Source organism: Perca fluviatilis, chromosome 11 (genome assembly GCF_010015445.1).
Source record: "Perca fluviatilis chromosome 11, GENO_Pfluv_1.0, whole genome shotgun sequence".
NCBI lineage: Eukaryota > Metazoa > Chordata > Actinopteri > Perciformes > Percidae > Perca > Perca fluviatilis.
Window position 1 is genome coordinate 35,541,311 of NC_053122.1, and position 144,179 is coordinate 35,685,489.

General features: G+C 40.4%; 1 protein-coding gene and 3 long non-coding RNA genes across 5 annotated transcripts; 3 read left to right on the forward strand and 1 right to left on the reverse strand.

Moving 5' to 3' along the window:
* Positions 1 to 18,030: 18,030 nt before the first annotated feature.
* Positions 18,031 to 19,600, forward strand: LOC120568837. Its single transcript, XR_005640794.1, has 3 exons — positions 18,031 to 18,191; positions 18,515 to 18,702; positions 19,286 to 19,600. It is a non-coding gene; the product is annotated as an uncharacterized LOC120568837 (long non-coding RNA).
* A 33,967-nt stretch (positions 19,601 to 53,567) lies between these two features.
* LOC120568940 (NLR family CARD domain-containing protein 3-like) lies at positions 53,568 to 100,723 on the forward strand. Of its 2 annotated transcripts, XM_039816699.1 has the most exons (11): positions 53,568 to 53,633; positions 54,986 to 55,112; positions 55,773 to 55,886; positions 56,032 to 56,175; positions 58,874 to 58,952; positions 59,114 to 59,342; positions 59,501 to 61,304; positions 61,952 to 62,125; positions 65,458 to 65,631; positions 98,412 to 98,458; positions 99,366 to 100,723. In XM_039816699.1, exons 2-11 carry the CDS (start codon positions 55,024 to 55,026, stop codon positions 99,896 to 99,898), a joined length of 3,387 nt encoding a protein of 1,128 aa, XP_039672633.1. In that variant the 5' UTR covers positions 53,568 to 53,633; positions 54,986 to 55,023; the 3' UTR covers positions 99,899 to 100,723. The 2 variants fall into 2 exon arrangements, 1 of the variants encoding a protein (XP_039672633.1); XR_005640811.1 differs by lacking the exons at positions 53,568 to 53,633; positions 54,986 to 55,112; positions 55,773 to 55,886; ... (5 more) ...; positions 98,412 to 98,458; positions 99,366 to 100,723 and adding an exon at positions 67,926 to 68,049 and having other exon boundaries at positions 62,078 to 62,125.
* An 8,660-nt stretch (positions 100,724 to 109,383) lies between these two features.
* Positions 109,384 to 112,021, reverse strand: LOC120568941. The gene is made up of 3 exons (XR_005640812.1): positions 111,771 to 112,021; positions 111,357 to 111,556; positions 109,384 to 109,608 (listed from the first exon to the last, which is right to left on the reverse strand). It is a non-coding gene; the product is annotated as an uncharacterized LOC120568941 (long non-coding RNA).
* Positions 112,022 to 114,638: 2,617 nt separating this feature from the next.
* On the forward strand, positions 114,639 to 117,935 carry LOC120567666. The gene is made up of 3 exons (XR_005640604.1): positions 114,639 to 114,889; positions 115,103 to 115,302; positions 117,086 to 117,935. It is a non-coding gene; the product is annotated as an uncharacterized LOC120567666 (long non-coding RNA).
* Positions 117,936 to 144,179: the final 26,244 nt, after the last annotated feature.

Sequence of the window (144,179 nt, forward strand, 5' to 3'; positions counted from 1 at the left end):
CATGTAGGGACCCTCATTATGCTACCATTGAAGTTTGGTGATATTTTTAGCCTTTTTACTGGTACAAAATAGCGATTTATTTTTACTTTCCCTGTGCCCCGAATAACACTAGCCATCCTGCAGCTACACCTGATAAACACACCGATTTCTAAATCTCTGCTAACGTTACGCATATACAGTAACGGCTTATAAAAACAGATGAAAATGCCACCGGACATTAAACACTTTACGAACACAAATGGCTTCGCAAGCAAACACCAGCTAGCTAACAGCCTAAATGTTAGCTAGTTGATAGGTTCAGTTAGCTTAACGTTAGCTCGGGGTGTATCTACATAATTGTAACAGCAATTTGTACCAGCATAAAAGCTTTAAGCTTTACATTGATGTAACACATTAACTGTGATAACACATGTACTGCAAACACTAAATATACTTACATTTAAATGATACTTGTGCCATCGCGGTGCCCCGCTTAGGTCCACCATTGTTGTTTTTAACGAGCGAGCGCGCCGCGCGCATAGGATTGTGGGTGATTTGGGGCCCAAGACAGACAGTCCGTCTGTCCAATCAGGAGGGTCCGTCCTCTCCTAGATAGGCCCTACCTTTTCCGGTAGAAGTTAATGTCGTTGTGTTTTGGGATTTGTTGAAGTGTTTTCCTATTTGCCGTTGTGCTTCATGATTTGTTGAAGTGTTTTCCTATTTGTCGTTTTGTTTTCCTATTTGCCGTTGTGCTTTATGATTTGTTGAAGTGTTTTCATATTTGCCGTTGTGCTTTATGATTTGTTGAAGTGTTTTCCTATTTGTCGTTTTGTTTTCCTATTTGCCGTTGTGCTTCATGATTTGTTGAAGTGTTTTCATATTTGCCGTTGTGCTTTATGATTTGTCGTTTTGTTTTCCTATTTGCCGTTGTGCTTTATGATTTGTTGAAGTGTTTTCCTATTTGTCGTTTTGTTTTCCTATTTGCCGTTGTGCTTTATGATTTGTTGAAGTGTTTTCCTATTTGTCGTTTTGTTTTCCTATTTGCTGTTGTGTTTTGTGATTTGTTGAAGTGTTTTCATATTTGCCGTTGTGTTTTGTGATTTGTTGTCGTGTTTTCCTATTTGCTGTCGTGATTTGCACTTCAGGGCCACCGTAGTTAACACATGTACTGCAAACACTAAATATACTTACATTTAAATGATACTTGTGCCATCAGCGATGCCCCGCTTAGGTCCGCCATTGTTGTTTTTTTAACGAGCCGGCAAAGCCGCGCGCATAGGATTGTGGGTGATTTGGGAGCGCGAAAGACAGACAGTCCGTCTGTCCAATCAGGAGGGTCCGTCCTCTCCTAGATAGGCCCTACCTTTTCCGGTAGAAGTTAATGTCGTTGTGTTTTGGGATTTGTTGAAGTGTTTTCCTATTTGCCGTTGTGCTTCAGATTTGTTGAAGTGTTTTTCTATTTGTCGTTTTGTTTTCCTATTTGCCGTTGTGCTTTAGATTTGTTGAAGTGTTTTCATATTTGCCGTTGTGCTTTATGATTTGTTGAAGTGTCTATTTGTGTTTTCCTATTGCGTGTGCTTTTGAAGTTCATATTTGCCTTGTGCAATGTTTTAATGATTTGTTGAAGTTTTCCTTCTTTTCTATTTATTTGAAGAATGCCTTCAAAAATTAATGCGTTCAATTTATTGAAAAAAATCAGGAGGCTCTAGATAGGACCCTTTTCCGGTAGAAGTTAATGTCGTTGTGTTTTGGGATTTGTTGAAGTGTTTTCCTATTTGCCGTTGTGCTTCATGATTTGTTGAAGTGTTTTCCTATTTGTCGTTTTGTTTTCCTATTTGCCGTTGTGCTTTATGATTTGTTGAAGTGTTTTCATATTTGCCGTTGTGCTTTATGATTTGTTGAAGTGTTTTCATATTTGCCGTTGTGCTTTATGATTTGTTGAAGTGTTTTCATATTTGCCGTTGTGCTTTATGATTTGTTGAAGTGTTTTCCTATTTGTCGTTTTGTTTTCCTATTTGCCGTTGTGCTTCATGATTTGTTGAAGTGTTTTCATATTTGCCGTTGTGCTTTATGATTTGTTGAAGTGTTTTCATATTTGCCGTTGTGCTTTATGATTTGTTGAAGTGTTTTCCTATTTGTCGTTTTGTTTTCCTATTTGCCGTTGTGCTTTATGATTTGTTGAAGTGTTTTCCTATTTGTCCTTTTGTTTTCCTATTTGCTGTTGTGCTTTATGATTTGTTGAAGTGTTTTCATATTTGCCGTTTTGTTTTCCTATTTGCTGTTGTGTTTTGTGATTTGTTGAAGTGTTTTCATATTTGCCGTTGTGTTTTGTGATTTGTTGTCGTGTTTTCCTATTTGCTGTCGTGATTTGCACTTCAGGGCCACCGTACTGCACACCTGCTATTATAGACCATTATAATTGAGTATTTGTTATAAGACCCCTCCGTTTGTAGACAAGCCCAAACATAAACTCCATTTGTGAGGTTTAGTGCAAGTTTATTGCGTTTTATATATTTTCTCTTTTGCTTTTGGTTGGGTATACCTGTACATTTTTGAAGTGCTGGGGCCGTCAGGAGCTGCACAATTCGCATGTATTGACTGTAATGAAAGCTTCTTCACTTTGAGTTGTATGTTAGACTTCAGTGTATGTAAGTATATGATTATTTGTTGTAATTAGTAAGTTATAGTCGTGTTGTTTGAAAGGCCTTTGCTGCTTTTGTAATGATTCCTTAGTACTTATGTTCAGTTGTACATGCTGTAAATGTGATGTGTTTTGTATTTTATGCAAAAAAAATTAAATAATGGAAAAAAAATCACAGTGTATGTGTATATTCCCATTCATGATAATGTATAAAGTTGTATTAACGTATAGGCTACATATAAATATTGGTGCAGCTTATTAAAACAACAAGAACTCTGTACAAAACATGTAGACCTCTATGCTACCATGCACTTTACATGTTTGGAAGGTTTGTGATGTTTAGTAAAATGAAAATCATCAGTAAGCGTTCATGTTGAAAAGTCAACGCTTTGTTTTGAAAGGTCATTTCCTGGCCCTCAAAAAACTGCGTGAAGAATTCAGATTACTGCTCATTTGCGCCTATGAGACCACCGATGATTTGACACCTACAGCATCTCCGTGAATGTAAGATGAATTACCAGCAGGACAAAGCCACCCTCTGGCGTGGACCCAGAACCATACAAATCCAGGAAGTGGACATTGCCCTGGAAAATATTTTGAGAATATTTAAGGTTAGAAAAAATATCAAATTCAAAGTGTAGGCCTAATCGAGTATACAACATAGATTAGGCATAATATTGGTTTAGCCTAAATTTAGTCTTGAAAGAAATAGTGTAACGTTATGTTAAGGAGGCTGGAACTCGACAACAAAGTAAGGTTATTTTACAATAAGCTCCTTTTAAAATATTTTTTATAGGTAAAAGTGCATGGTATGAAGGCTAATTTATGTTTATGATCCACCTCAAGTGGCTTATGATGATGTTATTTTAGTGACACTGATATGTTGAGCACACCTTATCTATGAGCTCTTAGCTTTCCAAGTAGGCCCAGCAGCAAAATCAGTCAGTTTTAGTTTTAGTGTTTTCTGAGCCTGTTAGCGCCAAATTGGGTGTAATTGGCGGGCAGGAGCAAAATTGCGCGCGTTTCCATCAAGGGCGTAAATCTGATCTAACAGTAGGGGGGGACAATAAACATAAAATTTCTGAAGAGCAATTTTTGAAGGGGACACAAATAATACAGCCACAATTATACTCGTAGAAGACATGCGTACACAGAGGAAAGCCTTAATACTATCATTAGTGTAGCATGGAGACTGTACCATTATCCTTCTTTTCAGTATTTCTCGTGATTCAATAAAAAAGCTGACTAAATAGACTGAAATTTTCTTCTTTAAAATCATGTATTTATTTTTAAGTTGTTTATAATCAAGCCACAAAAATACCTTAAAACATAATGACTTATTTTGAAAAAGTGTCCCCTTATAAAAGAAATACAATACTTTTGTACACTTGTTAAATTAGCTGATCATAATGTAAATTAGTGAGCCACTGGTAAAGCTCATCTGCTAACCCTGATAGCCACACACCTCCAAAAATATGAACTAAGCTCAACACACTTACCTGAGACTCTCCACCTGACTGTCCCTGGTCTCCCTGTTCCTCAGTTCTTTCTGTCTCCTTTGCCTGTGACATAGTGACGTTAGTATTTCCATAAGCACCCATTCTTATAAAGAAGATATGTTACCAAATTGTCTTGATATGAGGACTTATTGTACTTACTCAGCGTTTTGGTGTAGGCTACTGAAAAAGGATCTTATGTTTGTTATTCTTTTCTCTGTCATTTTATCTAGACAACAACAACACAAATCTTAAGCTAACGTCAGATGTGTGAATATGAGTTAGGTTCATAGATTCACCACGCGGTCATATTATAATTCTAAAATGATCTTGCGTCCTCCACATAAATATTAGGTTATGTCTGGGACAGAGGATATATACTTAACTGATCAGCATACCTCTCAAGTCTCACGCATTGGGCGTGAGACACACGCATTTCAACCCGTTCACACGCTCACACGCTCACACGCCACACCTTCTATTTCTCACGCAGAAAAATTACCAGGATAACGCCCACCAAGTTGCACCGCTATTTTTTAAACAGTGGAACAGTTAGAGGAATCAAGTGAGTTCCCCATAGAGTTCAGAAGGCCCTGCCACGCACCAGCTAATCAAATAAAAAATATAGCTACCGAACAGCCAATCAGAAAATAGCATTGCTGTATCCGGGTAAGATTTAGATAATTTCTGCAACAACGTTACATTCTGATTCCAACGACACATTGTGATTCACGCGCTCGCTCGATACATTGATTCAGATGCTCGCTGAATTAGCTACAGAGGAGGACAGCTGAGCTGTCACATTGATACACATCTCGCCGAAGTGGCTACAGATTGATCGACGTGAGAGAAGACCATATCCTATGAGTACAGTAAGTCATTTCGTCATTGCTGGGGAACATATGTGTCCGCGTGAGTGCGGATTTCATGCCGCGGCTTTCGTCGCTGTTTGTCACTTTGCCTAAGATTGAGATCCGCCCTGTTGTTTATTTGGTTGCCATGACTTCGCAAGTGATAACGTCCTGTCACTGTTCCAGTTGAGGGGAGAGAGAGTGGATGGCAGTTCGCTTGTGTTCAGTTAGAGCACACTGCTCTGTAGAGTCGTGGAATTATGACTTTATATACTACATGTAGCTAGCTACATAGCGGAAACCCTGTTGTGCGTCTGCCCTATTTCTTTTTTTTGTGATCAAATGTTTTATTTATTTTATATCATAAAAAGAAATAAACAACTACAAACAATATACTGAGACAGAGAACGTGTCCCAAGGCCAAAAAAGAAAAGGGGGAACAAAGAGGAGAGACGAGAGGGAGGGAGACAAAGACAACAAGCAGAAACAGACACACACACATACAGACATAAGACAAGGAACCAAACACGGCTACAGCTTGGACTTAATAGCCTCAGCAATGTCCACCCAAGTGTCCAGGGTCTTTCCTGGCGCTCCATTAATGCGCGCCGTGGACAGCTCCATATACACTACATCCAAGAAGGAAACGGTCCATGTGTGGATAGACAGGTCGTGAGGTGGTTTCCAACGAGTTGCAATCATTTTCTTTGCAGCTGTAAGTCCAGCAAATACAGCACGTTTCCGAGTTCCAGATAGTTGAAAGGCTGACAGATCATTAAAAATCAAAACATTGACAGTAACGGGCACAGTAACATTAAATAAGGCAGACATTTTGGATGCAATATTGTTCCAGAACCGACTGACTGGAGGACACTCCCAGATAATGTGAAGGTATGTGCCTTGTGCTTTTGTTGGGCAGAAGGTGCATAACGGGCTGTTAATTATTTTCATGTGGTGCATTTTCACAGGGGTGAGATATGTCCTATGAATAAAATTGTAGTGAATCTGTTGGTGGTCCGGATTGCGCGATACTTCTGGAATGCTAGACCATACATCATGCCAGTCAAAATCGATACTCAGGCCTGGGCAATCGCGTGCCCAGATCCTCTCAATGGGGAGGACAGAGCGGCCAGATATCAGTAAGAACTGATAAAGCTTAGATACCATACCACAGTTTCTAGGGTGCACAGTAAATAACTTCCGGATCGGATGGATGGGCAAAGGCCTCTGCCAAGGGACACCGTATGCCTTGAGTGCCGATCTTAATTGAAGGTAAAAGAAAAAAGAGGAACGTGGTAGATTGAATGCGTTCTGCAAGTCAGAAAAAGGCAATAAGCCAACCTCGCTAAAAATGTCTTTTAGACAATGTAGTCCCCTCTGCTCCCATTGTGGAGACTTTATTGGCCTCCCCCCAATCAGGAGTGCTGTATTATTGAATATAGGGGAAAAAGTGTGCCAGTTACAAGCTATATGGCAGTGTGTTTCAACTAATCTCCAAGTATTGATAAGATGTGAGACAATGGGGCCAAAGCGTAGCTGGCACTGTTTGTTAGATAAATTGGCAAAAAGAACGTCATGGAGTGACCAAGGCTCTGTAATAGCACTTTCTAAAGAGCGCCAGCAGACAGATACATCTGGGCTAAACCAAATCAGGAGGGGCCTCAACACGAAGGACCAGAAGTAATGTTTGAAGTTGGGAACCGAAAGGCCACCATCCTCTTTCCTCCTCTGCAAAGTGGACATCTTAAGCCGCGTCGAGCTTGCCCAAATTCCAGATATTTTAACCGCTGATTGTAATTTACGCCAATAGTCAGCAGGAGGGGAGAGAGGTAGCATAGAGCTCACAAAATTAATCCTGGGTAACACATTCATTTTAACCACTGAGATGCGAGCTCGAATCGACATGGGGAGATTCATCCACTTCTCCATATCTTTCAAAACATTATTTAGAGCAACAGAATAGTTATGTTTCACAATCTGGTTCAAGCAAGGCAAGACCTCAATGCCCAAATATTTAAACTGCTTAACAATGGGGATGTTAGCAGGAAAGGTCGAATCGCGGGCAGCGTCATTTAAATGAAGTAAGGCGGACTTTGACCAGTTAATTTTGAAGCCTGATAAGCTTCCATACTCCTCGCACAATGATAGAAGGTGAGGGAGGGACTGAGAGGGGTTCTCTAAAAAAACCAAAACATCGTCCGCAAATAATGAGAGATGATGCTGAGTACCACAAATGTTTATCGGTGACACCATAACTGATTGGCGGATAGCTTGAGCTAGGGGCTCCAGAGAGATGACACCGCTTTGTCGATTGAATGAAACAATTGGGGGGATACAAAAAGAAAGTTGATCCTAGAAAAAGATTTATGACGACCTGAGAAGAAAGAAAAATCCTTACAGGTGGGATTAACTGCACGCCAAATATCTATAAGCCCCAAGCTGCTGGCCCATGATTTCAGAGCGTTTGTGGCCTGAGCCTGGTCCCCAGTGACCCTTGCGTTCGACCGATCAGTATTTGGGTCCCACACAGCATTGAAGTCCGCACCAACAACAAAAGAACACTCCGTTAACCCTAGCATATGATTGGTGAGCGTACTATAGAAACCGCCATCAAAAACATTTGGAGCATAGGCTGACACAAGTGCAATCTTCCTAGAACTCAATTCTACTACAACAACCACGATTCTGCCTGCATTGTCTGACCAAGAGGACAAAACCTTAAGCGGGAGATTTCTTTTAACCACAATAGCCACTCCTTTAGTTTTGGAACTTGCTGATGAGGATGCGATCGTATAGTAGAATCTGTCGGCTAAGCGGCCGGCATCACTCTGCATCAGATGAGTCTCTTGCAATAATGCAGCGTCGACATTTCTCTTTTTAAGTAAGGCCAGGGTGTTGGCGCGCTTGTGAGGTGCATTCAAGCCACCACAGTTCCAAACTAAAAATGTAAGATCACCCATTGTCAAAAAAGATGGGTATTAAATGAAGACACGCGTGGAAAAGCAACATGCTACTGTCCTTCACCTTTTCGAAACAACAGTGCATCCAAAGTAAATACCCTCAAAACACAAAACATGTAAGACATAAGACAGAGACACTTGAGACAGTGACACGAAAGGGGGAGAGGGGGGGAAGCCGCCAGGCTAACACTAAAACTAGGTCAGTGATCAGAGATCGAACACGGGGCAGCACAGGGGTACAGCGAATATGGGCCCTGTTAACCTGCTTGTAAGATCAATTTGGATCCACACTAAAGTAGCTCTGAAGTAACCACATTTCTCGTCAACAAAAACAAAAAGGGCAGTTGGTGGCGAACATTTTCCAACAAGATAGATATGTCATTTAGAGAACAGGCTCTATAATTGTATAAGGTAACATTGCGATCAGACAACAACGCAATAAAACTAGTTCACATTAAGAGATCAACACAAACCAAGAGACCAAGTTCATCAGGCAGCCATCTTAAGCCTGAGCTTCCTCCACGGCGTTTTCCGCGATGTTGGTCGTCTCTGCTGCTACAGACCGAGGGAGAGCAGCGCGGGCCACATAATCCTCAGCCTCTTTAGCGGAGGTAAAAGCTCTGTATCGTGGGCCGTCTTTTATCTTCAAAGTGGCTGGATAGATCAAGAAAAAATCCAACCCTCTGGCTCGCGCTGAATCCATGACTGGGGAGAAGGCTTGGCGCCGCTTGACCGTGAAACCGCTGTAGTCTGGGGCGAAGCGGATCTTCCTTCCCGCAACTACGGGCGGGGATCTCCGTGCCGCCTGCAAAATTGCCTGTCTGGTTGTGTAACGGAGCACATTGAAAATCAGCGTGCGATTGTCGGTGTTGTTCCCCTTTGCGCTGTCACTGTAGATTCGGTGATCTTTCATAATTTCGATATGGACATCTGACAGGTTCGGGAACCACTGGGGCAGAGAGCGTGAGAGAAACTGAATAGCATTGGAGCCTTCTAGGCCTTCCTTTAGCCCGATAACGCGAATATTGCATCTACGGTTTCTGTCCTCCATATCTGCTAGCTTCACCTGCAACTCTTGGAGTTTGGCCGTAGCCGTCGAGAGTATTTGAGTTGCTCTCCACGGCCGTTTTAAGAGTGTCCACATCAGATCTGATAGCGCCGATGCTCGCAGTCAGGGATGCTAGTTGAGCATGTATAGCAGTTAGCTTCTCGTCACTCCGAGAGAAAAGCGACTCAAGGTAGCCCTTCTGTCTCTCAAGCACCGCATCTGCCATTGCGTCCATATCGGCACGCTGAGTTTTGCTCTTGTTTGCCATTCTGCATCAGATGACTCTATCGAGCACAAAGTAATAAAATATCAATGGTGGAACCACAAAAAAAACAACTATTTGGCGAGGTTAGGCCGGGAGCTAAAACCCTAAGCCGCCATCACTGTCGAGCCGATCACGTGACTCGCGTCTGCCCTATTTCTGATACTGTGACGGCAGAAATCAACATAGAGGAAACACTGGGTAGCTTTTGCGCCTATTATTATTATTATTATTATTATTATTATTATTATAGCTACGTGTTGAATCGGCTGCAGGGCTACTCTGACAGTTTTATATTTTTATAAAGATACCTATTTAATAATAGGCCCACCCATAATACTTTTATAACAATACCCATAATAATTTTGAATATTTTTAGTTTTTTCTTTCCTTTTATTTTTACCGCACAACCTCCCGGCCCCCATTGTGAAAACCTTTGGCCTAGGCTATTTCATTATATTTTATCCAGACAATGCATAGTATTAATTATTGCATTTGTCTATTTCAAAGATGTCAGGGAAGAGACAAATGAGCATTCTTTCATGCTTCGCTCTGAAGGATCAGCTCCCTAAAAAGGTGGCCAGGTCAGAGGAGGAGACTGTGGAGAAGACAGTAGTGGAGGCAGTAGATGAGGCAGTGGAGGAGACAGCTAGGGTGTCAGTAAATGATGAGTCAGTGGAAGAGACTGTGGAGGACACCATAGAGGAGACAGTGGTAAACCCACTGGAAACAGGGAGGAAGAGAGGATTAAGTGGAGCAGCCACCTATAGGTGTTCCTTTAAGAAGGAGTGGTCAACCCGATGGCCATTCATCGCAATGGGAACCACCAGCTCCTTCTACTGGTGCTCAGTCTGCAGACAAGAGAACTCATGTGCCCATCAAGGCGTGAGGGACATAAGCAGGCACGTGGAAGGCAAGGGACATCGAGACAAAAACAGGCTCTAAAATCAGCCAGCAGTGTTGCACAGTTCTACACGCCAGCAACTTCTGTTGGAGGCATGAGTGTTCAAGAGGCCAAGGTACATAGCACAGGAAAACCAAAAGGCTGGTTGCAATGTTTGATGAATTGCATTTTCCTTGAAATTGTTATATTACCGTGAAAACATATCTAATGTTTTATGAGTTATTTAATCAATTGTTTCTGTTGCAGACTAGGAGGGCTGAGGTGAAGGTTGCCGTTGCAATGGTGCAGCACAATGTTCCATTTGCCGTTGCTGACCATTTCAGCCCCTTGTACAAAGAATGTTTTAGAGACTCCCCCACGGCTCAGAGCTTTAAGAGCGCAAGCACCAAAACAACGTGCATCATAAATGAAGCAGTGGCACCTCATTTCAAGAAGGAACTGGTGATGAAGATGAGAGAGAATCCCTTCACACAGATCGTCACAGATGGCTCAAATGATACTGGTATGAGTTTAACAACTACCAGTAATTTGTATTTTGTTATCCATTTCTACATGCACACTCATACAATTTTTGAACAACATGTCGGTTTAGTTATGCACCTTATTGTTACAGGTCTAGAGAAGATGAATCCCCTCACAGTAAGAATATTTGACATCAACAAAGTTGTGCACAGATTCCTTGATATGTGCACCACCAGTGGGCGGAGCTGTGGAACTGCTGAAGTGATTTATGAAAAAATCAATGACACCATGCAGGAAAGTAACATCCCTTGGAGAAACTTTGTAGGTCTCTCTATTGACAATGCTCCTGTAAATACAGGTGCCAAAAATTCAATTGCAGCCAGAATGCTGAGGGAAAATGGCAGCATTTACATACATGGATGCCCCTGTCATATTATTCACAACACTGCCAAACATGCAGGGCAGAAGTTTTTGGAAGTGAGTTCAAACATGTACACTTTATATTACCAATCTGTTAAGCTCAATGCCAAGTAAAACAGTTTGCTGATAGTGTTGTAATAAATATTTGAATTCATGTATTGCAGATATCCGGATTTGATCCAGAGGATCTGACTGTGGATGTTGGGTATTGGTTTAAGGGAAGCACCAACCGTAAAGGTTACCTGGCAGGTTTGTGATTCAACCAGCTCTACTGTTATACAACAAAATGCAGACATTGTTTATTTGTTTGCTATTGATGTTATATACCGGTGTATATATATTTTCCAGAATTTTGTGACTTCCATGACAGCGAGTACATGGAAATGCTGCTGCACATTTCAGTGCGATGGTTAAGCCTGGAGAGGTGTATTACACGACTTCTGCGGCAGTATGGGCCACTTACCAGCTATTTTAAGTCTTTAAGTATGTTGCTTATTTCATTGACAGCAGTACAGGTGCATTACACCAGACTAAATATGTATTTTTAAGCATAACCTGTTTTTATTTACAGATGAGAAACAACCAAGGTTTAGAAGGCTGGTGGATGCTTTTTCCACCTCCTCTTCTTTCAAGCCACTCTGCCAATGTTCTCCACACTGAACCTCCTCCTCCAGAGAGAAAGGTCTTCCATCTTTCAGCTCCATGGAGAGGTAAAATGCATCCTGCTGCCAAGTATGTCTGCTTATTTTCCATTGGCTATGTCCTTTTTCAAGTAATACATGGAAATCTTTTATGAACTACAAATTTGCAGATGACAAAGTTCATCATGAAACTGTGTGCAAGGTTCATGAAGCCATTAGCACTACAGGGCCGACAAGTCCATGACATCCTCTACAAGGACCCACTAAACCAACTGCCAGGTAAAACTGTCAAGTCTCACATAAGGAGACCTATATTCTCATTGACCTCAAATATACTTTTTTTTCAAGTTGGGCGATATCTCTGATGTTATGGAAAAGGCATAAAATGTGTGTAGGCATACAATGTATATGTAGTCTATGGGTAAAATAGAATGCTTACATAGAGGAACACCTTCAACCACTTGCACTTATTGTGCATATCTTGCTGAATCTATGTGCACTTACTGTTTGTCTGTCTAGTTTTGAGTTAAAGTGCTGATTGCCAAGTAAAATTCCTGTATGTCTACCTGATGCATTTGGCGAATAAAAAGTGATTTTGATTCTGAGATATTGTTTAAACTACCTGAACTTAATTTGCTTTTTCTTTCTGTTCTTTGTCTGGTAGGAGAAAAACTAAATGTTGGCTTCACCACCAGAGCTACCCTCAACAGGCTCCTTGAGGCCGGAGACATCACACCTCAGGAGGTGCAGCTATTCCAGCAGGCAGCACTGGCATTTCTGGTCAGGGCTGTGGAGTATGGAATCAACAAACTCCCCCTGAAGGAGGCCCTTCTGAAGCATGCTAAATTCGTTGACGTGTAGCAGAGGACTAAGTGTGGGGTGGAAGATGCCCTATACTTCGTAGACAGGCAAGGGTTTCACATTTTCCAGGATTTCAACATATTGAATACTTTAAGTTTTAAATTTTGATCGTGGTCAGAAAACAAATCCTTAATCAGTTCTTTACACATGGTGCTCTTTTTAGATTTCAGGAACTACTTCCTTTCCATCAGCCAGAGGAACAGGACAAGGTGAGAGGAGTTCCTGGAGTATCAGCTCATGGATATCCCCATGCCCCAAGATCCCACCACCTTTAATGTTGAGGAGTTTTGGGGGAGTATGTCCTCAATCAAGAGCAAGGTAAGACATATTTGGCACCACATGACATACACATAATTCATTGAAATCATAAAAGCAAAGCATTTGAGTAATAGAGACTCTTGGTTCCTTTTTTCAAAGGTGACCGGTTTGAGCCAGTTTGGGAGGCTTTCTAAAATAGCTGCATTAGTGTTAGTGCTCCCTCATTCAAATGCAGATGCTGAGAGGGTTTTCTCCATGGTTGGACTTAACAAAACCAACACCAGGAACAGCTTGGCACTAGATGGAACTCTGTCATCCATCATGACAGTGAAAATGGCTGGCCTGGAACCACAGTGTTTCAAATGGGAGCCACCAACCCCTGTGCTGAAGGCCCAAACCCCCCCCCCAAACCCCACAAAAAAAAAAAAAAACAAAACCCCGCCTCACACTACTACACACACACACACACACACACACACACACACACACACACACACACACACACACACACACACACACACACACACAGCCAGATGGTAGAAAACTGCAGATTGTGTGTACATTGTGTGAAGCCACAGTCAGTGTAATTCGTTCCTTTTATTGTAATTCTGCTTTAATTTTTTTTTTTGAGAATATGTTTGCGCAAATAATGTTCCTGTTTCTACATCTACAAGTCTTCTGTCAGTGAAGGCAGGTGTCATGCTGTGCTCCTGCCAACAAATCAGCACTGCTGGTACAATAACACTGTGTATTTTTGTCATTTTCTATGTTAAAAAGCTGTGTTTTTGTAACAACCAACAATATAAATATATATATATATATATATATATATATATATATATATATATCACTTTTGTTTGTCTGTATAACAGACTAAAGGTGTGGACACATAGAGCCGATAATCGGCAGTTGGACAGTCTGGCGAGGTTGGTGACTGGAGTCTGTTCAGTGTGTTCTGTGCCGTCGTCCATCCGAGGGGCCGTCAGCCTTCATTTTGGCCGATTTGACATGTATAATTGGCGGGGCGGGCACTGCCGGCAGTCGGACTCAAATGACCCCGTTGATTGGTAGAGTGCTAAACCGGAAACGGGGAGTGGGATGAGCGTGACTAGAGTCTCTCAAAATCTGACAAAAATCTTTTAAACGGACCTTTGTTGATCTGAAATGAAGACAGATTCAGCAACTGCACGGCCTATTTCTCTCTTAAAATGTTTTCAGGAAGATGTTTTGGTAAACTATTTTAGTACAATATGAACAAGACGTCGTGACAGTCTGGCTTTGAATTTCCGGAGAAACAAGACCCGTGGCACTTTTTTGACCAATTTGGGGAGACTGATCAGCCCAACTGCCTTTTCTGCCGACGTTTGGCCGCAGGCTCTGTGTCTGGGCCTTAAGACTGAATGTGTATAGTTTTCGAGAGTCCCTATATCCAGGTTTAAGAAGAAATCTCATTAATTTAATTTTCACTGCATATCCAAAGCTACAGATGTTGATCCATACATAACTGGAATCTACATTGTACACACACACACACACACACACACACACACACACACAGATGGTAGAAAACTGCAGATTTGCGTACATTGTGTGAAGCCACAGTCAGCGTTTCACCTATTACTGTAATTCTGCTTTAATTTTATTTTTTGAGAATGTTAATATATACACACTAAGAAATGCTGAATTAAATAAAAAAAAATTTGTACGAATTTATGTGTCATTTATCAGATCAGACCCCCGTTCCCACCCAAACCCCTGCCGCCAAAATCTCACTCTGAACTCAGTTCAAAACTTGAGAGCCCTGGATCAGCCACTTAATTTCATATTGAGCAAAAAACAACTGTAGATCTCCAAAATTAACCCTAATATAAGTTCACACACATAACGTAAGGCTTATCGCCATGGTAACGTTAGTTGTAGTGGGTGCATTCCTATCCAACAAGCTAGGTAATGTTATATATACTATATTACACTACCATAGCAAACTTTTTTGTCATGACTAATTCATTAATTACTCAGCATCATTTCTATATGAGAAAAGAAAAACTTAATCTGATGTTTAATGTGAATAAGACAGCTTTGAACCGTCTACTTACTACATTCCTGTCACTACCGATGTGACTGTCACTGTGAGTGTAGCGCAGATCCTAAAGCATGCAGTGGACCAAACCACTCTGAGGCAAGGGAGGGGGGACTCAAAATGTTTCTAAACTTAAAAAGCACTTTTTGGGGTTTGTATTGTTTTACTGCTTACACAGATATTTAAGTGTACATCATTATGTTATTTACAATACTCAGCATTGTTTTAATGATATTTCTAGGGGGGGACAACCCTTAGATGGGGGGGGTCGTGATTTACGCCCTTGGTTTCCATTCAACACAGACCGCAGCTGCAAACTTATATGCGGAAATTGTGTTTCCCAATACTTTAAACACTGCTAAATAATTCACCGACCAAACGGCGACGTTATTATTTTCACTGTTTGGGGTGTCATTTTCATTACTTGAAATGTACAGTAAAATAATTTTAGAGCCACCGGTAAGGGTTGACATGGTCCTTGTTTCTCCTGCTGAAAGCAGTTTGTTATTTACAATGATTTTAAATAATGAGAGACATGGTATAGATAAGTTTTGATGTAGTGAGAATAAAATCTAGAAGAGTCTTTTTTTCTCTGCCTGTGTGAGTGAGACAGAGAGAAATAAAATGAACTTACATTGTCATATTTGTATTTGCAGCTGATGCCGTCCAGCATCTATTTAATATCAGAGACTGGCGTTGTCCGGCTACCCAGCTCAACAGGGTACATTGGGGAGATTGAAATATCGGGGAGATATGAGGTTTGTGGAGAGGAAGGCCCTACTACACCAGTGCCACTGCCAACCCACCCTCACCCAGCACAACGTAGTCTGTTCCGATTCGGGACCAGGCCTGTGGCTTCTGCTGTCCGTTCAGGACCAGTGCCTGCACCAGCCACAAGAAGCTTTTCGAGGTTTGTTGTAACGTAAACCAAATAACCAAATACACCCTCAGAGCATTATTGCAAAGCCGTGAAGGAAAACATAAAAGCAATGTATGGTAAAAGGCTGAATGATAAAACAACTCTATAAATGTATCTCTATCTATCTCTGTTTGTATCTGTCAAAAGGAGCATTTCAATCGGAAGGGTGGAGGGTGGAGTCCTTCGGGTGGATGGAGGCACCCTGTATGTGACATTTATGGAGCGTGAGGCAAATGTGTCCACGATTGCTGAAAAGATGAAACATGACCTGGGCTCAGAGGAGGAGATTGTCCTCTGTGATGGTCAGGGAAACCGTCTCATCGAAGGCATTGGCACAACAGGTATGTTATTGTAAAAAAATAAAATCCTACTTAATAGTAGTTAACCCTTGTGTTGTCCTTCGGGTCCCAGTGACCCGAAGGACAACAGAAGGATTATGTACTTCCGTTTACTTTGTTGAGAATTGCTCTCTAAACCCTGTTTCTTTTAAAGTAAGTAAGTAAAGTTTATTTCTAGAACACATTTAAACACAGTTTAAGCTGACCAAAATGCTGTACAAACAAGAACTAAGGTGCTGTATTAACCCTTGTTTAGAGAGCAATTCTCAACAAAGTAAACGGAAGTACATAATCCTTGTGTTGTCCTTCGGGTCACTGGGACCCGAAGGACAACACAAGGGTTAATTACTATTAATTGACATCACATATCTTGGATATCACTTATTTTTTCAATATTGTCTGATTAGCTTGTTTATTGAATGTATTTCTCTTTTAATTTTGTAGCCTTTGTAACGTGTTTTGATATAAGCTGATAATTGTCCCACTCTTTTGCAACCTGTTGCACTCCTGGTTGCCAGCAATGGGCTCTCTCTGTGTTCTTTACCAAGATTTCTTACTTCCTTCATTAGGCAAGGTCAATAGGGAGTTAGTTGTGCCTTTCATCTGAACCACATTAAACTTGCCAAGGAGTCTGTTCAAAATCAAAAAAGTACTGGAATTGAAATTGAAAATTTAATTTTATCCCCATCATCTTCTCTTTAGGAATGTCATTCTGGAAGCAGAATGCTCGCAAGATTGTTGCCCTCTGTGACAGTGCCTACCAGGAGCTGATGAGGAAGAAGAGAAGGAGGACAAGGTAACAAGCATACTGTTTATAGAAGCCTTCACCTATTACAGAATGCAAGACTAACTTCTTTCAACACAAAAGGCACTGCAGAGTTAAAGTGCCCATATTATGAAAAAAACACTTTTTCTGGTATTTGGGGTGTTCTTTTGTGTCTCTGGTGCTTCCACACACATACAAACTTTGAAAAAAATCCATCCATGCTGTTTTGAGTGAGATACGGTTTCTGAATGTGTCCTGCCTTCAGTCTCCTGGTGAGCTGTTCAAAATCGGCTCGGACTGTGACGTCACAATCCGAAATGAGCTGGCTAACCGCAACCGTTAGCTCGTAGCGTTAGCATTAGCATGCTAACGCTAATGCTAACACTAGCATGGTACCTCGTTCTCAATAGCAAAGCACTCCTACAACACACACAAGTTCACCATAATCTACAAAAGAACTACTTACATGTGCGCCCTCATTTAGAAGTCTCCCAGCTAATCATGCCTTGTAACTGACTGAAGTTGGAGAAACAGCCTTTCTTTTACTGTCTCTAGAGTTAGCTAGCTGACATGATCTACATCTGAGCTACTGAGCATGTGCGAGTGCAATCAAAGATAGTACAGAAGAAGAAGAAGAAAAGAGGTCTCACTCTGTAGCTAAAACAGAAACCAGGTGAAAAGAGGATCTACAGCAGTGAGAGAGAGCTGTGCAGTACAACAAAAATATGGTGTTTTTTGAAAATTAAACCATGTAAGCCTATTCTGGTACAACCTTAAAATACAGTTATGAACCTGAAAATGAGTAAAATATGGGCGCTTTAATACTCCAGAGTCTCCACATGTACATTTAAATTTTGAATTTCAAGTCAATGAGCCCTTTTCAACATAAGCAAATTCACAGAGACCAATAAATTCAGTCAAAAACCATCCAGCAATGGAGATGTTGATTAGTTATTATCAAATTAAGTTATTTTAAAGTATGCTGAATACAAATAAACTGGTTAAAAGGTGTGACAACCCCGAGAGCTCTTGGTGTTGGACCTCTGTACTATGTGCTCTCTGTGTGTTTCTCACTGCAGGCAATTAAGGAGATTGGGAGCACCTGGCCAGTAGCCCAACCTATTTAGGTCTGCCCGCCCAGACGCTAGTGTCGGTGCTTGCGCCTGCCACACTATTCTTTTGTTTTGTGTTGTTTTAAATAAATTTATGTTAATCTTTGTAAACCTGAGTTGCATCCTCCTTCTTTGTTGCGGCCTGAGAGCCGGGGTCGTAACAAATTGGGGGCTCGTCTGTTTTTGAATTCTGGTACGTTTAATTTTGATAACCTTATTTAGTAAGTTTGTTGCGTTCTAGGAGGGTTTTTTTTGGAGGATGAGCTTGAGCAGGTTTTGGATCACATTTAAAACAAGTTTTTATTGCGATTGTGGTTAAGGAGCTGGTTTTATAACCATTTCTGCGGAAAAGGGATGAGTGTGAAACCAAAATATCTATGGTGGAGTCCTTATGTAAAGTTGGGTTAGGTCATGAAAACCAAAAATATAGATATGAAACACAACAGCAAATAATCAACGTGGCTGTTCAGCATAACTTGCTTGAATAGTGTAAACTAACTTTTTTGTACCCCACAGTGGCATTGATGGCCAAACTGTGGGATGGGTCGAGGAGCTGGTGCTGGCAGCTGTAGAGCTGCCAGCTATTCCGAAAGCTCTGCGGGACCTGGGGCAATACGCTCGGGCAAACAGGGTCAGCACGGTGGCTCTGACTGGTGACCAGGTGGCCACAGTGAGGTCAACTTTTCAGTGCCTTATATGCAGAGGTTAGTCAGTTGTAAATTATCTACAAACAAGTCATATTCTGCAGTAAAATCAAGTCATTGCATTACCCTTTTCAAAGTCGCCTGTCACATTAAAGGGTTCAACATTATAAACGGACACTGTGCTGCCAAACTTTGTTCAAAGATTTATTTTAGATTCTACTACAGAACCCAGGGTTTCAGAAGAAAACAAATATGTACTGCTTAATTACAGGGAAATGTGCCAAAACTTTGTTTAATGTAATCCTGCAGCCATAAAACAATGGCATATTGGATTTTAATAATTGTATCAATATAAGTGTGATGTAGCTTCAGTGAAGATGTAACCAGCAGATATAAAATATGGATGTTACTGTCATACAATATAGAAGAGGCTTATGACACCAGAGATATATAGGGGGATACAAGGGAATGTTTAGACGGATAACATTACTATGACTACAATTTTTATTAAAAGTTAATTATTGCAGTCAATGGGAATACATAACTATTAACACACTGTAACACTAACAAGTGAAATGACACAGATGAAAATTGCTTGAGACAACCGTTGAAATATAAATAAAAAATATACTGAATCTTGCAGATGTGATGGAAAACCCAGTGGTGGCACCATGCTGCCGCAGCCTCGTTGGGTGCCGGGTCTGCGTGGAGCAGTGGACAACCAACTCGCTGCACTGCCCAAAATGCAGGGATGACAGTTTTCAAGAAAAGAAATTTTAGCTTACAGGGATGGGGGAGGTTGTTACTGTTTTTGAAGGACATCATAAGAAGTTAGGGGATTGTTGGTGTAGTTCGTTTTTATTTTAGGAGGGTGGTTGTTGGGGGGCCTGTTAAGTTGAGTTATGTTCATCTGTTATGTTATTTTATGTAAATAATAAATTGTAAAAAAAAATTCTGTTAAAAAAAGCTCCTTTTGTTGTAATCTGTTGTTATTTTATGCAAATAATAAATGAATCAATTTATTTTATTAAAATGTTTAGATTATGTTCACTTGCATGACATACTGCTTATTGTCTATTATAAACACTAGAGCCACACACCCAGATGTACAGACACATTCTCATCATTCTTTTGGCCAGATGGCCTACATTAGGACATTTCTGATGTGAGTTTGTTGTCTGAGCTGCTAAGAAGCTGATAGCAGTGTTAGAATCATGGTTAAAACAGAAGGGCATACAGGTTTAACTCTGGGCTGGGGGTGGATGATGATGATAACTAGGTTGCAAATAAAATCAAAATCAAAAACCAAATGAAATGAACAACAATAAATACATCTGTATCAGTCATTTAAAGGAATATTTCACCGCTGGAAAGCTGAATATATCTTTAAATTGGGTCACTTATGTGAATGTAGAAATGTAGAAATGTAGAATGTAGAAATGTGAAAAAAAAATTGAAATTGGTGCCTTCTAGGCCGAGAAAAGCCAGAAAATGTGTTTTGGTCTTATATGGATGAAAAACACCAAATCCCAGAATGCACCTGCTTCGTTGCTTTGAGTCCACTCCCAAGCCACGCCTACCGCTTGACAGACCGACAGAGGCATTCAACTCAACTCAAGCGTGTTTTATTGTCATTTCAACCATATACACGAAACAACGTTTCATCGTGACTCAAGTGGTGTTACACATTTAACATATATAAAAACGACATACGAAACAGGCTACATTTAGTACACACACTTTATAGGCTCCGTAAAGTTCAGCTAACGCATACTAGCATTAGCGCTTGGTGGGCTGTAAACACCGAGCATAAACACAGCCGTGAATTAGTGTGTAATGTAGAATGGTCGGCATTTAACAGTCACAAACTCCACCAGCAGTTAGCAGTTAAATGGATACAAATCACCACATTTCTGCGCCACTCGGTGTTAACACAGCCCACCTCTTTTACCTGGCGACAGAGCATCTCTAGCTCGGAGGGCTAGCAGGCCTGGTAGCTGGACAGTCCGGTACACTATTCAGGCAGGTTTCCACAACAACAAAAACACGGCAGTCTCTGAACTCCCCCTGGGGAGTGTCGTTGAAGTTGGATGTAGTCCAGTTTGTGGTCTAAATGAGCGGACACTTGCAAGCAGGATCCGTAAAGTTCAGCTAACACATACTAGCATTGGTGTAGCTAAACACAGAGTATAAACACAGCCGTGAATTAGCGTGGAATGTCGATAATTGCGGCATTTAACAGTCACAAGCTCCACCAGCAGTTAGCAGTAGCTAGTTGGATTTTATTTCTACACCAGTCCGTTTAACACAGCCCACCTCCACGGGCGGCGAGCAGCCTGGTCGCTGAATAGTCCCGGTTCTGGTACACTGTTGTTCAGGCATGTTTCCACAACAACAAAAACACAGCAGTCACTGAACTCACGTTGGGATTTTCGTTGAAGGAGGATGTAGTCCAGCTTGTTGTTTAATGAGCAGACACTTGCAAGCAGGATGGCTGGGACAGGTGGACAGCTAGCGTTAGCTTTCCACCTAGCCGATGAGGATGTCCCCTAGCCGGCTAGCGACGTGTGGGCACCGCTGGTCTCCGTGCAGGCGAAGCTCACGTAGTGTGCGGTAGTTTTGCGTCTGTAATAACGTTTCCTCCATATTCTCCGATCTGTACCCGTGTACGTGTCGGGTGCACACGTCCGGTAGTTTGAATGCAGATAATTGTTGTAAATGTTTTCTGCTGAAAACCGAAAGCCTGTTTAGCGAAGATTCAAGATGGCTGACAGTCGTTTTCATTCGGAATACCTCGGCCAGACTCTGCAGTCCAACCCCCTGTGGGCGTGTTGAAAACATACGGAAGTAGATCCTACTACTGGCTGTAGTCCTTTGCCTCTGGCCCAAAAATCTTCCAATGACGCAAAAATCGTCATTTTACGTCATCAGAAGATTTTTTCCAGGCCCCAAATGCAGAAATCTCTCGTCTCAGGGGGACATGAGGGAGGGAGGCACGCATTGACATATATATTAATGGACCAATAGACCCCGTTGCTCTGGACGGAGACCAGTGAAGGCTATTAGAAGCACTTTTCCGGTGCACTTTTCCGGTGATCTCTTCCTTTACTGCGCAGCCTCCAACTGACAGAGACAACGTAAATGTGACGTGAGCAACGTGTCTGAAAGTTGGAAGTCTTCTGGTAGCTGTGCCAAGAGAAATCTCAATCATTTCCAATCTTACAGAGACGGAGAGTGTAGGTATATGTAAGAAGATAACATAAGCACAGGCTAATTATTGCTAACTAACATGCTAGTTAACATTCGTAATTAAACCGCGTTCAGAAGCGAAGCTTACCCCCTTGGAGGCACGGTCATTCAGAAATACTATCTGGTTTCTACTGATACAAAGCTGAATGCTAAATCGGTGAAGTATCCCTTTAAATACTGCCACCTGCTGGGGGAACAGTTTGGTCCATTACGGTGGAAACCACATTAAATATTAATTTAATTATATAATATAGTGCTAACAGTAACAACTCTGCACACACAATAAGTTCTTAGGTTAACCATTACCAACTGAATTGAACCAAACAATGCGCTCATTAAACGTGACTGGTGATGCGTGGATAGGCATTAAATCACTAAACTACTGTTGCTAACATATTTCTTTCGGTCCAGGTTTATAGCCTATTTATTGATTGATTTTTTTTCTTCTAACGTTACTCTGGTATAATGTTAGTGCTGCATATTATGACCGTTCTAAAAGCTTGGCTTTTATTTTTATAGGCCATATTTACTATTACTTCCGTGTCACGTGGCCAACATGTCTTTCTTTTAATGTAGATATTCAAACGGAGAAATGAAAAAAGGAATTTCAAAAAACCAAAATCAGACCGTTATTTGAATTTGGTTTAGTCGTTTTTCGTTTTTGGATTCAGAAACCAAAAACGGAGAACGGCTCTTTTTTTACCGTTTCTTTGTTTTAGGTTTGAAACGACAAACGAAAAACAGCTGGTTTCTCGTTATTTTGTTTTGTGGTTCAAACGAAAAAACAAACTATCAAAACGTACACGGACTGTCCCACCACCCGCTATTAAGCCTGTCTCCTCAGCTTTTAGGCGCCACTGCATCACCTCCTCTTCAGCTGGAGAGTTTCCTTCTGCGTTTGTGGGCTCACAGTTTTATGTAAAGAATGGTCTGGTATCTCCCTCCTCCCCAGATAACATTCTCTCTGTGTACCATTCCACATGCACTGAAATCCTAGATTCTGTTGCCCCTCATCGGATTAAATCTATTAAACCTAAGGCAGACCCTTGGCTAAATGACACTACAAGGGCCCTTAGGCAACATTGCAGACAAGCTGAACGAAGATGGAAGAAGGACAATTTACATGTATCACTGGGTTTATTAAGGGACAGTCCAGCCACATACCAGAAGGCTGTGAAGGTGGCAAAGATGCAGCATCTCTCCTCTGTCATAGCCGGCAGTTGCCATGAACCCAGAGTGTTATTTAATGTAATAAACTCTGTTGTGAATCCACGCACCTCTGCTCTGACAGATATTTCAATCATGACGTGAGAAATTTCTTTGTTATTTTATTGACAAAATAGCATCTGTCCGAAAAAACGCCAGTGCTAATTTTAAATTGTTTTTATCTGCTTCTCCTGCACACTCAGCTGTGTTCGAGGAATTTAAGCCAGTTTCTCTTAGTGAGGTGGTACAACACATGAAACCTACCAACTGTCCTTTAGACATTGTTCCCGCCAGAATGGTGAAGGAGGTTTTTAATAGCACCATTGGGTCGAGTCTTCTTACTTTTTTTTAATTCTTTTCTTAGTTTAGGCTCTGTCCCAGCTGCCTTTAAACATGCTGTGGTCAGGCCCCTACTTAAGAAGCCTAATCTTGACCCCACAGTGTTGTCCAATTTTTAAGACCAGTCTCTCATCTGCCTTTTCTGTCAAAGGTTTTGGAAAAAGTTGTTTTTATACAGTTACAAGCCTTTTTACAGCAGAACTCTGTGTTTGAAAAATTTCAATTTGGTTTTACATCACGTCACAGTACTGAGTCTGCACTGTTGAGAGTACATAATGATATTGCCTTGTCAGTAGATGCCAGGAATCCTACTGTTTTAGTGCTTTTAGACCTCACAGCAGCTTTTGACACAGTGGACCATGCAGTCCTCCTCTCTCACCTTGAACATTGTGTAGGCATCAGAGGCTCGGCACTTAAATGGTTTAGCTCCTATTTGGCAAATAGGAGCTTTTCTGTCATGATTGGTGACCTCTCCTCGTCAGCTGCTTCTCTCTCTTATGGGGTACCCCAGGGCTCAATTCTTGGCCCCATTCTGTTTTCTTTATACATGTTGCCTTTAGGGGCTATTATAGGAAAGCATAACCCTAATAAGTAATTTAATTGTTACGCAGATGATTTGCAAATCTATTTGCCTATGAAAGCTAATGACAGTGTTGCACTAAATTCCCTGCTTAGTTGTATCGCTGATATTAAGTTGTAGCTTTCAGAAAACTTTCTTAAATTGAATGAAGATAAAACGGAGTGTATTATTTTCAGTGCTTCAGGCACGCAAGATGGTCCAGCTTTGAATCTGGGAGCTCTGGCATCCTACACTAGGTCATCTGTCAAAAACTTGGGGTTTACTTTTGATTGCAGCATGAAATTTGACAAGCAGATCAGTAACGTTGTTAGAATGAGCTTTTTCCAGCTTCGTCTCCTGGCTAAAGTTATGCCTTTCCTGAACAGGCATGATCTAGAAAAGGCGATCCTTGCTCTTATTAGTTCAAGATTGGATTACTGTAATGCTCTTTAGGTTGGTCTGAATCAAACCTCCGTCTCACGTATTCAACTTGTACAAAATGCTGCTGCTCGCTTTTTAACAAATACATCTAGACGTGCACATATTACTCCCGTTTTCTACACTCTACATTGGCTCCCTGTGCGTTTTAGAATATATTTTAAGATTTTGTTGTTTGCTTTTAAGGCCTTAAATGGTCTGGCCCCGGAGTATTTGTCTGAAATTTTAACTTTGCGGGAGCACAACCGGTCATTGCGTTCTTCAAATCAGCGAGTTTTAGAAGTGCCTAGGTCAAGGTATAAACGGTGGGGTGATCAGGCTTTTGCAGTTGCTGCCCCGAGACTCTGGAACAAGTTACCCCCTGATATTCGCACTATCACAGATGTAGCTCTTTTTAGGCCCAAACTCAAAACGTATCTGATCCGTCTGGCCTTTAATACGTAGCAGTGGTGTGACAATTTCATTCTTTTGTTTCTGTGTAACCTTTTCTGATTTTACTGTTTTCTATGTTCATTCTTTCTATTGTATGACATGTGTTTCTGATGTTAAGCACTTTGGATACCTGCTGGTTTTTGTAAAGTGCTATATAAATAAATTTTGATTGATTGATTGAGCTCAAGGAGCACAGGGAGACTATATGGGCTAAATTCGAGGAGAGCCAGAGGTGTTTACGGCTTGCGACGTCTCCTCCTGCGGATGGCTTTTTCAAAGTCTTTCAGGACATGCTGGAGAATATCGATCCCCAGGTGCACGATCGACTGAAAATTAAACTGTACAGCTGTTGTTTGAGCACACCCAGCAGCACCCACGATGAATGGCACAAGATGACGTGATTTTAATACATTTTAGCCTATAATCCTACTATTTTTGTACTACTTTATTACATTTTATAAGCATTCTTTCTTTATATTATATATACACTGTCACTGCATGAAAAGTGGGTTTTCCGTCCCTCGTAAATGCCTGTAAACGCCCGGAAATCCCCCTAATTTTCGGCAGTTATCGACAATTTACAGGCTGTGAACGTCACGTTCGTCTGTGCCACATATTGTCGGAAACGAACCATGACGTATGTGGAGAGCCCCAGCGGAGGTGTTAATGGATCTAATTAGAATATGAACAGGCGCCTGGCCAGAGAACGTCTGGAATTTCCTCACTCGCTATTGGATGAAACCACTACTTTTAAACAAGAAAAATATCTCGTGATTGGTTCACAGGTCTGTCACGGGTTAGGCTATTGGTCAACCTGGGCCATCATTATTATAATAATAAAATTTTATATATATATATATATATATATTTATGTATTATATATATATTTATTTATTTATATATATATTTATTTCATATATGCTATGTTGTATATTCATGTCATGATTATCATAGTTAAAATGATTTGCCAGGAACGTGCTGTTTATTCAAAGATAGAGCTTTGACACAAAACACAGACAGAAAAAAACTGCGCACAAAGCATAGGAGACACACAGCACACACAACAAATATCCCTCGCTCACGAGAAGCAGCACCGTCCACACCTAACTCACGGCTGCTTCGGAGCTGTAGGTAACCGGCAGCATTCTGTCTATTTAGCAGACGTCTGTGGTGCGTTGTCCTGGATGTCTATGTGGCGCACTTCCAAATGCCCACCTCACCCGCAGCCAGCATACTCTGTCTCGCTTCCAGCAGCTATAAAATCAATCAATAAAGACAGTCAGTACTGCGCAATGCACTGCGTATGGACACAACACATCTATGAATGCAACTGAAAAATATTCACATTAACCAAACGGATCTAGTCTTACCCTCTTTTCTTCTCGACCGACTCCGAGCTGAGCTCTTCACAGCTTCTGCCCGCGATGCCACATCTGGTTGTTTCTAGCTGAAGCTCCTGCGTGCTGTCTCGTAATATGTCTTACAGGCAGCTGGAAAACAATTAGATGAGAGTGGCATGAATAAAAAACATAAGTCACAGTAAAATTAAACAAGGAAAGATGAAAAAAATTACTTACACACAATGGCGTCATTATCAGCGTCATGTAATCTGGACTTGCAGACAGCTCCGAGCAAATATAGGTCACAGCCTCGTTATGAGGCGAGGTTAGTCTGTAAAAAAAAACAAAAAACTATGGTTAAGATCGGTATCTATTAACGTATCTATGTCCTTATACAGAAGAGTTAATGAAATTCATTCAATGAAAGCATATTCTTTAAATCTTACCCTTGCTCCGGTTCGTAGTGTCTGCTACAGTTTATCTCAGAGTTGTGAAGACGGCGGACTGCTTCCTGTAAATTACGAGATAAAAAAAATACACTTTTATAAAACAACATCACCAGCTTAGCTATGTAATGAATAGCGCTGAAAGCAGCCACAGCTCTGTGCTGCTCGCGTTTAAACTTGGTGGGGTTTAAAACATTACTGCCAAGTCTAAGTAGCCTGTTTAACATCCAAAGACAGTCATTGTACGATCAAGAGTTAATAAACAGTACAGACTAGCTTGCCGTTTCATTAATAATCATATACTTACGTTGTCTTCTTCTTTTCTGTGAGCGCATCTTTGGAGAGTGTACCGACAACTCTTTTACCAGTTGGCCTGAAATATTCCCATATTTCGGAAGTTTTGCCAAACCCTGCAGACTCATCTCCCATGTCCCGACGATTTTTTCAAATGGAAGCAGTGAGGCGGGGTAGAGGGCGGGGCAGAGTGATAGAGAGAGACCGTGGAGCAGATTAACCCACGCAGGGCGCAAGCGCACACACTGGTGTGGAGGTGAATTACAGTGAGTTATAATGGATTACAGGGAAATGTTAATAAAAGCACAATTGAAGTCTGGATTATGAGGCCATTTCAGCAGAGCCAACCGCTTCATATGCCATGGACATGTGAATATGGTGCTGAATTTGCCAGTATTTTAAGAAGAGAAATGGTTGGGACCTTGTCATGCAATGACAAAGCTGATATGCTTTATGTGAAGCCCAGTGTTTTGAGGTCAGCAGAAAGACTTCTCTTAGAAAACTGTACAGTGGAGCCTCTGTCTCCATTCCACCAGACAATGTTGGATGAGCAAGACCAAAGACTGTAGTCATGTCACTATGCTCAGTGGTTGAGCTCGAGGAGACTGTGAATGAATCATGGAATGCACATTTTACCTTTGTGGCAAAGCCTGATTAAAACTAATTGTTGAAATAAATTATTTTGTGTATCTTTTTTACATAACATTGGTCATTGCTAATGACATACAAAGTAATTAATCTAGCATACTTCCATTAAATAAATCAATTCAAGCTAAAATTGAAGAGTCTACAATTAGGCTATACTGAGTCTGATCTATTTTAAGAGATTTTCTTAAAATTAAGTTAATACCTTTTAGAAAAATGTCACCTGGGGTAAAACTCCCCCTGCTACCCTGATTTGCATTTGTATAGCTCACAGCATTTTCATTTACATGTAGAATTAGAGGGAGGGGGGGTCATGGGGGGACAACTGCCAAGCAAGGCCCACGTCAATTTCCGACAATTTTCGGCAGTTTTCGATGTTGCCTGTAAATTGCCGTGTACAGACGTAAACCTGAAGTTCCACGACAATCTACAGTGCCGCATACTGACGAAAATCCTACTTTTCATGCAGTGTGTGTATTTTATATTCCGTTATATTGTGTTTTTTTATATTCTGTTAATAAACCTTGGTTTTACATAAGTGCTGTCTGCTCTTTTTGTGGTCAAAGATGAGTGAAATGACTTGGCATAATGCTCAAAACGGCATTACGTTATAAAAACAGATTATTATTAAGTTATTATTCTCCAACGATGTCCAATAACTAACACACACACAGTGTACAGCGTTTTTGAATGAAATGAATGTTTTGAGCATGTAATTGTTGTAGAGTAATAGACATCCTGGTGCACATTAACACACTATTCACTGCTGCCATATACGCTGGGATGTTGATGGCTGACCTGAGTACAGGTGATAGTGTGTGCAATTGTTGTAGAATAATAGACATCCTGGTGCACATTAACACACTATTCCACAATATTGAAACAGATCACCTCAATATTAGAAACAAGTGGAGCCTACTGTGATAATGTAGGATCAAGAAATTAATCTTAACTTATATAATAAAAATTATGTGTAAGAAATTAAATTAAAGACAAGGGTACCAGTATCAGTATAACTACTGTTTATTACAACAGTATTACAGTACACACAACACAAGATCGGATCAGTTTAGGCAACCTCTCCGGATGACTGTTTCCTGCCAGGGAACAAGTCCTTGCTGTTCATATCGTCCATTACCGCGAAATTACAACTGATGGTGATGCAGAATCTGTGTAGTTAGGCGTGATGTATCTGCAAGTTGGAGCCTGCGCAGCATCTGTGTGTGTGAGCATGTTGTGAAGTGCAACACATGCCTTCACAACATCGAAAACTTTGTCCGGGGAGAACTCCATGGGCTTCTGGAAGATCCTCCAGCGTGCAGCCAAGATGCCAAAGCTGTTTTCAATTAGTCTGCGGGCCCTTGAGTGGCGGTAGTTGTAGATTTTTCTGGCATCATCCAGATGACACCTGCAGAAGAAATAATGAATTTTTAATGACTTAGTGAACTGAACCCAAATATCAATGTTAAATCAATTAAATGATTATTACATGTAATCAGTATGTTTCAGTTAATTACTTGGATATGGTCGCATCAGGTTCACATTTAGAGGGAAAGCAGCATCTCCCAGGAACACATGGGGCAGGTTGGTGTTGGTCCCTGGCAAGAGTGCAGGCTGTGGCAGTTGAAGGGTGTTCTGCAAAAGCCCACTTCCAAACTCGCTGCTCTGGAAAATCCCTCCGTCACTCTCACGGCCGAAAGCACCAATATCCACCATGGTGAAACGATATCTTTGGGCCACACGCACGATGGAATTGGCACCTTTGTAATTGAAATAGTCACTTCCAGCGTTCGCTGGGACTTTGATTGTGACATGCTTTCAATCGACACACACTAAACAGTTGGGATAATTCCACATTCTCCAAAAGTCTCAGGAAATCTCTTTCCATTCAGCCCCTTGAGGAAATGGTACGAAGTCATCTCTCAGCCCCCGCCAGATTGCTGCACACACTTCGGAAACTATGCGGGAGACAGTTGTCGTCACCAGTTTGTAAGAAATTGCAACTGCATTCTGACTGGTACCGGATGCCAAGACTCTCAGAGTGACGGCAAGTCTCTCTTGTAAACTTACCGGGTTAAGATTAGTTCTTTTATTGTGAATGAAAGGCTTGATCCGACGAAGTAGGTCATCGAATCGTTGTGCAGACATTCTGAAGTATTCAAAGTGCTTCTCTTCGTCTATCATCCTCATTGGTTTCACGAGGATATTGAACTCACTATATTTATGTCTGGCATTATTCAAAGGACGAACATTCCACCTTCTTTTTCTTCATTTCTTTGAAAGCAGGCTCAAAAGCATTTGTTCTTCCTCATCCAGTGAATCCAACATCATCATAGTCACCGTGGACAGCAACGTCAATGCTGCTGCCAGCTGTGCCATTTTTCTTCCTCTTCTAGTCCGTAGAAATAGTAAAGTCCGTAGCCTTTTCCTCAGTTGCGACACCTCTGTTCAGGAGAAGACTGCAACTAGTGTCGCGAGCACCAGAGCAGGTATAAATACTCAAGGCGATCCCATGACGTCACATTTGTACGCGCCAGCTGTGCTGCGTCTAGTATATAACAAGCTTAACATCTAACCTGTTAACATGGGAGCCAAAATATAAACGGACACGCCACGCGGCTGACGCGCTCGCGCGACGCTTCCACTGTGTAACTGGCCTTAGAGTCGCATTGCTAATGAGCAACTGCCGCTCTGCAGAGGGAGAGTCTTGGAAAATGGCACAGGTTTTGTTATTTTGGCTAAAAACTTCATAACACACAATTTAAAGACCACTGAGAATGAAAATAGCTAAAAAGGAAGATTGGAGTGGGTCTTTAAAAGTTTTTTTAAGAGATTAAATGTAGTATTGTATTCTTGTAGACCTTGTAATGTTTGTCAGTCCTCTCATCAGTGACGGACTGGGAAAAAAAAACGGCCCTGGCATTTCCACCCACCAGCGACCCACCAGTGCGGTGGGGGGTCGCAGTTACAACTTTTGACGCATGGAAAGAAAACGCATTTTTGATAGCCCCAGTGATGGTGAACGTAAACTCCCATGCTATAAACAACTGTACAGAAACATATATATATATATATATATATATATATATATATATATATATATATATATATATATATATATATGAATAAATCATCAGAGCCAGTAACTCCATAATAATATAATATTCTGAAGTAGCCAAACTTACTGTACCTACACTCCCTCCTGCAGCATTGGTCTCCATCTCTGTTGCTTCTGGTAATCCTCATTCAGACCCACAGCAGGCTTGTTGTTCTGTGTCTTAGTTCCATAGATTCGTTATCCATGTCTATCTCTTTATCCTCCTCTTCCTCATTGTTCTGTCTTTCTCCCTGGTGTGCTGGCTCAGACCTGTCGCTAACATGCTAGCAGTATTAGCGCTAATTCTAGCTGAAGCTGCGCTTGATTTTAAAAACAGTCAGTTTGCAGCATTTTTCAACGTCCGCCAACAGTGCTCTCTTATATTTCTCTCTCTTTTTCTCTGCCCCCACCCCCCCTTGTGTCGCTTGATGCCTCAATTAATTTTTTTGTCAAAAGTATAGCTTCCAAATTCAAACCATAGCTTCCAACAACCACGCTGACGCAGACCATAGACACTATATATAAAGACGCAGATGTCTACTCGATTCTGTCTTGAAATTCCCGGAAGGCATTGCTTCATTCAAACTTTTGCAAACAAATATTCAAATAAATGAAATACAGGTAGATTTGTTTTATTTTAAACCATGCACGTTTACATTTTTGTACATCTGATCTGAATAAGTAATTTTGCTACAAAACAATACAGACTATTGTAAAAGTTTGTGACTGTAGAAGGTAACCATGACTGTGATACAGAGCGACTCATATGGGGTATAAATACAAATCAGATTATACTGTTACTAGGTGTGAAGGATTTGGACAAGTTTGGTTATCATTTGGCCAAAGATCTTTATTATTAATGCTTGAGGGGCCGAGAGAAATTATATGGGCCGCTGTTTACAATTAAGTGGCCGCATGGCTGTGACAATCATGCGCTTCTCTGATTGGCCGGCCGGCCAAAACGGCCCATGAGAGCCCGTGGCCCCTCTGGCATCTGCCCAAATGCCAGATTACCAGTCCGTCACTGCCTCTCATACCATTACTTGGTTTGTGTTTGTGTGTTATATGTAAACAGACCTTGTAATGTTGGTCAGTCCTCTCATACCATTACCTGGGGCCTGTTGCACAAAACCAAGATAAGGGATTAAGCCGGGATATTCAGGTTATCCTGGATGAATTTAGCTTTGACTTGGTTGCACAAAAGCAGGTTGAATTAAACCCAGCCAAGTAGCTATGGCGATTTATTATTTGCAGCTAGTCCAGAGCAGGCTAACAGCCAGGCTAAGATTAATCCTGGGGCCTATTGCACAAAAGTAGAATAAAGAAATCCAGGATAAATGAAAAAGCGCAGCTTGACTTAGTGTGATCCACTCATCGCGGCTCAATCGGTTGCACGTTTGCCGAGCCAGGATAAGTAGGTGAAGCTACAGTGCCTTGCGAAAGTATTCGGCCCCCTTGAACGTTTCGACCTGTTGCCACATTTCAGGCCTCAAACATAAAGATATAAAACTGTAATTTTTTGTGAAGAATCAACAACAAGTGGGTCCCAATTATGAAGTGGAACGAAATTCATTGGCTATTTCAAACTTTTTTAACAAATAAAAAACTGAAAAAGTGGGCGTGCAAAATTATTCAGCCCCTTTACTTTCAGTGCAGCAAACTCTCTCCAGAAGTTCAGTGAGGATCTCTGAATGATCCAATGTTGACCTAAATGACTAATGATGATAAATAGAATCCAGCTGTGTGTAATCAAGTCTCCGTATAAATGCACCTGCTCTGTGATAGTCTCAGAGGTCCGTGTAAAGCGCAGAGAGCATCATGAAGAACAAGGAACACACCAGGCAGGTCCGAGATACTGTTGTGGAGAAGTTTAAAGCCGGATTTGGATACAAAAAGATTTCCCAAGCTTTAAACATCCCAAGGAGCACTGTGCAAGCGATAATATTGAAATGGAAGGAGTATCAGACCACTACAAATCTACGAAGACCCGGCCGTCCCTCTAAACTTTCAGCTCATACAATGAGAAGACTGATCAGAGATGCAGCCAAGAGGCCCATGATCACTCTGGATGAACTGCAGAGATCTACAGCTGAGCTGGGAGACTCTGTCCATAGGACAACAATCAGTGTATACTGCACAAATCTGGCCTTTATGGAAGAGTGGCAAGAAGAAAGCCATTTCTTAAAGATATCCATAAAAAGTGTCGTTTAAAGTTTGCCAAAAGCCACCTGGGAGACACACCAAACATGTGGAAGAAGGTGCTGTGGTCAGATGAAACCAAAATCGAACTTTTTGGCAACAATGCAAAACGTTATGTTTGGCGTAAAAGCAACACAGCTCATCACCCTGAACACACCATCCCCACTGTCAAACATGGTGGTGGCAGCATCATGGTTTGGGCCTGCTTTTCTTCAGCAGGGACAGGGAAGATGGTTAAAATTGATGGTAAGATGGATGGAGCCAAATACAGGACCATTCTGGAAGAAAACCTGATGGAGTCTGCAAAAGACCTGAGACTGGGACGGAGATTTGTCTTCCAACAAGACAATGATCCAAAACATAAAGTAAAATCTACAATGGAATGGTTCACAAATAAACATATCCAGGTGTTAGAATGGCCAAGTCAAAGTCCAGACCTGAATCCAATCGAGAATCTGTGGAAAGAACGTAAAACTGCTGTTCACAAACGCTCTCCATCCAACCTCACTGAGCTCGAGCTGTTTTGCAAGGAGGAATGGGCAAAAATGTCAGTCTCTCGATGTGCAAAACTGATAGAGACATACCCCAAGCGACTTACAGCTGTAATCGCAGCAAAAGGTGGCGCTACAAAGTATTAACTTAAGGGGGCTGAATAATTTTGCACGCCCAATATTTCAGTTTTTTATTTGTTTAAAAGGTTTGAAATATCCAATAAATTTCGTTCCACTTCATGATTGTGTCCCACTTGTTGTTGATTCTTCACAAAAAATTACAGTTTTATATCTTTATGTTTGAGGCCTGAAATGTGGCAAAAGGTCGAAAAGTTCAAGGGGGCCGAATACTTTCGCAAGGCACTGTATGTCAAGCCAGGTGTACATAGCTGGGATAAGTGCACGTTCACGGCTTTCTTAAATAGACCACGGTATCGATCACAGATTTACTGATGCAGAAATGGAAAAGACGTGTGCAGCATATGTTTCATCCACTGAGCAGCAGCTGCACCGTGTGGGAGGATCCCCCTGCCTCCCCCTGCCTCCCCGCGTTGCACGGGCACATTTCACAGGGACAGCAGCGGAGGAAAAGCCCATTTCCTATCGTCCCACTTTTTACCATTACCATCTCAACAACTGCAGTAGTAGGATTTAAATCAAACTCGTGACAGCAATAGTGACAAGTAATGCATGTTAATAAAACAAAGCAGAACACATTCAGAAGTGTAATGATTTCTATAAGGCGTGTTCGTTCTGATTTCTGGAGGAAGGAGAGGCTGGGGTCGAATTGAAAGATTAAGCAAGATGGTTTAATAAAACAACATGAAAAACGATAGTCAAATCACAATCAAACATAAAACATGAAAACATGCTTCCCCTTGTCGGGACACAGATTGCAGCCATGCGACATGACAAAACAATACACTGCAACCAGCGGACCATAGAACCTGTTCCATTGTCGGGGCCCAGGCTTGTGGCCTCAAATCCTTCTCCTGCTCCCATATTTATTCCTATTTCTCAGGATAAGGACACACCTCTTAATTTAGGTTTACTCCAGGTCACAGACTAAGGTTGATTATCATGGAAGTGTTGATTATATTCAAGTTTACAGAGTTTGCATTTCCTTTGTTCTAACCCAGACTTGGCACCAGGAGGTTGGAGACTCAAAGAGACGTTCCTCTTCATATGTTAATAGTTGGTTTTAACCTAATCAATTTAACCAAAGACAGGAAGAGAGGGGGAGAGAAATAACCAGCTGTTTTTACCTTAGTAGGCTAGTCATTCTAGATTCCATTCCTATTTTCATAACCTGACTGCAGCATACAATTTATTATTTAAAACATAATACATAAGCATAGTTTTATCTTTTTACAACCTAACAGTCCACCCCTTCACACCTTAAAAAGGTGTGAATATCTATAAAAGTTACTGAACAAAAATTTAGACATTAGCAAAATTGTAAGAACTAAATCATAATTTATAAAAGAAATTAATGTCCTTCTTTGACTTCATTATCTGACTCCTCATCTTGTATCAAGAAGGTTATTCCTCTTAACAAAATATGTTCAGCTGGTTTTACTCACAGTGATTACTGACTAGCATTCCATTTGAAACGAAAACAGATACACTCAATTAAATCAGAAGATTTTAAAGCTGTTGACCAGGTAAAGACAATGGAAAGGAAAACATCTTAGAAATCAAAGTAAACAGGTAAAACCAAATTCAAGTTTCCACACTGCACTTCAAATACTGCACAAGTAATAACTTGTCTCAAATCTGTAATGCAATCAGGTGGGCTGAAATCTATTCTATGGAAGAAAATATCTTTTATCTGGCTCAAGGAAAGAATGCATTAGGTTTGCATCTTAATCTCAAAGGAGCAAAAAACTGATACACACACTTCAATATATGCTATCAGTTCAGATGGAGTGAGCACAAAGAAACAGTATTCATCAATGTCCTTTCTGTAGTGAAAGATGCAGACTTGTGATAAAAGTCTGAAATCCAGATTTTGACAGTTCCTTGTTCAATATTTTCCAATCTGAAAATTTGGACAAAATCTCAGACTAAATCGACAATATGAAGTTTGTACTAGAGCTGCTGTGTTTGTGTCTTCTGTTTGGAAACACGTTTTGTGATGAAGAAGGGTGTGCGCCTGGGAGCACCTACGGAGACAGAGTGTTACATAGATACATGGGTATGATTCCGGACAACACAGGACCAGATGGCATCGTCACCAAGGCCCTAGCAGCCTTGGGTGGGCTGTCTGGAGAATTGGCCCAAAACTCTGGAGTCAACAATCCTTTTGGTGACAGATCAGAGGGGAGCCCAGGGTCTCATTTACCGCTGGCCCAATTCTCATCACTCCCCTTGTTGGCGTTGGTGTCCTTTGCATGCCCTCTCAGAGACCTTTTAGAGCAGTGTAGAGTATTTACGTGTTTCTGAATCTCTGAAGAAGGAGAGGCTTGGTCCAATTGAAAGGTTAACACGAAGATTTATTAATAAAAATGATAAGTCAAAATACAGAGAATTATGCTGCAGCCGGCCTTGGAAATAGTTGTTTAACCCTTAAGTTTCCACATCTATTTTCGCCCTGAATCACGGTTGCCCCCCTGCTTTATTCCTCCAATCCCAGGGGCGGTTACTTTTCTCCTTCGTGAGTAAGAGCCTTCCTCATAGGCTCTTTGTTGGCATGGTGACAGGTTAGACGCATCTCGTTGATTTCTTCGCTGTCCAATTAGGAAGAACATGCTCTAAATTCTGCCCCCTAGGGGTCATTTGCACCCACAGATCAATAGGCTCTATCATGCAGATGTAAAGTCTTTACAAGTTTACAGGAATTAACATTCTATTGTCCTAACCCAGACTAAAGTACCAGGGGGTTGGAGACTGATAGAGGCAGACGATTATTTCCTGCTGTGTGGCAAAAGGTTTCTCTTTACATGATAATAGTTGCTTTTAACCTAATCAATGCATCCAAAGACAGGAACAGAGGGGTGAGGAAGGGTCTGTCTTTACCTATTGTTTACAGAGACAAAAGGTGGTGATTGTGATAACCAAATCAGTCTGGACCTATTCTTTACAGTCAAATACATTCATTCCTATTTTCATAACCCGGTTGCAGCATACAACTTATTACTAAAAACATAAAACAAACATGGTTATAAAAAGCAGCACTGTTACAACTTTATTTTACTCAACAATTCCCTAATTTTTCACACCTTTGGTGTGAAAACACTATGAATGTTACTGAAAATGTCATTACATAAACACAAAAATACAATAATAAAAAATGTAAACATCAATTGTTGAAAAGATTTGTAAAAAATACTTCATGATTTATACAAGGGATTCATTATCTTCTCCGACCTCGCTATCTGACTCCTCATCTTGCATCCAAGGTGCTTGTCTTAACAAAAATTGTCCCTCTTTTTCCTTAGTTAAAGCTGTGGTGATAAGCCTATTGGCTAAGGTTCTAATGCAGGGAATACAACAACATCCACAAGTTACAAGTATTGCACACATTATTGCTATTGACAGGATGATGCTTTCGGAAAATGCTTTGTATTCTGCGAACATGGAAGCGAGTACCTTAAAAGGTGATTCTACCCCACTGTTTTCAGAGAATTCTTCACTTAAGGTGGTAAGTCCTTGGAGTGCCCTAGTGACTGAGCCATCAGGTGCTGTGTTATTGGGAATGTATGTGCAGCATGTGGTTTGGAACATTTTACAGACACGCCCTTCTCTGCCAATATCATGTCAAGAGCAATTCTATTTTGGTATGTCATTAGGGTTGTTTTGTCTAACTGCTCGTGCAAACCTTTCACAGCATCTCTGGTGTAATTAACAAAATGTTGTTGATTATAATAAATATAATTTATCCAATCCACATTCTTGTTGATTGTAGGCCAGAGGATTATAGATTCTAAACCTGCCCAGATTTGATTTCTCGCCTTGTATTCATCAGGGACCCCTCGAGGCACTCCTATACCGTCAATGTATATTGTTGTATCAAAACTACCTTTGGGAAGTTCTCTCGTAGCTATTCTTGCTTGAGCGTGGGTGTTAGCAGCTGCAGTCAGCAGATCGCGGCTGTCGAATGGCAATGCATGGAATGGCATTACTAACTGCCAGTCCAACCTAACGGCAGGGTTGGATACAGAGTCTTTTTTTCTCACAAAACCACCATACGTCAGCTCTTGCTGTTTGCATTTTACCTAAAGCTTTTATTGTAGTCTGATCAATGCCTTTATTAATGGTGCCACAGCTAGTTAGACTACCTACCATGATTCCTTTTTCATCTGATCGGTGGATACATGAGTATGGCCCTGGATAAGGGACAAATGGTGGAGGTGTTGTTCCTTTATTAACTTCAGGATATAGTAAGCTTAGTGATGTACAATTTTGAACAGTTTGTTTCAAGTAGAGTTGTATCATGCAGTTGTACCCAGAGGGATCATTTAGTGGATTGAGTGGCACAAACAAACAATACAGTCTGACATGTGGTGTGTTTTTGCTGAGTATCTAATCCAGTCAAGCCAAGTATTTTTATCAGTGTATCCTGTTTCTATCGCGATTGCTTGTCCTGGATTATCTTTTTCTAAATAGGTAACTAGCTGTGGTTTATTGTCATCGAACAGAGTGTCTTCGGCTGAAATATCGTTATTCTGTGTGTCTAATGTACCAGTTTTTTTCTGACCTGTATGCTAAAGTGTCCTAATGGATCATTCCCAGCCTGGTATGCCCCTAGCACATAGACATCGGTATCTGAGATCTGAGGATCTTTTAAAGTGAGAAACAGATGGTTACATTTATCGTCCTCACACTCACTGGGAAGAGAGGCTTTATACATTGTGAGTCTATGTTTCAATGATGTTTTCCCTTCTTTTGCTGGGGGGTTATATCCCCATTAGTCCGGCCCTGTGTTAGTGATTACATTGCTCCAATATGAACACCATTCTGCTGTATAGTATACTTCACATATCTATTTTTCTGACCACACATATGCCTTCTGACGGCCTCTACAGTCAATTACTGAACATAAATCAAAACGTGCGGTATCTGTTTCTCCTTCAGTAAAATGTAGCGTCAGTATGGGTTGGGCAATCCTAAAAGATCTTTTGAATCTTTTGTGATTAGAATTTGTACTGTTTTGTGGAATAGAGTTACTTACACGTGCAGTGTTACTGTGTTGACGGGGAGTTATAGATGACCTAATCTCAGGGGGGAAAATTAAGATTAGTGTGACAACTAAAGAAATGATTATGGTTAATATTGCTATTGTTCCCTTTATTCCACAAAACTCTAGGAGCCTCAATTTGTTCCCTCTTTTGTTCTCCATTTTGTTTTACTGGTGAGAATTGAGTCAATTCAAAATGGGGTACTTGGGGGAAAAAATTTCAAAGAGATTCCTAGGAAAAACTACCAGAAGGAGACAATATTTTCTGGTTTTGCTGTGTCTAATTCAAGTTCATTATTATATCAATCAAAACCTACTTTTTGTTCACAGCGTGGTCAAATCAGTCCTAACCTCCTCTAGTGTTCGGGAGGGCGCCTGGGCGGGTGCACAGTGTGTTAGGTGGTGCCAATTAGCTCCTGTTTTACCTCTAACTTTCAGGGCATGGGTTGAGCTTTCAATCACTTCCCACGGTCCTGTCCACCTTGGTTCTGTCCACTTCCGTTTGTGAACTCTCAACCTCACACAATCTCCAGGCTTTACAGGAGTCTCTGTTTCGCTCTGCGGTGCTTCCGTTGCAGCTTGGACCTGTGAAGACAATACTCGAGTGAGATTAGTGAGAGCCCTCATATAATCGTCTGCTTCTATCTGCCACAGATCCAATACTGGGCCTATACCGCCCTGGCATTGGCCTGCCTGTCAGTAACTCGTGAGGTGACAGGTGAGTTTTATTACTCTGTGAAGATCTCATAGACATCAGTGCCAGAGGCAGTGCATCTACCCAATTCATTTGGTGTTATGACAAGCTTTGGCAATTTTTCTTTTCAAAGTTTGGTTAGCCCTCTCCACCAGACCTTGTGAGGAGGGGTGATACACTGATCCAAACTTGTGCACAATGCCAAAATACTTTTCCACTTCACTCAACTTTTGGCTGGTGAAGTGGGATCCATTATCTGATCTTATGCATCTGGGGACCCCATATCTGGGTATCAGTTCGTTTTTTAGCCATTTTACCACTGAGTTTGCATCCTCTTTCTTACATGGGATAGCTTCAATCCATTTGGTGTAACGGTCTACCATAACCAAAATGTATCTGTATCCCCTTACCATGTTATCTGCCCCCATGTCTGTATAGTCTATACAAATATCTTTGAATGGGGCATCTGGAACTGGAAAACGTCCCATTGGGCATTTGTAGGGTCTTTTATCATTGTGAGCATTGCAATTTTCGCAGTCTTTTATGAAGTTTTCTACCATTTCTTTCATGTATGGATGCCACCAGTGGGCTTCCACTTCTTTAGTGGTTCTCGTTCTGCCAACATGGGTTGGTCCATGGGCTTCTTTGATGACAAATGACAGAGTTTTGCAGGTGCCACCAAGCGACCATCATGTGATCTCCAAAGACCTTTGTCTGACTTTGTTGCACCTTTTGAAAGCCACTGATTGTGTTCATAAACTCCTGCATTTTCCTGCATTTTCTCTATGTGTTCTTCAGTTAGTTCAGGGGTGTTTTCTGTCTGCAGGTATATCAATTGTCTGCTGTAACCTCCTGCCTTTTTAGCTGCTTTGTCTGCGGCGTCATTACCTTTAGCTACAGCTGAGGTTAAATTTTGGTGTCCTTTGCACTTCATTACTGCTATCTGTGTAGGGAGCAGGATGGCCCTGAGAAGATTTTGGAGTGCACTGGAATGTTTAACTGGGGTTTTTTGACTGGTCAGAAATCCCCTTCTTAGCCATTGTGGGCCATCTATGTGTACTGCGCCATGCGCATATGCTGAGTCAGTGTAAATGTTTACTCTTTTGTCTTTCCCTATTTCTAAAGCTTTGGTTAATGCTATCACTTCAGCTAATTGGGCAGAGGCTGGTTGGGGAATGATTGCTGAGTCTAGGGTCTCAATTTGCTGTCCCTGTTGTTGTACTACTGCATATGAGGCTATGTTTCCTTGATCTCCTCTATAACAGCAGCCATCACAGTACAATGTCATTTCTGGATTTTCCAGTGGGTTTGCTTGTAGATCTTCTCTGAGCTTCAAGTCTTTTTGTGCCACAAATTCACAGTCATGTGGTTCATGTTCTTCTGAGTTCAGTCCATTGGCCATGTTTGTTCTTTCAGTTTCATAACTGATGTGTGGTTGCTTCAGGATGTCAGAAATCTTGATTTTTCTTACTGGGGAGAAAGTAAATGCATTTGAGCTCAGGAATGCAATTACTCCATGTGAAGTGTTGATTTTCAGTGGATGGCACATGACCACATGTGATGTTTTGTCTATAGCCCTAGTTAGGGCTGCTAGATGTCTGGCACATCCTGTTTGCCCTTGTTCGATATTGTCTAATCTGGAACTGTGGTACATCAGTACTCTCCTTTCTCCCTCATTTTTCTGAAATAGGACAGCATTCACAATGCTTCCTGTTTCTGAAACATCAAGATGGAATGGCTGGGTGTAGTCTGGGGAGCAGAGATGTGCTGCTTGTCCTAGTGCCTGTTTAGTGTGGGTTAAGGCTTCTTCTCCTTCTGGTGTCCAATCAAGGGTAGCAGTGAGATTTCTGTTTCCTGCCACTGATAGCATTTCTCTAAGTGGTTGTGTGAGGGATACATAATCTGGCACATGGTTCCTGGAGTATCCTGTTAGTCCAAGAAAAGCAAGCATCTGTTGCACAGTTTTTGGTTTTCCATGTGAGAGAATGGAACTTATTTGTGATGATGTCAGAGTAAGGCTATTAGCAGAAATTAATCTTACCAGGAATGTAACTGTTCGTCTACACACCTGTGTTTTTTCTTTTTTGACTTTGTAGCCTGCGTTGGCGAGGAGTATCAGAAGATCTGTTGTACTTTTTAGACATGCTTGTGGTGTTGGGCTTGCTAACAATAAGTCATCAACATATTGAATCAGGACAGTTCCTTGTGGTAGATGGAGATGTTTCAAATCTTCCCTTAATGCTTGATTAAAAAGACCTGGGCTGTCTTTGTAGCCTTGTGGCATTCGGTTGTAGGTGAACTGCTGCCCTCTGTAGGTGAAAGCAAATATATCTTGTACTTATGGGGCAAGAGGCAGGCAGAATAAAGCATTTGCTAGGTCAATGACAGTGAAATGTGTGTGGGTGGGATTCAGATTATGTAAGGCAACTTAGGGGTCTGGAACAGGAATGTTTTCAGTAGTGGTAGCTTGATTGATTTCTTGTAGGTCATGCTACCATTCTCCAACCTTTATTTTCTGCTTTTGGGACTGGCAGTATGGGTGTGTTCCAAGGGGATTTGGTTGGTCTTAAAACACCTGCTGTGAGTAGTCCTTGTATGGTGTCTTCAATCCCTTTCACCTGTTCCTGCTTGAGTCTGTATTGGGGACGCCAGCAGGGCCATTGTTGTGGTCTCAATTTGACTGTGATCTGGTGGGCGGGGACACATCCTACATCATAGGGGTCTGTAGTCCACAATTATTCTGGCACTCGTGAAAGCCATTTGTCTGCGTCTGGGTGGTTGGTATGCTCCCTTCCATGGTCTCTGTCCAACTCCTGTCTTTCCAGTAATCCTGAATTTATTCCAGCATGCTTGATTTTCCACATGGTTCCATCTGATGAGCGGAACACTTTTGGGACAGAGGTTTGCTGCCAGTCTTTGGTTAGTGCTGTCTTCATCATAGGTCCCAGTGATCTTGCTTCACATCCGACACCTACAGCAAGGGTTACATGTGGCTCACTCTCATGTCCCAGAGCATACCAGGTTTTCTGTTCAGGGGTTAGTTCACAGTATGCAGCAACACCTTGTGTTCCCACATAGATGTCAGTGATGGAGATGTGTTCAGTCATTTCCTCTTTATCCTCTTCCCATGCTTGCTGGTACTCATCATCAGGTCTGCGTAGGTAGTTGTAGGTGCAGTGTAGAGGATCCAGGGGAGATCCATATGGTCCCAGTGTGTTGATCCATGGTTTCCATTCCATGTAGTGGCGCTGTATTTCTGGTGTATCCACTGAGGTGCTGCACAGTCTGCTCCAGTAGACCTGTGTGGTTTCTGGTGGTGTGTTTTGTATGAGTATTCTGTGTCCGTGCTGGAGTACAGTAGGTGTTATTTTCTGCCCTGGAAGATGCACAATGAGTCCGTCTGCAGTACACAGAAGAATGGCTCCAATTTTTACTAGCAGGTCTCTTCCGAGCACGGGTATATTGGTTCAAGGTGTGGTGGGGTGGGAACACCTGCAGTTGGATCCTCTGGGCCCCATCAGTGCTCCTCCCATGCAGTCATCGGCATCTGGGTGTAGTTGGGTGGCATGCTTCTCCCTCTTCCTCCCCCTGTGTGTGATGGTCCCCTTCTGTAAGAGGATTCTCTTCCTCTCTGTGAGCCATAAGGCATGGGTGCTGGTGGGACTGCAGAAGGACAATCTTTGGCCCAGTGTGTGTGCTCTCCACAGATGTAGGAGCCATTGAATTGTGGTCTGTTCCTATTCTGTACTCCTAGTGGCGGTCTCTGGTATTGCATGGGGTGTTGTCGTGGCGTGACTGGTTCTGTCATTTGCCATGCTGGCCCTGTGGGTGGAGGCGTGGTTTCCACTGGGGGTTTCTTCAGTGCTGCAGCTACAATCTGTTCAACTGTATCTTGTATTTCTCCAGCCAGTGATCCCATTATCATTTGTTTTTCAGGTTTGTTTTTCTTTGATCTGTTTATTATGTCTTCTTTTTCTGCCACTTGCATCTTCAGCAGTCTTTTATTGAGGGCCTTGAGCTCTTCGTCACGTTCTCCTTCTAATTTGCTGTAATTGCTATGGTGATGTGTCGGGTGGATTCGCCAGTTTTCTTCATCCATGATGTTGAGTCCTGCAACGTCATCCAATTTGGCTTGAACTGCTAATGGGAGGGCTTTTATCACTCTGTCTCTGAACAACATGCGATTGGAGGGGGAGTGATCATACCGTTCACCAGTGCTTTCTAACCATTCTTCTTCACACCTTCTCAAGAAGACATGCTGCTCCTCAGCTGGTGCCATTTTAAGACTGTTCAATCCAGTGAGGGATCTCTGGGTAGGGAATTTATCTCTTACTGCTCCCCAGTAGGCAGTTCTGTACTGGTTGAAAAGTGTGTCATCTGCTTCATCAGAGCATCCGGCTATTTCATCTAATTCCCGGACTCTGATATTTCCTTCTATGCGTCTTATGAGGGCCCTTATGTCTCCCAAACAAAGCTGGTCAGTTGCTGTGTACTTTTCCCACTCGATAATCCATCGTTGGCCCCCTTTCTGTAGTGGTGGCAGCCTGGACACCAGTGCTTCCATGTCTCTATGCTTCCATGGCTGGTAGATAGTTTCTCCTCCTCCAATAGCTACCAGGGGGTATTGTCCTGAGGTTTCAGTTCCTATGTGTGATCGGTGTGCTTTGAGATGGGACTGGTTAGGGCCACACCTAGTTAAACAGTGGGGGGCAGGGCAACCTTTACTTCTCCAGTTAGTCTAACAGAGCATGTTTTGGGATCATTTTCTTCTGCTTCTGAGTCACAGTAATCACTAAAAGTATGTTCTTTCCTACTTGCTTCTTCTTCGGTGTCATAACCAGTCCTGTTTCTAATCGCTTTTTTTTTGTTTATGCTTCAGTTTCTGTTTATTATTTGTATCCTCCCTAAGTCTACATTCTTCATTTCTGGTGTACTCATTCTCTCTGCTTTGACCTAAGGTGGATGTGGAGGGATCCACAGGTCTTGTCTCTGATGTTTCAGTGACTCCACATCCTGTTCTACTTGTCTGCAGCATGTTCTGGGTGTCGCTCAGCATTTGCTGTGCATTTTGAGCCACAGTCATGACGTCGGTTAATATCTCATTCAGCTTTTGGGTTGATACAGGGATTTCATCAACTTCTAGGACTCCTGATGCTACATATATGACCGGGGCCTGTACTGGCGGACAGAGGGAGTTAGGTGGCCTGTAAGGAGGGGGTGCCGTGGGAAACTTTGAGTGTAACTTGAGGACAGTTAATTCTTCGTTGGAGGTTTCAGAATTTGGCTCTCTCTCTGGGCCAACTCCAATGGGTCCGTCTGGAGTGATTTGCTTCATGAACAACAATAGCTTGTGACATGTGCCATGCGCTTTTCAGCCTTTTGAAGGGCCCTTTTTGTTGATCCAAATTTAGGTTCTCCTTTTCTCTCCCAATCTGCCTGTGCTTTGGATGCTTCCCCCCTCTCGTGCATTATTATCCGCGCTCTGTATGTTCCAGTAGGACATGGATCTGTATCCCCTGGCATTAGTCTTCTGTCTTGCCAATCTTTCCAAATTTTCTCTAGTTCCTTTTTAGTTTTTTGTCTGTTTTTGGGTTCTGTGGTGGCCTCAATTTTTTGGAAGATCTTATTCTTCCAGTCTTCTGTTATTTTGTTTAGGAATAACTCCAGGGGCTGTTTGTCTGCCATCGTGCTAATTAGACTGTCCCTGATTTCTAGCGATAAGTAGGTGTTTAAACTAATAAAAATAAAATCAAATGAGACCAGAAGGTTCTTAGAGTAACAAATAGATTTTAAACAGAAAAGTAAAGTTGATCTATTTTGGAATCTATGTTGGGATAAAAATAAGAGTTGCTATTTAAAAAATGAAATGACTGAAACTTAAAAAAAAAAAATAATAATAACAACCAGATAAAAGTAAAGTTGATCTATTTAGAAAATGAATTAAAAATTAAGTGAGACGGTAAAATTGAAACAAAAATAGAAATTAAAACAAGAATGTAAACTTATAAATATAAGTTACTTAGTAAAAAGTGAAAGGAATGAAACTAGAAAAATTAACAACTAGATTAAAAGTAAAGTTGATCTATTTTGGAAATGAATTAAAAATTTAATGAGATGGTAAAATTGAAACAAAAATAGAAATTAAAACAAAAATGTAAACTTATAAAAATAAGTTACTTAGTAAAAAAGTGAAAGGAATGAAACTAGAAAATGTATGAAAAAATAAGAATGGAAAACAAAATGCTGTGCACTAAAAAATATGAAGACCTAATTTTATGCAAATCTTAGTTTGGTGCTTGGTGACACTTGTCTCTGTAATTTATTTATTTATTTTTTCAGGTCTGGTTCGCTAATGCTCACAATGATTACAAATTTTTTTAGAAATTCTAATCAAAAGGGATCACTTATTTATTCGCTCTATTTTAAAAGCAGTATTTTTCCTATTTAATTATAGCACTTATTTTTAGCTGTTTTGGATTGAGTAAATAAAGACAATTACACTCTATTTGCAGTGTTATATTTTTGTCCACAAGATGGAGCCACTTTCTAGTCACACAGGACTACGCAAAGCAGTTTTCTTCTTCTATGACAAAATAGGAATAGTTTAAACACACAATCCCAACCCCTTTTGCCACAGAGTAAAACTCAAAGATCTGTTTGTTTTTTCCACTTAATTCACTTAATTCAGAGCCAATCTTCTACCATTTTCAGGCGGACACTTGAAAATCGTGAATGTGTTACTTCAAACAGAACTTTCTGATAAGTTTTTTCAGTTTAAGAATCCACCCCACATTTCCCAGTCGCTACAGAATAGGCGCTAATGGACGCTTTTTCTGTTTAAAACCACACTGCTGAGCTAGCACGCTCTCAATTCAACAAACCAGTCTTATTTACACAATTAGTTATTTTACAATCGCAACCAACACTGCTGTGGAGTCACTGCCGCGGACTCAAATTCCAACACAATTCTATTTAAAAAATATTTACAGTAGGCCTCTATTTACAATTCCTAAGTGTTTTCACACAATTCGACTATACCTATTTAATTGATTTTTTTCTATTTCCATGCTATGGTCACGAGAAAAAAAACTGGGGGGTCTTCCACTGACGCCTTTCTTCCGCCGCCGCGAAAGTAGCTTCTCCAGGGCCTACGTCCCCACAACTGTTTAAGTTGGCTTTGAAAAAGTCTTAATCTTTCCTCCGTGCCTTCACAGAAACTAATTTTCTGTCGCCACCCTCGCGGTCTTTCTATTTAAAATTTATCAGAGTCTAACTCAGCCCCTGTTAGGGACTTTTTAAAAAATTTAAATGGCGTAACAAGGTCTGCTTTTTCAAGAACTCATAAATTCAAAATGTATAGCCTACAGGTTTCACTAGGTCGACTTTTTCACGAACTCATAAATTCAACATTTATACAAGTAAAACCAGGTCAACTCATGCACTTCAAAATCTACACATGTACCCATCTATCAGAGTATAACTCAGACTTTTAAAATTTAACAGGCGTAACAAGGTCTGCTTTTTCAAGAACTCATAAATTAATGTATACAGGTTTACTAGGTCGACTTTTTCACGAACTCATAAACAAAAAATTTATACAAGCTAAACCAGGTCGACTTTTTCACGAGCTCATACATTTTAAAATTTACACATGCACCCTGGTCGTCTTTTTCACGAACTTTTCTAATGCACGCGGCTCAAACTCTCGGAGATATCTATTCCATGGACCTTCTTCAGGCTTTTAAGCTTAACACACACAATTCACACACAATACAAATAGCAACAATCAACATACAGTGCTTTTGACTTATCGTTTTCAGCGTAGTTTTCAATTGGGCATTACTTTTTCAATTACTTTTACAGATTTAAATAGACTTACGTGTTGAGGGCTGTTGAGACTCTTATGCCTAATATTTCCTACATAAGCCTATGCCAAGTTATGATGAAACAGGTTTGGCTTATCTTTTAGTTTTGGGCCCGCATAAGAGAGTCAGCAACCTCAACTTTTCAGTCTTTTCGATTCTCCTCTCTCCTCCGTCCTTCTGTCAGAGACCACGTCCAGGGTCACCAAGTTGTAGAGTATTTACGTGTTTCTGAATCTCTGAAGAAGGAGAGGCTTGGTCCAATTGAAAGGTTAACACGAAGATTTATTAATAAAAATGATAAGTCAAAATACAGAGAATTACGCTGCAGCGGGCCTTGGAAATAGTTGTTTAACCCTTAAGTTTCCACATCTATTTTCGCCCCGAATCACGGTTGCCCCCCTGCTTTATTCCTCCAATCCCAGGGGCGGTTACTTTTCTCCTTCGTGAGTAAGAGCCTTCCTCATAGGCTCTTTGTTGGCATGGTGACAGGTTAGACGCATCTCGTTGATTTCTTCGCTGTCCAATTAGGAAGAACATGCTCTAAATTCTGCCCCCTACGGGTCATTTGCACCCACAGATCAATAGGCTCTATCATGCAGATGTAAAGTCTTTACAAGTTTACAGAATTAACATTCTATTGTCCTAACCCAGACTAAAGTACCAGGGGGTTGGAGACTGATAGAGGCAGACGATTATTTCCTGCTGTGTGGCAAAAGGTTTCTCTTTATATGATAATAGTTGCTTTTAACCTAATCAATGCATCCAAAGACAGGAACAGAGGGGTGAGGAAGGGTCTGTCTTTACCTATTGTTTACAGAGACAAAAGGTGGTGATTGTGATAACCAGATCAGTCTGGACCTATTCTTTACAGTCAAATACATTCATTCCTATTTTCATAACCCGGTTGCAGCATACAACTTATTACTAAAAACATAAAACAAACATGGTTATAAAAAGCAGCACTGTTACAACTTTATTTTACTCAACAGCAGCCACAGTTTCTCTCTCCCTTCTTTTCAGAAACATGAAGATGGGCCGGCTGTGTGTGCTGCCTGCTCCAGCCTGTAGGAAAAAGCCATCCTTAGCTTTCCCTGTGCTTCAGCAGGGACTACAGTCTCCCTGCTCTGTCAGGAAACCACCGCAGGAATTCAGCAGCAGTGATGCTCCATGCTCTTCGTCAGCGTCTAGTCAGACGAACTGGGTTCCTGTAGGCACTCTGCTGGGCTGTTGTTGGAATGTGAACCTGGATCCTTGTGATGCCGCTCCACTGCAGCACTGGTGTCCAGCCGCATCTTGTATGAATCTCTCCACCTGGACCTGGACCCCTTGAACAGATGAAGTCATCAGGCTGAATGACTTAATCAGCAGGAATCTGGAGGCTGCTTTCACCTATGAATAAAATAACTGACATGCCAACACACTGCCTTGCGAAAAGTCATATTATTGATAGTTTGTCCTTGATTTGTCCATTAATTTCTCATAGACGAGAAATTTCCTTTGTCATCTGTGTTTTCCAAAGTCCTTAAGACAATGGGCAAAAAGCTTCAGTCCATAACACAATAAATGATCCCAAAAAGTCATAAAGTCCAAAAAGTCACCTTTTGTCTTTGTTTCGTGTGACTTAAAAGAATGTGTGAAAGAATTCTAACAGCTGCTGTTTTGACTTGCAATAGGCTTCATCAATCAAGCAGACTTAATCCTACTTACTGCAAAAAACAGAAATAAAATAAAATAAAAATAACAGATGAAAAATAAAATGCACTTATCTTCAACTACCTGAAACATTGGAGCAACAAACATTAATTCACAAAAACTCTGAGCAGATATTTTGCTCCCATTTTAAACTGCTAGCTGCTCATTCATGCATTCACTGAGAAACTTCATTCAAACATTTCCACATCTTTCATACCTTCAGGGTCGGCGCCCAACTCTTCAAAGACATTCATACAGATTAATACATTTTCTCACTGCTTGAGCTTGCATGCTTTTTCACAAAATTCTAACCAGTCATCCAGTTAGTTTTTCAATCATACAGCATTTACACCGCAATCTCTTCAGAAATTTCATTTCTCTAGTTTACCGTATTTTCCATAGTCTGACCCTTAGCTTTTTAACAGTAGACGCTCTGTTGTAATGATTTACCAACCAGATGGAGTCGCTGTTCGTTATCAGGAAATGGAATTTCCAACTCAACACAAACGAACATCCACAACCACACTGCTCCCGCAACCTCAACATGTCCACAACCCCCACCGCTGGGCTGCACGCTCTCAATTTAAACTAAACAATCTTATTTACAATTTTTCACAAAACACACAGCGCAGAGTCGCTGCCGCGAACTCAAATCCCAACACCACAATTATATTTCAAAAATATTTACAGTAGGCCTCTGTACAATTTCCTAAGTGTTTTTTACACAATTCGACTATACCTATATTAAATAGATTTTCCTATTTCCATACTATGGGTCACGAGGAAAACTGCGCTTTATCCCCGCCGTCGCCGCGAGATCAGCATTACCAAGTCCTATCCTTCACAGTTGTTTACACTGGCTTTAAAAAAGTCTTAATGTTTTCTTCCGTGCCTTCACAGAAACTAATTTTCTGTCGCCGCCCTCGCGGTCTTTCTATTTAAAATTTATCAGAGTCTAACTCGGCCCTTGTTAGGGACTTTTAAAAATTTAAATGGCGTAACAAGGTCTGCTTTTTCAAGAACTCATAAATTCAAAATGTAGCCTACAGGTTTCACTAGGTCGACTTTTTCACGAACTCATAAATTCAACATTTATACAAGTAAAACCAGGTCAACTCATGCACTTTAAAATCTACACATGTACCCATCAATCAGAGTATAACTCGGACTTTTAAAAATTTAACAGGCGTAACAAGGTCTGCTTTTTCAAGAACTCATAAATTAAATAATGTATACAGGTTTACTAGGTCGACTTTTTCACGATCTCATACATTTTAAAATTTACACATGCACCCTGGTCGTCTTTTTCACGAACTTTCTAATATGCACGCGGCTCAAACTCTCGGGTCTCTCGCCCCGGTCGGCTATTGAGATATCTATTCCATGGACCTTCTTCAGGCTTTTAAGCTTAACACACATAAAACACACACAATACAATTAACAACAAACAACATACATTGCTTTTGACTTATCGCTCTCAACGTAGTTTTCAATTGGGATTTTAATACACTTACGAGTTTGACGCTGCTGATCTCTCCCACCTAAATCTTCCTAAATTAACTATTTGCAGATTTTCAATAAAAACAGGTTCTGGCTCACCTTTTCATTTCGGGCCCTGTGTGAGAGATCAGCAGACACCAGCTCCTTCTATCAGTTTGCCTTTTTCCTTTCGTCCTCCAAAAAATCCACGTCGAGGGTCACCATCTGTAATGATTTCTATAAGACGTGTTCGTTCTGATTTCTGGAGGAAGGAGAGGCTGGGGTCAAATTGAAAGACTTAGCAAGATGGTTTAATAAAACAACATGAAAAAGTTAAAAGATAGTCAAATCACAATCAAACATAAAACATGAAAACACTGTCAGCAGCAGACTGCAAACATGCTTCCCCTTGTCGGGACACAGATTGCAGCCATGCGACATGACAAAACAATACACTGCAACCAGCGGACCACAGAACCTGTTCCCTTGTCGGGGCCCAGGCTTGTGGCCTCGAATCCTTCTCCTGCTCCCACATTTATTCCTATTTCTCAGGATAAGGACACACCTCTTAATTTAGGTTTACTCCAGGTCACAGACTAAGGTTGATTATCATGGAAGTGTTGATTATATTCAAGTTTACAGAGTTTGCATTTCCTTTGTTCTAACCCAGACTTGGCACGTTCCTCTTCATATGTTAATAGTTGGTTTTAACCTAATCAATTTAACCAAAGACAGGAAGAGAGGGGGAGAGAAATAACCAGCTGTTTTTACCTTAGTAGGCTAGTCATTCTAGATTCCATTCCTATTTTCATAACCTGACTGCAGCATACAATTTATTATTTAAAACATAATACATAAGCATAGTTTTATCTTTTTACAACCTAACAGAAAACAACGGAATAACTGTTAAACACGTTTATTTCGGATCAGAGCGGCAGCTGATTTAACACATCAGACTCCAGGATTAATCTTAGCCTGCCTGTTAGCCTGCTCTTGAGCAGGCTAGCTGCAAAGAATAAATCGCCATGGTTACTTGGCTGGGCTTAATTCAACCTGCTTTTGTGCAACCAAGTCAAAGCTAAATTCATCCAGGATAACCTGAATATCCCGGCTTAATCCCTTATCGGCTTAATCCCTTATCTTGGTTTTGTGCAATACCCCTCTGGAGTCTGATGTGTTAAATCAGCTGATCCAAAATAAATGTGTTTAACAGTTATTTCGTTGTCTTCTGAATGTGTTCTGCTTTATTTTATTAACATGCATTACTTGTCACTATTGCTGTCACGAGTTTGATTTAAATCCTACTACTGCAGTTGTTGAGATGGTAATGGTAAAAAGTGGGACGATACGGAGGAAATGGGCTTTTCCTCCGCTGCTGTCCTCGTGAAATGTGCCCCCGCCCGTGCAGCGGGGGGAGGCAGGGGGATCCTCCCACACCGTGCAGCGGACTCTAAAGGGGGACTTTTTAGCATCAACGACAACGACAACAATGGCACCTGATGAAACGTCCTTTTTTACCAAATGGGAGTGAGAATGTGTTGGATTGCCACAAAGCTTCTTAATCATTTTATTTTGGGGCTGTCACTTGTCATCTTGGGAGTGAGAAAAAAAAAACATGAATAATAACAGATAGGCTTACAGTGTGTATTGAAGTCACTTCTTTTTCAAGTTTTTGTCCAGTCATGCTTGTTCTGTATGAACATTAATTGTAGAAAGATATTTAGAATTAGACATAGCTTATGGAGATTTGTGCATATGGTTGTAAAACATATTCTCGCATTATGAATAAGCTTTGAAATTAAGCCTAGTCCTTATAAATTTCCCAGGAACAAGAATTCCCTCTGCTCACTTTTTTTGTGATCAATTATTTTTTTATTTTCAAAAGAGAAGGGCATGGTACAGTTCAAGGACAGTGATACAATAAGTAGCATCCACTTCCCTCTACCCATCCCTCCAGAAAACCCCAGAATAGCGACATCCCCCCTCCCTCAATATCCCAACATGATCTTCTATATTGCACACAGTACACATAGTGATACAGCACATAATACACAGGTCATATCAGTGTCCTATAGGCCAAAGTGAGCGCACAGAGATAAACAAGCAATTACAAATAAAGGCATATTCCTCAGCTCAGTTTAGTAGATTTTTAACCGCTGCCACCGCAGAGGTCCAGGTTTGGATTGTTTTCTGGCTAGCTCCATGCATTCTTGCTACAGACAGCTCCATGTAGAGTATGCTCAAAAATGATTGTGACCACTGGGTGCGTGTGAGTGCGTGGGGGGGCTTCCAGCGCAAGGCCAGCATTCTTTTAGCTGCAGTCAACCCTGCTAATAAAATGCGGCCCTCTGCTCACTTTTAAGGCGAAGTAGACTAAATAATAATACATTTTATTTATATAGTGCTTTACAGGCTACTCAAAGACCCTTTACAGTAAAACCAGCACATTTAGCGCATAGAAACAGATACAGCAATAAAACACATAAAACAAGCATATTAAAGCAATTAAAACGTGGAGTGACTAAGTAGATTTTTTTTAAATCCATACGTATTCAGTCGGTCCGCTATTGTCTGTCGGGCTTTTTTTTCCGTTTGATAACAGCCGTATTTCCCTTTTTGCATATTATGTTTCACCTCCTCGTAATTTTCCATTAGAAGCTGCTGCTCAGCGGGTGAAACATATGCTGCACACGTCTTTTCCATTTCTGCATCAGTAAATCTGTGATCGATACCGTGGTCTATTTAAGAAAGCCGTGAACGTGCACTTATCCCAGCTATCTACTCCTGGCTTGACATAGCTTCACCTACTTATCCTGGCTTGGCAAACGTGCAACCGATTATGCCGCGATGAGCGGATCACACTAAGTCAAGCTGCGCTTTTTCAGTTATCCTGGATTTCTTTATTCTACTTTTGTGCAACAGGCCCCTGGTCTGTGTTTGTGTTATATGTAAACAGGCCTCATAAACACTGTTGGTTTCACAAACCACGTAAGCCTGTGATATGTCACATATTCTTCTAAAAGAGAAATTATGATTTTGAAGTCAGATTTTTGTTCTGCAGTTAAAATACAAATTTTTGATGTCTTTTAAGTTCACCAGATGTTGCGTTAGGTGTGGTCTCATAAACCACTGCCACGCAAGAATCTGCAAAATTGTTCTCTTAAACCACATATGCCTGTGTGTGTGTGTGTGTGTGTGTTGTTTAATAGTGTCATACTATTTACACAACTTGTGGGTGTGGGTGTGTGTTATATTTTGATAAGGGAGATTAAAGTTCAAAATTAATCTCTCTAGTTAGTTCACTTTGTCCGTGTTGTGACGCTGATTTTCTCCATGTTCAACTCTTGGTAAGTGACACTTTTCAGTGTTGAATGACTTTCAGTTGATCTCTGATCTCATGTTAGTTTTCTCAAACTGTTAAACACAGAAATTCAGGTGTTTGTGTGTGAAAAGCTGCAGTTTGTGTTGAGAAGAGCTCAGCTCTGTGCTAAAAGTTAGCCACCATGACCTGCGAGTAGCAGAATAACTTGTGTTGATTTGATTCTCGGTAATTTCTAATGTGCAGTTAAACTAATACCAATACTAATACCACCAGTAAAACAGTTCAGCATTGAAAACATTACTTAGATAAAAGTACACAAGTTTTATCAGCTCAATACACAGGGCAGCAAAATCTCCCCTGTGGGTGTGGTACTATAATATGTATACTTCCTGATGCCTTCAGGTGTAAGCTGCATTTTACTGTTATAAACTGTTTTATATGAAGCTGAGATTATTCTTTTCATAATTGATCAACTTGCTGATAATTTTCTTGGTTAATCAATGAATTCATGTCTGTTGAAAGACCGGAATGTGAGAAATGTCCGTCACAAAGTGGCGTCTTCAGTCAAAACTTCAAAGCCCCAAATAATCTCTTACTGTTATTTAAAAGATGTAAAAGCTGCAGATGGTCACCTTTAAGAAGCTGGAACTACTACATGTTTGAAAATGATTTAAACCTCTCACTTATCAAAGAAGTTTTATTATTTATTACAATTCATCAACTCTTTCTTCTTAACTTTCATTTAAACTACAACGTATCAGATTTCATAAAGTCTTTGAGTCTTTAAATTTCCATCTGTAGAGTAACTAGTAACTATAACTGTCAGATAAATGTAGTGCAGTAAAAGTAGAAAGTAACACAATATGGAAATACTAAAAGTACAACAAACTTTGAAATGTTCCTTAGTGCAGTACTTGATTAAATGCACTTAGTTACTTTACACCACTGCTGATGTTGGACCTGTTAGTTATTATTTTCAATGTTTAATTCTTGTATTTAGGATGAAACATCAATAAATCATTTACCAGTTTATGAGGTCCATGGAGTTCAAAGTGCTGCAGTAAAGCCTCCTTTTTATAACATTAGATAAAACTGTATTGATCTCCAGAGAACAAACTCAGGTGTTGTAGCAGCACAAAGACAGAAAGAAGTTCAGATACACAGAAAATAGTCAGAGTAAAATATCATCTACTATAATACACCAGACATATATAAAATATGATTACATAATAAAAGTTTCTGTTTGACTGTATTAGTATAGAAATATAACTCAAGAAGTCTCTTAGATGAGAGACGAAACATCTTTGAGCTGTTTAATCAAGTCCAGCTTGGATGCTCCTTGGATGTTGTTGTGGTGACAGAGAGCATCTCTCCCAGCAGGTGTTTCCTCTCCAGATGAAGGTGTGGACCCTGCTATGAGTCAGTGTGAGGACCGAGAGGAGGGAGTCCCTCCCTCTAAAACCACTCTGTGTGGGGAACATGATAGCCAGACCAAAGCTCAGAGGTGAGAGGACCATTTCTAACTATCTATCTATCTATCTATCTATCTATCTATCTATCTATCTATCTATCTATCTATCTATCTATCTATCTATCAGGGGTTTGTAGTAAACACAATCTAAGTGTGGAAGCAGCAGCGTGTTTGTATATTACATATCCTCATAATCCTAACTTGGAAGGATAATTAAAGTTATAGTGTGTAGTCTCTGTCTCCCCCATGAGGAATTCAAAGTAATGACAACAAAACTGGTGAAGCATCCACATGATAAAAGCCTTCAGTGATTGCGCTGTGATTAGCTTCGTATCAACTTATTTGGCAATGGCTTGAATGTAATGGACGATCATTTATATAAAAAAAGTTACGCACTAAAGCTTTAATTCGACAATCCTTTTCTACAGATCAAAGTAAAGCTGGTTTCATTTGTGAAAAAGCCAATATTTTGTCGTAATTTGCTAACAAGTTTCCTGAAGTGGTAAATATAACTTTGTCATCGAGCCAGATGCCAAGATGCTTGTACTCTGTAACTCTTTCAACATGTGATCCGTGACATTAGAATATAGTAGTTGGTTGAATAAGCAACCAACAAGGCACAAAAAAGAAGCTGTGTCTTCCTGGCCATTAAGCACATGCTGTATGTTCAGTAAATGTTAGTGTTTCTATCAGTTCCCAGCAGGAGAGAGGAAAGTCCCCTGTATCGAGCTGTGTGTCCATGAAGAGTGATATGTCTATGGATGACATGATTTACTTCGAAGATGGACGTCGTTCTCATGAGTCAGTGTAAGTAATGTTAGAGCAAATTTAGTAGTAGTGTTGAGTTTAATGTATGCATTGTCTCCCCTTGCTACCATCTCTAACTGTCCACCAATCAGATCACTCCACCATCATTATTCACACTCAAAGCTCTGTGTGTGTTGTGTTTCAGCCCAGAGAAGCAGCACAAACCTGGACCTGGACCTGGATCCGGACCTGGATCCGGACCTGGACCCAGCTGTGTTTTCATGAAGAGTGACGAGTCTATGGGTGAACCTATATTCTTCAAAGATGGACACCACTCTGTAGATCAAAGGTGATGATTTCAAACTGATGATGAAAACAAAATGATGTGTTTTTATTTATTGTGAGATCTCTGGGTTTTTAAAATGTCTTTTAATGGACAGTGACGGCATTTGTCCTGTCAGCTCACTTTAACTCAGCCTCAGTTTCAGAGTTTACAACAAGTTGTAAAATGTAAAATTACAGTTTATTCACGTTTATTTTTGGTGTACACCTGTCTTCTACAATATATATTATATTTTACCTTAACTGCCATATTTTATTTCTTTGATTTTCTTTTTATACATATTTGTTTGAGCACAACTGGAGGGAGCCTGAGAAACCTTTATAATTGTATTGCCAACTAGTGCTTCACTGTCATTGTTGTGCATTTGATAAATAATTTGAAACCTAAATATAGGGAAAGGACTCTCAGTTGAAACTCACTGCTTTGAGACATCTATTCCTCTTTTTATTAGATTAGATTCAACTTTATTGCCATAGCACAGAGTACCGGTACTGAGACAACAAATGGACAACAGGGAAATATGCTAATAGTTTAAAGCACTGGACCAATGGGCCACCAAGGCCCTAATTTGGTACATTTTTGGTGGAACATTTTGGAGCTGACATTAGCTAATGTTGATGTAAACACAAATGTATCAGAAAATATTAAGGCACTTTAGTCTTGACCGGTTGTAGAATAAAATCCTTTGTGAGAGACCGAGAAGAGACCAAAACACATCTTGAGTAGCTACAACACTGTCGAGGGCTACCAACCTAGTTCTGCCATCTGGAAGTCCTCGTATATATTATCCTAATCTGACATTAGCATTACTATTCCACCATCATGGTCACCCCACAGCATCATATTCAAGCCTGTGCTGTAAATTAAATATTGATCATGGATCATACACAATGTTAACAAGAACTACCTGGATACAAATATACTGTACAGCCTATGTATTTAACCACTGACAGTTTTTGTCTAAGTGTGTTGTGGGTGCAGTGCAGAATTTATCTTGCGTTTCTATCAGGAGCTGTATAAGTGACTTTAGACTGTAGTGAGAAAGGACGACAGCTGGACATAGTGACAGCACTAATTCAAGTTCATCAGTTCATCTTTGACCTCTGACTACAGTAGCATAGCTGAGATGGACGACAATGTGCTGTGTTAGCAACAGGCTGTGTCAGCTGGATTGTTTCCACCATATTAGGACAAAGTGGTCATGTTCAAGTGATATCATGCATAACTATTTGTGTTGTATTCTGTGTGTTTCCAACCATGTATAAGAACTTTGTATCTTGATGTTGAGAGAGAGAGAAACGATGACCACATTGCAGCACTCTCTCTCCCAGTATACTGAGTAAACTGTCCTTAATCAGGGATGCGATTTATTCGGATAAATCTGGCTTTTCCGAGAGCTGAAAATGAGGCTCTCGTAAATCATGCAAATCCACTTCTTTTTTTATTATTATTGAGATGACACTGTCGTTTTCAACATGCCGGTAAAACAAGGTGGACGAAGTGGGCGCTCACTCCCGCTGTTGATACAGTGAGGGTATGACCGGGCTCCGCCTGTGGCAACACGTGGCGAGCTTGTCTGTGCTTGTGTTGGGAACAAGTAGGGTTGGGTATCGAACTCTGTACTTTTTTGGGTAACGACCAAATTACATCGGTACTACCGAGGACCGATTCACTTTAAATCAAACGGTACCAAATTTTGGTACCTGAGAGCGAATAAGTGCAAGCTTATCTGTCCTCTCTGCATATTGACAGAGAATGGAGCTCTGACACACACACACACACATACCCACACACGCAAACGCATAGATGCGGATGGAGTAAACTCGAGCAAACTACGTCGGATCTGCAGATTTGTTCAAGTCACAGTGAGTCACGGAAATGCCGGTAAAGCGGTTGCAAGTGTGGTTACAGTTTTTCAAAACTTCACGCAGACACCATTCACTGTGATATGATATTAATGGCGAGTCTTTAGCGGTCGTGGTGCTGTTGATGTTCCTCTGAGACAACCAGGCACAACAGTGGTGTCTATGCCCTGGTGACTGGTAGTAAGGCAAGGCAACTTTATTTCTGCAGTACCTTTCAGCAACAAGGCAATTCAAAGTGCTTTCAAAGAGCAATTAAAAATGGACATGATGAAAGTAAAACAGGCTAAAATAGAATAATATATGAATACAAGTAAATAAAAGTTCCAGTGAGTAAGAAATTTATAATTATTCGATTTAAAAGGTTGTAGGGATGGGTTTGGAGAGAGGGAAAGTTTTTTTATTTTTGTTTAATTTCTTTAGAGTGTAAAATATTCTAAATAAATAACATAATGTTCTAAGTAAATAGGAGAAAAATTCGAATAATTTTTACAACTGAAATAATTTTTTTGTAATTACAGAGGGAAAGTATCGGTACCGGTATTGTTACCGATATTGGTTCGGATGCGAAAGGTACCCAACCCTAGGAACGAGTGTCTCGGTGTCCGCGTGATGCTCATCACGGACACAGTTGAAGAAGTGTTTGTGTGAGGGCCTGCGGTAGCGTCATGGCAGGTGCGCCATATATTTTCCATCTTTTTTGTCCTTTGCCAATCACACAGGTGCTTAATAGAAGATCACAAGTCTGTCTCACCTGTCGTCTGATCATGCCTCTCATCATCAAGACCATTTTATTTCTTTATATCAATTATGTGAGCTAATTCTTCCTGATTCCTCCACAGAGTGGACCAGGAGAACTCAGAGGTTCCCAGTGGTCAGTCTGCCCAGCAGCATCAAACACACCTGGACTCCATATTTATGGTCTGTACATGTACAACAACTACTTTTACATCTGTTCTGTTCACAATCATCTCCATGCTGCACTTTTTAGACCGGTGGATTGTCAGTCTGTCCAACATGGATCTGATGTTTGCATCCATGGTTTCAGTTTGATTTGACATTCATATCATCTTCTGTTCCAGCTGCTGGAGGAGGATATTGGCACTTTTATGAAGAACGAGCTGAAGAAGATCCACGAGGTTCTGAGTCCAGATTACCCAGAAGGCTTAGAGAGTCAGAGGGAGGATGAGGAGGTGTTGGATGCTGAGGATGAAGAGCAGAGGAGGAGCAGCAGAGAGGCATTTCTGAAGATCACATTGCACTTCCTGAGGAGAAGGAAGGAGGAGGAGCTGGCTGAACGTCTGCAGAGCAGTAAGAGGATTTATCTAAAGATTTAACATGCTGGATAAATGGGACGTTTACTAATGTCTCAAGAGATGGACCAAAATATATTCATCTACTCATTCTCTGAGCAAATGTTGAAATATCTTCTTTGACTTATTGATCTTCTTTGTTGTGTGTTCATTCAGGAAGTCTTGCTGCAGGTGGTAAACGTAAACTAAAATCTAAGCTGCAGAAGAAGTTCCAGTCTGTGTTTGAGGGGATTGCTAAAGCAGGAAACCCAACCATTCTGAATCAGATGTTCACAGAGATCTACATCATAGAGGGAGGGACTGCAGAGGTCAATGATGAACATGAGGTCAGACAGATTGAAACAGCATCCAGGAAACCAGACAGACCAGAAACAACAATCAGACGAGAAGACATCTTTAAAACCCCATGTGGAAGAGATGAACCAATCAGAACAGTGATGACAAAGGGAGTGGCTGGCATCGGGAAAACAGTCTTAACACAGAAGTTCACTCTGGACTGGGCTGAAGACAAAGCCAACCAGGACATCCAGTTCACATTTCCATTCACTTTCAGAGAGCTGAATGTGCTGAAAGAGGAAAAGTACAGCTTGCTGGAACTTGTTGATCGCTTCTTTGGTGAAACCAAAGAAGCAGGAATCTGCAGGTTTGAAGAGGTCGTGTTCATCTTTGACGGTCTGGATGAGTGTCGACTTCCTCTGGACTTCCACAACACTGAGATCCTGACTGATGTTACAGAGTCCACCTCAGTGGATGTGCTGCTGACAAACCTCATCAGGGGGAAACTGCTTCCCTCTGCTCGCCTCTGGATAACCACACGACCTGCAGCAGCCAATCAGATCCCTCCTGAGTGTGTTGACATGATGTCAGAGGTCAGAGGGTTCACTGACTCAAAAAAGGAGGAGTACTTCAGGAAGAGATTCAGAGATGAGGAGCAGGCCAGCAAAATCATTTCCCACATCAAGACATCACGAAGCCTCCACATCATGTGCCACATCCCAGTCTTCTGCTGGATCACTGCTACAGTTCTGGAGGACGTGTTGAAGACCAGAGAAGGAGGAGAGCTGCCCAAGACCCTGACTGACATGTACATCCACTTCCTGGTTGTTCAGTCCAAAGTGAAGAACATCAAGTATGATGGAGGAGCTGAGACAGATCCACACTGGAGTCCAGAGAGCAGGAAGATGATCGAGTCTCTGGGAAAACTGGCTTTTGAGCAGCTGCAGAAAGGGAACATGATCTTCTATGAATCAGACCTGAGAGAGTGTGGCATCGATATCAGAGCAGCCTCAGTGTACTCAGGAGTGTTCACACAGATCTTTAAAGAGGAGAGAGGACTGTACCAGGACAAGGTGTTCTGCTTCATTCATTTGAGTGTTCAGGAGTTTCTGGCTGCTCTTCATGTCCATCTGACATTCATCAACTCTGGAGTCAACCTGCTGGCAGAAGAACAAACAACCTCCTGGTGGTGGTGGTTGTTTCTCTTCAGAAACAAACCTGAACCATCACAGTTCTACCAGAGTGCTGTGGACAAGGTCTTACAGAGTCCAAATGGACACCTGGACTTGTTCCTCCGCTTCCTCCTGGGTCTTTCACTGCAGACCAATCAGAGTCTCCTACAAGGTCTGCTGACACAGACAGGAGGTAGCTCACAGACTAATCAGAAAACAGTTGAGTACATCAAGAATAAGATCAGTAAGAATCTGTCTGCAGAGAGAAGCATCAATCTGTTCCACTGTCTGAATGAACTGAATTATCATTCTCTAGTGGAGCAGATCCAACAGTCCCTGAGTTCAGGAAGTCTCTCCACAGATAAACTATCTCCTGCTCAGTGGTCAGCTCTGGTCTTCATATTACTGTCATCAGAAAAAGATCTGGACGTGTTTGACCTGAAGAAATACTCTGCATCAGAGGAGGCTCTTCTGAGGCTGCTGCCAGTGGTCAAAGCTTCCAACAAAGCACTGTACATGCACACACAACTATTCAGATTAAATGTTTTTCTTCTTTCAGAAAAAACAACCATTGTTTGTAATTGTTTTCTTATGTATTGCTGATTCCCCTTCAGACTGAGTGGCTGTAACCTGTCAGAGAGAAGCTGTGAAGCTTTGTCATCAGTTTTCAGCTCCCAGTCCTCTAGTCTGAGAGAGCTGGACCTGAGTAACAACGAGCTGCAGGATTCAGGAGTGAAGCAGCTGTTGGCTGGACTGAAGAGCCCATACTGCAGACTGGAAACTCTCAGGTTATTCTACCTTTATTAAAAAAAAGATCACTACCTAAGCTCTTTTTTCTTAATTTACCAATTATTAAATGGACTGGCTGAATATCCTTTTTAGGTTGAGTGGCTGTTACCTGTCAGAGAGAAGCTGTGAAGCTCTGTTCTCATTCCTCATCTCCCAGTCCTCTAGTCTGAGAGAGCTGGACCTGAGTAACAACGAGCTGCAGGTGTTTGACCTGAAGAAATACTCTGCTTCAGAGGAGGCTCTTCTGAGGCTGCTGCCAGTGGTCAAAGCCTCCAACAAAGCTCTGTACATGCACACACAACTATCCAGATTAAATGGAGTTTATATTAAATATACATTTTTTGTAATTGTATTGCTGATTCCTCTTCAGGCTGAGTGGCTGTAACCTGTCAGAGAGAAGCTGTGAAGCTCTGTCCTCAGTTCTCAGCTCCCAGTCCTCTAGTCTGAGAGAGCTGGACCTGAGTAACAACAACCTGCAGGATTCAGGAGTGAAGCAGCTGTCGGCTGGACTGAAGAGTCCACACTGCAGACTGGAAACTCTCAGGTTAGTGTTCAGTTATTCTGAGATGTTATTTTCTTTGTATGTTAATGATTTGGTGGACTGACTAAACAAGATTAAAAGAGTGAATGAGGTTTAGAAGTCCTTTAGTCTGAGAGAGCTGACTCAGGAGCTTGTCAACATTTTATGGTTCACAGCACATACACTTTACTTGGATATAAAGATAGGTCCAAATGTATTTGGACAATTACAACATTTTGTTATTTTGGCTCTGGACTTGAAATTAAACAATGATTGTGCTTACAGTGCATACTCTCAGCTTCAACATGAGAGTATTCACAGCTATGTTGAATGGAATATGCAGGAATTATGGTTGGACCCCATATTTAAGGGGACAAGTATTTGGACAAGAGGTTACATCTGTTTCTTTGTGTCTGCATGTATGAGTCAGGCAGAGGTGGAAATATTACTTGAATATTGTACTCAAGTAAAAGTACTGTTACTTTAAAGAAATTGTATTCAAGTTAAAATACATTCGTACAAATGTAATTAAATTCTAAGAAAAAAGTAGGTCAGTATAAATGTACTCTGAGTAAAGGTTACTGCATTAAATGTTTAAAAGGTGAACAACATATGATATACATTGTTTGTCTAATGTCCTAACTGACCAATTGGACTGCGTTAATCAACATGACCCCTACTGTTAACTATGTATAATTAAGTTGTACATATGACTGATTCTGTTTTATTAATGGAGCTGGGCACACATGAAGGAGACTCATTTCCACTCTGACAGTTAGTCATAAGTGAATGTAGAAATGCTCAGCTGTTTGCATCTGTTTGCACTGTTAATGAGAAGAACTACAAACAAGTGCAACTTCACTGACTGGCGAGGTTCTGCAACAGAGCAAAATAACAATCAGTCATTCTCACAGAATTACAAACAATGTTTTACTCTGAGGCTACTTGTCTTACCTTACATCTGATATATCCCTAGTTAAAACAACTATTGTTTATGTTATGTTTTGCTGATTCCTCTTCAGGCTTAGTGGCTGTAACCTGTCAGAGAGAAGTTGTGAAGCTCTGTCCTCAGTTCTCAGCTCCCAGTCCTCTAGTCTGAGAGAGCTGGACCTGAGTAACAACGAGCTGCCAGATTCAGGAATGAAGCAGCTATCGGCTGGACTGAAGAGTCCACACTGCAGACTGGAAACTCTCAGGTTAGTGTTCAGTTGTTCTGAGATGTTATTTTCTTTGTATGTTAATTATTTAATGGACTGACTAAACAAGATTAAAAGAATGAATGAGGTTTAAAAGTCTACTATTCTGAGAGAGCTGACTCAGGAGCTTGCCAACATTGTAATGGCTTGGTTCACAGCACAAAAACTTGACATGGATATAAAGTTAGGTCCAAATGTATTTGGACAATGACAACATTTTGTTATTTTGGCTCTGGATTTGAAATCAAACAATAATTATGTGCTTACAGTGCAGACTCAGCTTCAACTGTGTTGAATGGACTATGCAGGAATTATGGTTGGACCCCATATTTAAGGGGACAAGTATTTGGACAAGAGGCTGCATCTGTTTCTTTGTGTCTGCATGTACAGTACAGGCCAAAAGTTTGGACACACCTTCTCATTCAATGCGTTTCTTTTATTTTCATGACTATTTACATTGTAGATTCTCACTGAAGGCATCAAAACTATGAATGAACACATGTGGAATTATGTACTTAACAAAAAAGTGTGAAATAACTGAAACATGTCTTATATTCTAGTTTCTTCAAAGTAGCCACCCTTTGCTCCGATTACTGCTTTGCACACTCTTGGCATTCTCTTAATGAGCTTCAAGAGGTAGTCACCTGAAATGGTTTTCCAACAGTCTTGAAGGAGTTCCAAGAGATGCTTAGCACTTGTTGGCCCTTTTGCCTTCACTCTGCGGTCCAGCTCACCCCAAACCATCTCGATTGGGTTCAGGTCCAGGGACTGTGGAGGCCAGGTCATCTGGCGCAGCACTCCATCACTCTCCTTCTTGGTCAAATAGCCCTTACACAGCCTGGAGGTGTGTTTGGGGTCATTGTCCTGTTGAAAAATAAATGATGGTCCAACTAAACGCAAACCGGATGGGATGGCATGTCGCTGCAGGATGCTGTGATAGCCATGCTGGTATGCCTTCAATTTTGAATAAATCCCCAATAGTGTCACCAGAAAAGCACCCCCACACCATCACACCTCCTCCTCCACGCTTCACGTGGGAACCAGGCACGTAGAATCCATCCGTTCACCTTTTCTGCGTCGCCAAAGATCTCAAATTTGGACTCATCAGACCAAAGCACAGATTTCCACAGGTCTAATGTCCATTCCTTGTGTTTCTTGGCCGAAACAAATCTCTTCTGCTTGTTGCCTGTCCTTAGCAGTGATTTTTTAGCAGCTACTTGACCATGAAGGCCTGATTCGCGCAATCTCCTCTTAACAGTTGTTCTAGAGATGTGTCTGCTGCTAAAACTCTGTGTGGCATTCATCTGGTCTCTAATCTGAGCTGCTGTTAACTTGTGATTTCTGAGGCTGGTGACTCGGATGAACTTATCCTCAGCAGCAGAGTTGACTCTTGGTCTTCCTTTCCTGGGGCGGTCCTCATGTGAGCCAGTTTCGTTGTAGCGCTTGATGGTTTTTGCGACTGCACTTGGGGACACATTCAAAGTTTTTGCAATTTTCCGGACTGACTGACCTTCATTTGTTAAAGTAATGATGGCCACTCGTTTCTCTTTACTTAGCTGATTGGTTCTTGCCATAATATGAATTATAACAGTTGTCCAATAGGGCTGTCGGCTGTGTATCAACCTGACTTCTGCACAACACAACTGATGGTCCCAACCCCATTCATAAGGGAAAAAAATCCCACTAATTAACCCTGACAAGGCACAACTGTGAAGTGAAAACCATTTCAGGTGACTACCTCATGAAGCTCATTGAGAAAACACCAAGGGTTTGCAGCGCTATCAAAAAACATTAAATGTTCAAAAGGTGAACAACATCATCAACATGACACTGCAAGTTGTACGTATGGCTGATTCTGTTTCATTAATTGAGCTGGGCGCACATAAAGGAGACTCATTTCCACTCTGACAGTTAGTCATAAGTCAATGTAGAAATGCTCAGCTGTTTGCATCTGTCTGCACTGTCAATGAGAAGAACGACAAACAAGTGCAACTTCACTGACTGGCGAGGTTCTGCAACAGAGCAAAAAATTCATTCTCACAGAATCATAAACAATGTTTCACTCTGAGGTTACGTCTCTCACCTTAAATCTGATGTCTCCCTTATTAAAACAATCATAGTTTGTAATTGTTTTCTTATGTTTTGCTGATTCCTCTGCAGGTTGAGTGGATGTAACCTGTCAGAGAGAAACTGTGAAGCTCTGTCCTCAGTTCTCAGCTCCCAGTCCTCTAGTATGAGAGAGCTGGACCTGAGTAACAACGAGCTACAGGATTCAGGAGTGAAGCAGCTGTCGGCTGGACTGAAGAGTCCACACTGCAGACTGGTAACTCTCAGGTAAGTGTTCAGTTATTCTGAGATGTTATTTTCTTTGTATGTTAATTATTTAGTGGAGGGGCGGCTGTGGCTCAGTGGTAGAGAGATCGCCTGCCAATTGGAAGGTTGGTGGTTCGATCCCTGGCCCTGCAGTTCCATGCCGAAGTGTCCTTGGGCAAGACACTGAACCCCGAGTTGCCCCTGATGCTGCGCCATCGGAGTGTAAATGTGTGTGAATGTTTACCTGATAAGCAGGTGGCACCTTGTACGGCAGCCTCGGCCACAGTGTATGAATGTGTGTGAATGGTGAATGGGTTCCAGTACTATGTTAAAGCGCTTTGAGTAGTCGTTAAGACTAGAAAAGCGCTATATAAAAACAGTCCATTATATTACAAGTGGACTGATTAAACAATATTAAAAGAGTGAATGAGGTTTAGAAGTCCTCTATTCTGAGAGAGCTGACTCAGGAGCTTGTTAACATTGTAATGTCTTGTTTCGCAGCACTTAAACTTGATTTGGATATAGAGTTAGGTCCAAATGTATTTGGACAATGACAACATTTTGTTATTTTGGCTCTGGATTTGAAATCAAACAATGATTACGTGCTTACAGTGCAGAATCTCAGCTTCAACATGAGAGTATTCACAGCTATGTTGATTGGACTATGTAGGAATTATGGTTGTACCCCATATCTAGTCTAACTAGATATGTCTAACCCTGATGTCTGAGTTGATTTACCCTGAGACTGGAAACTGAGTTTTCGGTTTCAGAACAGCTGATATGAGTTGGTTCAATCAACTCAGAGTAGGTTCACGCGTGTGCACCACCACTATAAAAAGGCAGCATGAATGGAGCCATGATTCTACGATTCACCATGGTAACAACCACAAACAAACGGGTCGGCGGAAATACTCATGCGCACATACAGCGAGTAAAAAAACAACAACACAGCGGCTGCTGCAAAAGAGAGAGAATTTGCGTGGGAGAAAATTGCTGCTAGAGTAAATGCGTACATTCCAATATAGTGTATATCATATTTAATCATAAGTATAGCCTAATATTACTGGTGAAATGGTGTTGAACCTATAATCTATTTCATTTAGGTGCAACACTGCAGACGAAAAAGTACTACGCTTACTAATCCCATTCTGAGGCTGCAGCACCATCATTAACAGAATTATAATCCATATATTTCAAAGGGTTTACATCATTCACCTGCAATACTGTGGAAGTCCTTTTAAAAACGTTTAAAACACGTTTCAGAGTGAGTCACACTCTTCTGACGGTGCTTTGCTACAGTGGCTTTATTAATATGCTCCGCCTCACCAATGTTGTAAAATGCCGTTTGCAAAAAAAAAACATAATGCGACACAAATAATCTGCTGGGATGTAAGAGCATAGATGGGTGACGTTAATGATATGAGGACGGATAAGGTTATGTAGCCTAGGCTACATAATTGATCGACTGGGAAGAAAATCAATACCGCTCAAATAGGAAGTTATCTAAAAATGTAAATGTCAGGTTTCAATATCAACTCCCGACATATAACACCCTGCGAAGTAAAGCAGCTTCTTCATCAACGGGATCATCAACAAAAGGAAATGCCATGTTTTGAGAAATAAAACATTTTATAGTCTGCCTTACATGGTTAATAAACCAACATCATTTTTTTTAATTCATGCCGATAACAAACCGTGCTAAAATGTGCCTGATACAGACTGAATGAATGAATGAGGAAATGAAAGAGCGCTGTGTCAGAGGGAGGAGACTGAGAGAAACTCAAGGTTTCTTGAAGAAAACCTGCTCCCGACCAGGTTAGGTTCACAGGCTCGGTTACCATAGTAACTGACTCTGAGGTTAAGGTACCTCTCTTTCTGAAACAGAAAACCCAGAGTTTCCCTCATCTCAGGGTTAACAAACTCAAAGATTTCACTAAACCTGCTTTCTGAAATAGGGCCCTGATGTCTCATTATTAAAACAACCATTGTTTGTAATTGTTTTATTATGTTTTACTGATTCCTCTTCAGGCTGAGGGGCTGTAACCTGTCAGAGAGAAGCTGTGAAGTGCTGTCCTCATTCCTCATCTCCCAGTCCTCTAGTCTGAGAGAGCTGGACCTGAGTAACAACAACCTGCAGGTGTTTGACCTGAAGAAATACTCTGCTTCAGAGGAGGCTCTTCTTAGGCTGCTGCCAGTGGTCAAAGCCTTCAACAAAGCTCTGTACATGCATACACAAATATCCAGATAAAATGTAGTTTATATTCATTCAGAAAAAATTACTTTTGTTTGTAATTGTATTGCTGATTCCTCTGCAGGTTGAGTGGCTGTAAGCTGTCAGAGAGAAGCTGTGAAGCTCTGTCCTCAGTTCTCAGCTCCCAGTCTTCTAGTCTGAGAGAGCTGGACCTGAGTAACAACGAGCTGCAGAATTCAGGAGTGAAGCAGTTGTCGGCTGGACTGAAGAGTCCACACTGCAGACTGGAAACTCTCAGGTCAGTATTCAGTTATTCTGAGATGTTATTTCCTTTGTATGTTAACTATTTAGTGGTCTGACTAATGAAGCGTTATTTCTATTATTGTAGACATGATTATAGAATATTAACAGTTAAAGTTATACAGTATCTCACAAAAGTGAGTACACCCTTCACATTTTAGTAAATATTTCATTATATCTTTTAATTGAATACTGAAGAAATTACCCTTTGCTACAATGTAAAGTATTACGTGTACAGCTTGTATAACAGTGTAAATGTGCTGTCCCCTCAAAATAACTCAACACAGCCATTAATGTCTAAACCGCTGGCAACAAAAGTGAGTCCACCCCTATGTTAAATTTGCATAGAGGCAGGCAGAGTTTTATTTTTCAAGGCCAGTTATTTCATGGATCCAGGATACTATGCATCCTGATAAAATAGCCCCACATCATCACGTACCCTTCACCATACCTAGAGATTGGCATGGGGTACTTTCCATAAAATCATCTCTCAATGCAAATCAAACCAGCTATTAGGCTAACCGACATAAAACCATGCCAATCTCTAGGTATGGTGAAGGGTATGTAATGATGTGGGGCTATTTTAATTCCAAAGGCCAAGTGAACTTTATCAGGATGCATAGTATCCTGGATCCATGAAATAACTGGCCTTTAAAAATAAAATTCTGCCTGCCCCTATTGGAATTTAACAGAGGGGTGTACTCACTTTTGTTGCCAGTGGTTTAGACATTAATGGCTGTGTGTTATTTTGAGGGGAAAGCACATTTACACTGTTATACAAGCTGTACACTTAATACTTTACATTGTAGCAAAGTGTAATTTCTTCAGTGTTGTCCCATTAAAAGATATACTGAAATATTTACTAAAATGTGAGGGGTGTACTCACTTTTGTGAGATACTGTATTTGTGCACGTTGCAAAAGAAGCTGTGTGCAGTCATTGAGGAAGTGGTTCAAGGCTAATTCCCCTGACGCACAGACAGTTAAGCTGAAGTCATAAAATCAGTTTAGGCCTTAATGACTTAAGGGTGCAGATAAGGAAGAACACAGAAAAGGTCATTAAAGTTGCACAACAGATGAGGAAGTTTGCACCATAGCGTCGCGACTGTGCATTTGTGTTTGTGAAGATATTTAAGATACATATTTAAGGCAGACCTGCCAACCTTGAAGAAATTGTATGAGTACAACCCCCTCCGGGCCCCCCGCGCGCACCAATCATCCGACAGCGCACCGCCAATGTACGCTCCACCGTTGCCCACCCACCAGTGAGAAACCTATGTCATACCTAACACCATAATACATAATATACACATAATATACTTTCACCAATTAAGATTTATTAGTTACTCCATAACCATATACAAGTAGACCATAAATGTTGTACAATTACTGCAATCACTCCCAACATTGAATTGAAAACAAACTGTTGTACAGGAGGCATAGCCCATGGAAACTTCTTCCACCTAAAAATACACAGTTTGGCTCATCACTAACTTCTAGATTACAATAAATTATTATTACTGTGTAGAGGAGTGAGCTAATAAATAGGACTAAGTATTTCAGTGTTAAAGATGAGAGTCAGACCAGGTTAACACATAGCCTTCTTCTGATTACTGAAGGGAAATTAAGTAGTCTAAGTAATGATTTACTCATAAAGCAACTTTAATAGGCCTAAAGCAACTACTAAAACAGCACAAGATTGAAGACTGGCAGAGACAGAATTATAGACTAATAAATAACATGGGTCAGATATTTCCAGATAGGCTTTTAAAAGGTTGACATGGGTGACATTGCATTATGTCAGTTGCCATCACATTGGTCTAGCAAATAGCCCTATTGGATGCTATGCATCATTAACTGAGCTTGTCACACAGCTGGACTCCCTGCTATGACGTCAAGGTCATTTTTAAGGTTCATAAAATCAATTAGGCTAAAAAATAGCCTAACTGTTACCTTTATCTTACATTAATCAGCACCTGGCCTTTCTAAAACCTTTTAGTTTTCTAGCCATTCCACCACTTTTCTAACTGCCCCCAACTGATGGGAAGGATGGCAGGTGTGATAGGCTAGCCTATTGACACCAATGTTGGGCAAGTTAATTCCAAAATGTAATACATTATTGATTACTACACACTAAAAACTCCTGGGTTATTTCTTCAACCCAGTTTCTGGGTTATTTGTGTTGGGTTATTATTATGGGTTATTTTTTCAGAGAGTAACCATTTTTCCGGGTTATAGGGCTAATACATTATATATATAAAATTTATTTTTTGTTGGAGGGATGTATTTTATGGAGTTATTATATTATCAAGTCAACATAGTTTATAATATGAACAATCACACTTGTGTGTTGTGTACATTATGATAAAACAGTATCACCAGTATTTGTAGGAGAAATAAAGTGACATACCCTCTAAACATGGATATATTAACTAAGAAATAGAAGAAATAAGTTCATATATTAAACCCTTGCCCCTATAACATACACATCAGTCTGCGATAAATTCAGAAGAAGAGGAAGAAGAACACTCCTTCCCTCTCTACCCCCGTAGAAGAAGAACGCCCCCTGCCTGCAGTTGTTCTGGAATCTATTCCAGAACAACTGCAGGTCTCTCACAGGAGAGAGGGGTGGGACCCCGCCCCTCCTCTGAGAGACCTTGGGTTCCGGAAGTAGATTTCCCATTAATTTCTCCCAATGACATCTGGAAAAATCTGTACATAAAGAATTTTAGACCATGCCTTAGGCTAACCAGACGGAACGTGACTCATAAGCATACAACGTATGTACATATCGTCATTTCAGAGTGAAGGAACTACTCATCCCATAAACCACCGCACACTAGATGAGTAACCATACCATACCATAACAGAGGAGTTTGATGCATCAGATGAGGATGCAGAGGTTTAGTCGCGTATTTCATGGCTGTAAAAAAAAACAATGTCCATCTGTATGTCTTTGCCAAATGCAAACCAGTACAATAAATTATTGGGGAGGGTCATCCCTTTTTTTCCCATATCATTTTGGAGGGTCATCCAAAATGTATTGCTGCTGAAGGGAGGGTCAGGTCTATTTTGACTAAAGATCCCAAAACTCTCTAGTGGCCCCTTAAATAAATAACGAACAGTCCCTAAAACAAGTTTTATTTTTCGACCAACTAATTTCTGCGTTATTTCAACCCAGAAAATGGGGTTGTTCTTTTGACCCAGAAGTTGTGTTATGTTAACTACAATGTTGGGTTATTTTAACCAAACATTTGGGTCAGGTATTTAATCCAGAAGTTGGGTTATATTAACTACACTGTTTGGTTATTTTAACCCAAAATTTAGGGCCAAGTATTTAACCCAGAAGTTGGGTCAAAAAGAGTAACCCAATTTTCTGGGTTGAAATAACCCAGAAATAAGTTGGTCCCTTTTTAACCCAGGAGTTGGGTAAAAATAACCTATAATGGGTTATTTTTGACCCAGGAGTTTTTAGTGTTTAGTTTTTTTGTTTTTTTATTGATTTTCCAATAAAACAAACCGTAACCAAATAACAAACATTATATCACCAAAAGGAAAATAGGTTACAAAAACCTTCCAAATATGTTGATCAAAGCTGTAGTTAGAATAAAACAAAACAGAACAAAAATATGTCACACTCAGAACATTAATACATGTACCCTCTTATTTCTTAAGGAAATCAATTAAAGGTGCCCACATCTCTTCAAATAGCTGTGCTTTACCCCTTGTAAAGTACGTTACTTCTCTAAAGTAACACACATTGCCATCTCCTTGATCCAAGAGTGTGCAGAAGATATTTCAGTCTCTTTCTAACTCAAAGCAACCATCCTCCTGACCTGCAGAAGGCAAAAATCGATAAGAGTCCTCTGATTGTTATTGATAGAAAGATGATCTGGGTATATACCCAAAATACAAAGTTTTGCAATGCATGGTATTTGAGTTTTTGTAATGTTACTTAGGCACCGACAACCATTTTCCAAAAATTTACCAATTTAGGGCACTCCCATACACAGTGAATTAAAGTTCCCTTCTCAATTAAACATTTCACACGTGTCTGGAATGTCCGGGGACCATTTGTTAAGCATTTCAGGGGTTATGTATGTCCTCATCAACCATTTATGTTGCAATAGCTTCATTCTTGTATTAATCGTTTGTATTTGAGCTTTTAAGCATGCCTTGGACCACTCAGTTTCCTCGATATCCTCTTTAATATCCAAACTCCAAGCCTTCATTCTATCTTTACTGGATTCCTTATCATATGAGATCAATGACTACGTTTACATGCAGCCAATAACCCATTCAAAACCGGAATATTAGCAATAACCCGGTCGCGCACAGCCATGTAAACACCGGCAACAACCCGAATATGCTCATATTCCGGTTTTTAAAAACCCGAATATGCTACCTGGGTTACCCCTTTTCTAACCCGAAATTTTGGTCATGTAAACGCATATCGGCATATCCCCATCAAAAGGAACATTGATTTGTGTTCTGCGCATGTTCTATTCGCAAGGAATCTTGGTCTTTTGAGTAGAGGAACTTCTTGTATGCGCCAGAAAACATAGTTATAATAATAATTATATACTATAATATAGTTATATATATGCCAATGCAGAAAACCTGCGCACAGTATACCGGAAGTAAACAAGAAGTAGAGGTAAACATGGCGAGACGCAGCACAGCACCACACTTTTGGAGCGAGGAGGAAACCAATTTCTTTATTAGTGTGGTGAAAACCATGAATATAATGTCTTTTGTTGACGGCAGAAAGTACCGAGATAGTGAGATTTATAAGAAGGTGACCGAAAAGTTATTGCGTCTTAAGGTTGTACGTATCTACGTCCAGACGCTAACCGTGTGTCGCCGTTTACGTCGGGATATTGCCAATTGATTACAAATTCCATGTAGGAGTAACTCTCTCTGCTCACGCATGTAAACGGGTTATTCCGAATGTTTCAGAAACCCGAATAGTGACCTTAACCCGACCATAACCCGAAAATTGACAGCTTGTAAACGTAGTCAGTGTAGCCTATAATATAGAGATTTGGCATTTCCCATGTCCATGCTTAATCATAATATTCTCCAGACAGGACTAAAAAATTTTATTGAGGAATTGAATATTTCCGACTCAGATCATTAAATGTTAACAAAATGCCTTTGTCATATAAATCTCCAATTTTTTGCACACCTCTACCAGCCCAAATCTTAAAACCACCGTCTGCCCTGCCCGGAGTAAACTGTGCATTACTCCAAATAGGAGAGAACTGAGAAATAGGAGGTGTATCACCAATATGTTTGTGAGCTAAAAACCATATATCAATAGTATTCTTTAGGAAAGGGTTTGTTTTTTTAAGGTCTTTGGGTCTGATGAATATAAGTATAATCTTAATGGTAGCTTAGATATTGTTTGTTCAATAGAAACCCAGGCTGGAGGAGAACGTGTGAGGAAGTAAAACATAGTGCATCGAAGCTGAGCGGCCCAGTAGTACCACTGTAAGCTTGGCATCTGTAGACCACCCCTGTCATATGGAAGATACAATAGTCTAAGCCTAAGTCTAGATTTTCTATTGTTCCAGATAAACCTACAAAGAATCTTGTTAATTTCCTTAAAACAATGATTTGTCAGTGGCAGTGGGAGTGACTGAAACAGGTATAAAAATTTCGGCAGAATTACCATCTTAATCAAATTAATTTGGCCAATTAGTGTTATGGGCATTGTTGTCCATTTTTTCAATTGATTCACGTACTTCACCCATTAGCGGATCATTATTTGCTTTAACAATTTTATTAATTTGGGGGGTAATCTTAACTCCAAGATATGTAAATCCTTCTCTTGCATAAAAAAACAGCGTTCTTATGACTGGGTTACTCCTTTCCTCCTTGTTTAGGAAGAGTATGGAAGATTTTGTGTCATTAATATTATATCCCGAAAATTTACCAAACCTATTAATTCATTGTAATATTGCTGGTATGCTAGTTGATAATTTGGACAAGTATCACATCATCTGCGTATAGCGATATTCTATGTTCTTGGTCTCCAATAGTAATTCCTGACAGATTTGCTTCATTTCGAATAGATATGGCTTGCGGTTCAATGGCCAGAACAAACAATAATGGGGACAGAGGGCACTGACGGGTTGATCTTTCTAGGGTTATTTGGCTTGATAAATTATTATTAGTCCTTACACGTGCCACAGGGCCAGTGTATAGTAACTGTATCCATTTTAAAAACTTTCCCCCAATTCCATATCTCAGCAATACATTGAACAAATATGGCCACTCTATTCTATCAAATGCCTGTCTTGCATCTAAAGACAATAGTGCATTGTCTCTGGCATTATTATTACAGTGAATTATATTAAGGACTCGTCTAATGTTATGAAAGCCCTGACGGCTCCTTACAAATCCATTCTGATCATTATGCACTAAAAAAGGGACGTATGGGTCTAGTCTTTTAGCAAGAACTTTACATAATATTTTTGTGTCCACTCCCATGAGACTAATTGGCCTGTATGATGAGCAATCAGTTGATGCTTTACCAGGTTTTAAAATAAGAGTTATTGTAGCAAGTCTTAAAGTTGGAGGTAGGATACCAATATCAAATGATTCATTAAACATATTCAAAAGCGGAATTAACAACTGCTTCTGAAACGTTTGGTAAAATTCTATAGGCAAGCCTTCAGGCCCAGGAGCTTTACCTGAATTTACGCTTTTTATGGCTTGCAATAATTCTTGTTCAGTTATATCATTATCCAATTCCTTCCTGACCTCCTCAGTGAGTACTTGAAATTGAAGATGGTCAAGAAAAGCATCTCGATCAACAAAGTCAGCAGGAGATTCTGATCTATACAATGATTGATAAAAGTCTTTGAATGCATTATTAATATCTTGTGGATCATTCGTGATCCCACCTGACTGTGTGGTTATGCCAGTAATGGCTCTTTCAGATTCTGTTTTGTTAATTCTCCATGCTAACAATTTACCGGCCTTTTCCCCCTGATCATAAAAAGCTTGGTTTAACCACAATAGACTTTTTACTGCCTTATCAATTGTGAGCTTGTTGTATTGCGCTCTTAGAACTAGTAATTGTTTTTGTTTGCCATAATCCTCATGTTTATTTATGTCTATTTCTAGTGATTTTATTTGTTTCTCCAATTTAACCATTTCTGATTTTTGTTCCTTGCTTCTAGTGCTTGTGAAATTGATAAAAAGTCCCCACCTATTATGTTTAGGCCGTGTAAAGACGATAAAGTTAAAAAGAAATTTTCAAAAAATGTAGGTTTGTCTTCATTAGGTCCGTAGATGCTAGCCAGATTTAATGCAATAGAAAGTATATTACCCTGAGCAATAACAAACCTTCCTTGAGGGTCTTGAACAATATTAGTAAGTTGAAAAGGAATTGTCTTATGAATAAGAATTAGAACGCCTCGAGCATAATTATTATACATTGCGTGTACAACTTGACCAGGCCATCTTCGTCGTACATGTTTAATTTCAGAAATTGTGAGATGGACTTCTGAAGAAAAATTATTTTAGAGTGCAAGTTTTTAAGCCATTTCATAACCTGTTTCAATTTAGTTAACTTATTGAGTCCCCGGACATTCCAACTTGTAAATCTCAATTCAGACCATTTAGAATTTTCCATAATGCTTTAAGAACATAATAAATATCCATAATGAGTGTGACATAAAAATTAAAACAAGTTTAAAAAATAAAAAATAAAACATATATATATATATATATATATATATGTGTGTATACATACACACACATACACATATATATAGATACACACACACACATATATATAAAGTACAAATATTATGTAAAAAATAAAGAAAATTAAAAAAATATATATATATATATTGCACCTTTTTGTCCTCAAGTCCAGTACGGTTATCTACATTCCGTGGCCGTATTTAAATTACAAACCTAGTTCGATAGGAAATCCTCAGCTTCTTCAGGTGTGGAGAAAAGAATTATTTTCCCCTCATGAAGAATCCTCATCTTTCAAGGATGTAATTGAAATCCCCTAAAAGATCCAGCCTCAATGAACTTTTTCTTCAGTGCGTTGAATGGACTCCGTTTCTTCATGGTTTCCGCTGAGAATTCTTGTGCAAAGAAGATCTTGTGGTTCTCGTGGGTGATAACACGGTTTTTGGCTGTTTGAAGCACAAACTCCTGATCTTGAAATAGTGAAAAACGAATGATTACCGCTCTGCTCTGACCCGGCCTCGGTTTCGCCAAAGTGCGTTGTGCCCTTTCCAAGACGAAGGTTCTGGAGGTATCAAGAGCCAGCCAGATCGGTAGCATGTGTTGAATGAACTCCACCATGGGTCGAGTTTTTTCCGCTGACTCTGGTAGTCCCACAAGCCTCAAATTCTTGCATCTCCCACGATTCTCCAAGTCCTCCGTCTTTGACTCCAAATAAGCAATGCGTTTTACAGCATCAGTCAGCTGCAGTTTAACTCTTTCTATGCCATCTTCAGCAGTCCCTATCCGGTCCTCAGCCTCTGTTAGCCGCTTATCATTAGCAATGATATCCGCTTTTAGATCAGCAAAACTTCTCTGCACGGCAGCAACAGAGCCATTCATCTCAGTTATACTTTTCTCCACATTGTCAAGCTTATTCCCAAAGTTATCCACAGCACTTATCTTTGTGTTAATCGAAGAAACAGTGGTACGTAGAGACTGCAGCTCACTTAGCACCACGGCCAGGTCTGCCTGTTGTGCATTGGCTATGTTGTTAGCAGCATCAGCGGCCAACACATTCGTGGTAGTTTTTCTGCTTCTTTGTGAGCCGCGTGGTTTTGGTCCACCCCCACAGTCTTCAATAGTCGATTGTTTAGACATCGTGCTGACCCGGTTTTAAGCCTGAATAAGTTGTATTTTCAAGATTTTTGCAAAGTTGCGGGGAGCACTCCAACTAAGCTGCCATCTCGGTCCGTGGCCCCACAGCGCCCCTTTTAGTGTTTAGTTACTGTCAGTTGAGAATAATTAGTTATATTACAATATTACTGTTTCTGAATTGTAATGCGTTACACTACTTTTGCGTTACTTTTGAGTTACTTTCAACAAAATAAAAGCGGAAGTATTATTGGCAGGTAGATTGTGAATTTCACCACGGGATCAACAAAGTCTCATCTTTATCCACTTTAATACATTATAATTTATTCATATTATTTTGTATTATTAATCTGACGCTGCAAAGTAACTAAAGCTATAAAATAAATAGTTAAGTAAAACGTACAATAGCCTACTTGACTCTGAATTGTGGTGGACTAGAAGTAGCCTAATAAATAAGAGAAAATTAAAAATACTCAATTAAAAGCATCTTACAATTGAATCGAAGTAGCCGACGGTAGGCTATAGTTACTTTCCCCTGCTGATAAATTGTAATACTATTACGTGTAGCAAACTAAACATTAATTCCCAACATGTTATCTGTCGGTTGCTCGGTCACATTGTTGTCGGCACTGACAGGACACAGATGTGGTTAGTTACCGTCTGGCTCTGGGTCTGACCACAGGGAACAGTGACGGGACAGCTTGCTTCAACGCAGCGTAAAAAAAATCTGTCTCTGCAGTCAACTCAACCACCGAATTGTAATGTGTTACTCCCATCACTGATTGACACTATGAAAGTTTTTTTCTTATCATCCATTTATTTTTAATATCATTATGTTTCGGGGGGTGGGGAGTATTTGAGTGTGGGACTGTGTTTGTTACCTGTTGCCCCTTGGTGACTGATTTCAATGTCTGTCTTGCACATGGTGCAGAACGCGTGAAGAGGTAGCCTTGACATGTGGAGGCAAGGCCATCTCTCCCAATAAGAAATCATTGTGGTTTCCCAACCTTACTTTGAGGCGGTTCAGCCATGGCATGCAAGCCTACAATTATCCGGCCAGCCTGGCTTGCTTGATGGACTGAATTGTATTGAACGCGCAAAGCATTTGGCTAGGAGGGGCAGGTGGCTGGAGGGTTAAAATGCAGTGCTCTGATTGTCCGAAAGCTTTTCACTCCACTTACACGCTGTGGCTCAGCAGCAGAATCAACGTCATAGATGTAGATTGCATAGAAACTGAAACCGGCGACAAAATGCGTACCTAGAGAGCAGTGAATCGTACAAGCGTACTTAAGGGTCAAAATGCGTGCCAAGTACAAAAAATGCGTACATGTTGGTAGTTCTGTTAAGGTCAGTAGAGTAAACGTTACTGCATTAAATGTTTAAAAGGTGAAGAACATCATCAACATGACACCTTAAGTTATACGTATGGCTGATTCTGTTTCATTAATGGAGCTGGGCGCACATAAAGGAAACTCATTTCCACTCTGACAGTCATAAGTGAATGTAGAAATGCTCAGTTGTTTGAATCTGTTTGCACTGTCAATGAGAAGAACGACAAACAAGTGCAACTTCCCTAACTGGCGAGGTTCTGCAACAGAGCAAAATTACAATCAGTCATTCTCACAGAATCACAAACAATGTTTTACTCTGAGGTTATGTCTCTCACCTTAAATCTGATATCTCCCTTATTAAAACAACCATTTTTTGTAATTGTTTTCTTATGTTTTGCTGATTCCTCTTCAGACTGAGCGGCTGTAACCTGTCAGAGAGAAGCTGTGAAGCTCTGTCATCAGTTCTCAGCTCCCAGTCCTCTAGTCTGAGAGAGCTGGACCTGAGTAACAACGGGCTGCAGGATTCAGGAGTGAAGCAGCTGTCGGCTGGACTGAAGAGTCCACACTGCAGACTGGAAAATCTCAGGTCATTCTACCTATTATTAAAAAAAGTTTACCACGTAAGCTTTTTTTCTTAATTTGTCAATTATTAAATGGACTGGGTGAATATCCTTTTTAGGTTGAGTGGCTGTAACCTGTCAGAGAGAAGCTGTGAAGCTCTGTTCTCATTCCTCATCTCCCAGTCCTCTAGTTTGAGAGAGCTGGACCTGAGTAACAATGAGCTGCAGGTGTTTGACCTGAAGAAATACTCTGCTTCAGAGGAGGCTCTTCTGAGGCTGCTGACAGTGGTCAAAGCCTCCAACAACGCTCTGTACGTGCACACACAACTATCCTGATTAAATGGATTTCACCTTCATTCAGAAAATGAACATTGTTTGTAAATGTATTGCTGATTCCCCTTCAGGCTGAGTGGCTGTAACCTGTCAGAGAGAAGCTGTGAAGCTCTGTCCTCAGTTCTCAGCTCCCAGTCCTCTAGTCTGAGAGAGCTGGACCTGAGTAACAACGAGCTACAGGATTCAGGAGTGAAGCAGCTGTTGCCTGGACTGAAGAGTCCACACTGCAGACTGGGAACTCTCAGGTTAGTGTTCAGTTATTCTGAAATATTATTTTCTTTGTATGTTAATTATTCAGTGGACTGACTAAACAATATTAAAAGAATGAATGAGGTTTAGAAGTCCTCTAGTGTGAGAAAGCTGACTCAGGAGCTTGTCAACATTGTAATGTCTAGGTTCACAGCACATAAACTTGACTTGGATATACAGTTAGGTCCAAATGTATTTGGACAATGACAACATTTTGATATTTTGGCTCTGGATTTGAAATCAAACAATGATTATGTGCTTACAGTACATACTCCCAGCTTCAACATGAGATTATTCACAAGTATGTTGAATGGACTATGCAGGAATTATGGTTGGACCCCATATTTAAGGGGACAAGTATTTGGACAAGAGGCTGCATCTGTTTCTTTGTGTCTGCATGTATGAGTCAGGCAGAGGTGGAAAGAGTACTAGAATATTGTACTCAAGTAAAATTAATGTTACTTTAAAGACATTGTACTCATTTAAAAATACATTTGTACAAATGTACTTAAATTCAAGTAAAAAGTAGGTCAGTAGAGTAAACGTTACTGCATTAATGTTTAAAAGGTGAACAACATCATCAACATGACCCCTTAAGTTGTACGTCTGGCTGATTCTGTATTATTACTGGAGCTGGGTGCACATAAAGGAGACTCATATCCTCTTTGACAGTTAGTCATAAGTGAATGTAGAAATGCTCACTTGTTTGCATCTATTTGCTAGCCTGACGTGGTCATACTCAGATTCTAGTCAGAATGTGAGTCTGAAACCGCTCCATTGGGCTGTGATTATGGGGCGTGTTCCAACCGAACCAGGAAAAAAAATGCCTCTGCATTCATTGGATAGACCTCCAACCAATCAGAGCAACAGAACTCAACTCAACCTGTAAAAAAACCAAACCCGGATATCGTCTCCATAGCAACCACTCTTTGCACAATGCATTCGTACTAACTTCCGACTTTTAGACTTTTTTGAAGCTGGATATATCATTTGTTTCATGTGGATAACGTTAATGATAGTGACATGCTCGCTACAGTCGCATTTCTAGAGATGAATCGGCGAAAACACGTTTATTTCTCTGATTCACGGCTTTGTTCTAGCGCCGGCGGTCCCTCTCTTCAGTCTCTCTCTATGTCTCTCCACCATATAACACTCTCTCTCTTCAGTCTCTCTCTAGCTCTCTCCACTATATAACGCTCTCTCTCTCTCTTCAGTCTCTCTCTCTATCTCTCTCCACCATATAACGCTCTCTCTCTCTTCAGTCTCTCTCTATGTCTCTCCACCATATAACGCTCTCTCTCTCCAGTCTCTCTCTATCTCTCTCCACCATATAACGCTCTCTCTCTCTCTTCAGTCTCTCTCTATCTCTCTCCACCATAAGGCATGCTCTCTCCGTCTCTCTCTCTACTCCAGCCATATAACAACGCTACTGTGCTTTCGGCAGTTGTTGAGGCTCCTCCGCTGAGGATTTTAAAATGAATGGCTGTCAATATCTTCTGTAACAGACGCGATGGTGGAATCTACACATCTCAACAAATCCAAACCACGCGTTCTTTGGTGGCGTGACGGTTGATTCTGTTACTGTTGATCATCTGTCCGACAAATGATTGGTTCGAACAGATCCTTTTCGGACAGCAATAATGCTTTCAACGGGAGCTCTGACGCCAAACTTCTCGGCCTATTGGGCTTTTGGGCTAAGTTCGGCTGGCATCCAGGCTATCTATTTGCAGTATCAATGAGAAGAACGACAAACAAGTGCATCTTCACTGACTGGCAAGGTTCTGCATCATAGCAAAAATAATCAGTCATTCTCACAGAATCACAAATAATATTTTACTCTGAGGTTACGTCTCTCACCTTAAATCTGATATCTCCCTTATTAAAACAACTATTGTTTGTAATTGTTTTTCATGTATCTCTTATTCCTCTTCAGGCTGAGTGGCTGTGACCTGTCAGAGAGAAGCTGTGAAGCTCTGTCCTCAGTTCTCAGCTCCCAGTCCTCTAGTCTGAGAGAGCTGGACCTGAGTAACAACGAGCTGCAGGATTCAGGAGTGAAGCAGCTGTTAGCTGGACTGAAGAGTCCACACTGCAGACTGGACACTCTCAGGTTATTCTGCCTTTTATTAAAAAAAGATTACTACCTAAGCTCTTTTTTTTAATTCATCAATTATTAAATGGACTGGCTGAATATCATTTTTAGGTTGAGTTTCTGTAACCTGTCAGAGAGAAGCTGTGAAGCTCTGTCCTCATTCCTCATCTCCCAGTCCTCTAGTCTGAGAGAGCTGGACCTGAGTAACAACAACCTGCAGGTGTTTGACCTGGAGAAATACTCTGCTTCAGAGGAGGCTCTTCTTAGGCTGCTGCCAGTGGTCAAAGCCTTCAAGAAAGCTCTGTAGGTGCACACACAACTATACAGATAAAATGGAGTTCATCTTCATTCTGAAAAAATAACTTTTGTTTGTAATTGTATTGCTGATTCCTCTTCAGGCTGAGTGGCTGTAACCTGTCAGAGAGAAGCTGTGAAACTCTGTCCTCAGTTCTCAGCTCCCAGTCTTCTAGTCTGAGAGAGCTGGATCTGAGTAACAACGAGCTACAGGATTCAGGAGTGAAGCAGCTGTTGCCTGGACTGAAGAGTCCACACTGCAGACTGGAAACTCTCAGGTTAGTGTTCATTTATTCTGAGATGCTATTGTCTTTGTATGTTAATTATTTAGTGGACTGACTAAACAAGATTAAAAGAGTGAATGAGGTTTAGAAGTCCTCTATTCTGAGAGAGCTGACTCAGGAGCTTGTCAATATTGTAATGTCTTGGTTCACAGCACATAAACTTGACTTGGATATACAGTTAGGTCCAAATGTATTTGGACAAAGACAACATTTTGTTATTTTGGCTCTGGACTTGAAATCAAACAATGATTATGTACTTACAGTGCTGACTCTCAGCTTCAACTGTGTTGAATGGACTATGCAGGAATTATGGTTGGAACCCATATTTAAGGGGACAAGTATTTGGACAAGAGGCTGCATCTGTTTATTTGTGTCTGCATGTATGAGTCAGGCAGAGGTGGAAAGAGTACTAGAATATTGTACTCAAGTAAAAGTACTGTTACTTTAAAGACATTATACTCTAGTAAAAATACATTTGTACAAATTTACTTAAATTCAAGTAAAAAGTAGGTCAATATAAATGTACTCTGAGTAAACGTTACTGTGTTACATTTTTAAAAGGTGAACAACATCATCAACATGACCTCTTAAGTTGTACGTATGGCTGATTCTGTATTATTAATGGAGCTGGGCGCACATAAAGGAGACTCATATCCTCTTTGACAGTTAGTCATAAGTGAATGTAGAAATGCTCACCTGTTTGCATCTGTTTGCATTATCAATGAGAAGAAAAACAAACAAGTGCAACTTCACTGACTGGTGAGGTTCTGCATCATAGCAAAATAATCAGTCATTCTCATAGAATCACAAAAATGTTTTACTCTGAGGTTACGTCTCTCACCTTGAATCTGATATCTCCCTTATTAAAACAACTATTGTTTGTAATTGTTTTTCATGTATCTCGTATTCCTCTTCAGGCTGAGTGGCTGTGACCTGTCAGAGAGAAGCTGTGAAGCTCTGTCCTCAGTTCTCAGCTCCCTGTCCTCTAGTCTGAGAGAGCTGGACCTGAGTAACAACAACCTGCAGGATTCAGGAGTGAAGCAGATGTTAGCTGGACTGAAGAGTCCAACATGCAGACTGGGAACTCTCAGGTTATTCTGCCTTTTATTAAAAAAAGATTACTACCTAAGCTCGTTTTTTCTTTATTTATCAATTATTTAATGGACTGGCTGAATATCCTTTTTAGGTTGAGTGGCTGTAAGCTGTTAGAGAGAAGCTGTGAAGCGCTGTCCTCATTCCTGATCTCCCAGTCCTCTAGTCTGAGAGAGCTGGACCTGAGTAACAACAACCTGCAGGTGTTTGACCTGAAGAAATACTCTGCTTCAGAGGAAGCTCTTCTTAGTCTGTTGCCAGTGGTCAAAGCCTTCAACAAAGCTCTGTACGTGCACACACAACTATCCAGATTAAATGGAGTTCATCTTCATTCTGAAAAAATAACTTTTGTTTGTAATTGTATTGCTGATTCCTCTTTAGGCTGAGTGGCTGTAACCTGTCAGAGAGAAGCTGTGAAGCTCTGTCCTCAGTTCTCAGCTCCCAGTCCTCTAGTCTGAGAGAGCTGGATCTGAGTAACAATGAGCTGCAGGATTCAGGAGTGAAGCAGCTGTTGCCTGGACTGAAGAGTCCACACTGCAGACTGGAAACTCTCAGGTTAGTGTTCAGTTATTCTGAGATGCTATTGTCTTTGTATGTTAAGTAGTAGTTTAGTTTACTGACTAAACAAGATTAAAAGAGTGAATGAGGTTTAGAAGTCATCTAGTCGGAGAGAGCTGACTCAGGAGCTTGTCAACATTGTAATGTCTTGGTTCACAGCACATAAACTTGACTTGGATATAGAGTTAGGTCCAAATGTATTTGGACACTGACAACATTTTGTTATTTTGGCTCTGGACTTGAAATCATACAATGATTATGTGCTTACAGTGCTGACTCTCAGCTTCAACTGTGTTGAATGGAGTATGCAGGAATTATGGTTGGACCCCATATTTAAGGGGACAAGTACTTGAACAAGAGGCTGCATCTGTTTCTTTGTGTCTGCATGTATGAGTCAGGCAGAGGTGGAAAGAGTACTAGAATATTGTACTCAAGTAATAGTCCTGTTATTTTAAAGAAATGTTCCTTAAGTAAAAATAAATTTACACAAATTTAGTTAAATTCAAAGTAAAAAGTAAGGTATAAATGTACTCTGAGTAAACGTTACTTCGTTAAATTTTTTGAAAGGTGAACAGCATCATCAACATGACCCCTTTAAGTTGTATGTATGGCTGATTCTGTTTTATTAATGGAGCTGGGTGCACATAAAGGAGACTCATTTCCACTCTCACAGTCATAAGTGAATGTAGAAATGCTCACCTGTTTGCATCTGTTTGCACTGTCAATGAGAAGAACGACAAACAAGTGCCACTTCACTGAATGGTGAGGTTCTACAACAGAGCAAAATATCAGTCATTCTCACAGAATCACAAACAATGTTTTACTTTGAGGTTACGTCTTTCACCCATAAGGACCCAATGTGACACACGTGTCACGCACTCTTTAAAAGTTCGGAAAGTTGAATCAGACCATGCCCCTGTCATTCTTGATATTTGTTTTTCTTATAACTACCCATCGCAGCCTGTGTGGAGACTGAACCCAACTTTAATTTCAGATGCAACCTTTTGCCAATTCATATCTAGTGCGATTGACAACTTTCTACTAATGAATAAAACAGACTCTATATCACCATCATTACTATGGGAGACATTCAAGGTTGTAATAAGGGGAGAAATAATATCGTACTCTGCCTCACGTAATAAAGCAAAGAAACAAACACAGGAGAAACTTATTGAATCTATACAGAAAATGTATCATCAATATGCTATGGCCCCAACACCAGAACTACATAGAGAAAAACTGAGCCTTAAGACAAGATATGATCTATTATCGACAGAAAAAACAGAGCGTGATTTGGTTTTTGCCCGTGCTAGGTTTTATGAACACGGAGAAAAGGCAGGTCGTCTTCTCGCCCAACAGTTAAAAATTAAATCAGCATCCCAGCTTATTCCCAAGATTAGGAAAACATGTCAAGAAATTACAGTAGATCCTCAAGAAATTAATTCTACTTTTCAAAAATTCTATTCGGATTTGTATACTTCCGAATTTCCACATGATGAAACTCTTATGTCAACATTCCTGGCTAATGTAAACTTACACTCAGTTAAACAAGATCAAAAGAGTAATCTGGATAAACCTTTACAACTTCAAGAGATAAAAGACTCAATCAAAGCCATGCAGAGCGGTAAAGCCCCGGGACCAGACGGATTTCCCGTTGAGTTTTATAAAACATTCTCTTCAAAACTGTCTCCACTACTGCTCAGTATGTTCAATAATTCTCTTGAAGAGTCGACATTGCCATCAAGTCTTACACAGGCCCATATCACAGTTCTCCTGAAGCCGGATAAAGATCCTCTGGATTGTAGTTCCTATAGACCGATTTCCTTATTAAATGTGGATGTAAAAATTGTATCTAAAGTATTGGCCTCTAGAATAGAGCATATTATTCCAGATGTTATCTCACAAGACCAGACGGGCTTCATCATGTTGTGCATTCCTCTGCGTCAGAGAGTAGTCCTGAAGTGATTATTTCTCTGGACGCAGAGAAAGCATTTGATAGAGTTGAGTGGAACTATCTATTTGCTGTGTTAGACAAATTTGGATTTGGCTCAAAATTCACTTCCTGGATTCGCCTGCTTTATCATTAACCAAAGGCAGCTGTAGTCACAAATAAAATATGCTCACAATACTTCTCTCTGTCTAGAGGTACACGGCAAGGGTGTCCCCTTAGCCCTTTGCTATTTATTTTGGCTATAGAGCCACTATCATCAGTACTCAGATTCTCACAGTCTATTAGTGGTATTAAAAGAATGAACGTCGAGTATAAAGTTTCTTTATATGCTGACGATCTATTATTATATGTAACTAACCCGCTGTCGTGTGTCTCTCAGATTGTGAAGATATTTAAAGACTACGGGTCCTTCTCAGGTTATAAACTAAACTTTTCTAAAAGTATATGCTTCCCTATAAACCATATGGCGGATCAGATTATGGATACAGACTTGCCCTTTGCATATCAAAATCAGGATTTAAATACTTAGGAATTAATATCACTTGTTCATACACTGGTCTGTTTAAAGCAAATTACAGTCCCATACTTAAAAAACTTGAATCTGACTTCCAACGATGGAGTGTTATATATTTGTCTCTAGCTGGTAAAATCAATTGTGTTAAAATGAATGTGCTACCCAGATTATTGTATTTGTTTCAGAGTCTTCAAATTTTCCTGCCAAAGTCCTTTTTTCAGTCAACTAATAGGTTGCTGTCCTCCTTTATTTGGGGCGGAAAAAAACCAAGAATACGTAGAGAGCTTCTTGAGAGACCAAAAAATTTGTTAAATTATTATAGGGCAGCAAATTTACAAAAAGTCGTTTATTGGTTTCAGTCTCCAGATACAGACTGGTGTGCAGCGGAAGCTAAATCATGCAAGTCAATATGGAGGACTAAAAATGACAGAAGGAAAAATAAATAAATAAAAGTAGAAATAAATAAATAAATGCAGAAATATAGTGAAAATAAATACATTTTGGTAACATAAATGGCTATTTCTGTATTTTTACATGTATTTATTTATTTATTTATGAATTTCTATATGTATTTATTTATGTATTTATACATTTATTTATATATTTATTTATATATTTATGTATTTATTTATTTATACATTAATTTATTTATGTATTTATGTATTTATGTATTTCCACATTTATACATTTATTTATTTCTGTATTTCCACATTTCTACATTTATTTATTTATGTATTTCCACATTTCCACATTTATTTTTCCCTGCGCCTGTATGCTAATTGAGTGGGGGGTGCCAACATCAGTCTGAAGAAGGATTGGTTAGCTGGGGGCCGTGTCGCTAACCAGACAGAAGCAAACGATCCATCTATCCATCTCTGGACGCAGGCTACCTATGACTGCTGCAGCTAGTGTGTAATATGGTGTAATGAGTCGGGCGGTGCTTAAAGAGCAATGTGCAGGTTGAATTCATAACTGAATTAATAGTAATTTATTGTGTTTGTGCTGGTTGCACAAAGTCCAGTCTGTCAGGAAATCGTGTACATCATTTTCCTTGTAGGAAAAGCAAGGTTTTTTGTTTTTGGGTGCGTTTTGTGCAAGTGAAGTGAGCAGACTTCACTGCCTCGTCTGTCACCACACAATCGGTCGTTTGTGGTGCTCATTTCACTCCGGAGAGTTATAGACCTGTAGATTTGTTGGAGTCTCGGATGGGATTTTGGAGTAAGGACAATGTGAGGCTGATTACCGATGCTGTTCCCTCGGTGCACTCAATGGAATCAAGTCCACCACCATCAAAGGTTTCACCTGAATCTGGCGCGGGCATGACTGGAGGACCAAGTGCTAGCACTTGCAGAAATTCCTGCACCGAAAAAGAGCTCTTAGCAGAGTAAGTCTTACTTTTAATTCTTGTAACTCTTAATTTGGCTGATTTCGTAATGTTTTAGTCTAATAATTTCAGAATAAAGAAGTGATTTGAGCGTGTATGTATTGGGCAATCCACCATCTAACTAGTAACATACATGTTAACTTGGCTATTGCATTAGCAAACATTTGGTAGCTGATGATTAGTAGCTGATGAGGAGTAGCTAAAATTGCGTCTGAAATCTTTCCCTCATCTGGAATAAAAATGCGCTGATTGCAAAATCCTAGCATCAGGGCTTCAGTATACAGAGAGAGGGAGGGAGAGACTGAGCTTTAGAACAGGTTTTCGTAATTGTCTGCCTTGACATCAATGCAGTTTGCATTAAGCTAGCTATGAGCTGTTTGCAGCTAGCTAGCCCAAACACCCCAGTTTTCCCCGCATTTTATTAAGCTATCTATGAGTTGTTGGCAGGCAGCTAGCTAGCACAAACACCCCCGTTTCCCCCAGATTTTATTAAGCTAGCTATGAGCTGTTGGCAGGCAGCTAGCTAGCCCAAAACTCCAGTTTCCCCTGCATTTCAATTCAGACCGTTCTCCCGCACAATTTTGTATCCCAGTAGGCTACTCTCTGGTAATTTAGAAAGTCCAAATTGATATATTAATCAATATGCTGAAATCTCCTAGATTTTGCCACTAGAGGTTTTGACACGTCAGAGCTGCTTTGGTTTTATTTCTCTTTTTTTATTATTATTTCTGATCCAGTTGGTAACTAAGCTTGTATCCTATTTTTGTGAATGATTTTGAACTGCCGTGTTTTTCAGATTTTGGCAGAGAGTGCAGCCAGTAATGAAGGGATAGGTGCACCTAGCACTGTAGATTTTGAAGAGACAGAGGGCTTCTCTCTACAGGATCCTGGACCATAGTGCTTCATCGTGGGTCACAGTGCAACATCAGATGTCTGCAATGCTCATCAGGTAGTGTAACTTGTATCTATCATTAGCTGTATATGACACATAAACATTTACAAATTACTTCTAATGGTAGGAAGAAGACATTTCATACTGGACTGTATTAGGTTGTGCATGTGTTGTGACCACTCTCTTATTTTTTTTGTTTTTTTGCCTAGCAGTTTTCCTTGGACTAGGGTGGCCCCTAAATCATGGCTACAGCTGTCGCCGTGGTCCTGCTACACCCTGCTACGCCGTGCAGTTCCCTGCTACGTCCTGTAACGCCCTGCTACGCCATGAACTACTATTTATAGTCGTAGTTCAATTATCTTTATTGTGACTATTATTGCCACTGTTCCTCACACCCCCAACCGACACCGTCAGACACCGCCTACCAAGAGCCTGGGTCTGTCCCAGGTTTCTTCCTGAGGGAGGTTTTCCTCGCCACTGTCACACTGAATGCTTGCTCTTGGGGGAATTACTAGAATTGTTGGGTCCCTGTAAATTATAGTGTGGTCTAGACCTACTCTATTCGTGACTTGAGTGTCTTGAGATAACTCTTGTTATGATGTATTAAAGTTGATAAAGATGAGACTTTATTGATCTGGTGGTGAAATTCACAAGCTACCTGCCAAGTCAAACTTCTAAAAGTAATGCAAAAGTAGTGTAAAGCATTACAATTCAGAGACATTAATATTGTAATATAACTAATTACTCTGAAATGACAGTAACTAGTAATCTATAATGAACTGCATTTTGGAAGTAACTTGCCCAACACTCCTAGTTACTATCAATTAAATTATGAATACATTTTATACAACAAGACACTTTGTGATTGTGTTCATTTTGTGAAAACAAAATATATTTATTGATTCCCTCCCTTCCTCTGGAAACTGCCTCCTGATTGCGACCACAACACAAGCTGGTATTGCCTTCCTGATCTCCCTGCCCAGAAACCCATATGTCTATCGTCATATCTATCTAATCCTGTTAACATAGTCAATATGATCAAGAGTGATAGACTTATTTGATGTAACATTTTCAGTTATTCTATTCCATAAAGGTATGTATGCACATCAGAGTTTAAAAATCTGCTAATCCCTCAGCATCAATAATGCACATTAGATTATATTAGATTATACTTTACTGTCATTGTGCAGAGTACAAGTACAAAGACAACAAAATGCAGTTTGCATCCAACCAGAATTGAGAAAAAAAATCAAATATGTATAACTAAGTGTAAGTAATGAACAACATGTACAGATATGTGCAATATAGTAGGAGTAACATAGTAAGAATATAGATATATGCAGGGTATTAACAGAATATATTATAAGGAAAACAGAATAAATATGGATATTCAGTATGAACCACATAGACAGATATGTGCATTGTGGTAACAGTACCATTGTAGTGCAGAAATGGTAACGTAAGAATAAATGTACTGTATGTGCAGGAGGAATAGTATGAAGTGCAGTAGAATATGGCTATACATAAGTAGTTACAGTATGTTCATTAATTATTTTGATACAGTTTGTTATTTGTGTAGAAAACTGATGACTATAATAGAAGTGTATAATAATATAATAGTGTTATAAATTACTCTCATCTAAACATACTCTGGTCTGTTGGCTTGGAGATGGCCATACTCCTGCCTGAAGTTGAGGTATGCTACCTACAGCGAGAACGGGTTGAGGCAGCTGGCATCAAAGCCGGGATGGAGCGTCAGGCAGGTAATGTCCGTGGCCGGGACTAGTGCCCAGTAGGCATCCACCTCTTGACAACACATCCTGTCCGCCGCCGACGCCATAGCCTCACAATGTCCGCAGAAGCACCTAGCCAACAAAACGATTATGTGCTAGTGCTAACCTGCTTCTCTGAATACATCCATGGCTTGGATGGACTCCACAGCGGAAGTTATTTTATCACAATTTTATCTCAAAATATCGTTTATGGCGGTTATATATTCCTCCAGTTTTGAAAATCTAGTTGTTTATCATTAATATACACTATGCTGTATAGGGGTGTTCAACCTGCACATAAGCAACTTACAAAATTCCTTGTACCAGTGAAATCAAGGCAGTAGTAGTAGATTCGATCACATCGCTCTAACCAATCCTTCTTCAGACTGATGTTGGCACCCCCCACTCAATTAGCATACAGGCGCAGGGAAAAATAAATGTGGAAATACAGAAATAAATAAATGTAGAAATGTGGAAATACAGAAATAAATAAATGTATAAATAAATAAATGTATAAATAAATAAATATAGAAATAAATAAATAAATATAGAAATAAATATATAAATACATAAATATATAAATAAATGTATAAATACATAAATAAATACATATAGAAATGCATAAATAAATACATGTAAAAATACAGAAATAGCCATTTATGTTACCAAAATGTATTTATTTTCACTATATTTCTGCATTTATTTATTTATTTCTACTTTTATTTATTTATTTTTCCTTCTGTCATTTTTAGTCCTCCATAAGTCAACATCTCTTGCGGTGCTGATTACAATGAAGTCACCATTCTCACCATCGCAATTCTCCTTAAGTCCAGTTGTAATTTCGACCCTCAAAATATATAACCAGTTTAGACAAGCATTCCAACTCACAGATTTTTCCTTGGAAAGTCCCATATGCAATAATCATCTTTTCCCGGCTTCCAAGCTAGACCCCACTTTCAAGCAATGGCAGCACCTAGGCCTAGTTAAATGTAGCGACTTTTTTATTGATAATGTTTTTGCTAGTTACAATGATCTTGTTAAAAAATTTAGTCTTCATAACTCCGATTTCTTTCGATTTCTTCAGGTTCGCCACTTTATCCAAGCCCACTGCTCTGTGTATCCACAATTGCCCTCTGAGTCACGTTTAGATTTAGTTCTGAAGGTCCCGTCACACCTTAAGGGATTTATTTAAAAAATATACAACCTGATCATGTCATTCCAAAATGTATCAATAGAAAAGATCAAAACAGAATGGATAGGAGAGTGAGGAATCGACATATCTGAAGACACCTGGGATAGAGCGGTTGATCGAGTAAATGGGACTTCTTCCTGTGCAAGACTCAATCTTGTCAGATGAAGGTCCTTTACCGTATTCATTATAGTTAAACAAAGTTGGCTAAATTGTACCCAAATATAGATGAAACGTGTGACTGCTGCAATGCATCAAAGGGCGATCTAACCCATATGTTCTGGTCATGTCCTAAATTGAGACAATATTGGTTTTCAGTCTTTGAGATTTTAAACTCCGTTTTTAAATTAAGAATTCAGCCCAATCCAATAATGGCTGTGTTTGGAGTCAGAGGCGACGAATCCCAAATAGCTAAAAATAAAGAGAATGCCCTGGCTTTTGCCACTTTAATAGCTAGAAGAAGAATTCTCCTAGAGTGGAAATCACACAATCCACCTAGTATGTCATCATGGATTGGTGATCGAATGATGTTTCTAAAGACAGAAAAAATAAAATATTTTCTCAAGGGATCAACCAGAACATTTTACAAAACATGGGACCCTTTAATAAACTATTTTGAAAAGAATATATTCCTCGCTCTTTAAAGCAATTTGAGGACCCCCCCCCCTTCCTTTATTTATTATGTATGTGTGTACAGTACAGGCCAAAAGTTTGGACACACCTTCTCATTCAATGCGTTTCCTTTTTATTTTCATGACTATTTACATTGTAGATTCTCACTGAAGGCATCAAAACTATGAATGAACACATATGGAATTATGTACTTAACAAAAAAGTGTTAAATAACTGAAAACATGTCTTATAATTTTTAACCCTGACTACCTCATGAAGCTCATTGAGAGAACACCAAGGGTTTGCAGAGTTATCAAAAAAACCAAAGGGTGGTTACTTTGAAGAATCTAAAATATAAGACATGTTTTCAGTTATTTCACACTTTTTTGTTAAGTACATAATTCCATATGTTTCATAGTTTTGATGCCTTCAGTAAGAATCTACAATGTAAATAGTCATGAAAAAAGAAACTACATTGAATGAGAAGGTATATCAAACTTTAACCTAATATAATATGTATGCATGCATGTGTATATATATATATATATATATATATATATATATATATATATATATATATATATTATTTTTTTTTTTTCTCTCTCTTTTATTTTTATTTTTTTATTTTTTTATTTATTTTTTTATATATTTTATTAATTCTTTTTTTTTGTATCTGGGGTTGTTGTGTTGGGATAGGAATCTGTAGGTGGAAAAATAGAAAAATCAAAACCCTTAACAATGTTTGTCACTGAATTTTCAATGTACCTTGTTCTGATAAAAATAATAAAAAAAAAAAAAAATTCTTATTCACCTTTATCCTTGATTTTATGTCATGAAACCCCTAAGTGACACTGATGGAACATCCTGGTAACGGTCATGTGACAGTTTGTCAATTTGTATTTCAAGATGACTGTGTGGATCGTCAACAGATTTGACAGAACTAGATTTAGAATAAAAAAAAAAAAATTGGGGTTTAAGGTAAGATTCTAATCATTTAAAGTTTCTAATACTCATATAACAAGTCATATATTACAATTACAACCTGTTCTGTCCACATTTGTTGAACAATTTATTATTATAAAACAAATTAGATAAATATCATTGTGACATATTTGTCACATCGTGTTTTTAGCCTTAAAAGAGTAAAAACTTAATGTGACGCTTGTGTCACAATAAGAAAAATTATAATAATTAATTTAGCTGATTCTATAAAACTGAACTAACATATTTTGTATTGTTCAATTCAAAGCATTTTTAACCAAATGTAAACAAAAAACCATGTCAAATTAATAAATATTTTGTAAATATTTATTAGGAAACCAGCAAACAAGATTTTACTACCCAATACATCATATTATAATGCAATTTTAATTTTCTTTTAGTGTTGCCCAGGGAGGCAGAGGATCTGTTGATGAAAGGGTGGGGAAAGAGGAAAGCATTGCCATTGGCAAGTGCTATGACGACATGTGTGTAACCCTGATCTCAGTATGCAAGAAATATCTCCTGGATGCACTAGGACGCATCCTCAGTGATGTGACATGGGGTCATCAGCAGGGTTCTAAATTAGCACCGTTTACCAGCCAAATGCTGGTGAAATATGCAAGTGGCTGGTAGATTTGCTTCACTCACCAGCCAAAAAACCCAATGGTAATCTATTGAATGGCTGGTAATATTTGAACATTCATTAGCTATTTGGCTGGTAGACGAAAAAGTTAATTTTGAAGCCTGGTCATCAGGTGTTGCGGGTCTCGCGACATCAGACACCCTCTCCCATGCGACCCAGGGTTGGTCAGGCCTTGACTTGAGTCCCAGCAGCAACCCACGGATCAGCCCTTTTCAACCAAAGCCACCTTGTGGCTTTCTCTGCGGCATCACTTGTGGACTTAATGGCCCTTTTCTTGGCTGCTCCTGTAAAGCCCAACTGGTTAACTTTTGTACAGTGAGCGCTCTGCAAAGTCTCTACAGCCGACTTCTATAGGTTCATAGAAAGTCTTCCAGCCACTGTCTTTACACTTCTCCACCAGCTCTTGGTACTTTGCGCGTTTCCTCTCGTTGGCTTTGTCTATATCCTCTTCCCAGGGCACTGTGAGTTCCAGTATGATCAATTGTTTTGAATTCTCGGAGGTGATGATCATATCTGGACGGAGTGATTTTGTTGTGATGTAGTGTGGAAACTCTAGAGAGGTGATGTAGAAGTTTATCAATGCACACAGTGTTAAAAGCTGAGGAAAAGTCCATGAATAAAATCCTGGTGTGTGGGTGTGCTGAATCCAGGTTTTTGGTGACAGTGTCTAAAAGTGTGAGGCTTGCATCCTCCACACCACATCCTGCCCTGTAGGCAAACTGGAATGGGTCCAGCTTGTCTGACACCATGTCTGGTAGGAGGTTACAGACCACCCTTTACATACATTTGCACAGCACAAATTTTAGTGCCACTGGTCTGTAATCGTTTAGGTCCTTAGCAGGTGCCTTTTTGGGGATTGGAATGATGGTGGATTCCCTCCACTGGTCAGGGACACAGCCAGAGTCCAGGAGGTGTTGGAACACCCTGGTGAAAATGCCACTTAGCTGAGTGGAGCATTCTTTCAGCACCCTGCCTCTAAGCCTGAAATGGGTGAAGAAGACGTTCAATTTCTCAAGAGTTGGGTCTGGGCAGGCAGCCCCTGCAGGCTTGGGTGTTCAATCCTTGCCATGCTTCCCTCACATTCCCAGAAATTAACTTCTGCTCCACCTTGTTCTTATAATTGATCTTAGCCAACTTAGCCTTCGTCCTAAACTCCTTCTCCAGTTCCCTCACCCTGAGTTTCTCCTTCCTAAAAAGCCTTCTTCTTCTGGACCAGGCAGATTTTCATGTCCTTGTTAACCCAATTTTTATTGTTTGGGAATATACCTATTTGTTTGATGGGCATTACAGTATCCTCACAGAATAAAATGTAGGAGGTAAGTAGTTCTGTTAAAAAGTTTAAATCATTGTTACTATCGTTAAAAAACAAATCCCAGTCTGTTAATTCAAAACAGCCCCTTAAAAATTTGGCTGCCTCCTTATTCCATACTCTAATGCATTGTGTTATGGGTTCCCCCGTGACCTGTATCTTGGCAGTAACAAAATTACATTGTGATCAGAGCGGCCAAGGGATTGGCGTGATTTTGAAATATATGCGTCTGGGATGTTACTGTAGCATAAGTCAAGTGTATTCTGCATTCTGGTGGGCATTGTGACATGTTGCTCTAAATTTGACAGATATGTGGTGATTTCGCACCTGTTAAAATCGCCCAGAATAAACACTGGTTAGTCTCTATTCTGATTGACAGCTCAGTTATGTGTTTGGCGGCTAGAGTCTCAAGCCTCTTTTCCTTCGTATCCACTTTCTCTTGTGCCCCCAAAGTATTTCAAGTGGTATGCTGTTTGTGTGGAGGGATCCGTCGGTCCCTGGCTGGTGTCTCAGCTCCATTAGGTAGGTGCGCCTACCTAGGGCTGCGGTGAGAGGCTGCACCGGTTGTAAGCAAGGTCCATTTACATGCTTTAGATTGGCGATCATTAGCCAGAAATAGGCCAAATAAAGAGCTGTTTCACTCAACATCCCGACGAACAAAACATGAAAGATGACATACAGTAGAACGGTAAAAACATCATGGTAAAACACAAACGCTGAGCTGTCCTGCAGGAAGCACCCCTTCCTGCAGGATCTTCCATTCAAAGGACTCAACTGTTGTTCAGCCCTTTTCAACCAAAGCCACGTGGCTTTCTCTGCGGCATCACTTGCAGACTTAATGGCATAATGCTGTACAATTAAACCTCACGACAAAGCTTGTTGCTGGAGCAGGTCTGCAAAGCATTTATGGAAGTCAACAGGCCACACATAGTCAAGGAGTACAACTCACTCATGGGGCAGGGGGATATTGATGCATTAATCACAATGTGAGGTCCTTCATTCCAGCAGCAGTCAGACTCTTTAATGCAACATAATAATGTAGCACTGCTAGCTGTTTCTGCAATATGAGCCAGCACTGGACAATATTCTTCACTATGCATATTTATTTATTTATTCATTTATTACTCTTTGTTACCTCAAACTGTGCAATATGTCATATCTATTCATCAGCACCTTACTCATCTGTACATCTGTGTATATATACTGTCTATTATAGAAGGGTGTTTATTGTGTGACTATGTCTGTTTTTATTTTTATTACTATTATTATAACTGATTCTATTTTTCTTGTTCTTATACTTTATGTATATTTTTGCTCTTATGACTACGTAATGTGTATTTGAGTTATTCTGATGTGTGTACATTGTTTTTCTTTTGAGCCCATGTAGCACAGGAATTTCCCCAGTGCGGGATTAATAAAGTTTATCTTATCATTATAATAACCATCGCTAATAATGGTAAATTGATAGTTAATTGAAATTAACTAACAACAAAATAGTCATTAATAATGTTTACTAATTATTAATTATAATATAATGCATATTACAGTTGCTTGTTTCCCAAATGATAACATTTTATATATTATATTAAATATTTGTTAATGATTAAGAAATCATTTATAAACCATCATTATACATTATTTGGATGGATATTATGAAGCTGCATCTGATAATAATTCTTATTAATGGTTAAGAAAGACTATAAAGCATATATAAACATTGTTTATATAACTTATCTGTAAACAAATCATATTTGCCAGAAAAGATTTAATGGGGCCAGATTAATGTTAGTTGAGGCTTTATAAACCAGTTATTAATCATTAACGCATTGCTATAAGCATTAATTGTAACTTTATAATAGCCATCCAGATGCTTATAGATTGTTTACAAAACAATTTTAACCAAGACTAAAAAAACAAAGTATTAACCACCTATACATATATGTCATATTTCAGATCTATTGAAACTACAGGGGGTCATTTAAAAGAAAATCTCAGAAATATGTTCTATGTGGTATATTTAGTCTGTGTTATGCCCCTCATAATTTTCCTTTAAGGAGGAATAGGTCCGGGTTCTTATGGGCAAAATCTGATGTCTTCTTTATTAAAACAAACATTGTTTGTAATTATTTTGTTATGTTTTTCTAATTCCTCTTCAGACTGAGTGGCTGTAACCTGTCAGAGAGAAGCTATGAAGCTCTGTCCTCAGTTCTCTGCTCCCAGTCCTCTAGTCTGAGAGAGCTGGACCTGAGTAACAATGAGCTGCAGGATTCAGGAGTGAAGCAGCTGTCGGCTGGACTGAAGAGTCCACACTGTAGACTGGAAACTCTCAGGTTATTTTACCTTTTATTAAAAAAAAGATTACTACCTAAGCTCGTTTTTCTTTATTTATCAATTATTAAATGGACTGGCTGAATATCCTTTTTAGGTTGAGTGGCTGTAAGCTGTTAGAGAGAAGCTGTGAAGCTCTGTCCTCAGTTCTCAGCTCCCAGTCCTCTAGTCTGAGAGAGCTGGACCTGAGTAACAACAACCTGCAGGATTCAGGAGTGAAGCAGCTGTCGGCTGGACTGAAGAGTCCACACTGCAGACTGGAAACTCTCAGGTTAGTGTTCTGCTGATTGTGTTTGTAAAATGATCACACTCTGAACTCTTATTTACTTCATATATTTATTATCTTATCTTTTTTGGTTGAGTGGCTGTAAGCTGTGAAGCTGTGTCCTCTAGTCTGAGAGACTCAGGATGTGTACAGGGTTTTCCCTAAGGCAAGGTGTTAAATCATTTAATAGCTGACTGGATATATATTACAGATATCCATAATTAAATTCTTCCTAGTCAAAAAGAACATTTCAGATACTCACAACCTCATTCTTCCTGAGCACATTTTTTCTTCTAAGTTCCTTCTGTATACAGGTAGGGAGGATGAGCTGCCTATCAGGTTTCACAGTTTGTTCGCCTAAAAGATCTTGTTCAGTAGTTCGTTAGCACCTTATCAACCAAAACTAGTGTTAGCTGGTAACTAAAGGGAAAGTCTGTCGGTGTGTACATGCAGATGAATGGCGTCAGTACCCAGAGGTCCACGTTTACCTGACCGTAACTCTCCACTGGGTGAGGTGGAAAGAGTACCAGAATATTGTACTCAAGTACAGTACTTTTAAGACATTTTTTAAGTACTTGTTTACAAAGATTAACGACTAAAACTGTGTTTGCACAAAGACAGAGATATATTATTGTGGAACTAGAAGCACATACAGGAGCCTCATGTTCACTCGCACAGTGAGATATACTAAGTGGGTGTTGAAATGCAAACCGAACAGACAACAGCAGCTCTCCCACTGTTTCTCTGTCACTAACTGATGAACTCCGGTTCATGTTTAATGGAGGATCTGAGTGAAGGTGTATGAAGTTGATTCTGACTTTGTTTCTTCCTGCAGGACGGACCATTGTGGAGTGCAGTGGTTGAGACCTGGTCTGAGGAAGTGTGAGTGTCTGTTTGATTCATGAGAACTCAGCTGCATGTTACACTAGATTTTTACATTTTCTTGAAGTACGATGATGAATTTCTCCAGAGTTTCAGTCAGGATCTGTTTTCTGTCAGTGTGGCTGGAAAGATGTTAGAATTCAATCAATCAATTTAAAATCCACAAATGCAACAAACTGAACAAAGTGATCCAACAGAAATAATTAATACATTTTATTTACAGTCTAGCCAAAAGAAAGCTAACTTTGTTTCTTTTGACTGTCACTGATATCAGAGAAGAGCATTGTGCCTTCAAGTGCTGCTTGTAAACTCGTACTTCTAACATATACTTTGATGAGTTTTCTTCTTCGGATGTTTTTAATAAATCAGTGTTTAAAAACCTACAAGCCATAAACACAACATGACATAGTTGATATCTAAAAGATGTAGAATAAAGTGAGTTGAGGTGGATTTACCTTCCAGTTCCTCCCTGAATGGAGACCTGGGACCAGATGTACGACACATACGCACAAATACCACAAATACTTTCACACATAAACTGGCATTTCTATAAACAGAAGGTGTGCACGTCACACTGACTTCAGACCGCGTACACATGGTTTTAGAGCCAGCTGCAGGTAATGGAAAACAGGCTGAGAGACAGAATCTTAATAATAAAACATTGTTTGTTGTGATTGTGTTTTTTCAGTCTACACAGCTGTAAATCTGTAAATCACCATCAGATGTATTTATAAACTGAATGAATTGTTATAACTGGATTGTTGAAGTTAAAGTTTGTTAAACATCTTTCACAGCTGAATATGAAATTAAAGTTTAAATGATTTTCTTTCAGTAATTGTCAGTAAAGTTGTTAATAAATCATCAGATGATAACCTGCAGCTGTATTGTGTCTTGTTCTCTCCATCAGATGTCTGTGAACTGGAACTGGACACAAACACAGTAAACAGACACCTAAAACTGTCTGACAACAACAGGAAGGTGACAGGTGTGGGAGAGGATCAGTTATATCCAGATCATCCTGACAGATTTGACTACTGGCCTCAGCTGCTGTGTAGAAATGGTCTAACTGGTCGCTGTTACTGGGAGGTTGAGGCGAGAGGAAGGGTTTCTATATCAGTGAGTTACAGAGGAATCAGAAGGAGAGGAAACAGTGATGACTGTGTGTTTGGAGGGAATGATCAGTCCTGGAGTCTGAGCTGCTATGATGATGGTTACTCTGTCTGGCACAATAACAGAAGAACAGAGCTCACTTCCTCCTCTGTCTCTAACAGAGTAGCAGTGTATGTGGACTGTCCTGCTGGCACTCTGTCCTTCTACACCGTCTCCTCTGACTCACTGACCCACCTCCACACCTTCAACACCACATTCACTCAACCTCTTTATCCTGGGTTTATGGTCCCCTCTGGTTCCTCAGTGTCTCTATGTCCTCTGCAGGACTGAGAGTCTCTCCTGTGGACAGAAACTCTGAATGAAGTTCAGCTGCTGAAATCAAAGTTCAGTCTGTTCACCATCACACACACTACAGACCAAACATGAATAACTTGTGCCAATAAATCATATTTACACAGACATTTGTTTAATGCAATCAATAGATTATCTCAGACGTCAATCTCTGTTCATACTGTCACACAACAATGTGGGTATCGATCCATTAGATCTCGCAGCATAGTTTCCTCTTTGACAAACAAAATAAGATTATATAGACAACATCTGGGGAAGCACGGCAGTTAAACTGTCTGCTCTTTATGAATTACTTTTTACTTGTACTTCACTTTGCTTTGTGTTACTTAGATTTTAATATGTATGATCTTGAATGTTTTTATGTAAAGCACATTATGATTCTCTCTGTGAAAAGTGTTCTTTAAATAAAGCTATGTTGAATTAATCAGAAAGCAGCAACGATTCATAAGAAAAACTTAAATTCATGTCTCACTATTCTTGTGTGTTTGTGTGTGTGTGTGTGTGTGTGTGTGTGTGTGTGTGTGTGTGTGTGTGTGTGTGTGTGTGTGTGTGTGAGAATGGGGGGGTTGTGCACACTTGATCATGTGTGTGTGTGTACCTGTAATATGAGATGTATTTTATTGCTATTTGTTATCCGTTTCTTTTTTTACTAACTGAGCATTGTTTGGTTTTTAAATTGTTGTATTTGTGCTTTCTGTGGGACTACAGATGCAAATTAGCCTAAGGCTAACTCTGGTGCAATGCATTAAATGATTACATTTATGTTTAAATTGCACACTGTCCCTTACAAATAAAATCGAAATTCAATGTTTAACAATTTTTTTTGTAATTCATCCATCCTCTTTATATGTTTCTAAAAACACTGTTGTTTTGCTGGCTGTACTCTGCCTTTTGCTTGATTGAAGATGGGGGCCTAAGTGCTGCATTTTGTACCATGTGTTGTGTATTGGGTTTGTGGTGTTATGCCCCTGGAGGCCAGGGTGAGCATACCTACACACACCTGCAAGCTATAATCACTCCGATGTTCCCTTTGTGTCACTACACCCTGAGGAAGGCTCAAGCCGACACAGTGTATTTTTAATGTCTTGCCCTAGTTTAAAAGTTTAAAATGAAAGAACGTCACCACCTGGAGCTCTGTCTTCTTAAAACTCACTATTAACAAACAACACAGGCCTTTTTATCACTTTTTGTAACCAACCTTGAGTGCCTGGACATGATTTTTTATGACTTTCTTGGTCATAATTCTTCCTCCTTTTTGTCATGTTTAACAAGGTTTACACATGCCTGTAAGTCCATAAGTCTGTATACTGTTAGATTTATAATGGAGTTTGGTGGGGGGGAGATGGAACTAAACAGACATGTTTCAGTATTTATCTTGCATCATTCAGGACCGTAATGGGAGAAGAAGATATTCATCTTGACCGGACAAGCGGTCGATACATCCCGGCTGCTGCCCGGTGTCCTGTCCTGGAAATGTCTCTGGAGAAAAAGAACATTGTTCACAGCGGCGAGCTGAAAGAGAGTTGCACCAAGCTAGCCACAGTTAGCCACACTGGCTGGACCAGAAACAGGGAAGTTACCTTCAAAATAAAAGAGCAACACAAAGGTGAGTAAGGTTTATAAATACTCACCATGGACGTGGCCGTCCAAACCCAATTTACTATGCAAGAGTTTGGTACAGATACATTTCCATGATATGAATTCAAGTAGAATTAACTTAATAAGTTTGGATTAAATGAGCAAAGAAAGGCAATTTTATTTTTTTTTACCAAATCCACTTGTCTGTGTAAAGATGCTTGCCAATAAAAACATATCTGATTCATATTTAACATATGTTATGTGTTACGGGGGTGCAGTCTTATTTCAGCAGTCTCTGCCAATGCCAAAATAAGACTGCAGCCCCCTAACTCAGGATTGTAAAGTCTAACAATGACCCAATTAGCTTTACTTACATGTCATGACCTATACTAAAAGTCCTGAAAAGCTGTCATCGTCAGCCTTTGCAATCCTGAGTTTTTCAAATTAAAGACGTTAAATATATATCTGAATTATTTTTACTGACAAGTATGTTTGCACAGACGAGTGGATTTGGTGGAAAGAAATGTATTATTAATGTATATCCTCATGCCGCTCTGCAGTTTCTCATTCAGCCAGCAGCTGTACTGCAGGTGCAGCTTACCTAAAGTCTAACTTCACTATCAGCAGGAAGCATCTGCATTGAGGTACAGAGAGAGGAATTCCCTCCGGCTGCATGCATTCTTCAAACCACACACAGAGTATTCATTCACTTTTAATCCTTGGAATTAGTTTAATGTGTTGATGATAATGTTTTACTTTGTCATTCAAAGATGGATAAAAGACAAACCAGACACATTAGGAGACACATGCTTTGAGATTTGATTTTATATTAATACAAGAAGTGATCTTTCATAGAGAACGTGTCTCCAGATGTCTGTGTGTGTCTGTATCAAACACACATCTGAAGCTGGAGCTCCTGAGGTGGTCACACAGATTTAAAGTCCTTGTTCAAGGACCAAACTGTGGAGGAGCTGATGCAGAACATGACATCTGAATGTTCAACAGTCTGAGCAATGTCAAGCACTAACCCCCAATTTCCACCGGCTGCGTAATGGATCTGGAACATTAGGTTTCCATTTCCACTTCCATGAAAGTCAACGTGTGTATTTCCACTGACTCCAGAACGGCTGCGTTCCGACTGCGTCCCAGCTCAGGCGATCCACAGCCCTCCAGAGCAGATACGCAGAGCTTCTATTTTTGCCGGAGAGCTCCGCAGCAATTCAGCACACGGCAGATAGTGTGGGACAGGAAGTCGAGCACAGAATCAAAATAAAATAACGGGTTAATTTTCAAAATAAAATACACCATGCTCACGGCGGATCATATTTCCCTGCACTACACCTTGAAAACACAGCACAGAGTTGTTTCCCCTCTACTCCTCTGGATGGAAACTAACTGTTGTTGGTTTTGTGGTTCTATTCTACGTGAATTCGCGAAAACTTGTGGGTCCTCATGACTACAGCTGTCAGTCATGGCCGCAGCCGTGCCGCAACAAATCCGGACCTGGTGGGTATTGATGGACGGCAGAGCACGCAGCCGGCACGCAGCGGAGCCGTTCCGCAGACGTTCTGCATCCAGTGGAAATCCGGAGTAATGGAGCTCTGAATATCTGTTCCTTTGGAGGACGCTGATGCTAATTAGTCTCTGTCAACACTGATTAAATCTCAAAGACAAAGAGAAACAAAATTCAAACAGGATCAAAATAAATGTTGGTCTCTTCCCATTCACTACAGAACAGTTTTTTCTGAAAGAAGGTCCCATGATGGTCCAGAGGAAGGGTAGAGACTTCTCCTCTATAGAACTCAACAGTGAGCGCCCACATTTTGAATGTCTCTTGTCCACCCATATCTCCAATGACTACGTTTACAAGCTGTCAATTTTCGGGTTATGGTCGGGTTAAGGTCACTATTCGGGTTTCTGAAACATTCAGAATAACCCGTTTACATGCGTGAGCAGAAAGAGTTACTCCTGTATGGAATTTGTTATCAATTGGCTATATCCCGACGTAAACGGCGACGCATGTTTAGCGTCTGGACGTAGCCTACGGACAACTTTGAGACGCAATAACTTTTCGGTTACCTTCTTATAAATCTCACTATCTGTACTTTCTGCCGTCAACAACATACATTATCTTCATGGTTTTCACCACACTAATAAAGAAATTGGTTTCCTCCTCGCTCCAAAAGTGTGGTGCTGTGCTGCGTCTCGCCATGTTTACCTCTACTTCTTGTTTACTTCCGGTATACTGCGCACAGGTTTTCTGCATTGACATATATATATAACTATATTATTATAGTATATAATTATTATTATAACTATGTTTTCTGGCGCATACAAGAAGTTCCTCTACTCAAAAGACCAAGATTCCTTGCGAATAGAACATGCGCAGAACACAAATCAATGTTCCTTTTGATGGGGATATGCCGATACGCGTTTACATGACCAAAATTTCGGGTTAGAAAAGGGGTAACCCAGGTAGCATATTCGGGTTTTTAAAAACCGGAATATGAGCATATTTGGGTTTTTGCAGGTGTTTACATGGCCGTGCACGACCGGGTTATTGCTAATATTGCGGTTTTGAACGGGTTATTGGCTGCATGTAAACATAATCATTGATGTTTCATTAAAGGTGGTTTATTGAAGAGTGGAGCATAGGCCCATTACATTTTGAAGAGGACCCAAATAACGGGGCAGATAAAAACATTTTGTTACTTTCAATAACATTGTGAGATGAGAGAGCATTCACTGCATGAAAAGTGGGATTTCCGTCCCCGTAAATGCCTGTAAACGCCCGGAAATCCCCCTAATTTTCGGCAGTTATCGACAATTTACAGGCTGCGAACGTCACGTTCGTCTGTGCCACATATTGTCGGAAACGAACCATGACGTATGTGGAGAGCCCCCGCGGAGGTGTTAATGGGTCTAATTAGAATATGAATAGACGCCTGGCCAGAGAACGTCTGGCCTGGCTGAAATTTCCTCACTCACTATTGGCTGAAACCACTACTTTTAAACAAGAAAAATCTCTCGTGATTGGTTGACAGGTCTGTCACGGGTTAGGTTATTGGTCAACCTGGGCCATTATTATAATAAAATTATATATATATATATATATTTATTTATTATATTTATTTCATATATGCTATGTTGTATATTCATGTCATAATTATCATAGTTAAAATGATTTGCCAGGAACGTGCGGTTTATTCAAAGATAGAGCTTTATTGACACAAAACACAAACGCAATCAGAAAAAAACTGTACAGAGCATCGGAGACACACAGCACACACAACAAATATCCCTCGCTCACGAGAAGCAGCACCGTCCACATCTAACCCGCGGCCGGCTCGGAGCTGTTGGTAACCGGCAGCATTCGCTCTAAATTCTGTCCATTTAGCAGACGTCTGTGGTGCGTTGTCCTGGAAGTCTATGGTGGCGCACTTCCAAATGTCCACCTCACCCACAGCCAGCACACTCTGTCTCGCTTCCAGCAACTGTAAAATCAATCAATTAACACAATCAGTACTGCGCAATGCACTGCTTACGGACACAACACATCTATGAATGCACCTGAAAAATATTCCCGTGATGCCACATCTGGTTGTTTCTAGCTGAAGCTCCTGCGTGCTGTCTCGTAATATGTCTTACAGGCAGCTGGAAAACAATTAAATGAGAGTGGATGTGCATGAATTAAAAAAAACATAAGTTACAGTAAAATTAAACAAGGAAAGATGAAAAAGTAAAAATACTTACACACAAGCGGTAATTATCGAGCGTCATGTAAATCGCAGACAGCTCCGAGCAAATATAGGTCATATAGGTTAGTTGTTTAAAAAAATAAAAAATACGGTTAAGATCGGTATTAGTATATACTAGAAAAATAATGAAGTTCATTCAATGAAAGCATATTTCTTTAAATATTACCCTTGTTCAGGTAAGAAGCGCCACTAAAGTTTTTTGTCGGGAGGAAGAAAGAGAAGGGGAAAAAAAAAAAAAAAAAAAAATGAAATCTTGAACAACTCCTGTGTGTTTCCAAGTGAAGTTTGACAGAGTGTACAGATAACTCTTTTACCAGTTGGCCTGAAATATTCCCATATTTCGGAAGCTTTTGCTGTAACTCTCAGACTCATCTCCCGCCGCTATTTTCAAATGGTAGCAGTGAGGACGGGGGTAGAGTGATAGAGAGAGACAAAGAGGAGCAGATTAACCAGCAGGGCGCGAACAGTGGTGTGGAGGTGAATTACAGTGAGATTTAATGGAATACTGGGAAAGTTTAATAACAATAGGACAAATGATGTCTAGATTATGAGGCCATTTGAGCAGAGCCAACAGCTTCATATGTCATGGAAATGTGAATATGGTGCTGAATTTGCCAGTATTTTAAGAACACAAATGGTTGGGACCTTGTCATGCAATGACAAAGCTGATATGCTTTATGTGAAGCACATTCTGGTGTCAGCAGAAAGACTTCTCTTAGAAAACTGTACAGTGGAGCCTCTGTCTCCATTCCACCAGACAATGTTGGATGAGCAAGACCAAAGAAAGATCACTGTAGTCATGTCACTATGTACAGGGGTTGAGACTGTGAATGAATCATGGATTGCACATTTTACCTTTTGTGACAAAGCCTGATTAAAACTAATTGTTGAAATAAATTATTTTGTGTATCTTTTTTTACATCTAATTAGTCATTACTAATGACATACACAGTAATTAATCTAGCATACTTTCATCAAATAAATCTACTAAAGAGTCTACAATTAGGCTATACTGAATCTGATCTATTTTAAGAGATTTTCTTAAAATTAAGTTAATACCTTTTAGAAAAATGTCACCTGGGGTAAAACTCCCCCTGCTACCCTGATTTGCATTTGTATAGCTCACAGCATTTTAATTTACATGTGAAAGCCTCCCCTAGAACTAGAGGGAGGGGGGGTCATGGGGGGACAACTGCCAAGCAAGGCCCACGTCAATTTCCGACAATTCACGGCAGTTTTCGGTGTTGCCTGTAAATTGCCGTATACAGCCGTAAACCTGAAGTTCCACGACAATCTACAGTGCCGCATACTGACGAAAATCCCACTTTTCATGCAGTGATTTGTGCTGCATTCATGTTTGTCGGAGCAATCAAAAAAAGTGTTCCCCACTGAGGAAAGTCATGGGAACTTCCCCTTAAGTCGGTTAACATTGTGAAATAGATCATGGCTTGGCAGAGGTCTGAGCTCTCCGAGTGTCCTTTGCTTTAATCATGTGTTAGTGGGCGCTCCCCAGATGGAAAGAGGGGAATGAGAATAAAAACCCAGTTTTGATCACAGAAGGAAACATGACACACATTAAAGCAACGGAGAGACTTCTGTAAACTGTAAGTACTGCTTCTTACCTTTTTTGTTACATTACCGTAGAACTTCAAATAATAGCCCGGGCTTCTATTTACCCAAATCGCCGAAATGCACCGGCTTGTATTTGAGACAGGCGTCTATAAGAGACAGGCCATTAATTGACATGCTTTGCCCGCATGCTGTGGATCCACTCACACACGCTCACCTCCAGCTCTTCACTGACCTTCTTCCTCCCTCCACCTCGCAGTCTGGCCCTTTTGTCGTCTTCCTCGGACAGACGTTGCAGTTCTGCTTTGTTTACGCCATTCTCGCACTCTCTTAGGATCAATCGAGAAACGTCTTGCCGCTGCTTCTCCCGAATTTTGTTCGGCAAATTTGACAACTGTCAGCTTAAATGTCAAATCATACTTTTTTCTTTTTGTCTCCATGGTGGTATTGAGAGAATTAAGAAAAACTGAAGACTAAAAGAAAGTTTGTTAACCTATTTGTTATGTTGCCATAGTGATGAGTCGTTTAAGAACGGTTGCGTCTGTCACGTGAAATCAAATCAAAACATAGAACAAACGATCTGACGGTATCAAATACAACCCGACACGAAAAAAAACAAAAAACAGACCAGGCCTCTATTTGAGACCGGCCTTTATTTCCCCAAACTATGGAAAGCCAAAAGGGTCACAATTCGCACGGCGTTTTGAACGGCGTTTGTGGCGCCACCTGGCGTTTATTAAACGCCACTACACGTCTAATAAACGCCACCTGGCGGTTAATAAACGCCACCACGCGTGTGACGTCACCAGGCGTTTAATAAACGCCACCAGATGCTTATTAGACACCTGGTGGCGTTTTGATAATCAACTCCGCCCTGTGGCTTTCACAGCCAATAGATTTGAACTCTAATCACCCAATCAGTAAAGAAGGAGGTCAGGCAACACTAATCAAGCACGGATCTCCTTTGCAGCTTGTTTAAGTAGCCCAAAGAAAATGCACAACTTTGTAGTATGTTACTTTTGTATTGCCAGACATCAGTAGGCACTGGGTGCTCATACTTTATTTAATTAATCAACCCAAATCATCCTCCTAAAAATGTAATAAAAAGTGGTGAGGAGCTATTTTCATTATTATCTTCTTAAATTTAGTAAGAGCTGTCACACTAAAAACTGACTAAACGCTGTCCCACTAAGAAACTAATGGCATCACATTTGCCTTTTATTGTACATTTTATCTGGGTCTATTGTTAAAAGGGTTTCAGATATGGTGATATTTAATTGCTGCAAATACCAGTCTATTACTAAAAGACCAAGAGAGGGGTTAACATGAAGAGTAAGCAGATTTTCAAAAATACTGTACTCTTAATTCAACTACTAGGAACCAAAGAGTAGCTTACCAGAAAATCGGACAACTCTGAAAATCTTGACAAAAAGGATTAATAGTTTCTGTAAAGGGCATGCAACAATCAAACCTAAATATTATTATACATCTTATTTAATTACTACAAAAAAATGCTAGTTTGGGACAATTTAAGACAGTCACAGCTGTCTTGCATACAGTCAGTTAAATAAGAATTAGTTATCTCAATAAAAACTAAATTAAAATTATAATGGCAGCATAGGGCACTATCACCATTTATTTGAATTCCAGTAAGCGCAATTGACTGAATTGAAAAAACACCCACCAGCGCTCTATATAAAGCAACTAAATTAAACATACGTGTCATACTTCATTTGACCTTTCAGGAGACTTACCTTGACACAGGAACAGCAGGTGTCAGATCCCTCAACACACTCAAATACTATGGTTTATGATCTTGACTCAATTGGACATTAAGTTGTAATAATAAATCATTATAAGCATTTTAATTTATTTTTATTCCATGCATTACTAAAAATGTAAAGCTGAAAAATTTACTGACAAACACAAAAGCATGACAGATATAAAACATGACATTTATTAAATAACATCAAAAATTCAGCAGCACTAGGGTGCAAGTAGTCCTTTGTGCATAGTTTCTGGTATATATTTATATTTTTATATTTATAATTATATTTAAAGGACCACGTGACATCACAGTGCTTTGCTGTCACCATTTTTGTGTCTGATCAAAGCTAGGGGACCTACGTCATATCAACCACAACAGCTAGAGGAGACGGATACGTGATACACACAAGAGAATACGAGGAACAAATAGTTTTTGTCCGTAACGTTAACCAGCCGTCAGCCCTTAACGAACAACTTGCTAGTTAACGTTACTAGCATGATCAATCTAGACTTAACCACCACAAAAATAACACTGTTGATAATTGATGACTTGCATGTCCCGTTATCACATACTCTACATTTGTTTTTCTTCAACTGCCATATCTTGGTGTCATTTACCTCTCCTGCAACAGCGTATTGATGGGCATCTGTACTCATGAGATACTCCAGTGTATGGGGATGTATTATGTACAAGTTAATGTTAAATGTGTCAGGAAAAGTAAGTTTGGGCTGACGTATGGCTGGGCAATTTATATATAAATCGTTCACTATGTTGATGTTGAGATGGGAAAAAATGTGCAAGGTCCAGTGGAGGTGAGTTAAGCAGGAATGGTTCAGGAGGTTCTTTTCTTGACTGCCATGCAGGGCTGCGATGGAGAGCTGACAGTCAAGTGACACCTTTCAAAACAATGGATGACCCCGCAGCCTCCTCGGGAAAAGTTGAACTGGATCAGCACTGTTTCGGAGAATGTGATCTCCCTTACAGGAAGTTGTAGATGGAGCGGATGAGGGGAGTCACTAGGGTACAGAGAGAAGATGACATTAGTGGAATTGACAGACATTCAAAGTTCACTTCCGTACAAGCAACACAAAATATTGGTTATTCCATCCACTCAAACTGTTTCTGTCTGTATGGAGTATATAGTGTAGGACAGATCCCTGTGCCCCAGAGTACCTGTGACTGGCTGACTTTGAAACAAAGATAAGTTTTCTTCATGTATGCTCATTTATCTGTGCGTTTGTTTTCTTTGATCCTGTCACTGCCGTGCAGTCGATACACTGTCTAACATTTCGCGCTGTGTGGGCAACTTTCCATTATATCTTTCATAATTCAAACAATGCTCGGCTGGAAGTTTTCATTCTTTGATTTTCTTTTACTGCCTATTTTGTGTAAACAGCTGGTAGCGCATTTGCGCGCTCGTGTACAACTCAACGTGGAGACTGCAGTGCACACCTTTTTCTTAACTTAAGTCACACATATTTTTGCAGTTATGTAATTGCACAGAGTGACATCGCAATTAGATTAATCATGCAGCCCTAATATATACAGTATACTATTTGGTGTCCACCTGTTTTATGCAGAGGACACTTATCTCTCCCCTGGTGATTGCATGCCAGACCAGAACTGCAAACTGGACTTTTGTTTTGAATCTCATTTCCGACACACCTGCTCATGATAATGCAAGTTTACAACATCCCACTGCAGGGTCATTAAAGAAACGGCCCTGGCTGCATTTGCTGTATATTTAGGATCGTCCTCCTGCATTGTCCTAAAATTGGTAAGACTCCTTGAAAAAAAGGCTCTACATTAGCTTCACTGTTCACCCAGTATGTATTTCAACACACTAACACTATTGAAACAGAGTCAGAACTTGGTTTTAGTCAGGTTGAGTTTATGTTTCATTTCAAATCATATATGCCATTCATAACAACCTAAATGTGTCACTGTCTGAGTGATGGACTCTACTCTCTAATGTTACTTACCAGCTGTTAGTTACCCCTGGCTGTCCACAGGTTACTAGTGCAGTAATAGGGTGAGTTTATACATGGTGGACCCACCAGTGAAATAGGGACACATGACATTTATTATATTTGTAACACCTGTCCCATGTAGCTATATGGTCTCTATAGAGTAGTAGTACTATGGGAAGGCGCCTGGGTTGTTTTTGTCTTTACCGGTACTAACTAATGCTTATTAGCAATCTATGTTTCTCAATATTATTAAAATAACTGGCGGTGCCTCCAATATGAATTAGGTAAGTTTTGTGTTAACCTTGATTACTCTTTTAAATTGTAACTCAGAACAAAACCTCATGTACAAAATCTAAGACCCAAAAATGATACTTTAAATACTGTATAAACCCAGATATTGGAATTTATTTAGTTAAAGTACAAAAATAATAAACACATGTATGGTGTATTAGAAACATAAACACAAGTGAGGCCAGTATAAATAACTCCCTATTTTTTATGACACCCAAAATAATATGTTGCCTCAATATAGCTATCAGAGTATACTATAAAGTGTTACCTCTGCTTAGGTTTCAATAAAATAAATGCATAAATCCTTTTGACATGTAAACCTGAATAGTTATCTGTGGGCCCACACTCACACATTCATACTCAGCAATCAAAATACAAACAAAAAAACCCTGTTGCAGGCCTGAACAGAAGCTTGGGAGAGGAGGCCTAAAATGTGACGGCGCTTTCACTTGTTTACACAACCAATAAAATAAAATCCGCCGTGCAATATACTCAGTACTCACGAATCCCAGTCAAGGGGATATAAAGGCGAACTTGGCGATGGCAGCAGGCAGAGCACCGGGTAAACCACAGCAGGAAGATCAGCAGAACAGAAAACAGCAGCGGCAGTCTACATCACACCAGCAGGATGGAAGATCGCTCTCTGTGTGGTCCAAAGGAGCTTCCCCGATCCTCTCTCTTTTACAGTCACAAATGTCCGTCTCTTGAATCAAATAAATTAACTGAGCAAGCAGGTCCATCCACTATTTCACGGCGAATTATCGGTAGCTTGTCTCAATTATTTCACATACAAAGCAAACAGTATGCTGCCAAAAACAATGCTAATGGCAATTGTGCTATCGCTAACTGCCACACAATAGATACTACAACACTTAATTACAGCATATATAATCACACACATGCACATGTATATTTACCTCTTGTCGATTTCAATATGCCAAAACACAGCATAACTGGTTGTCAGCCTCAGTAATGGATAACAATGTCCTTCTACAACCTACTAAACCTCACAAAGTCCGTTCACTTAGCGTTTCTGTCTCTCTGACTGGATCTCTGCAGGTTACAGCTAAGCCCCGCCCCTCTACCTGGGATTGTAATTACATTGGCTGATAGGTCATGACCTTCCAACAAAAGTACAGAAAGACGATGATTGACATATTAGGCTGCTATCAAGTTAAACTGTGTGGCAGATTACCCTTACCTACACGTGCTGAATCATGTACACTTCACTCAAACTACAGTCAACTGCATCAACTTAAAACTTTGATCTTTTAAAAACTGTAAATGTAACTCTTACCTTTTAAACGTTTTATTAATGTTAACCATTTTAACATATGGCATTAACTAATTAACTAATATTTTCTTCACCATATTTATATATTTGGATTGAATTAAAATAATTTCAATAAATATCTAAATTAAATTTATCCAGGGCTACACATTATTTAGAACACTTCTTAACTTTGCGTCTGTATGAACAAACACTTTGAAGGTAATATACATATTGTGAACACAAAAACCACACTACAGCAAGTCAAAACGCCTCCACTCCTTTATGACTGAAGAGGGACCAACTAACTCTGTAGAAAGTTCACACAGACTAGGAGCAAAATATCCAGAAGAGCTGCAAAACAAGTAGCCTAATAATATTTTTTTTTTTAAACGATAGTGTAGCACTGTAGTTACTCACTGACAGATAGGCCCAGAGTCTAGGTTAGAAGGAGATCTAGAACAAGGACTCAGGAATAACAGACCAAGGGGTGAATTTGAACTTATTTAAGACAATAAGTAGTATTAGACAATTTAAACACATCAATTTGGTACCAAACCACACAGAAATTTAAAATACACACACACACACACACACACAAACACACACACGCACACACACACAAACACACGCAGGAGGTGCACTGCAGACGGAGCAAAAGATAGCTCGCCTTTGCAGTTTAACATTGCAATGCCTCCTAGTTCCTAGGTTCTGGTAACAGGCTGGAGGTTGAAGGGCAAGGCAGCTTTATTTCTATAGCACTTTTCAGGAACAAGGCAATATAAGTGCTTCAGATAAAACATTATAGAGCAAAAGTTAAAACCTTTCACAGTGCTCATTTTTGATTTTTGATTTCATCTCCTCACACTCCTAATATCCTTTTGAAAGGTTAGGTCCTTAGACCATGGTGGCTCCAAGGATGCATTTCATTATCAGGGTTCACTATACCCTCTCTCTCAAGAAAACTGAAGAGGTCATGGTAAACATTGATTACTCCTGCATCATGGAGTGTCCTTAACATCACTTTCTGCAACGGAAACAGATCCCAAAACAGGCCCAAAAAGTCATGCAGAGTGTGGTTTGTCCCGCTTAACCTACAAGCGGTGATGCCCTAACCTTTCAAAGGGATATTAGGAGTGTGACGAGATACTCAGCTCACAAGATGAGACACAAGATTGGGGTTCACGAGAACGAGACCAACACTATTTTAAAGAAAACTTGATAGATGAAATATGACTGCAAAAAAATCTTTTATTCAATGGAAAGTCACCAAATGAAAAATGTGCACTGTGAAAAGTTTTACCACACACTCAAATGTCTTCTCTTATGTCTATAACTAACCTCTAAAGAGCCTAATAACTGCTGCATCCCTCTCTCCTCACAAACCTGTCCCTACCACCTATTAATCAAAAAAATGTTTTCTTACATGGCACTGTAAAATTTGCATCTTATTCTTTAGGAGGTTTTATTTTCATGACCATTTGCTCTATAATGTTTTATCTGAAGCACTTACATTGCCTTGTTCATAAAAAGTGCTATAGAAATAAAGCTGCCTTAACCTTCAACCTCCAGCCTGTCACCAGAGCCTATGAATGCTTTTGTCTTGTGCCTGGGTCATAGAGAACACTGTGGTCCCTGTCTGTCTAGGAAGTGATATTGACTGCATCAGCATCTAGCCATTAAGTTATATTGGAGCAAACGCTGTCTGCATTTTTGAAAACTGTAGCCACACTTGTGCGCTTTACTGGCAAGGTATCTTTTGCTCCGTCTGCAGTGCACCTCCTGCGTGTGTTTGTGTGTGTGTGCGTGTGTGTGTGTGTGTGTGTGTGTGTGTGTATTTTAAATTTCTGTGTGGTTTGGTACCAAATTGATGTGTTTAAATTGTCTAATACTACTTATTGTCTTAAATAAGTTCAAATTCACCCCTTGGTCTGTTATTCCTGAGTCCTTGTTCTAGATCTCCTTCTAACCTAGACTCTGGGCCTATCTGTCAGTGAGTAACTACAGTGCTACACTATCGTTTAAAAAAATATATATTATTAGGCTACTTGTTTTGCAGCTCTTCTGGATATTTTGCTCCTAGTCTGTGTGAACTTTCTACAGAGTTAGTTGGTCCCTCTTCAGTCATAAAGGAGTGGAGGCGTTTTGACTTGCTGTAGTGTGGTTTTTGTGTTCACAATATGTATATTACCTTCAAAGTGTTTGTTCATACAGACGCAAAGTTAAGAAGTGTTCTAAATAATGTGTAGCCCTGGATAAATTTAATTTAGATATTTATTGAAATTATTTTAATTCAATCCAAATATATAAATATGGTGAAGAAAATATTAGTTAATTAGTTAATGCCATATGTTAAAATGGTTAACATTAATAAAACGTTTAAAAGGTAAGAGTTACATTTACAGTTTTTAAAAGATCAAAGTTTTAAGTTGATGCAGTTGACTGTAGTTTGAGTGAAGTGTACATGATTCAGCACGTGTAGGTAAGGGTAATCTGCCACACAGTTTAACTTGATAGCAGCCTAATATGTCAATCATCGTCTTTCTGTACTTTTGTTGGAAGGTCATGACCTATCAGCCAATGTAATTACAATCCCAGGTAGAGGGGCGGGGCTTAGCTGTAACCTGCAGAGATCCAGTCAGAGAGACAGAAACGCTAAGTGAACGGACTTTGTGAGGTTTAGTAGGTTGTAGAAGGACATTGTTATCCATTACTGAGGCTGACAACCAGTTATGCTGTGTTTTGGCATATTGAAATCGACAAGAGGTAAATATACATGTGCATGTGTGTGATTATATATGCTGTAATTAAGTGTTGTAGTATCTATTGTGTGGCAGTTAGCGATAGCACAATTGCCATTAGCATTGTTTTCGTAGCATACTGTTAGCTTTGCATGTGAAATAATTGAGACAAGCTACCGATAATTCGCCGTGAAATAGTGGATGGACCTGCTTGCTCAGTTAATTTATTTGATTCAAGAGACGGACATTTGTGACTGTAAAAGAGAGAGGATCGGGGAAGCTCCTTTGGACCACACAGAGAGCGATCTTCCATCCTGCTGGTGTGATGTAGACTGCCGCTGCTGTTTTCTGTTCTGCTGATCTTCCTGCTGTGGTTTACCCGGTGCTCTGCCTGCTGCCATCGCCAAGTTCGCCTTTATATCCCCTTGACTGGGATTCGTGAGTACTGAGTATATTGCACGTGGATTTTATTTTATTGGTTGTGTAAACAAGTGAAACGGCCGTCACATTTTTAGGCCTCCTCTCCCAAGCTTCTGTTCAGGCCTGCAACAGGGTTTTTTTTGTTTGTATTTTGATTGCTGAGTATGAATGTGTGAGTGTGGGCCCACAGATAACTATTCAGGTTTACATGTCAAAAGGATTTATGCATTTATTTTATTGAAACCTAAGCAGAGGTAACACTTTATAGTATACTCTGATAGCTATATTGAGGCAACATATTATTTTGGGTGTCATAAAAAATAGGGAGTTATTTATACTGGCCTCACTTGTGTTTATGTTTCTAATACACCATACATGTGTTTATTATTTTTGTACTTTAACTAAATAAATTCCAATATCTGGGTTTATACAGTATTTAAAGTATCATTTTTGGGTCTTAGATTTTGTACATGAGGTTTTGTTCTGAGTTACAATTTAAAAGAGTAATCAAGGTTAACACAAAACTTACCTAATTCATATTGGAGGCACCGCCAGTTATTTTAATAATATTGAGAAACATAGATTGCTAATAAGCATTAGTTAGTACCGGTAAAGACAAACAACAACCGGCGCCTTCCCATAGTACTACTACTCTATAGAGACCATATAGCTACATGGGACAGGTGTTACAAATATAATAAATGTCATGTGTCCCTATTTCACTGGTGGGTCCACCATGTATAAACTCACCCTATTACTGCACTAGTAACCTGTGGACAGCCAGGGGTAACTAACAGCTGGTAAGTAACATTAGAGAGTAGAGTCCATCACTCAGACAGTGACACATTTAGGTTGTTATGAATGGCATATATGATTTGAAATGAAACATAAACTCAACCTGACTAAAACCAAGTTCTGACTCTGTTTCAATAGTGTTAGTGTGTTGAAATACATACTGGGTGAACAGTGAAGCTAATGTAGAGCCTTTTTTTCAAGGAGTCTTACCAATTTTAGGACAATGCAGGAGGAGCGATCCTAAATATACAGCAAATGCAGCCAGGGCCGTTTCTTTAATGACCCTGCAGTGGGATGTTGTAAACTTGCATTATCATGAGCAGGTGTGTCGGAAATGAGATTCAAAACAAAAGTCCAGTTTGCAGTTCTGGTCTGGCATGCAATCACCAGGGGAGAGATAAGTGTCCTCTGCATAAAACAGGTGGACACCAAATAGTATACTGTATATATTAGGGCTGCATGATTAATCTAATTGCGATGTCACTCTGTGCAATTACATAACTGCAAAAATATGTGTGACTTAAGTTAAGAAAAAGGTGTGCACTGCAGTCTCCACGTTGGGTTGTAACACGAGCAGCAAATGCGCTACCAGCTGTTTACACAAAATAGGCAGTAAAAGAAAATCAAAGAATGAAAACTTCCAGCCGAGCATTGTTTGAATTATGAAAGATATAATGGAAAGTTGCCCACACAGCGCGAAATGTTAGACAGTGTATCGACTGCACGGCAGTGACAGGATCAAAGAAAACAAACGCACAGATAAATGAGCATACATGAAGAAAACTTATCTTTGTTTCAAAGTCAGCCAGTCACAGGTACTCTGGGGCACAGGGATCTGTCCTACACTATATACTCCATACAGACAGAAACAGAAACAAAAGAACAGGGATTTCTCTATTTTCTAAGTTTGAGTGGATGGAATAACCAATATTTTGTGTTGCTTGTACGGAAGTGAACTTTGAATGTCTGTCAATTCCACTAATGTCATCTTCTCTCTGTACCCTAGTGACTCCCCTCATCCGCTCCATCTACAACTTCCTGTAAGGGAGATCACATTCTCCGAAACAGTGCTGATCCAGTTCAACTTTTCCCGAGGAGGCTGCGGGGTCATCCATTGTTTTGAAAGGTGTCACTTGACTGTCAGCTCTCCATCGCAGCCCTGCATGGCAGTCAAGAAAAGAACCTCCTGAACCATTCCTGCTTAACTCACCTCCACTGGACCTTGCACATTTTTTTCCATCTCAACATCAACATAGTGAACGATTTATATATAAATTGCCCAGCCATACGTCAGCCCAAACTTACTTTTCCTGACACATTTAACATTAACTTGTACATAATACATCCCCATACACTGGAGTATCTCATGAGTACAGATGCCCATCAATACGCTGTTGCAGGAGAGGTAAATGACACCAAGATATGGCAGTTGAAGAAAAACAAATGTAGAGTATGTGATAACGGGACATGCAAGTCATCAATTATCAACAGTGTTATTTTTGTGGTGGTTAAGTCTAGATTGATCATGCTAGTAACGTTAACTAGCAAGTTGTTCGTTAAGGGCTGACGGCTGGTTAACGTTACGGACAAAAACTATTTGTTCCTCGTATTCTCTTGTGTGTATCACGTATCCGTCTCCTCTAGCTGTTGTGGTTGATATGACGTAGGTCCCCTAGCTTTGATCAGACACAAAAATGGTGACAGCAAAGCACTGTGATGTCACGTGGTCCTTTAAATATAATTATAAATATAAAAATATAAATATATACCAGAAACTATGCACAAAGGACTACTTGCACCCTAGTGCTGCTGAATTTTTGATGTTATTTAATAAATGTCATGTTTTATATCTGTCATGCTTTTGTGTTTGTCAGTAAATTTTTCAGCTTTACATTTTTAGTAATGCATGGAATAAAAATAAATTAAAATGCTTATAATGATTTATTATTACAACTTAATGTCCAATTGAGTCAAGATCATAAACCATAGTATTTGAGTGTGTTGAGGGATCTGACACCTGCTGTTCCTGTGTCAAGGTAAGTCTCCTGAAAGGTCAAATGAAGTATGACACGTATGTTTAATTTAGTTGCTTTATATAGAGCGCTGGTGGGTGTTTTTTGCATAAAGATATGAAAGTAGAGGAAAGAATTAATATATCTAGCCATCTTCAGGTCAATTGCGCTTACTGGAATTCAAATAAATGGTGATAGTGCCCTATGCTGCCATTATAATTTTAATTTAGTTTTTATTGAGATAACTAATTCTTATTTAACTGACTGTATGCAAGACAGCTGTGACTGTCTTAAATTGTCCCAAACTAGCATTTTTTTGTAGTAATTAAATAAGATGTATAATAATATTTAGGTTTGATTGTTGCATGCCCTTTACAGAAACTATTAATCCTTTTTGTCAAGATTTTCAGAGTTGTCCGATTTTCTGGTAAGCTACTCTTTGGTTCCTAGTAGTTGAATTAAGAGTACAGTATTTTTGAAAATCTGCTTACTCTTCATGTTAACCCCTCTCTTGGTCTTTTAGTAATAGACTGGTATTTGCAGCAATTAAATATCACCATATCTGAAACCCTTTTAACAATAGACCCAGATAAAATGTACAATAAAAGGCAAATGTGATGCCATTAGTTTCTTAGTGGGACAGCGTTTAGTCAGTTTTTAGTGTGACAGCTCTTACTAAATTTAAGAAGATAATAATGAAAATAGCTCCTCACCACTTTTTATTACATTTTTAGGAGGATGATTTGGGTTGATTAATTAAATAAAGTATGAGCACCCAGTGCCTACTGATGTCTGGCAATACAAAAGTAACATACTACAAAGTTGTGCATTTTCTTTGGGCTACTTAAACAAGCTGCAAAGGAGATCCGTGCTTGATTAGTGTTGCCTGACCTCCTTCTTTACTGATTGGGTGATTAGAGTTCAAATCTATTGGCTGTGAAAGCCACAGGGCGGAGTTGATTATCAAAACGCCACCAGGTGTCTAATAAGCATCTGGTGGCGTTTATTAAACGCCTGGTGACGTCACACGCGTGGTGGCGTTTATTAACCGCCAGGTGGCGTTTATTAGACGTGTAGTGGCGTTTAATAAACGCCAGGTGGCGCCACAAACGCCGTTCAAAACGCCGTGCGAATTGTGACGAATTGTGACCCTTTTGGCTTTCCATACATATCTGTTGTCACACCAGGCGTTTAAAAGAGACAGGCGTCTATTTGGGACTCGGCTATTATTTGAAGTTTTACGGTACATTACATGTCATAGTTGTTCTTTAACAAAATGTAATTTAGTTGTAGTGGGGAATCATTTCACCAAGTCTTAATAATAATAATTGTTATGGTTTCAGCATTTTGCCTTGTGTTTTGTGCTATTTCTGTTGCTTCCTTGTAGTTTTCTGTATGTTGTATGTGTGTTTTTGTTGGTTATTCTGTATTGTGTAGATTTTGGTTAAGTCCTGTGTTTTCTGCTCTCCCTTGTGTTGTGTCGAGTTTCTGTGTTTAGTTGATTTCATGTTTTCTGTTTGTGTTGTTTCCTATTTTATTTTGATAGTCAGGTTTTCTGTCTTGTCTTGTCCAATTTACTTCCTGTGTTTTCTCGCCTTTGTTGATTTTCCTGCCCCGCCCTGATGTGTTTCACCTGTTGCCTCACCTGTCCCTCATTTGTTCGTTACCTCATGTATTTAGCCTTGGTGTTCCCTTTGTCTCCTGTCAGATCATTTTGCATCCGTTGTCTTTGCCCTGTGTCTTTATCCTGTCAAATGTGTTTTGGAAATCTTTTCTCTGGGGACTTTTGGATTTGGGACTTTGCCTTTTGCCTGCCTGCCTCAGTTTGGACTCCTTGTGTTGGCCTTTGCTTTTTGGATCCATTTTGTTGGTTTGCTCCCCGTTTTGTACGAATAAATCCCTGAGCTCCAACAATCACCTGCCTGCCTGCCTCTCTCTCTGCATTTGGGTCCTCTATATCCACTCCATCACAACAAATAATAAAGTTCAGTCATACAGGGGTTAAAATGGAACAGAATTAACTGCAGACAGGCGTCTAGAAACGATGATTAATAAGTTAAATAATCAAATTGGCAGTTTCATATATCAGTGTTTCCTGTTTATTTAAAATAAGAACAAATATCCATTCCAGTGTTACTAAATCATTCTTAGTGGTGCGATGCTGTGAATCCATTAGACCAGTGGTTCCCAAAGTTGGGTCCAGGGTCCTTGAGGGGGATTCTCCAAAAAGAGGAATAATTTGTTTTAACTATAATTTCATCCATAAATAAAACAATGACAGGATGTATGACTATTTACTCATGTGTTTCATACATAAAATGTACGTAATAAAACATCTGAAAGCAAAAGTAAAATTAGCATTAGGCAACTGTCTGCAGTTAGTTCATGTGTCTGTAATAACAGCAGGACAGTCAAGTGTCTGCGGTTAGTTCACATGTCTGTACTAACAACTAGCACCCTTTATGTAGAGTGGGACCAACTCAAATCATGGGCGCCCTATTTGATACCAACGTCAGATGACTCTACAGTGTAACCCTATGGAGCGAATATGCTATCTTGAAATAAATCACTTATTTTCACCATAAATAGGCATGGAGAGCTCAGAGGTTCCCAGTGGTCAGTCTGCCCAGCAGCATCAAACACACCTGGACTCCATATGTTAAGCTCTTGTCGGACCCAGGACTGAGAATAGGCACACAAACACAGATGAGCGGTTAGGAGTGTTTTATTGGAAACAATGTGGATTGTGCAGGAGGGAAATGGCCAGGAGAGCAGCTCCGGGTGGGGTCAAAGCTGGTGATCAGACGGCGGGTGTACGGCCAGGCAGCGAAGATGAGCTGGGTGGAATGGCTGGTTGAGAACGGAGCGGCGAGGTGAGCAGGCAGCGAGGAGGCAGATGAGAACCGAAGAGCAGCAGGTCCAGAGGCGGAATCTGAACAGAGATAGAATGCGTGAGCCAAGCACAAATGAGGCAACAGGTACGCTAGAAACAGGACTGAATTCTCTCGAGTAGAGCCACGTTACCACAGGAATGGTTGCAACGAACTGGCGCCGAAGAGGTGAACAGCCCGGGTTGATAACTGGTGGTTGAGTACTGGAATGAGCTGCAGCTGGCTGGTGGTTGATTACTGGAATGATCTGCAGCTGGCTCGAGCAGAGCAGGTGAGAGTGGCCACGCCCCTTGACCTAGATCCTCGAGTGACATGTAAGCTGGTGGAGACAGACACAGACAACACACACACACACAAGGGAAAGGGGAACAGGAAAAGAGGCAGGGACAGGGGGACAGCCACTGATCCACAACACCATATTTATAAGAACTACTTTTACATCTGTTCTGTTCACAATCATCTCCATGCTGCACATTTTAGATCGGTGGATTGTCAGTCTGTCCAACATGGATCTGATGTTTGCTTCCATGATTTCAGTTTGATTTGTCATTCATATAATCTTCTGTTCCAGCTGCTGGAGGAGGACATCAGCACTTTCGTGAAGAATGAGCTGAAGAAGATCCAGAAGGTTCTGAGTCTAGATTACCCAGAATGCTTAGAGAGTCAGAGGGAGGATGAGGAGATGTTGGATGGTGAGGATGAAGAGCAGAGGAGGAGCAGCAGAGAGGCATTTCTGAAGATCACATTGCACTTCCTGAAGAGAATGAAGCAGGAGGAGCTGGCTGACCGTCTGCAGAGGAGTAAGACGATTTCTCTAAAGATTTAACATGCTGGATAAATAGGACATTTACTAATGTCTCAAGAGATGGACCAAAATGTTTCATATACTCAAATGACATGTTGAAATATGTTCTTTGACTTATTGATCTTTGTTGTGTGTTCATTCAGAAAGTCTTGCTGCAGGTGGTAAATGTAAACTCAAATCAAAAACTTCTTCCCTCTGCTCACCTCTGGATAACCACACGACCTGCAGCCAATCAGGGGCCTATTGCACAAAAGTAGAATAAAGAAATCCAGGATAAATGAAAAAGCGCAGCTTGACTTAGTGTGATCCACTCATCGCGGCTCAATCGGTTGCACGTTTGCCGAGCCAGGATAAGTAGGTGAAGCTATGTCAAGCCAGGTGTACATAGCTGGGATAAGTGCACGTTCACGGATTTCTTAAATAGACCACGGTATCGATCACAGATTAACTGATGCAGAAATGGAAAAGACGTGAGCAGCATATGTTTCAACCATTGAGCAGCAGCTTCTAATGGAAATTTACGAGGAGGTGAAACATATAATATATTATATATACTATATAATATGCAAAAAGGGAAATACGGCTGTTTTCAAACGGAAAAAATCCCGACAGACAATATATATATATATATATATATATATATATATATATATATATATATATATATATATATATACGTACGTAATACGTATGGATTTAAAAAAATCTAATGGACTAGGCTTAATTTCAAAGCTTATTCATAATGCGAGAATATGTTTTACAACCATATGCACAGATCTCCATAAGCTATGTCTAATTCTAAATATCTTTCTACAATTTATGTTCATACAGAACAAGCATGACTGGACAAAAACTAGAAAAAGAAGTGACTTCAATACACGCTGTAAGCATATCTGTAAAACAATGTAGCCTGTTATTATTCATGTTTTTTTTTTCTCACTCCCAAGCTCCAAGGTGACGAGTGACAGCACCAAAATAAAATTATTAAGAAGCTTTGTGGCGTTCCAACACATTCTCACTCCCATTTGGTAAAAAAGGACATTTGATCAGGTGCCATTGTCGTCGTTATTGATGCAAAAAGTCCGCTTTTAGAGTCCGCTGCACGGTGTGGGAGGATCACCCTGCCTCCCCCCGCCTCCCCGCGTTGCACGGGCGGGGGCACATTTCACGGGGAGAGCGGCGGAGGAAAAGCCCATTTCCTCCGTATCGTCCCACTTTTTACCATTACCATCTCAACAACTGCAGTAGTAGGATTTAAATCAAACTCGTGACAGCAATAGTGATGCATGTTAATAAAATGAAGCAGAACACATTCAGAAGACAACGGAATAACTGTTAAACACGTTTATTTCGGATCAGAGCGGCAGCTGATTTAACACATCAGACTCCAGGATTAATCTTAGCCTGGCTGTTAGCCTGCTCTGGACCAGGCTAGCTGCAAAGAATAAATCGCCATGGTTACTTGGCTGGGCTTAATACAACCTGCTTTTGTGCAACCAAGTCAAAGCTAAATTCATCCAGGATAACCTGAATATCCCGGCTTAATCCCTTATCCTGGTTTTGTGCAATACCCCTCTGATCCCTCCTGAGTGTGTTGACATGGTGACAGAGGTCAGAGGGTTCACTGACCCACAGAAGGAGTACTTCAGGAAGAGATTTGTATTTCCCACTACACTCGCCTAGGCCTTTGGGTCCCTGAGACCCTTGCTGCAGTCGAACGCATACAACCTGCTTTTGTGCAACCAAGTCAAAGCTAAATTCATCCAGGATAACCTGAATATCCCGGCTTAATCCCTTATCCTGGTTTTGTGCAATACCCCTCTGATCCCTCCTGAGTGTGTTGACATGGTGACAGAGGTCAGAGGGTTCACTGACCCACAGAAGGAGTACTTCAGGAAGAGATTCAGAGATGAGGAGCAGGCCAGCAGAATCATCTCCCACATCACGAAGCCTCCACATCATGTGCCACATCCCAGTCTTCTGCTGGATCACTGCTACTGTTCTGGAGGACGTGTTGAAGAGTAGAGAGGGAGGACAGCTGCCCAAGACCCTGACTGAGATGTACATCCAATTCCTGGTGGTTCAGTCCAAAGTGAAGAACATCAAGTATGATGGAGGAGCTGAGACAGATCCACACTGGAGTCCAGAGAGCAGGAAGATGATAGTCTCTGGGAAAACTGGCTTTTGACCAGCTGCAGAAAGGCAACCTGATCTTCTATGAATCAGACCTGACAGAGTGTGGCATCGATATCAGAGCAGCCTCAGTGTGCTCAGGAGTGTTCACACAGATCTTTAACCCTTGTGTTGTCCTTTGGGTCCCCATGACCCGTTCGGTTCATTTGACCTGTTGTATTAGCCTTGCGCTGCGGTCCGGGTCCCCGAGACCCGTGCTGCAGTCGAACGCAATTCCCACTATCCTCATCTCGTCCTTCGGGGTCCCCGAGACCCGTGCTGCAGTCGAACGCATTTCCCACTACCCTCAGCTCGTCCTTCGGGGTCCCCGAGACCCCTTGCTGCATTCAATCGTATTCCCACTACCGCAGCTTCGTCTTTCGGGTCCCAGAGACCCTTGCTGCATTCGATCGTATTTCCTGCTACACTCGCCTAGGCCTTCGGGTCCCCGAGACCCTTGTTGCATTCGATCGTATTTCCCACTACACTCGCCTAGGCCTTTGGGTCCCTGAGACCCTTGCTGCAGTCGAACGCATTTCCCGCTACACTCGCCCAGGCCTTCGGGTCCCAGAGACCCTTTGCTGCATTTGATCGTATTTCTCACTACACTTGCATAGGCCTTCGGGTCCCAGAGACCCTTGCTGCAGTCAAACGCATTTCCCGCTACACTCGCCTAGGCCTTCGGGTCCTCGTGACCCTTGCTGCAGTCGAACGCATTTCCCACTACCGCAGCCTCATCCTTCGGGTCCCAGAGACCCTTTGCTGCATTCGATCATATTTCCCACTAGACTCGCCAAGGCCTTCGGGTCCCCGAAACCCTTGCTGCAGTCGAACGCATTTCCCACTACACGCGCCTAGGTCTTCGGGTCCTCGAGACCCTTGCTGCATATGATCATTTTCATTTTTTGTAAGAAAGGAAATTAAATTATTAAAAAGGTAAAAAATAGAAACAAGATTTTGGATCATTATTGGTGCAAAACAAGTAAAAGTGCTTGAAATGTGACAATTTGGTAACTTGTATGGCAACTAATAACTTAAAATAGCAGGTGCAGAAAGACAACATTCCCACACACAGACACCTACAATCAGACACGACCACATAAAGACGCACAGACACACAGACACAGATACATATCAAACATGAATATGCGTTCCTCCCCCATTTGTATGCCTGTTTGTTTATCATCTTTTAATCTCTATACTTGAATAAGTAAAAGAATAAGTATAAGGTTGATTAATTACAGACAACACTCAGCCTAACAATAGTGATTTCATCAGATATGTATTTCTACATTTAGCAGTATGCGGCCACCATGTTGGGTCATTGATCTACTGATACGGGAGAAGACTAACTCCGGATTTCCACTGAATGCAGAACGTCTGCAGACCGGCTGCGTGCCCGCTGTGTGCGCCGCCATCCGTCAATACCCACTAGGTTCGGATTTGTTGCGGCACGGCTGTGGCCATGACTGACAGCTGTAGTCACGAGGACCCACAAGTTCTCGCGAATTCACGTAGAATAGAACCACAAAACCAACAACCGTTAGTTTCCATCCAGAGGAGCAGAGGGGAAACAACTCTGTGCTGTGTTTTCAAGGTGTAGTGCAGGGAAATATCATCCACCGTGAGCACTGTGTATTTTATTTTGAAAATTAACCGGATGCTTTATTTTGCTTCTGTGCTCGACTTCCTGTACCGCACACTATCTGCCGTGGGCTGAATTGCTGCGGAGCTCTCCAGCGTCCGGCAAAAATCGTTCTGCAGTCAGTGGAAATACACACATTGACTTTAATGGAAACCTAATGACTTCGCCGCCGTTCCGCAGCAGCTACGCAGCCGGTGGAAATTAGGGGTGAAGGACCATGACGGCGATCAACCTTAGTTTATTAAGGTATCGTGAATGCTCAGGTTCAGCCAAGGTTATACAATAAACATTAGACATGTGTATAAAACAAACCATCTGTTTAACAAAAAAAAAATCCACACACACTTGTCAAAATTATGATCCAAACACACGTCAAATTGCATTGACTTCTATGGGACGGTCTGTTTTCTGTCCCCCCAAAAGGGGGCGCAACCTTGAGTTTTAGCGAAGTACCCGTATGCGCCGGTTGTGCGTATAGCATTTAAAGCTACAGACACAGAAATGGCACATCCTAAGTAAAGCTCATTGTGGGACTGGCTCTAGTTGCTGCACCAAGGCTGAATTTTGGGAAAGAGACTTCAGATACAGTATTAGGGGACCACTAAGGTCTATATAAAAGCATCAAAAGAGCACCATGTCATGGGACCTTTTTAAATGTGTGTCTGCATTAACACACCTGATTCTGATTAACAATCAGTCCAGTTCCAGTTAAGGTAAGTCATGTTATTGAGTGAACCCAGGCTGACTCAATAAAATATAGCCAAATATCTAGAGGAGTTATCACCTGGACAATAGCTCACTGAGATCAGCATTTCCCTTTGGACCCGAAGATTGCAAGATCAAACAGTCACAATGTCACATCTTATACATGATCAGCCATTGTTCTTTGGAAACCTTCCCTGCATGTTTGAGATGTTTCAGAGCATCAACACACCTGTCTGAAATGATCAGCTCATTAGTTTGTGTCCTAGGTTAACATGCCACTGTGTACTGTGGCATTATGCTTATGTAGGGATTGGAGACACAACATCAAAGATATTTTAATTTAGAAGATTTAAATAATTAACAGTTTGTATGTTTATGATTATAGACCATGTATTTATAATTTTACACCTCTTCCTGCTTAAAAACCCTTTCTGCACACGAGTCCATAGCTTCATTTGGCTTAGCATAGTTTGACCTATTTTACTTAACTACCTTATAAGTGTTTACTGCACTGAAAAAAATTATTCATTGGATTTACTCAATTGAATAGTGGACATTGGTTGGACACAAATTGTTTGCTTTGGTAGTCACTTAAACAATTGTGTTCCATCAACACAGATTATTCACGTTTAAACAACACAGACTATTCATGTTCAATCAACACAAGTACTTTATATTGAAATAAAGTTAATGGAATGTGATTATTGTACATATTCTTTTTACACTAAGTTAAATTGTAATTTCTATGTTCTAAATCTAAAAAATGTATTAATAAAATAAATTACAGTTAACCAAGGAAAGTGGAAATCAAGTGCAACTGGACTGGTTAAGGTTTCTTGAAGGGGTTTCGCTTCTCATCTGAGAGGCTTATTTAGTTCTGACTGAACAACTATCATTCAGCCACAACTGAAGAAGCCTCTTGGATGAGAAGTGAAACGTCTTCAAGAAACCCTAGCCAGTCCAGTTGCCATTGATTTCGACATTTCTTGGATAACCGTGACCTGGATGACTTCACAAACAAATTACTAAAGAAATTAAACAATTATCAAAGGTATTGTTGTGGACATTTCACTTTACTATTTTAAACATTAACAATATATTTTCATTAAAAACTATAAGCCTGTTCAGTTCTGACATTTTATTCAACAAATGAATACAGCTGCACAGGTATGGCTAGAATTTTTTTTTTCTCCAAAATTAGAAGTTCACCATAATGTACCATGGGGATGTCAAGATTTGTTAACAATGTAAGATATATATTAACACGTTGACTAGTAAAATGTGGCTAGTACTGGACAGTAATCAAAACTGTAAAACTTGGTGTGTACTGCATATGTATCTAAGAGCCCAAAAAAATATATATAACAGTCATGGGCTAATCAAACTAAGAATAATGCGCTTCTTTCCAGATGTAGCTTTTTTTGACTAAAACATGCCAGAGCTTTATCAAAATGCATCTGCATCTAATGTTGAATCTACGTTGTAGCCTACGCTTAGCCCAACGTGCACCACCGCAAAAATGTTACTACATGTCGCAGCGATGTGGACCGCAAAACTGTGATTGGTCAGCTGGATAGCCTTGCAATGCCTCCAAGCCCACAGGAAGTGCTCCATGCTTTGAAGTAAATTTTCAGAATGTGATACATTTTGTCAACAACATTTGAAAAGTCTATAAGAGCCGCACATATATAATTTTACCCCCTTTAAGTAAGCGAGAGCTAAACAGGAAGTTAGCCTGTTTGGCCGGCAAAAGTCGACACAATGGAAGCTGTAGCGCTACCACCAACTAGCGTTTTGGTAGTGTAATTGCAGAACAACGCCGAAACCAACACACAAGTATAAATGCATGGCTACGGCGTAGACTTGATGCAGAAGTATAAATTAAGCTTAACTCAAATTATTATTCTCTACCCACCTCTGCCAACCTAATCCCAACATGGGAAAAAAATGCAACTGAAAGTTAAATAGTTAGAATTCTTACCGTCACCATGGCAGACATGTCTCTCAGCTTCTTTCCCTGCTGCCCCAATCTCTTCTCAAACACCTTTGCAGGCAAATTTGCAGTGAATAGGTCCAACTGTGAGAGGAACCTTGACTATAAAGGCACGGTGGTGAGCCGTTTAAACTCTGCATTTATCTGAAACATTAGTACAGGGACATGCATACAAAATATTAGTTAGACCTAAAACTGAGGTTGGGAAGAAATATTTAAATGTGGTTCAACTGAATTCAACGAAACAAATGTAAAGTTATGTCATTATTTCTTGCGGCAACAATCCCTCTATTTGTCAAATACCATCTTTATATTTTCATGCTTCTTTTCCTTAGAGAAATTTTATCTTTAAGAGTAGATCTAATGCAGGATTTCCAAACATGAATGTAGTAAACTGTGGATGCCCACCACAGTTTCACATCAGACATACTACAATACATTAACCTGTATAAGCATTAAAATAAGCCTGCAAGCCACATCATTGCATGCAAAGTGGAGCCAAGTGTTAGTCTAACCTTAATCTAGCACACAAGATTTCACAAATTTACTGATAAGTTTTTTTTACTTGCCTCCATTACATCAAAGAGAGCTTAATGCAAACGTTTTCTCCATTTTAGCCCTAATTGTCTCTCTGTTATTACGCTGCTTGATATCTGAAATGAATTCAACCCTCATCGTCTCCAGGGACTCTTCGCACTCCCCAAGTGGAAAGGAAGGATAGTAGGCCAATTCATCCCTGTTTGGTTTCTTAACGTCAAAGGCAGGACTACGTTTACCATCTGGTTTATGTTTCAAAGCATTTACACATACTTCAGGACATCCTACTTTCCGGAGATGTGTGCGGTAGTTGGACAGCTTGTATTTGAGGCTGGTCTTCCATCCTCCATAGCCAGTAGCTGAGCCTCTCTCTTGTAAACATGGATGCCTCTTGATGAGCGCCTCAGCAACTTGGTCAAACACCCTGTCTGTGACATAGACTTTGTGCTGGACTATCGCTTGTATCAACCCCTCTAGTATATCGGACTTCAGCTTTGGATCAGGAATGAGCAGGGTCCCCTTTTCTCTGAAAGCTGTGTTGGCTTGTTCAAGCTTTAAAGCGCCCATATTATGCTCATTTTCAGGTTCATAACTGTATTTTAAGGTTTTACCAGAATAGGTTTACATGGTTTAATTTTCAAAAAACACCATATTGTTGTTGTACTGCACAGCTCTCTCTTCCTGCTGCAGATCCTCTTTTCACCTGGTTTCTGTTTTAGCTACAGAGTGAGACCTCTTTTAATCTTCTTCTTCTGTACTATCTTTGATTGCACTCGCACATGCGTAGTAGCTCAGATGTAGAGCATGTCAGCTAGCTAACTCTAGAGACAGTAAAAGAAAGCCTGTTTCTTCAACTTTGGTCAGTTACAAGGCAGGGAGACTTCTAAATGAGGGCGCACATGTAAGTAGTTCTTTTGTAGATTATGGTGAACTTGTGTGTGTTGTAGCAGTGCTTTGCTATTGAGAACGACGTAGCATGCTAGCGTTAGCCAGCTAACGCTACGAGCTAACGGTTGTGGTTAGCCAGCTCATTTCGGACCGTGACATCACAGTCCGAGGCTGATTTTGAACAGCTCACTAGGAGACTGAAAGCAGGACACATTCAGAAACCTGTATCTCACTCAAAACAGCATGGATGGATTTTTTTCAAAGTTTGTATGTGTGTGGAAGCACCAGAGACACAAAAGAACACCCCAAATCCCAGAAAATGTGTTTTTTTCATAATATGGGCACTTTAACGAGGAACATAAAAAAAATCTGGCCACGAACACCTTGAAGAGGTGGTCTGTGGCGATGAGAGAATTATGGTGCGATCATCAGAAGAACATAAGGAGTCATCATTGTGAGTGGTTGGTGAGTCAACGTCAGCACAGTGATCTCCACCGAGGTCTGCAGGATGAGTATATGACCTTGAGTGTAGCTTTGTCTTGTACTTCTTCCATAGAAGTGAGGTTCATGAAGTCGTTAAAATGTGTATCCATAAACTAGTCGAAAGGATTGGTTTATTTTACATTGAGTCTTTATCTCAGTCTCTAGGTCAGTTGCAGTTGTTGTTTTTTTAAATATTTATTTAACCAGGAAAAGTCCCATTGAGTTACAGTAACTCTTCTTCCAGGGAGTCCTGGCCAAGACAGGCGGCAACAAGTTTCAAAAATACATAAAAGACAGGACAATGGTTACATACTACACCACAAATCTCTATACATACACTATACATACTAGAACACAAACAAGACATTACACTTAACTCAGGCGAATTCAGACATACAACTTAAAGGGCACCTAGTTAGAAACAATTACACTGTTCAGTCATAGTTGACTTTAAAAGGTTTTTAAAAGTATTGAAAGCTGGAAGTGATTCTAGATTTAAGGTGTTTTGTAATTCATTCCAGATATTTGGTGCATAAAATGAAAAAGCTGTTTTACCAAATTCTGTTCTTGTTGAAGGAGTACTTAATAGTATTTTTTTTTGATGACCTTGTTCTGTAAACACTATTATGGTAAGCAAGCAAATTTGAAATGTAGAGGGGTAATTTACCCATTAGTGCTTTAGCAATAAAAATCAATAAATGGAATTTCCTTCTGAGGGAGAGGGAGGACCATTGTACAGTTTCAAAAAGAATGCAGTGATGAGTCCTAGCTGCTGCACCTGTAATGAAACGCAAGGCTGAGTGGTATAGTACATCTAATTTTTTCAATAAAAATGAAGTAGAGTGCATATAAATGATGTCACCATAATCCAAGTCTGACAAGATTGTGCTCTGCACCAACCTTTTCCTTGCTGAATAAGGAAAACACTTCTTTAATCTAAAATAAAAACCTAACTTGGGTCTAAGTTTTTTAAAAGGCTCTCAATATGGGCCCCATAAGATAATCTATCATCCAGCCAAATACCTAGGTATTTGTAAGATGTTACTCTCTCTATTGGAGTACCACTTTGTGTTGAAATTGTGAAATCTATAGGTGAATGTGTATGTGTAAAAACCATTATTTTTTTTTTTTTTTTAACATTTAATCCTTTAATCCTACCAGATTTTTGTACCTGACTAAAAGCCAACTGCAAATGATGAATTGCTGCCTTCAATGATGTAGCAGAGGTGTACAAAATAGTATCATCTGCATAAAAATTAGCCTTTGTTTGATTCAAATCCAGACCCAAATTATTTATGTAAATAGAAAATAAAATAGGACCCAAAACTGATTCTTGGGGGACACCCATTTTTACCTCTAGCATGGATGAGGTACAGTTATCTAATGCCACACACTGAGTTCTACCACTCAGGTAATTGGAAAACCAATTTAGCACAGTAATACTAAAACCTATGCTTTGCAATCTTTGCAGAAGAAGATGATGGTCAACAGTGTTGAATGCCTTAGATAAGTCAATGAATAGAGCAACACAAGACATTTTGTTATCCAAGGCATTTACAATATCATTTACAACTGAGGTTACAGCCGTAATTTTACTATGTCCTTGTCAGAAACCAGACTGAGTGGAACTTAAAATACAGTTGTCAGCTGGAAGGTAGACCAGAAGGAAATACCACCCTCTGACAGCTGTCTGGCCCCAGGATTACTCTGAGAATCGCTGTCATGGTCTTACTGCACTGTCTGTTAAGAAAAAGAGCAATAATACGTCTGTCATCTGAAAGAGTAAACTGTTGAGATCAAATGTGCAAGTATGCAAGTTTGTCAAACACCATGCTAAGGAGGAAAGACATCCAAGACATAAAAAAACATATAGACCAAGGTTATTATAGTTTAGCATTTTCTAGTTTTAATTTGTTTTAAATTGAGTTTGCTGTTGTTGTTTTTTAAATGCTTGGTTTCAGTTAAATTTTATTAGTTTCAGTGTAAGTTTCATCTTTCTATGTATTATGGGACTCTGTAGCTTTCTACCGACTTTCACCACCAAGATGCCAGGTGATGGGCATGGACTAAAACAGGCACAGCTAAGACATTTTAAGAGATTTCATTTCCACCCGAATTATTATTCTTATGTAGGTCCTATAAAATAAATTGGCAAAGATGAAAACTAAAGACATTACTTTATAATTTGAGTGTATTTTTGATAGTTTTGCAAGCAAACAGTTAGTTATTATCATTTCTTTTGTAAGGACTCATTTTGATTTCAGTTAACTATAATTTTTTCACACACCTGGTTATCATTATTTGGTTAGTTTTCATTAACGATAATAACCTTGACAGACAAAATTAAGAGTGTGCCCTCATGTTCATGTTATGTATCCAATCATCATGTCCAACTTATTACCTTACTTTAAACGCAGATGGATCTCTTCAAGGTCACCATCCGCGCACACCCAACCAGATAGGCAGCCAAGGGATACTCATCAACCAGTTCACAGACCTCAACAAGAGCAAGTTCTTGTGATGGAGATGGAGTCAGCTCATAGGCTCCATAGTGCTCTCTATACCATCCAAACAGCAGTTTCAAAACAAAAAACAATCTTGAATGCAAAATGCATATTTCATGGATTTCCCCAAACTCAGGCAGTCCACCTTAACCTTACCCATGGGCAACTACCATACCTGCCCTGTAGTTTATTCCCTTGCTCCAAACATTTTTTGAAAGGTGTATTTCAGATGTTTCAGGCTATCTTTGTGCGAAAGATTGAGCCAACTCTTCCTTCAAAAACCCTAACGGGACAAGAGATGCATTTGACACATCCAGAATTGGTTTATCAATACTTGGAGACGACAAGTGGTAGCCGATCATATACTGATGGTTCACAGCCAGAGAGAGAGGCACATTTTTAAAGCAACTCATGCATTTAATTACCCTTTTAAAGAAACTGTGCTTTGCCTCAAACCTCATGGACCAAAAACCCACAAGAGGCCCAAACAACTTTATTAGTTTTGGATAATGTTCTAGATAATGGTGTTTGGGCAGCAGTCTATTCTGTGGAAACACCTCTTGATGCCTTTGTCTATGGTCAGAAACTTTGCTTTCAAGGAATGCAATACACTCATCGTTGTGGACTGGAGAAAACACAAGATCCACGATCTGTTTTAGATCCAACAAGACTTGCCATACAGGATCATGCTCAGGAATTTGGGGCCCAATTAGAAAGCGGAGCAATCTTAGCAAGCTCCAGTTTTCATGGGCATTACCGCCTATGGTTTTCCTGAAAAACATGAGGCTTATTTGTTTTGTCTGTCCACTTGTATGGAAAGTGAGGAATGGAATTGTTGATATCATCCAGGCTGATATACTTCTTTGATATTAGTATTTTGAGACAACTTGCAATTTCAACAGGCACAATGCCATCAAAGAGGTCATGGGCAATGTCAGGAGGGTAGCCACTGACTAACATGAAAATAAGAAAGGGCTTTAGTCAAAGTACACGCTCGTTTAACTCCAAAACAGTTACTGCCACTATCTAAGGCTGCTTTGACATGAGTCCCGTGTGTTTCTTTTGTTCTGAGGATAAAAGTTTCTGATCTCACCTCATTCAATGCAATTTCTGAGGCTGTTGCAGTACAAAAACGACAAAAATAGGGGCCTGTAAAACTCTCAACAAAGCCTGCTATTCCGTGAGCTCCTAAATCGTCTGCAGCAACTGACTGAACGGTACCTTTAAGCGATCTGCCCAGTTGTGGAACAAATATTCCATTAACTTCCAAAGACCCGAGATTTGTAACAAGTGGTTCTAAAACCTTGTCATAGCCATAGCACTTGACATTGTCTGTTTTGCACAACAGTGCTAAGTAGATGGAGGTCAAAGACGAATTACACCCAGGAGGAAGGTTATTCAGCACCCAATACACAGCACAAAGTTTGTGTGTTTTACGGGAGGTGCCTAGAGGGTTGCAGACCTCGAAGTCATCAACATACAAACTTACAGATAGTCTTAACTCCTCACCTGACTCTCACTTTGGTTGTACAGAGATTGGATGGCCCTAAGAAGAGACCCCCTCACCCCATACTCCCGCAGCACCTCCCACAGTATCTCCCAGGGAACCCGGTCATACGCCTTCTCCAAATCCAGGAAACACACGTAGACCGGATGGGCATACTCCCAGGCTCCCTCCAGGATCCTTGCGAGAGTGAAGATCTGGTCCATTGTTCCACAACCAGGACAGAATCCACATTGTTCCTCTTCAGTCTGAGGTTTGACTATCGGCCGAACCCTCCTTTCCAGCACCTTGGAGTAGACTTTACCAGGGAGGCTGAGAAATGTGATACCCCTGTAATTGGCACACACCCTCTGGTCCCCCTTTTTAAAAAGGGGAACAACCACCCCAGTCTGCCACTCTTTTGGCACTGTCCCAGACTTCCACGCAATGTTGAAGAGGCATGTCAACCAGGACAGCCCCTCCACACCCAGAGCCTTGAGCATTTCTGGACGGATCTCATCAATCCCAGGGGCTTTGGCACTGTGAAGTTGTTTGACTACATCAGTGACTTACGCCTGGGAAATTGACAACGATCCCCTATCATCCTCCAGCTCTGCCTCTAACAGAGGGCGTATTAGTCGGATTCAGGAGTTCCTCAAAGTCCTTCTCCATGTCTTCTCCAAACTTCTCCCACACCCGCTGCTTTGCCTCTTTCACGGCAGAAGCTGCAGCCCTTCGGGCCCTTTGGTACCCTGCAACTGCCTCCGGAGTCCTCTGGGGTAAACATATCCCGGAAAGACTCCTTCAGTCGGACGGCTTCCCTGACCACCGGTGTCCACTACGGTGTTCGTGGGTTACCGCCCCTTGAGGCACCTAAGACCCTAAGACCACCGCAGCTTCAGCAATGGAAACTTTGAACATTGTCCACTCGGGTTCAATGACCCCAGCCTCAGTTGGTGCGGTATTACATTCAATTTATCACACCGTTGTGAAAAGAGAGCTGAGCCAGAAGGCAAAGCTCTCGATCTACCGGTCAGTTTTCTTCCTACCCTCACCTATGGTCATGAAGGCTGGGTAATGACCGAAAGAACGAGATCCAGGGTACAAGCGGCCAAAATGGGTTTTCTCAGGAGGGTGGCTGGCGTCTCCCTTAGAGATAGGGTGAGAAGCTCAGTCATCCGTGAGGAGCTCGGAGTACAGCCGCTGCTCCTTCGCGTCGAAAGGAGCCAGTTGAGGTGGTTCGGGCACCTAGGGAGTAGTTCCAGGCACGTCCAGCTGGGAGGAGGCCTTGGGGAAGACCCAGGATTAGATGGAGGGACTATTTCTCCAACCTGGCCTGGGAACGCCTCAGGATCCCCGAGTCGGAGCTGGTTAATGTGGCTCGGGAAAGGGAAGTTTTGGGTCCCCTACTGGAGCTGCTCCCCCCGCGACCCGACACCGGATAAGCAGACGAAGATGGATGGATGGAAGTGGTCAGTTGCATTGAGAAAAAAAAGAAATACTAGTATGTACAAAATGATATTAGCCTGGCTACAAAAGTTAGAATCCAATTGACTGACTGGTTGGTCTAGTGTAAGGGAAAGCGTCTATTCCACTCTGAATTTTAACAGATTAATCAGCGCCATGAATTGTAATGATTAGTGTGACAGGGTGCATGGCTGCGGTCACGCTAGCGATGCGCTACCTATTTTATATCTCAAAGACTGAGTGAAGAGGTTGCCTGTATGTTTGTTTTTGTTGTGAATATTTTCTGTTACTTATTATACAGTTTTCAAATCATCTGTTAACATAGTCATTCATCAAATTCTTCATAGTAATCCCATAGTTTTCTTGTGTACACATCAATACATAATTCTCTGATTGTTCAAAACCATAACAGTTACTTTACAAACATGACAGGTTAAAATATCACGCAACACTTATGTCTTTGTTAACTAGTGTCTTTATTGAGTTTAAAAGCTAATAGAGGATAACATGATCTTTGTCTTACCAGCATGTGCTCTCTTTGTTATAAGGGAAAGTTTGCCGCGATCCTCGGGTTTAAAGGGGTGATAGAATGTAAAACTGATTTTACCCTGTCATAGTTGAATAACGACAGTTCGGTGGGTAAATAGGACATACATAGAAGCTCAAAATCCCATTGACACGCCTTTACTATGAAAATCTCATATTTTGAAACTGCTGCTGAAAACGGGCGAATCTCAACAAAGCTGGAAGTTGACGTCAACCTCCCAAAAACCGGAACCTTTGTCAGCCCATGGGTGTATTAAGAGAACGGTCACGCCCCAACATTTACATAGGCTACACAACTGACCTGAGATCAGGTAGTCTTCTGAATCTAGCTAGGTCACGCAGATCTCTGCTATTCCATTACAAAATTCACTTCTGAAACTTTTTCATGTGAGAAATCAACTATGTAAAGCTCAAATATGGGTCGCTTTACGAAAATGGATGGCTAATTGCAAATTTTGTCCGACTGTGTGTCGGAGTTCAGCGCTGGTGCTGCCTGTGTTGCTGCCTCGCCGCCAGGCCTGCCTGCCGTCCTTCATAGACCCTGGCCTGCTATGAGGTACTTGGGGGTCCGTCACGACTGGCAGCCCACAGCACTCCATACCCGCGCAGAGTCACCGGTAACACCGCTAATGGACCACTATACGCCGCCGCTCTGTTAGAGCTTCAGGGCCTGCAGCTCCCCTCTTCCTGCTAACTAAATGCCCGGTGTGTGTGAGTGAGAGCGCGGTCAGCGAGCTTGTTACGCCAGCAATCTGTTACCACAGGTTCCAGTTAATCTTTTAATGTGTGTAATTATAATGTGTTGAGTTATTTAAACAAACGATTGGGGAAATAAACGCTGCTTGTCCGCGAGTCTCATTGATAGAGCCTGCTGCTGGATGGAGCTCTATCAATGAGAGCTAGCTAGCCTCCTCTTAGAATTCCTCTGGAATTCACAAATATTCATTAACTTGAAATCGGACACCGTTGTTAGCTTTTTAAGATATTTAGCTAGATGTTGTATACGTGGCGTGACGAAATTCAATCTGTAAATATACTCGGAATTAAGCCGAAAATGAAGCTAACTATCCGTGATTTGTAGCTACACAGGTAGCTAGGATTGAAGGGACAGTTGCAGCTAACGAAAGCCCTACTCTTCACAAATATTCATTAATTTGAAATCGGACACCGTTGTTAGCTTAATAAAACATTTAGTTAGATGTTGTATAAGTGGCGTGACGAAATTCAAACTGTAAATATACTCGAATTACGACCAAAAATGAAGCTAACTAGCCGCAATCTGTACACATAGGATTGATGGGACAGTCACAGCTAACGAAACCCTTACAGCTCACAAATATTCATTAACTTGAAATCGGACACCGTTGTTAGCTTTATAAAACATTTAGTTAGATGTTGTATTAAGTGGCGTGACGAAATTCAAACTGTAAATATACTCGAATTACGACCCAAAATGAAGCTAACTATGCGTTGTTTGTAGCTACATACAGCTAGGATTGAAGGGACAGTCGCAGCTAACGAAACCCTTACAGCTCACAAATATTCATTAACTTGAAATCGGACACCGTTGTTAGCTTTATAAAACATTTAGTTAGAAGTTGTATAAGTGGCGTGACGAAATTCAAACTGTAAATATACTCGAATTACGACCAAAATGAAGCTAACTAGCCGCAATCTGTACACATAGGATTGGAGGGACAGTTGCAGCTAACGAAACCCTTACAGCTCACAAATATTCATTAACTTGAAATCGGACACCGTTGTTAGCTTTATAAAACATTTAGTTAGATGTTGTATAAGTGGCGTGACGAAATTCAAACTGTAAATATACTCAAATTACGACCCAAAATGAAGCTAACTATCCGTGATTTGTAGCTACATACAGCTAGGATTGAAGGGACAGTCGCAGCTAACGAAACCCTTACAGCTCACAAATATTCATTAACTTGAAATCGGACACCGTTGTTAGCTTTATAAAACATTTAGTTAGATGTATAAGTGGCGTGACGAAATTCAAACTGTAAATATACTCGAATTACGACCAAAATGAAGCTAACTAGGCGCAATCTGTACACATAGGATTGGAGGGACAGTCGCAGCTAACGAAACCCTTACAGCTCACAAATATTCATTAACTTGAAATCGGACACCGTTGTTAGCTTTATAAAACATTTAGTTAGATGTTGTATAAGTGGCGTCACGAAATTCAAACTGTAAATATACTCGAATTACGACCCAAAATGAAGCTAACTAGCCGCAATCTGTACACATAGATTGAAGGGACAGTCGCAGGTAACGAAACCCTTACAGTTCACAAATATTCATTAACTTGAAATCGGACACAGTTGTTAGCTTTATAAGACCTTTAGGTATGTTGTATAGCTAAGTGGCGTGACGTGTGTAACGTGGTAAGAGATTGCTGGTGTAACAAGCTCGCTGACCACGCTCTCACTCACGGGCCATTTAGCTAGCAGGAAGAGAGGAGATGCAGGCCCTGGAGCTCTGTCAGGGCAGCGGTGTTTGGTAGCTAGTCCATTAGCCCAAACGGGGACTTTGCGCGGGTATGAGGTGCTGTGGGCTGCAGCAGCCGTACCAGAGCTCAATGGAGCTCACAGCAGGCCAGGATCTGTGGAGGAAGGCAGGCCGGGCGGCGAGGCAGCAACACAAGCAGCTGAACTCCAACACACAGGTTTACCAAATTTGCAATTAACCATCCATTTTTGTAAAACGGCCCATATTTGAGCTTTATATAGTTGATTTCTCGCATAAAAAAGTCTCAGAAGTGAATTTGGCATTGGAATTTGGTAAGGAAACATTAATATGAGATTCTGTCGCGTTTCTAATGTGTGTGTATTGGCAATTCGCTCAACCAATCAGCGCGCGTCTCTACGTGTGTGTACGGGACTAAGGCTCAACCAAGCAGCGCGCAACTCATCTAAATATTCATGACCATACCATATTTGGAAGAAAAGCTCTTGTTACAAATAGGGCCAAAACACAGGGATGCATAAGGGCCAATAAAATATCAACCAGGCCATTTTCAGCCCAACTAATGTTACATACCCCATTAGGAGACCATAAGGAACAGTGTGAAATACCCTATATAATCATTCTATCACCCCTTTAAATGGGTCTAGGACGCCCGGGCTAACAGGAAGTTAAACGGCATTTTAAGTATTACATTTTGCAGCCATCAAGATGTCTTGTGGCTTTGTTTAATTTGAATGTGAATTGTATAAATGATATGCTGTAAATGTCTAGCTTTTTAGATATATTAATGTTGGCTGTATAGAGCCGTGACTGTTTATTCACCTGAGCCACCCCTGCATTGTATTGTTGTGTTGGTATGTTCCAATTTGAGGGGTGGGGCTTCAGGCTATATAGCCTAGCAGTAGTATTTGTTCGAGAGACAGAGCTTGAGGAAAACCTGAGGGAGTAGGGTGTAAGTCTGTTAGATGTCCTCAGAGTGGTGACTTGATTTAAGGTCAATTAGTGAACAGTTGTATATTTATATTATCTGATTGTTTTGACTCCCAAGTCAATTTTACTTTATTTTCTTGAAAGTAAATTTTTGTTGCTTTCCTTAATTTTGTTAATTTTTATATTATCATTCTTGCCTCCGTGGCAATTGGGGGAAAAAATAATAAAAATCCCATCGTTTCAACCTCATCGTGAGTGTTTACATCTGCTCAAGACTACTCTTCGACATCTACCCTTAACAATTAGCCAATCGACGCCAAGGGTAGAAGTAATGCTTTTGTCAAAACGGTAGTCTGGACTAGTATCAGCTGTAGTGCCCGTGGCTTCTTGTCTATTCCGCTAGATACCGCTACATGCCTGAAAATAACAGACAAGGCTCCCCCCAGGATGTATATGTAATACCCCCGTAGTTTGGGGGACTTGCAATCAGGTTTCTATCAGGTGTCAAGTATCATCAAGCTAATTGTTGGGATGGACGTAGCTAACTGTAGGTTGGATGCAATGTGAACCCTGGATTGAGAGGAAAGTAATAACATAGACCATCTTCACCTTTGGTTGTGCACACTTTTCCCAGCTATAAAGCTGCCACGACCTGTTCCTCGCACAGTGAACATGGATCTTGCTATCTCCACATTTTCTATGCCTTGGTCCCTGCGTACTCTGAATGAAAAAGAGCATTGTGAGATTAATTTGAAAACAATACTATTTGAAACTGGAAGGAGAGAGAGAGAAGGTCCTTACTTACCTTGATGGCCATCCATGTTTCTGCACACTCTCCATGAAAAACCTAAAACCAGTCTCTGCCTTATTATTCCCAGCTGCATTGAGGTACAAAACCTGATTGAGGATAGGAATTAAAAATGTTAGATTCCAAGCAAAACTAAAAATGTAAACCACATGTAAACCAGTCGTTCAATTTAAAGCTGCAGTAGGTAAGATTGTGAAGATTCAGGACTTTGCCAACAAATTTGAACATTGACAACTTCTCAGTCCCTCCCCCTTTCTGCTAAAGGCCAAACCGTCTCCTAAGCCCCTCCCACACAAGGGAGAGCTGTGCACATAGAGCACGTGCATATTAGCTCTGGAGCACCGTGCATGTGTAGTATCCACGGCAACCAGAGAAGAAACAGACAAGCATGGAACACACCGACGTAAGAACTAGCCAGATGTAACAGTGAGACAGTATGAAATACGTTTTATATTACCCTTGCTTGTTTATACTTTAGGTCAAATTATTTAGCAATAGTCAACTTTAGGATAAAACCAAGGTTGGGATGTTTCCAAAAGTACTGTTTATTTAGGTGATGTTTGCTATCAGTAACAGCATTCATTGTGGCGTTTTATTCGACAATTTAGATTTATCCATTTTCTATGTGGTATATGACCTGTTACCTGTGGATGTGGTAGAGTTTTGAGAGTGAGGCACAGGCCTCAGACGAGGATTACGTCCCATCGGCTCCTTCTACACGCCCGCGGTCAAGGGGTGTACGTGCAACCCGTTGTGGTAGTACCACATCTGGCACTGGCAGGGGCCCGCAAGGTCGAGGTGGTCGCCGTCGTTTGCACCGAACCCCAGATGACCTCGGCACGGAGGACATAGCTCGAGTAACGAGTTTACGAGTACAGAGGATTGAATACGAACGTGTATGTATTAGCCACCACATTTGTAAAAAACAAAGTATTCTCAGTTGCACATAATATAATAGTTGTTTCTGCAGTGGATGTTTTGAACTTTATACATACATAGGTGTATGAAATGTTTCTCTTACATTTTGCATTTTGTTACCAGGGCCAAATTCAAGAATTGGATGCATGTCAGGCACACCAAGTGTTGGAGCAGTGTCTGGCACAGGACCCCAGCCTCATCTTTGATGTACTTAGCCAGTTGCCTGCCTCTCCTACACCTGTACCTTCTGTCCCAGGCCAACCATCATGGTGCGTCTGCCAGAGGTGCAGAGAAATGCCAACAGTGGTCGAGAGGAAATGCTGCCAGCAACAGCCAACTAACTGCATAGCAACACTGCCACACATGGAGGCCTACGTCTTACATGAAGGAGTGTTGCGCCTAGCGAGAAGGCTCTGGAATGACCTGGGTGCAGTGGCTGATCTTCCAGATGAAGGGGAAGACAACAGACAATTTAGGCATGCAGCTTACAGACATTTTGTTGCTTGGCGGTGCGGGGCTCTAGGTGCTGGACACAGAGTTGTTATTCCCAGCTGCTGTGTGTGGGCAGTTTTGACCGTTTCCCAGATACGCATGGACAATACAAGGGGTTCATTCCTAGAAGACTCTAACTGCAATCACAATGTAAATAGTTTGTGTGATGTGCCATATTGTAAATAGTTTGTTTTTGCTGTTCTCCCAAATTTTTATTTGACTCTTATAATTTGACAATAGAATTATTTATTAGGGATGAGCGAGTACAGCATTATCTGTATCTGTTAACCATATGAATTATCTGTATCTGTACTCGGACTGGGCGGGGCCTAACCCGGAAGTGGGTGGAATTTAACCAGGAAGTAGATCGGGTTGTCTTGAAATGGGCGGGGCTTTAACCGGTATGTAATTTAAGCATGCAATTGATATGGGTTGTGTAGGAAATAAAAATAATCAGTCAAGCTGGCTATGCTTTATGAGGATACAAATCATAGTTGAATTATAGTTGTGTGTTTAGTGGAAGAGCACTGTGACAGCTTAGTCAGGCAAAATGAGAAAAGGATACTGTTGTCAGAGAGCAGCACTGTATGACGGTGGTCAGAGAGCAACAAGAGTGCAGCAACGAAGTTAATATCAGTTTGATATCAGTTTGACCATGAAAATAAGTTACTTCTCAACCTGTGACAGGCAACAGCAGCGCATTGTTCTCTCTGACCATCAGCATAGCTAAAGTCTGTCTAATAACTGATGAAGAGGGCGTGTGCCAAAAGACTGGGACCAGTCTGTGCACCAACCAGGGGACGCCAAGTCTAAACCACGGTACTCCTCCAACTTTTAATAAACAAATCAAAATGCTCTTAGAGACTGATATATGAATTCATGTATAAGCCAGAAAATTCAGTCTGATGAGAGAAGCCTGTGTGCCTGCTCAACTCTGACCCGTGTACACGTTTATGCTCTTATGATTTTACTTAAATAAATACTTGTTAAACTTTTAAGTCCTCTCTTGGTCTACTTAGTGGATTTTTAACACGCACAGTTGATCAGAAATTGTTATATTTATTGCTGATTAGAAAACTATTTACATGACAGCATCAGCATTGAGCTTCAGATCAATGGTTTTGATCACGATAGCAAACAAAGTATTTATACAACAACTACCTTATTTTTTTTTTTTCAAAAAACTGTTTAGAGCCCGCAGACGGTTTAAAAAAAACAAACTCCGATGACCGGCAGAGAGAGGGAGAGAGTGTGTATGTGTGGCTAATTCATTTGTAATATAGTTTACCACTACTTCCTTTATTTTTTTTATGAAATACAGCAAGAAAGTGTCACCGGGGATTTCCACTGGATGCGTAACAGCTGCGGACCGGCTCCGCTGCGTGTCTGCTGCGTGCTCCGCCGTCCGTCAATACCCACCGGGTCCGGATTTGTTGCGGAACGGCTGCGGCCGTAACTGACAGCTGTAGTCACGAGGACCCACAAGTTATCGCGAATTCAGGTAGAATAGAACCACAAAACCAACAACAGTTTGTTTCCATCCAGAGGAGTAGAGGGGAAACGACTCTGAGCTGTGTTTTCAAGGTGTAGTTCAGGGAAATATGATCCGCCGTGAGCACGGTGTATTTTATTTTGAAAATTAACCGGATATTTATTTTGTTTCTGTGCTCGACTTCCTGTCCCGCACTATCTGCCATGTGCTGAATTGCTGCGGAGCTCTCTCTCTCTCGCTCTGCGTATCTGCTCCAGAGGGCTGCGGACTGACGGAACTGGGACGGAGTCGGGACGCAGACGTTCCGCAGTCTGTGGAAATACACACATTGACTTTAATGGAAACCTAATGACTCCGTCGACGTTCCGCATCCAGTGGAAATTGCCGGTTAGACACTCAGTGCGTGAAGTAAAAAAAACTGGTTAGAGCCAGCTGACTGTTTATAAAAAAAAAATCTCCGACAGGCAGAGATGCAACGTGAGTCGCATTCTACCAAGCACCACGTCTGAACAAACCCCACGTTTACCTGAACTCTACTGGTTAATAAATAAGTACTACAAACCGAAGTAAAAAACAAACCTGAAGAAACCCTAAACGTTAACAAAAAAGACCCGCGAACCTGAGTGACTGAGGGAGGGACAGACAGATTGAGAGACAGCTGTTCTCTTCTCAGTGTTCTGTGTGTGAGTGAGCAGAGCGAGTGTGTAGGGGAGGGGCGCTGTGTGACTAGCCTATCACAGAACACAGACACAGTCAGCTACCCAATGAGGATATTTATTCAATCCGAGCACAGATATTGACTCGTATTACTCGTATAATACTCGTACTCGGCAAAAGTG

Excerpts from the sequence above, each read along its gene's own strand:
- LOC120568940 (XM_039816699.1), top strand. The coding sequence starts at position 55,024 with ATGAGTCAGTGTGAGGACCGAGAGGAGGGAGTCCCTCCCTCTAAAACC. Across the intron at positions 56,176-58,873 it reads CACCACTCTGTAGATCAAAG|AGTGGACCAGGAGAACTCAG; the intron begins GTGATGATTTCA and ends ATTCCTCCACAG. Across the intron at positions 62,126-65,457 it reads TGCAGACTGGAAACTCTCAG|GTTGAGTGGATGTAACCTGT; the intron begins GTTAGTGTTCAG and ends ATTCCTCTGCAG.